The sequence below is a fragment of the Mauremys mutica genome, chromosome 5 (genome assembly GCF_020497125.1).
Source record: "Mauremys mutica isolate MM-2020 ecotype Southern chromosome 5, ASM2049712v1, whole genome shotgun sequence".
Classification (NCBI taxonomy): domain Eukaryota; kingdom Metazoa; phylum Chordata; order Testudines; family Geoemydidae; genus Mauremys; species Mauremys mutica.
In genome coordinates, this window is record NC_059076.1 from 143,087,557 (window position 1) to 143,210,351 (window position 122,795).

The following is a 122,795-nucleotide window of genomic DNA, read 5'->3' on the forward strand; positions in this document are numbered from 1 at the left end:
GGATTTCCACCTGAAGTTCCTGTTGTGGAGTTATGAAAAGTGACAAGGACGAGGTGGAGTGGGGAGCAGCATCCTTATTGCCATCGTGGTAGCTCCATGCTAGTGGCAATGAGAGCCAAATAGCATGGAACTAAGGCACCTCCCAATACATTACAGCTACTAATTCTGCCATTCTGACAACAGGAGAAAATGTTTGCGTGTCCGAATTTTCTCTTTACAATATTGTAATAAAACCCAATGAAACATTGTTTGTGGTTCTGTTAATAATATTGAAGCAAGAGGAAGACCAAGGACAGGGTAGGCCCACTGCTCAGTGAGGAAGGAGAAACAGTAACAGGAAACTTGGAAATGGCAGAGATGCTTAATGACTTCTTTGTTTCAGTCTTCACCGAGAAGTCTGAAGGAATGCCTAACATAGTGAATGCTTATGGGAAGGGGGTAGGTTTAGAAGATAAAATAAAAAAAAACAAAGTTAAAAATCACTTAGAAAAGTTAGATGCCTGCAAGTCACCAGGGCCTGATGAAATGCATCCTAGAATACTCAAGGAGCTAATAGAGGAGGTATCAGAGCCTCTAGCTATTATCTTTGGAAAAGACAGAAGAGATTCCAGAAGACTGGAAAATGGCAACTATAGTGGCCATCTATAAAAAGGGAAATAAAAACAACCCAGGAAACTACAGACCAGTTAGTTTAACTTCTGTGCCAGGGAAGATAATGGAGCAAGTAATTAAGGAAATCATCTGCAAACACTTGGAAGGTGGTAAGGTGATAGGGAATAGCCAGCATGGATTTTTAAAGAACAAATCATGTCAAACCAATCTGATAGCTTTCTTTGATAGGATAACGAGTCTTTTAGATAAGGGAGAAGCAGTGGATGTGGTATGCCTAGACTTTAGTAAAGCATTTGATATGGTCTCGCATGATATTCTTATCAATAAACTAGGCAAATACAACTTAGATGGGGCTACTATAAGGTGGGTGCATAACTGGCTGGATAACCGTACTCAGAGAGTAGTTATTAATGGTTCCCAATCCTGCTGGAAAGGTATAACAAGTGCAGTTCCACAGGGATCTGTTTTGGGACTGTCTCTGTTCAATATCTTCATCAGCGACTTAGATATTGGCATAGAAAGTACGCTTATTAAGTTTGCAGATGATACCAAACTGGGAGGGATTGCAACTGCTTTGGAGGATAGGGTCATAATTCAAAATGATCTGGACAAATTGGAGAAATGGTCTGAGATAAACAAGATGAAGTTTAACAAAGACAAATGCAAAGTGCAGGAAGGAACAATCAGTTTCACACATACAGAATGGGAAGAGACTCTCTAGGAAGGAGTATGGCAAAAAGGGATCTAGGGGTTATAGTGGACCATAAGCTAAATATGAGTCAACAGTGTGATGCTGTTGCAAAAAAAGCAAACATGATTCTGGGATGCATTAACAGGTGTGTTGTGAGCAAGACACAAGAAGTCATTCTTCCGCTCTACTCTACTCTGGTTAGGCCTCAACTGGGGTATTGTGTCCAGTTCTGGGCACCGCATTTCAAGAAAGATGAGGAGAAATTGGAGAGGGTCCAGAAAAGAGCAACAAGAATGATTAAAGGTCTTGAGAACATGACCTAGGAAGGAAGGCTGAAAGAATTGGGTTTGTTTAGTTTGGAAAAGAGAAGACCAAGAGGGGACATGATAGCAGTTTTCAGGTATCTAAAAGGGTGTCATCAGGCAGAGGGAGAAAACTTGTTCACCTTAGCCTCTAAGGATAGAACAAGAAGCAATGGGCTTAAACTGCAGCAAGGGAGGGTCAGGTTGGACATTAGGAAAAAGTTCGTAACTGTCAGGGTGGTTAAACACTGGAATAAATTGCCTAAGGAGGTTGTGGAATCTCCATCTCTGGAGATATTTAAGAGTAGGTTAGATAAATGTCTATCTGGGATGGTCTAGACAGTATTTGGTCCTGCCATGAGGGCAGGGGACTGGACTTGATGATCTCTCAAGGTCCCTTCCAGTCCTAGAATCTATGAATCTATGAATTGAGTGTAGATTTCTATTATCTTGACATCACCCACAAGCGTTCAGCCCTTTCCAGAATAAAGACTAGTTCCCTGCCCTTAGGAGTTTACAATCTACATTTTAGACATAAGTCAGGGAGTGGAGGTAACAATTCTGTATCAGTTTTTATAGCCCTAGAGGTGATGATGGACAGGTGTGGCAGCAGTGCAACAATGAAGGCATTTAGTTTATGCATGTACACTACTGGCAGGAGAAACGAATCCTAAGTATGGACTGAATTAGGAGACGGTAGGGGCCCAGCCTGCTAGCACTGGGGAGCATTAGGAGCACAAAGGAGCCGTGAAAAAAGGCATAGAGATTGTGAGGGGCAGAGGCTGGCATATAGCTATTGATTCTTTCATCTAAAGATTTTGAAGTACTTTAAACATTAATTACCCTCCCAGAATTCCTGAGGGAAGAGTGGTAAATGGTACTGCCATTTACAAATGGGAAAACTGAAGCACCTGAAGTCAGCTGGCTAAGGCCACACAGAGTCAGCACAAAAGCTGGAAATAGGCCCCAGGAGGCCTGTCTGTCAATTTACTGTCCTCAGCACTGGGTAATTCACATGCTTACAGATTTTTCTCTTTTAACATGTATTCCTTTATTACACTAGAATTTCAGTGTCTGTCCTGACCTAACTAAGGACAGGCTTAATCAGGCAGATCTTTTCCTGACTAACTACCATGATCATGTATCAGAGGGGTAGCTGTGTTAGTCTGGATCTGTAAAAGCAGCAAAGAATCCTGTGGCAGCTTATAGACTAACAGACATTTTGCAGCATGAGCTTTCGTGGGTGAATACCCACTTCTTCAGATGCAAGTAGTGGAAATTTCCAGGGGCAGGTGTATATATGCAAGCAAGAAGCAAGCTAGAGATAACGAGGTTAGTTCAATCAGAGAGGATGAGGCCCTGTTCTAGCAGTAGAGGTGTGAAAACCAAGGGAGGAGAAACTGGTTCTGTTTTACAGTCCCCAGCTAAAACCCCTCCAATGCATCATCAGGGATCTACAACCCATCCTGGACAATGATCCCACACTTTCACAGGCCTTGGGTGGCAGGCCAGTCCTTGCCCACAGACAACCTGCCAACCTGAAGCATATTCTCACCAGTAACTGCACACCGCACCATAGTAACTCTAGCTCAGGAACCAATCCATGCAACAAACCTCGATGCCAACTCTGCCCACATATCTACACCAGCGACACCATCACAGGACCTAACCAGATCAGCCACACCATCACTGGTTCATTCACCTGCACGTCCACCAATGTAATATACGCCATCATTTGCCAGCAATGCCCCTCTGCTATGTACATCGGCCAAACTGGACAGTCTCTAAGGAAAAGGATAAATGGTCACAAATCAGATGTTAGGAATGACAATATACAAAGGTAATGATTGGAGATATACCAGTCTCCTAGAACTGGAAGGGACCTTGAAAGGTCATTGAGTCCAGCCCCCTGCCTTCACTAGCAGGACCAATTTTTGCTCCAGATCCCTAAGTGGCCCCCTCAAGGATTAAACTCACAACCCTGGGTTTAGCAGGCCAATGCTCAAACCACTGAGCTATCCCTCCCCCCTAAAATCTGTAGGAGAACACTTCAACCTCCCTGGCCACACAATAGCAGATCTTAAGGTGGCCATCCTACAGCAAAAAAACTTCAGGACCAGACTTCAAAGAGAAACTGCTGAACTTCAGTTCATCTGCAAATTTGACACCATCAGCTCAGGATTAAACAAAGACTGTGAATGGCTTGCCAACTACAGAACCAGTTTCTCCTCCCTTGGTTTTCACACCTCTACTGCTAGAACAGGGCCTCATCCTCCCTGATTGAACTAACCTCGTTATCTCTAGCTTGCTTCTTGCTTGCATATATATACCTGCCCCTGGAAATTTCCACTACTTGCATCTGAAGAAGTGGGTATTCACCCACGAAAGCTCATGCTGCAAAACGTCTGTTAGTCTATAAGGTGCCACAGGATTCTTTGCTGCTTTTACCATGATCATGTGACTCCAGTGCTCCCTGCTTCCCACATGGCACAGAGAATTAGCAACCCAGAAACGTAGGGTAATTTTAAGACAAAGTGGGATGGAAGAGATCCTGGGGCATCTGGCTACAGAGTAAGCCTGGGCCATAACATATGGGAGCCATGTGGGACTGGAGTGGGACACTAACTTAACTGGAAGAGTGCACACTCTAACATTCTCTGAAGCACTGCTAGTCTTCAGTGGTGATCCTGGTGTGACACCACAGATTAAAATGGTGACCTTCATCTCTAAAAGCATGACTCTCCACTGCTTGAGCTAAAGAGACAGACTTGCATTCTCAAGTGACAATATATATCTCCAGATCAGTGGCACCGCTATGGGCACCCGCATGGCCCCACAATATGCCAATATTTTTATGGCTGACCTGGAACAACGCTTCCTCAGCTCCCATCCACTCATGCCCCTTCTCTACCTACGCTACATTGATGACATCTTCATCATCTGGACCCATGGGAAGGAGACTCTGGAAAAATTCCACCATGATTTCAACAGCTTCCACCCCTCCATCAACCTCAGCCTGGACCAATCTACACGGGAGGTCCACTTCCTAGACACCACGGTGCAAATAAGTGATGGTCACATTAACACCACCCTATACCGAAAACCTACCGACCGCTATGCCTACCTTCATGCCTCCAGCTTCCATCCCGGACACACCACAAGATCCATTGTCTACAGCCAAGCACTGAGGTACAACCGCATCTGCTCTAACCCCGCAGACAGAGACCAACACCTAGAAAATCTCCATCAAGCATTCTCAAGACTACAGTACCCACACGAGGAAATAAAGAAACAGATCAACAGAGCCAGACGTGTACCCAGAAGCCTCCTACTGCAAGACAAGCCCAAGAAAGAAACCAACAGGACTCCACTGGCCATCACATACAGTCCCCAGCTAAAACCCCTCCAGCGCATCATCAGGGATCTACAGCCCATCCTGGACAATGATCCCACACTTTCACAGGCCTTGGGTGGCAGGCCAGTCCTCGCCCACAGACAACCTGCCAACCTGAAGCATATTCTCACCAGCAACTGCACACCACACCATAGTAACTCCAGCTCAGGAACCAATCCATGCAACAAACCTCGATGCCAACTCTGCCCACATATCTACACCAGCAACACCATCACAGGACCTAACCAGATCAGCCACACCATCACCGGTTCATTCACCTGCACATCCACCAATGTAATATATGCCATCATATGCCAGCAATGCCCCTCTGCTATGTAAATCGGCCAAACTGGACAGTCTCTAAGGAAAAGGATAAATGGACACAAATCAGACATTAGGAATGGCAATATACAAAAACCTGTAGGAGAACACTTCAACCTCCCTGGCCACACAATAGCAGACCTTAAGGTGGCCATCCTGCAGCAAAAAAACTTTAGAACCAGACTTCAAAGAGAAACTGCTGAGCTCCAGTTCATCTGCAAATTTGACACCATCAGCTCAGGACTAAACAAAGACTGTGAATGGCTTGCCAATTACAGAACCAGTTTCTCCTCCCTTGGTTTTCACACCTCAACTGCTAGAACAGGGCCTCATCCTCCCTGATTGATCTAACCTCGTTATCTCTAGCTTGCTTCTTGCTTGCTTATATTTACCTGCCCCTGGAAATTTCCACTACTTGCATCCGAAGAAGTGGGTATTCACCCACGAAAGCTCATGCTGCAAAAACATCTGTTAGTCTATAAGGTGCCACAGGATTCTTTGCTGCTTCTACAGAACCAGACTAACACGGCTACCCCTCTGATACTTGCATTCTCTGTGGATCAGGCAACACATACTGACCAGTGGGTTACACTGGCCTGAAAGACAGAACTGGTGCTACAGAGCAAAATTCCTCTCTGGTGTAAGTTCTGCTGAAGCTTTTGGAGCTACACCAGCATGGATTTTGCTCCACTTGCCTGGTGCCTTATCTTGGCTGCTTCTCTGCTCCTAATCTGCTCATTTCCAGCACTGATAGCAATAGGGGTGTCCCTCATTTCTGCTAGCCCATTAGGCACTGCACCACAGTCAGAGCCTCATTTTTATGCACAAGTGTTTATAAATGGGAAACACTGGAGAGAAGCATAGCTAAGAGGAGAGGAAGCAGCCGTGCATCTTAAGCAAGTGAATGAAATTTTCAACAGCTTGAGTATCAGAGGGGTAGCCGTGTTAGTCTGGATCTGTAAAAGCAGCCGAGAGTACTCTCTAGAATGGGAGAATCTAGGTCAAAGACTGATAAAAGTGTGGGTGGATTAAAGACAGCAGCAACAGACCTTTGCCTTTCTTGGCTGTCACATTGGCTCTCCAAGATTAGTGACAGATGCCAGGGGGACAGTCTAAGCTTCATTTCAAAACCTGATGAGTGGTCAGCAACAATGATAGATCTTCAAAAGCTTTCTGGAATTGGTCCTTAAAATGCTTCTTTCATTTGGTAGTAGGAAGGCACACAAGAGGGGACTGGGGAAGGGTCTAAGAAAAACCTCTGCAATGAAGCAGAGGGACAGAGTAGCTCTAGTTATAACACTGAGTATTTTCCTTATTCTGTTGGAGTTCCTTGCTGAGTGTTGGAAGAATTGTAACCTAGTCTTTGACTCCTTCCTATTGTCACACTCAATTAGTACAAAAAAGAAAAGGAAGTTCAGTCCAGTGAGTGAGCAGGGTTTTGCGGAGATCTGGAGAAAACATGGGAGCCTTCTAATGAACAGTCAGAGCAATATGAGTTTGGTATCCATAGGAAGAACACTCAGGAAAGGATCTGGTAGTTGGGAACTGAAACAAGAAACCTTCAGAAAAATTAATGTCTGTCCTAAATGAGGAAAAGATGGTGCAATTGGCATGGCACTCTAAGCTAGTAGAAGCATGAGGCAAAGAAAAAATTCCCATGGGCAAGCATGCTTCCCATCCCTGACCCACTCAGGAGGTGTTTGGGAAGAGTCTAGGTAGGAAAGCACTTCATAGAACTTAAAAGCAGAAAGGATCATTACAATAATCTAATCTGAACTCCTGCATAACACAGACCATAGAATCTCACCCAGTAATGTCTGCATCAACTCCCTATTTTGTGATTGAATTAGAGCAATGTTTTTTGTATTTAAATAGAAGACATCCAATCTAGATTTACAACTAGATCTGAAAGGGGCCTGAGACTTAGGGCTTGCCTATGCTACCATGAAGTTCAGACTGTGGGAGTGTGAATAGCAGTGCACACAACCATGCTGCGCAGTGACTCTCCCTGTGAACACTATAGGCACATACTAAAGATTCCACCTTTCATTAACATACTCCTCTTCAAATAGGACTACATTATTGCCAGCTAGGAACCTTGGAGTCTGTGCCACATCATCCACATGGGAGAGCTGCAGCACAGCACTCTGATTGATGCACATTGCTATTCACTGCAGGGCAGTGTAGACATAGTTGCAGTGTTTAAGGTTGCCGACTTTCTACTTGCACAAAACTGAACACCCTGCCCCACCCCTTCCCAGCGGCCATGCCCCTGCCAGGTCCCTTCTCCAAGGCACCGCCCCCCACTCACTCCAACAGGTTCAGGTGGTGGGAGGGGGCTCTGGGCTAGAGCAGGGGGTTGGGGTGCAGGAGGAGATGAAGGCTCCAAGTGGGGGCTCTGGAGTGGGGCCAGTGATGAAAGGTTTGGGATGCAGGAGGGGCATCTGCGCTGGGGCCAAGGGATTCGGAGTTTGGGAGGGGGCTCTCAGCTGGGGCAGGGGGTTGGGGTGCAGGCTCTGGCTGGGCGGCACTTACCTTGGGCAGCTCCTGGAAGTGACCAGCTTGTCCTTCTGGCTCCTAAGCTCAGGGGTGGCTCCACATGCTGTCCCTGCATGCAGGCACTTCCCCCCGCAGCTCCCATTGGTTCCCGGCCAATGGAAGCTTGAGTCAGCGCGCAGGGCAGAAGAAGCATGCAGCAACCCTGTGGCCGCCCCTCCACCTAGGAGCCAGACATGCCAGCCACTTCTGGGAGCAGCCCAGAGCCAGGACAGGCAGGGAACCTGCCTTAGCCCCGCTGCACTGCTGACCAGACTTTTAGCAGCCTATTAAAATTTCCTGGATTGCTTTCAATTGGTCACTCGGAGATCTATGCCGATTCTGGTAGACTCCTGGCCAATTCAGGAGGGTTGGCAACCCTAGAGTTGCAGTGTAGGCACCCTGCCACCTAGTGGAATCTAGAGCCCCAAGCTCCCTATACCATGCAGGGGAGAGTTAGGCACATAAGATTAGGATTCATAAAAGCCAGAAAACTGGGCAGAGAGCTGCCTACGCTTGCCATTGGAAATGCTGAGGAAAGGGGTGTGGCCTAAATCCTTTCTTTCAAAGGGAATTAGGTACCTCCCTCTGGGCTGGTGGGAGCCACCTCCCTCCACTCTGGATTCATAGCTGTGAACCTCCTCCTGGAGTTAGGCACCCAAGTCAGATCAGCCCTTTTGCACAAAATGGTGGTGGGGCCACCACTCCCTCATACCCAAGTTCCCAGCCCAAGGGGTTAATGCACTCCCCTGGGATGTGGGGAACATGGGCTCACATCTCCACTTTGGGCTTCCGGTCCCTACTCTGAGCTGGCAGTCTCCCACATGAGTGCACTAATCACCAGACAACAAGTGGGTCTCTCCACTTTGATTAAATACCTAAATATTCACTGGGCCAGAGAGTGAAAATGACTATAGCCCAGTGCTCTGGGCATGAGAAGGCTCAAGTTCCAGTCCCTGCTCCAATGATTATCTAAATGTTTCATACAACCTGGAACATCTTTAACAGGAAGCTTGAGAATGACTTACCCCTACAGTCTGATGGTAAGGGCACTTATCTAGGAAATGAAAGATCTGGGTTCACACTCCCTGCTCTGAATCAGGCAGCGTGGGGATTTGACTCAGGGTCTCCTACATTCTCTGGATATTGAGTGCAGTAAACACTAGGCGTAAGAGGGAGCACCACCTCTCTCATGTTTTGTATGAGGCCCAGTCTGGTAGGTGACCTCTGAGCAGGCCTACCAGCTTGGGCCCTGCAGGTGGATAGCAGAGAACACTTTGTTTAAGGATCTTACTGAGGCTTAGGGGCCAAGCTGCTTGGCAGCATAAGGATTTAGGAACCCATAGGGTTAGGAGACAGCTGCATGTGGGTTTTGAGAAGCTAAATGTTGGATGTAGGTCCTAAACTGGCAATTAGGTGCCTAAATCACTTTGTGGATCTAGCCCTTAAAGACTCCAAGTGATGGAAGATCCAACACATCCCTAGACAAACTGTTCCAATGTTACCGTCACTGTTAAAATGTGAACCTTATTTCCCGTATGAATTCGTTCAGCTTCAGCTTCCAGTCATTGATTCATATTCCATTAGATTAAAGAGCTATCAGAAATATTCTCCCCTTCTAGGTACTTACTGACCATAATTAAGTGACACATTAAGTTTCTCCTGGATAAACTAAATTGATTGAGCTTCTTTAGTCTCTCACTACGAGGCATGTTTTCCAGACGTTGAGGCATTCTTATAGCTCTTTACTGAACCATTGCCAATTTGTCAACATCCTTTTAAGAGTCCTGCATTTAGGATGGAAGAATCCCATGCACTGCTACAGACTAGGGACCGAATGGCTAGGCAGCAGTTCTGCAGAAAAGGACCTAGCGGTTACAGTGGAGGAGAAGCTGGATATGAGTCAATACAGTGCCCTTGTTGCCAAGAAGGCTAACAGAATTTTGGGCTGTGTAAGTAGAAGCATTGCCAGCAGATCGAGGGACGTGATGATTCCCCTCTATTCAGCATTGGTGAGGCCTCGTCTGGAGTACTGTGTCCAGTTTTCTGCCTCACACTACAAGAAGGATGTGGAAAACTTGGAAGGACTCCAGCGAAGGGTGACAAAAATAATTAGAGGGCTGGAGCACATGACTTATGAGGAGAGGCTGAGGGAACTGGGATTATTTAGTCTGCAGAAGAGAAGAATAAGGGGGGACTTGATAGCTGCTTTCAACTACCTGAAAGGGGGTTCCAAAGAGGATGGATCTAGACTGTTCTCAGTAGTAGCAGATGACAGAACAAGGAGCAATGGTCTCAAGTTGCAGTGGGAGAGGTTTAAGTTGGATATTAGGAAAAACTTTTTCACTAGTGTGTCACAAATGCACACACTATCCAATAATAATCTCATTAGTATTACCACTACATCCAAAGATCAAGTTAGCTCTCTTAGTCACTCCATCCCACTGGGAGCTCATCTTTAGTTGGTTTCCACCATGACCTTAAGTCCTTTTCTCAGTAACTGCTTTCCAAAATACAACCCCCACTCCCCATCCAGCAACTGTGACCTGCATTCTTTGTTCCTAGATTTATCATGTTGTATTTGGCTGTATTGAACAACATGCATTTCAAGGAGCCCCATTTACTTAGTGATCCAGATCACTCTGTATAACAACAGACCTGTTCCAACATAATTTACTAAGCCACCATTTTTTATGTCATCTGCAATAGATTTTACATTTCCTTCCAGATCATTGATAAAGTTATTAAAAAACATTGTGCCAAAAAGAGAGCCCTGGAGGACCCCACTAGAAACAAGCCCACTGAATGATGATTCCCCATTTACAATTACTTTTTGAGACTAATAGCTAGTTTTTAAAATGTGCCAGACTGATTTTGTACACTACTAGATTTTAATCAGAAACTTGGGTGGTACTATGACCAGGTTTACACTACAGACATAGCAGTATAACTATATCACTCAGGGGTGTGAAATCCACATCCCATAGCAATGTAGTTCTACTGACCTAAACCTCCCCACCCCATTAAAGGTAATAATTGGAGATATACCAATCTCCTCAAACTGGAAGGGACCTTGAAAGGTCATTGAGTCCAGCCCCCTGCCTTCACTAGCAGGACCAATTTTTGCTCCAGATCCCTAAGTGGCCCCCTCAAGGATTGAACTCACAACCCTGGGTTTAGAAGGCCAATACTCAAACCACTGAGCTATCCCTCCCCCCATCAATGGGAGAGCATCTCTTGCTTACGTAGCTTCTGGCTTTCAGGGAGGTGGCGTACCTATACCAATGGGAGAAGCTCTCCCTTTAGTGTAGGAGCGTCATCACTAAAGCGCTACAGCAAGCCAGCACTGTACATAAAGATAAGCCCTAAGTCAAATGCCGTACAGAAGTCTAAGCATATTATGTCAAAATAATTATCAGTCAAAGCTGCAATCTTATCAGAAAGAGCTCACTTTTTTTGTCAAGAACTTTTTTCCAGAAATCCATGTTGGGTATTATTTATACTGCCGTCCTTTAATTCTTTACTGTCTGCATAGTGTGTTTCCATCATTTTGCCCAGGATCTATGTCAAGCTAACCAGCTTATAGTGATCTGGATCATTCTATTTACCTTTTTAAAATATTAGCACAATTTTTTTTCTAGTCTTCTAGAACTTTTCCAGCATTACAAGGTTTGTTTACAAACAAACAAAAAACCCACAAACCAATGGCTCAGACAGCTACTTGGCCAACTCTTTTAATACTCTGGATGCAAATTATTTGGTCCTTTAGAAATTGCTGTTTAACATCCTACCTAGATGTTAAAATAGAAAGAATATAATTATCACTATAAGATACAAATACATCATCATGTATTGATCAAATTGATAAACTAAACAGTAATAAGTCACCAGGACCAGATGGTATTTATCCAAGAGTTCTGAAAGGACTCAAATGTGAAATTGCAGAACTACTAACTGTAGTCTGTAACCTATCATTTAAATCAGTTTCTGTACCAAATGACTGGAGGATAGCTAATGTGACGCCAATTTTTAAAAAGGGCTCCAGAGGTGATCCCGGCAATTACAGGCCAGAAAGCTTGACTTCAGTACCAGGCAAACTGGCTGAAACTATAGTAAAGAAGAAAATTGTCAGACACATAGATGAACATAACTTGTTGGGGAAGAGTCAACATGGTTTTTGTAAAGAGAAATCATGCCTCACCAATCTACTAAATTTCTTTGAGGGGATGTAACAATGCTGCCTTTGGTGGGACACTTCTGAGAGTGCCAATTCAGGACAAATTGCTTAGAGCAGGGCAGTTACAGCCCAAGGCTGGGGTTCCTTTGCACACCAAGGCAAACCAAACCAGCCAATCATAGAAGACTTTGGTTTTATCCCACTGGCTAACCACAAGTCACACAAGCGATTCCCTTAGACACCCCAGTTTCCCAGTATCACCACCAGTGCCACTCGTCCTGGGGATGAATGTTATGAACACCAATATCCCAGTAAAAGAAAAAAGGTTCTCCCGATCCCAGAGGACCAAGCCCCAGACCCAGAACAATATACAGATTAGATCTTTAGAATCTAAAATCTAAAGGTTTATTCATAAAAGGAAAAAGATATAGATGAATTGGTTAAATGGAATCAATTACATACAGTAATGGCAAAGTTCTTGGTTCAGGCTTATAGCAGTGATGGAATAAACTGCGGGTTCAAATCAAGTCTCTGGAACATCCACAGCTTGGATGGGTCATTCAGTCCTTTGTTCAAAGCTTCAGTTTGCAGCAAGGTTCCTCCAGAAGTAAGAAGCAGAACTGAAGACAAGATGGAGATGAGGCAGCTGCCTTTTATAGTCTCTTCCAGGTGTAAGGACACCTCTTTGTTCTTACTGTGGAAAATTACAGCAAAATGGAGTTTGGAGTCACATGGGCAAGTCACATGTTCATGCATGACTCAGTTCTTTACAGGCGGCAGACATTGCTCACATGCTATTTTGACTTCTTATGTGGATTGGAGTCTCTTAAGGTCCATTGTCAGTTAAGTGTTTCTTGATTGGGCACTTAATTTGCAAATTCTTTTCTCAAGAAGCTGACCACATGCTTCACTAATGCTATTTAGAATTAAACACATTGAGATACAAGTACATAGGCCATATTCATAACTTCAAATACAAAAATGATACACACATACAGATAGCATAATCATAATCAGCAAATCATAACCTTTTCATAGACATCTCACACGACAAACTTTGTACAATATTTGCTGCAAATATATAACAGTGATTGCAGTTTATGTCAGTAACATCACAGGGGGTCAACAAGCATGTGGACAAGGGTGATCCAGTGGATATAGTGTACTTAGATTTTCAGAAAGCCTTTGACAAGGTCCCTCACCAAAGGCTCTTAAGCAAAGTAAGCTGTCTTGAGATAACATAGATAGCCCTCTTATAGACTGGTAACTGGTTAAAAGATAGGAAACAAAGGGTAGGAATAAATGGTCAGTTTTGAATGGAGAGAGGTAAATAGTGGTACCCCCAGGGGTCTGTATTGGGACCAGTACTGTTCAACATATTCATAAATGACCTGGAAAAAGGGTGAACAGTGAGGTGGCAAAATTTGCAGATGATACAAAACTACTCAAGATAGTTAAATCCCAGGCAGACTCCGAAGAGCTACAAAAGGATCTCTCAAAACTGGGTGACTGGGCAACAAAATGGCAGATGAAATTAAATGTATATAAATGCAAATTAATGCACGTGGGAAAACATAATCCCAACTATACATATAAAATGATGGGGTCTAAATTAGCTATTACCACTCAAGAAAAAAAGATCTTGGAATCATTGTGGATAGTTCTCTGAAAACATCCACTCAATGTGCAAGTGGCAGTCAAAAAAGCAAACAGAATGTTGGGAATCATTAGGAAATGGCTAGATAATAAGATAAAAAATATCATATTGCCTCTATATAAATCCATGGTACGCCCACATCTTGAATACTGCGTGCAGATCTGGTCGCCCCATCTCTAAAAAGATATATTGGAATCGGAAAAGGTTCAGAAAAGGGCAACAAAAATGATTAGGGGTATGGAATGGTTTCCGTATGCGGAGAAATTAATAAGACTTGGACTTTTCAGCTTGGAAAAGAGACGACTAAGCGGGGATCTGATAGAGGTCTATAAAATTATGACTGATGTGGAGAAAGTAAATAAGGAAGTGTTATTTACTCTCTCTCATAACACAAGAACTAGGGGTCACCAAATGAAATTAATACACAGCAGGTTTAAAACAAGTTTATAACAAACAAAAGGAAGTATTTTTTCACACAACACACAGTCAACCTGTGGAACTCCTTGCCAGATGTTGTGAAGGCCAAGACTATAACAGGGTTAAAAAAAGAACTAGATAAATTCATGGACGATAAGTCCATCAATGGCTATTAGCCAGTATGGGCAGGAATGGTGTCCCTAACCTCTGTTTGCCAGAAGCTGGGAATGAGCAACAGGGGATGGATCACGATGGTTACTTGTTCTTTTCATTCCCTCTGGGGCACCAGGCATTGGTCAGTGTTGGAAAACAGGACAATGGGCTAGATGGACCTTTGGTCTGACCCAGTATAGCCATTCTTATGTTTCTTTCCAAAGACAGGAAAGAAATATTTATTGATCACTTCTGCTTTCTCTGCATCATTATTGGCAATTTTTACATCCCTATCTAGTAACATACCTACACCATTGCTAGGATTTAATGTATTCATCATATATTTTAAAAAACAGCCATATTCTCTTTAACCCTACTTTCTCTACATTTGTCTCTGATATATTTAGCTTCTCTTATCTATTATCTGCATTTTGTAACTGCTAATTTATAGTCATTGCTATCTATTTCCCCATTTTTCCCTTTGTAAGAAATTTATATATATATGCTTTTATTTCCCTTCTTAATCAATGATGCCTTCTTTTGTAATTGTAGAATTGCGGGGAGGGAAGGCAGGGTCTGGCAGCTAGTAAAGTTTCCTTAAACAACTCTCGCTTATAATTCACATTGGCAGGAAAAAATTAAAACAAAACAATCAATTTTGCCCCTAATTGTTTCAGCTTTGAGAAAGTGACTCTTTTAAAGCACCATGTATATAATACAGTGTGGCCCATCTTCTGTTGCATGTAACAAACTTAATTTGGTCAGAATGAAGTCTAATATAGAATTGCCCCAAGCCAAGTCCAATACTTTTTGTGTTAGAAGGATATCATCTATACTTTTTTTTTTATTATTATTATTTTTTAATTCCAAGGACATTTTACTAGTGGCAGCATGACACCTCCAGCACGTGCCTCCAGACTGAAATCCCCCCTACTAACAGTTTTATTTTATACACGATTTATACACAGGGGTGTCTGACAGGCCCTTTCCCCCATTCAGCCCCACTGGTTCCCGCTGCCACCTCATACATTTGTACACTGCAGATACTGGCAGCACCGTGTTTAGGGGAAGTACAAACCTATTCCTCCCATTTACCTTCCCTGCCTCAGCATGAAGGGCTCACGGGTAAGTGCAGCCCATAGAGAGAGGGGATGTTGGATGCATGTGGGAGGTGTGTCAGTGTATTTGTTGCAGGGGGGCCAGGACTGTTTAGAGTGGTTATACAACCCCCACAATTTACCCACCCTGACTGTGATGAGCACAGCCCATGGAGTGAGGAGGAATGCGGGGGGGGGGGTCCACAGGGTACTCTACTCACTGCTGGAGCACCTCCTCCTGGCCATGTCTGGGGATTAGTTCTTCCAGTCTGAAGCCCCTTCATGCGGTAGCTCACTCCATCTTTCTCAGTCTTGCTTTCTTGGGACTCGACTGCCCCCTCCAGCCAGGTCACTGTAGTTGTCCCCTTCTCGGGGGGTTGAGTGTATCAAAGTCTCTCCAGACCCACTCTCCCAGGCAGCCTTCGCATTTGCTGTCTCTTAATGGCTAGCAGGGAACCCAGCCCAAGGACCTTAGAACAAGCAGCCACGGTCTGCACAGCCCTGAACCTTACTGCTGCTTCCTACCCTGCCGTCTCTCCCCCAGTCCCCTGCAGCTCTCAGCACCTGGGCTGTAGACAGGCCCATCCTGTCCCTGTTCAGCTGCACTTCATGGCTAATTAGCACTTGCTCTTGGGGCTTCTTCTCCAGGTGCAGCCTGGGCCTTTAACTGGCCCATGTGGTCACCTAACCCCATCAGGGCTACGTGGTGGCCACCCCCGCAGGATGTCAGTGTATGGGGGAAGGGAGGTGCATCTAGGACAGATATAACCCTCCCCACACACACACACACACTGTATCAGTCTGCCTGGGGCAGGGCCGTCCTGGGCCGAGCACAGCCGGGGGCAGGAGGCTGCTGGAATGTTCTATGGGCCCGGCTGGGGGGTTTCACAGCGTGAGGTGGGGATTGCGCCGCTGTGGTCCCACCCTCAACAGCCCCCAGGGGAGGCAGAGGCGGGTGGGTGGCCGGGCCGTACGCCGCCGCAGCCTGAGGTAAACACCTGGGAGCCTCGCAGCCGCGTGGGGCCACGGCTGGGCCTGGGCCACGCCGCGCTGAGGCAGCCGCTGCCCCTCTCCTGGAGCCAGAGCACCCAGCGCCGCCAGCAGGGACGGGGTCAGTTCCACGCGCGCGCCGGCCACGCCTGCCCTGCAGGCAGGGTTGGGGAAGTACTGTGGGCTGGGTTCCCCCACGGGCTCCAATCATGGCTGCCACAGGCAAGTTTGCCCCACAGGGTCACAGCACCATTTTGAGAGCAGGTTAACCCCGCAGGTTTCTGTCACAGCGGCCGCAGGCTAGGTCAGTCCTGCAGGCTCTGGGCACGGCCCTGGGCTAGGTTACCAGGGGAGAGGATCCAGGGCACTGCTGCAGGCCGGGTTACCCCACAGGCTCTTGTCATGGCTGACTTTCTCGCTACCTCAGACCAACCTCACAATCGTTCCCTGTCTGGAGAATAAAATTGAGGGAAAGACTCCCTTCTGCTAGTTCCCACTTTGTGGATGAAGAGAAACAGACTGTTTGTTAATCAGCAAATTCTCTCCAGCTGAGCACTAATTAGAAAACACCCTGTGTGGATTGAGCCCAGGGAAGGCACTGCTCTCAATCAGGAGAGGGTGTCAATCATCACAGTAGTATGGACACTTTAAAAATGTGTTTAACTGTGCAGCGCAAAACTTTGTGTCACTTCTGTGCTAGGGCTTGTCTGCTGCAGGCTTGTATGATGTGCTGCAGCATTCTGCTCCGAGTTTAACACCCCAGGGCCACCCAGAGGGGGGGACAAGTGGGGCAATTTGCCCCAGGCCCTGGGCTCCACAGGGGCCCCCCACGAGAATGGCTGAGGCTCCCTCCCTGGCCCCAGCCCGCCCCTCTCCTGAGCCTCAGCGCATCCAGCAGCGTCCCTGAACAGCGCTGCAGTGTGGCTCCGGCGGGGCCTGAGCTCTGCCCCGCTCAGAGCCGTGTGGTAAGGGGGCAGGGCTGCGAGCTCCGGGCTGAGCTCTGCTCCCTCCGCTGGGCCTGTAGCTTGCAGCCCTTCCCCCTTAACACGCGGCTCTGAGCGGGGAGGAGCTCAGGCCCCACCGGAGCCATGCTGCAGCTGTCCAGGGACGCTCCTGGATGCGCTGAGGCTCCAGGTGAGGGGGGGGCTGAGGGGATTGGATAAGGGGCAAGGAGTCCCGGAGACAGTCAGGGGACAGGGAGGGGGCAGAGGTTGGGGGGCAGTCAGGGGACAGGAGGGTTGGATTGTGGGCATCCAATCCAACCCCCCCCCGTGGGGTCTGTCAGGATTCAGCAGGGGGGTGGATAGGGGTCGAGGCAGTCAGGGGACAGGGAGCAAGGGTGGTGGAGGGGTGGGGTCTGTGGGGGACGGTGAGGGGACAAGGAGCAGTATGGCTTGGGGATTCTGAGGGGGGCAGTCGGGGGGGGCAGGAAGTGGGTGGGGGTCGGATAGGGGGCAGGGCCAGGCTGTTTGGGAGGCACAACCTTCCCTACCCTAAAGCTCATTCAGCAGTTTGAGGCTTGCAGAAGAGCCAAAGCTGTTAGCTTTTCCATTAGTGCTACCATCCCTTTCACTTCTCAAATGCCAAATTATAGTCTATATGTAATTTCAGTGCCATAGGGAGATTCATGTCAGGGGAGGGGAGCTTCATTTAAAATTAGCCACTGGGGGAGGGATCACATGAGAAGAGCAATATCCTTCCCAACCCTACCAAGGGAGACCCCCCTCCCCTCCCCTGCATTCCCTGAGGCTTCAGAGGGGTTATAAATGCTGGAGGCAAAGCAGGGTTTGAGGTGGAGGCTGACAGTTTGTGACCCCCAGTAATAACCTTGCATCTGAAGAAGTGGGTATTCACCCACGAAAGCTCATGCTGCAAAACGTCTGTTAGTCTATAAGGTGCCACAGGATTCTTTGCTGCTTCTACAGAACCAGACTAACACGGCTACCCCTCTGATAAGTAATAACCTTGTGACCCCCTGAGGGGTTCTGACCCCCAGTTTGAGAACCCCTGGGTTAATTTAATGTTAGCCCCCTGTGTCCATTCACATGCATGTGGTATTTTGAGCATTTCAGTTTTCACAACATAGGCTCATCCCAGATTCTGGAACAAGCTCAAATGCTCAGTTTGTGGAGTATGTACATAAGCTATACTAAAGACAAACCCACAGTAACCGTTTCCAGTTTGTGAGGGACCCCATGGAGCCAGTCTCTAGGAAACAGATAAGTGCATGGAGGTTAAGTCCATTAATGGCTATTAGCCAGGATGGGTAAGGAATGGTGTCCCTAGCCTCTGTTTGTCAGAGGGTGGAGATGGATGGCAGGAGAGAGATCACTTGATCATTACCTGTTAGGTTTACTCCCTCTGGGTCACTTGGCATTGGCCATTGTCGGTAGACAGGATACTGGTCTGGATGGACCTTTGGTTTGACCCAGTATGGCTGTTCTTATGTTCTAACCTAAATGAACCCAAAGTTATGGAGACAGATATGAGTCAAGGAAGCCAGCAGAGTATCAGAAACCTGGAAAAATCTCTGCCTAGAGGGGCTCAGGTATTTGGTTACAAGCTGAGGTGGTTCAAAAGTTCTGGATTTTTTTTTTTAAGCAGAATTTTTTTTTATTGTTTCTTTAAACAATCAAACACAGCAAGCAGCAAATATTTGGCCACACACGTCTGAAACCCCAAACCATGTTCAGGTTTTGGCAGACTAATTTCAGCTTTTCAATTAAAAAAATCACAACAAATTTTGAAGGAAAGCAGACATTGTCCGTGATTTTTTTCTGCTTTTTAAAAAAGACGGTTACTCACCTGTAGTAACTGGTGTTCTTCGAGATGTGTTGCTCCTATCCATTCCATGTAGGTGTGCGCGCCGCGCGTGCACGGCTCTCCGGAACATTTTTACCCTAGCAACTCCGGCGGGCCGGCTGGCGCCCCCTGGAGTGGCGCCGTCATGGCGCCCCTTATACACCTCAGCCGGCCCGTCCGCTCCTCAGTTCCTTCTTGCCGGCTATTCCGACAGTGGGGAAGGAGGGCGGGTCTGGAATGGATAGGAGCAACACATCTCGAAGAACACCAGTTACTACAGGTGAGTAACCGTCTTTTCTTCTTCGAGTGATTGCTCCTATGCATTCCATGTAGGTGATTCCCAAGCCTTACCTAGGCGGTGGGGTCGGAATGAGACGTGGCGGAGTGTAGCACCGCAGAGCCGAAGGCTGCGTCGTCTCGGGACTGCTGCACCAACGCATAATGGGAAGCGAAGGTGTGGACGGAAGACCAGGTGGCCGCTCGACAGATGTCCTGGATGGGAACGTGGGCCAGGAAGGCGGCTGATGAGGCGTGCGCCCTTGTCGAGTGTGCGGTGAGCCGGCACGGGGGGACGCGAGCAAGTTCGTAGCACGCCCGTATGCAGGATGTCACCCAGGAAGAAATCCGTTGAGATGAAACAGGCTCGCCTTTCATGCGCTCCGCAATTGCGACAAAGAGCTGGGAGGAACGCCGGAAGGACTTAGTTCGGTCAATGTAAAAGGCGAGGGCCCTACGGACGTCGAGGGTGTGGAGCTGCTGCTCACGAGGTGAGGCGTGCGGCTTTGGAAAGAAGACCGGGAGGAAGATCTCCTGATTAAGATGAAAGGCCGACACCACCTTCGGGAGGAAGGCCGGATGTGGCCGAAGCTGCACTTTGTCCGCGTGGAAGACGGTATATGGGGGACCCGCCGTCAGGGCGCGGAGTTCGGATACTCGTCTGGCGGATGTGATTGCCACGAGGAAGGCCGTCTTCCAGGTGAGATGGAGGAGGGAGCAGGAGGCCATGGGCTCGAAGGGCGGGCGCATCAGCTGGGTGAGAGCCAGGTTCAGATCCCACGTAGGAGCCGGCGGCCTTGAGGAAGCGGGCAACCATGGGGTTGGAAAACACGGAGCGACCATCTACAGCAGGCCGGAAGGCCGAAAGCGCCGCCAGGTGTACCCTCAGGGACGAGATCGCGAGACCTTGGCCTTTCAGGTACCAGAGGTAGTCAAGGACCGTCTGGAGAGGGGTCGAGAAGGGGTTAAGACCTTGCTGATCGCACCAAAGGGCAAAGCGTTTCCACTTTGCCAGGTAGGTCGAGCGTGTGGACGGTTTTCTGCTTTCAAGGAGAACTTGCTGCACCGCCGCAGAACAGGTCCTCTCCGCGTCGGTCAACCACTCAGGAACCAGGCTGTAAGATGCAGCGACTGCAGGTTCGGGTGACAAAGCCTGCCGAGGTCCTGAGAGATGAGATCCGGCCATAACGGTAGGGGAATGGGATCCCGGATCGATAGCTCGAGGAGGGTATACCAGTGCTGCCTCGGCCAGGCCGGCGACGAGTATGACGCGGGCCTTGTCCCTCCGTAGCTTGAGCAGTACTCGGTGGACTAGCGGGAACGGCGGGAAGGCGTATAGAAGGGGACCCGTCCAGGACATGAGGAACGCATCGGAGATGGAGTCCGGAGCCCGACCCTGGTACGAACAGAACCTGTGGCACTTCCTGTTGGTCCTGGAGGCAAACAGGTCTATTTGGGGAAATCCCCACCTTTGGAAGATGGAGTGGGCCACGTCGGGGCGAAGGGACCACTCGTGGGCAGCGAAAGACCGGCTCAGACGGTCGGCCAGCGTGTTCTGCACCCCTGGTAGAAAGAACGCTTCGAGGCGAATCGAGTGGGTTACACACAGGTCCCATAGGAGCATCGCCTCCTTGCACAGCGGGGAGGATCGGGCCCCGCCCTGTTTGTTCAGATAGAACATGGCTGCCGTGTTGTCCGTGTATACCGCGACGCAGCGGTCCCGGAGGTGTGCAAGAAAGGCGAGACCCCCATCCAAGCGCCGAGGCGTCTGTGGTCAGGGTGACCGACGGGCGAGGGGGGCGAAACGGAACCCCGGCGCAGACCACCTCCTGATGCAGCCACCAGGTGAGCGTCTGGAGAGTGGGGTCCGAGACCGTGACCACCAGATCGAGGGTGGAGTCGAGGACTGCTCCTATGAACTCCAATCGCTGTGTCGGCAGTAATTGGGACTTCTCGGCATTGACGAGGAGGAACCCCCTAGTTTTCAATCCAGAAAAAGTTTTGATGGAAAATAATTGTCCAACCCTTTTAATGAGCTTTAGTGCCTTTTAGCATTAGCTGATTCTGAGAACCAGTGATACCTTGTAAAGAAGTTCTCTCAAAACTGGTTTATTTTCCCCAGGGCCGCCTGTGGGGGTGGGGGGAAGGGGAGGAGCAAGTGGGGCAATTTGCACCGGGCCCCGCAGGGGCCCCCACGAGAATATAGTATTGCAATTTTTTTTATGACAGGGGCCCCCAAAATTGCTTTGCCCTAGGCCCCCTGAATCCTCTGGGCGGCCCTGTAACACCCAGACAGTCCCCACTGATGCAGTACTGCTTTCTGAAGCTTTTCTCCTTTAAAAAAAAACAAAAAAAAACCCAGCAAATGCAAACCCATGTGTTAATGTGATATTTAAGGCTGAAAATTGAAACACCAGGCAGTAAGGCAATCAGGACATTAAGATTCTCAGGCCACTGCAGATGCTGAGTACACTGAGGTGCATTTAAGCCTTTAGGTGCAGTACAGGTCAATTAATATTGTAGTGATTAACTTGCTCTGTATATTTTATATATATGGATTGTTCTCTCCATTTCCATGAGCAGAAGGGATTTTGATCCAGTAGATTCTAATCAATTCAGATTTTTATAAAACTCACAGTATTGCCAATCCCAAAAGTTTTTTTTAAAAAGTCAACCCCCAAAAAATCATGAGGGTTTTTTTTTTCCAAAAATTATTAAAGCATAATTTCTGGTCTGTCTGCTGAGTTGTGTTCCCCTGCCTGCTCCCAGTGTAGGTGTAACCATTACTGTCTTGTCAACATTTGCAAATTTACAGCGAATAAATTGATTTGGTTCCTGCTGCAGGAGGACCCAACACAGTGCAACACATGGTGGCTTGTGCTCTGGAAGCTGGACCTGAGACCCACCAAACTCATATGATAAAGGGGACAAAAAACATCCACTGGATGGAAACAGCTTTTAATTAGAGCAGGCTCCGGGCAGCACTTACCTGGAAGGGTGTGCTCAGAGCTTTACAGACAAGTGAAAAGCAAAGTCCCTGCCCTGCAAACTTACAATCCAAATGAAACAGAACACGGCAAAGAATGATAAAGTGGGGAGCACTGATGAGGGAGCAGTTGCAACAGGGCAAGATGTTAATTAGCATGCATGCATTTTAGCTTATTTTATATTATATCTATATTAGGGCTGTCAAGCAATTAAAGAAATTAATCCTGATTAATCATGCTGTTAAACAATAGAATACAATTTATTTTAAATATTTTGGATGTTTACTACATTTTCAAATATATTAATTTCAATTACAACACAGAATACAAAGTGTACAATGCTCACTTTATTTTTATTACAAATATTTGCACTGTAAAAAACAAATTGTATTTTTCAATTAACCTCATACAAGTACTGTAGTGCAATCACTTTATCATGAAAGTTGAACTTACAAATGTAGAATTATGTACAAAAAACCTGCATTCAAAAATAAAACAATGTAAAACTTTAGAGCCTACTGAGTGTAAAACACTCAGTCCTACTTCTTGGTCAGTCAATCACTCAGACAAACAAGGTTGGTTACAATTTGCAGGAGATAATGCTGCCTGCTTCTTGTTTACAAAGTCACCTTAAAGTGAGAACAGGCATTCGCATGGCACTATTGTAGCTGGCATTGCAAGATATTTACATGCCAGATGCCCTAAAGATCCATATGTCCCTTCATGCTTCAACCATCATTCCAGAGGACATGTTTCCATGCTGATGATGGGTTCTGCTTGATAACTTTCCAAAGCAGTGCGGACTGACATGTTTATTTTCATCTAAGTCAGGTTCCATCAGAAGGAGGTTTATTTTTTGGTGGTTTGGGTTCTGTAGTTTCCACACCAGAGCATTGCTCCTTTAAGACTTCTGAAAGCATGCTCCACACCTTGTCCCTCTCAGATTTTGGAAGGCACTTCGGATTCTTAAACCTTGGGTCAAGTGCTGTAGCTATTTTTAGAAATCTCACATTGGTGGTCTTTTTTGTGTTTTGTCAAATCTGCTGTGAAAGTGTTCTTAAAATGAACATGCGCTGGGTTGTCATCCGAGACTGCTATAACATGAAATATATGCAGAATGCGGGTAAATAGAGCAGGAGACATACAATTCTCCCCGAAGGAATATAGTCACAAATTTAATTGACGCATTAAACAAGCATCATCAGCATGGAAGCATGTCCTCTGGAATGGTGGTCGAAGCATGAAGGTCGATGGTGGTTGAAGCATGTTCGTCTCTAAGGTGCCACAAGGACTCCTCGTTGTTTTTACTATTTCTTTTGTTTATCATTTTTACAGTGCATATATTTGTAATAAAAAATAATAATATAAAGTGTGCACTTTGTATTCCATGTTGTACTTGAAATCAATATTGAAAATGTAGAAAAACATCCAAAAATATTTAATAAATTTCAACTGGTATTCTATTGTTATAAGTGCGATTAATCACAATTCATTTTTTTGAGTTAATCACGTGAGTTATCTGCAATTAATTGACAGCCCGAATATATATAGTCCAGTGAGGGCAGGGGTGGAGGATCTTTAGAACCAAGATGTCAAGCTCCTAGTAAATTGGGTTAGGTAGATACACCTGCAAGAAAAATATCTGTGAGAGAGAGAGTGAGTGAAATTAATCTATTACAGTGATTTAAGATATCATCCCTGTCTGTGATTGGGATGATGCACCTGCAACTTAGATTAATAGATTCAAAGACCACAACGTACCATTGTGGTCATCCAGTTGGGCCTTCCATGTAACATAGGTCATGGAACTTCCCCAAAATAATTCCTAGAGCAGATCTCTTAGAAAAACCTCCAATCTTGGTTTAAAAAATTTAAGTGATGGAGAATCCAAAGACCTTTGGTAAATTTTTTCAGTGGTTAATTACCATCACTGTTAAAAATTTACACCTTATTTCCAGTCTAAATTTGTCTAGCTTCAATTTCCAACCACTGGATCATGTTATATCTTTCTCTTCTAGACTGAAGAGCCCATTATCAAATATTTATTCCTCATGTAGGTACTTCCAGACTGCAATCAAATCATCCCTTAACAGTCTCTTTGTTAAGCAAATTAGATTGAGCTCCTTGATTCTATCATTATAAGGCATGTTTTCTAAGCCTTTACTTATTCTTGTGGTTCTTCTCTGAATTCTCTTCAACTGATCAGCATCCTTCATGAATTGTGGACATCAAAACTTAACACAACATTCTAGCAGCAGTTGCACCAGTACTGAAAACAGAGATAAAATAATCTCTCTACTCCAACTCAAGGCCTTCCTCAGTGAAGGATACTGGATTATATGACCTATTGAGGTCCCTTCTACAATTCCCCTATTTATGCATCCAAGGATCACGTTGGCCCTTTTGGCCACAGCATTGCACGGGACGCTTAATAGCTGATTGTCCACCACAACCCCCAACTATTTATCATCGACACTGGTTCCCAGGATAGAGTCCCCTATCCTATATGTATGGTCTACATTCTTTGTTCCTAGATGCATGCATTTACATTTCACCATATTAAAACACAGACAGTTTGCTTTAACCCCGTTTACCAAGCAATCCAGACCGTTCTGAATCAGTGACCTGTCCTCTTCATTATTTACCACTTCTGTTGGTGTCATCTGCAAACTTTGTGATGATTTTATGTTTTCTTCCAGGTCATTGATAAAGATGTTAAATAGCACAGGACCAAGAACCAGTCCCTGTGGGACTCCACTAGAAACACATCCATTTAATGATTCCCTGGTTACAATTACATTTCAAGACTCATCAGTTAGCCAGCTTCTAATCCATTTAGTGTGTGCTATGTGTGACAAAGTTCCTCCTCTACCTTGGTGGGTCCTGTGCTTATTGGCAGATTTGCTCACCTCAGTGATCTTCCCCTCTGGTGGAGCCCACAGTCTGGGTCAACTCCTCCTGTGTTGGATCAGGAGTTGGGAGGTTTGGGGGGAACCGGGCCCGCCCTCTACTCCGGGTTCCAGCCCAGGGCTCTGTGGATTGCAGCTAGGGTGACCAGATGTCCTGATTTTATAGGTACAGTCACAATTTTTGAGTCTTTTTCTTATATAGGCTCCTATTACCCTCCACATCCTGTCCCAATTTTTCACACTTGCTGTCTGGTCACCCTAATTGCAGCTGTCTATAGTGCCTTCTGAAACAGCTGCATGACATCTACAACTCCGTCGGCTACTTCCCCATGACCTCCTCCAAACAACTTCTTTATCCTCACCACAGGACCTTCCTCCTGGTGTCTGATAACGCTTGTGCTCCTTAGTCCTCCAGCAGCATGCTCTCAGCTCTTTGCGCCTCTTACTCCCAGCTCCTCACACACCCACCACAAACTGAAGTGAGCTCCTTTTTAAACCCAGGTGCCCTGATTAGCCTGCCTTGATTGGCTGCAGGTGTTCTAATCAGCAGGGCCGTCCTTAGGATTTCTGGTGCCCTAGGCGAGATTATTAAACTGGTGCCCCTGTGCCTGATCTGCTCTTAGCAACACAAATATAAGCATACAGTATTGGAAAACTTGCCACATTCACATTATTAAAACCAGTTTAACTTAATTAAGCACACTGTAATGCTGATGCACTAGCACTAAAGAAGTAGCACTATAGAAAAAATTCTGATTTGACAGAATGATGCAAGTAATATAATTTTTTTAATTTGTCAAAATTTTATTGGAAATTTATATGAAGAGGTATTGAAACAAAGATTTGTTTTTAATTAAAAGCAATCTTTCTGGCTTTTTTGGCTGCAAAATCAGTTTAATAAGCTGGGTTTTCAAACAGTGGGAAAATATAACCCTAGTTTTACTGCTAGGTAAAGCACAAAGTGACCAAAATGAAGTCAGCACAGAATCATCTCATCTAGATTAAGGTATCTCAGAAATGTTACAGAAGTCCTATTGTACGTTATTTTTGTTTGGAAAGACATTAGCAATAGCAGCACATTCACATGATAAAATACATGATAAATCACTGCCTCTAAAGTTCCATCAAAAACTGACATTTTCACAGCTCTAGCACGATCTGCTGTACAGATTCTTCACAAGGAAGTGTCCCTGGCCTTTTTAACTCATATTAACTATACTTTATGAAAGTTGAAGAAAACATTGTGAAAACGTAAAACATTGGCTGCCCAACTTCTGGGCTGGCAAAAGCTATACCGACTCACAGGAAAAAAAAAAAAAGCAGGAGAATCTTAGTACAACATATGGTCAGTCTATACCAGGGGTCGGCAACCTTTCAGAATTGGTGTGCCAAGTTCACTGTAATTTAAGGTTTCTCATGCCAGTAATACATTTTAATGTTTGTAGAAGGTATCTCTCTATGTCTATATTATATAAATAAACTATTGTTATTATCTGAGGTCCTGGCCACCAGTCCTGCTCAGGCCCCTGCCAGCTGAATAAATGAAACCCCAGACTGGCAGCGGGCTGAGTGGGACTGGTGGCTGGAACCCTAGACAAGGATCCCAGGCCCTGCTCAGCCCGCTGCTGGTCTGGGGTTCTGACCACCAACTCCTGCCAGCCAGGATCCTGGCCGCCAATGCCCCTCAGCCCGCTACCAGCCTGGGGTTCTGCTCACCCAGGCTGGCAGGAGGCAGAGTGGGGCCGGCGGCTGGGCTCCTGACTGGCAAGGGGCTGGCAGCCGGAACCCCGGAGTAGCAGTAGGCTGAGTGCTGCCGGCACCCCAGAGTGGCAGCAGACTGAGCCACTCAACCCTCCACCAGCCCTGCTCAGCCCGCCACCAGCCCACTCAGCCCGCTGCCAGCTGAATGAATGGAACCCCAGGCTGACAGCAGGTTGAGTGGTTCAGCCGGCCTGCTCAGCCCGCTGCCAGCCTGGGGTTCCTTGGGGGTCCCCAGGCCAGCAGCGGGTGCTGAGTGGGGCCGGCGGCCGGTATCCCAGCTGGCAATAGGGCAGCAGCCGGAACCCCAGAGCAGTGATGGGCTGAGCCGCTCAGCCTGCCGCTGCGTACCATCAAAAATCAGCTCACCTGCCACCTTTGGCACGTGTGCCATAGGTTGCCGACCACTGCTTTATACACTAGTAAGGAGATGAGCATATTACAGTTGTTGGAGGGCTCTTATCAGGAGTAACAGGCTATAGGAAAGTCAGTCAACGTTTTTTGTTTCTCTGATGAAAACTGGCCCACTCCCTGCCTCAAACCAAACCTGTCACTAATAATTGTCAACAACTTAATTTTCTGTTTTTGGCTAAGATATTGATTTTTTTAAAAAAAATATTGACATTGGATTCAGGATTGTTAGCAAGAATTTTTGGCAAACAAAGTTGTTAAATGACAATCTAAATGGCAACACAGTACTGCTTTCATGCTTGGCTCACCCCCCAGCCTGCTGGTCCAACAGCTGCAGTAGACCCCAAAATCCACCTCTTGGGGTGCAGAGTGGCAACAGCAGCAGCAAACCCTCAGGTCCAATCACACGCCAATGGGCACCACCACCAGCCTTACGGACCATGGTGAAGTTAGCACAGCATCTGATCTCAGGGACAGGTCACCCATGGAGCCACAGCAGCTCATCCTGCCCGTGTAGCTCCCCCTGGATGAGGTGGATCGCTGGCAGCTGCCAGCCCAGGGGAGAGGCACTCCCCAGCTAGGGTGCCCAGATCCAGATGTCCTGATTTTATAGGGCCAGTCCCGATATTTGGGGCTTTGTCTTATATAGGCACCAATTACCCCCACCTAGAGTGACCAGACAGCAAGTGTGAAAAATCAGGACGGGGTGGGGGGTAAAAGGAGCCTATATAAGAAAAAGACCCCAAAATTGGGACTGGCCCTATAAAATAGGGATATCTGCTCACCCTACCCCAACCCCTTGTCCTGATTTTTCACACATCTGGCTAACCCCAGCCCAGCCCTGTGTGACATTCCAATCCTGGCCGAGGAAGTGAGTTACTTTCACTTTCATTCCTCAGCAGGCAGGCAGCCAGCCTCCTCCCCCCACCTACCCCCCAGCACCTCACCCAACCCATCCCTGATGGAGGGGAGGGAGGGGAGAGAGAGGGATGCTCCTGGGGAGGAGGGAGAAAGGAGGGGGTGCTCCATGGGGCAGGGGGGGGAGAAGAATGGATGTTATGGGGGACAACAAAGGATACTGGTTTCAGAGCCGCAGAGCCTGCCTCACCTCACCTCAGCGGGGGGGGGGGGGGAAGAGTCACACTCACAGGTGAGCTCCTTCCCCCACCCCTTCCCAGAGACCCCAGCAGCCAATCCCCTCCCTCAGACTGTGCTGCATTTGGCTCTCTCTAGGACCCAGCAGCCCAGCTCTTACATGCTCCACTGCTTCCCGTCTGTCCGGGCTCCTGGCAGAGCGGTGCCCCCAGACCTAGTTGTGCCCTAGGCGGCTGCCTATTCTGCCTATGCCTAAGGACGGCCCTGCTAATCAGCCTATCTGCCTTAATTGGTTCTAGCAGGTTCCTGATTACTCTAGTGCAGCCCCTGCTCTGGTCACTCAGGGAACAGAAAACTACTCATCCAGTCACCAGTATATTTGCCCTCTACCAGACTCCTGTACCCCACTGGTCTGGGTCTGTCACATATGCTAATTTTATATTGTTCTAGTTTTTTTAATCAAAAATGTCACATGGCACGAAGTCAAATGCCTTAGATTTCTGTAAGTATGTTACATCAACACTATTACATTTATCAACCAAACTTGTAATCTCATCAAAAAAGATAAACCTGTCAAATGAACTATTTTCCATAAACCCGTGTTGATTGGCAATTATATTACCCTCCTTTAATTCTTTATTAAATCAGGCCCCATATCAGGCATTCCATTATCTTCCCTTCCATTTAGGGGTTGATGTCAGACTGACAAGCCTAAAATTACCCAGGCTATGCTGTTTATCCTTTTTAAATATTGACTCAACATTAGCTCTCTTCCAGTATTCTGGAATTTCCCCAGTGCTCCAAGCCTCACTGAAAATCAACATTAATTATCCAGCAAGCTCCTCAGCCAACTCTTTAAAAACTCTTGGATGCCAGTTATCCAGACCTGATTTAAAAATGTATAATTTTAGTAGTTTCTGTTCCGCATCATCCAGAGATATTAGTGGAATGGAAAAAGTGTATTCATATGATGACTACATCATCTCTTTTTTCCCCAAAATACAGAACAGAAATATTTACTGAACACTTTTGCCTTGCCTTTTCTGCATTATTATTACTAATTCTACCATTTCCAGTTCATAATAAGTTTGATTGGTGCCTAAAAGGTCCCCCTCCCCCAAATACAAAAAATCAGGATTAAAAAAATGTTTAAAGTAGCCCAGGCAGTGTTAAAGTTAAATACATTATTAAAAATAGAGAATCTAAGGGTAAAGATGTGATTATTTTATGTAAAGTGAGTGGGTGGGATTAACAAGGCATGGTTTATCATTCTGACCATTTGCCACCCACCATCGCTCTCATTTTCTAGGCCCATATCCTGCTATCTGATCCATCCCTTGAGGTAGGCTGACATTATTAATCCCATTTTACAGATAGTGAAACTGAGGTACAGAGAAACTAGCTGACTTCCCCAAGGCTTCCCACTGATTCTGTGGCAGGAACAGAATCCAGTTTAGTTAACCTCACTTCCATCTTTCCTCCCTATCACTGGAACAAACCAGTTTCTCCAGCTGGCCATGAGGCTCCCCTAACAACGCTCGCTCCCTCCCTCCCTCGCTATATTGGGGGGCTCTTCCCACCCTATTCCTCATTAATTCAGGCCTCTGAGATAGGGGTTGCTTGATCTTCCCCTCTATAGTCCCCCATGTTTGCTCCTTCCGGCCACATAGAGTTATAGAATTTCCCTGAATTAATTTTTGTTTGCCTAGAGCAGATCTTTTAAAATCAAGACTGGATGATTTTCTAAAAGTTTCCAGTGATGGAGAATCCACCACAACTCTTGGAAAGTTGCTCTAATGGTTAATTTCCTTCACTTAAAATGTATGCCTTATTTCTAGTCTGAATTTGCCTAGGTTGACCTCCAGCCATTGGCTTGTGGTATACCTTTGTCCACTACACTGGAGAGCCCTCTATTATCACATTTCTGTTCCCCAAATAGGTACTTATGGACAGTGACCAAGTCACCCCTTATACTTCTCTTTGTTAAACTAAACTGAGCTCCTTGGTCTAGAACAGTGGTCCCCAACCTTTCTGTGTGGCGGGCGCCAGACGACTAGCCGCCGAGGAGCGTGGCCGCTGGACAAGCAGCCGCCGAGAAGCGGCAATGCAAAGAAGTGTTGCCACCAAAATGCTGCCGAGAAGCAGTGTCATCAAGAGGCGTCACCACTGAAATGCCACCGAAAATTGGTGGCATTTCGACAGAGGCCCTTTTTGACATTACTGCTTCTCGGTGGCATTTCGGTGGCTGCTTGTCCGGTGGCCAGTACATGGGTGCACATAGATGCCCTGGCAGGCACCACGGCGCCCACGGGCACCACGTTGGGGACCCTGGTCTAGATCCACAAGGGACTTAGGCACCTAAATCTGAGATTTGTGGAATGCACTGGCACCTAAAACCCCCTCTTAGCTGCTGCCTAACCCTATAGGCACCTAAACTCACTCAGCACCTAAGTTTGCTGTAAAAGTTCCCTATGAACCTAGGTTTCTGCCTCTGGTCATACATACAACACTTCTCTCTAAGTGTCCATACAATATCTCCTGCCTAAGCCCCAAAAGGATCATAAAACCCGGGCAAGGGAGACATCCCCCTCACCTATCTTGCCTGCAAGTCCCAAGTTGATAGATGTGCTTAGAGCAGTGGTGGGCAAATCTTTTCTCCAGAGGGCCACATCTGGGTGTAGAAATTGTATGGCGGGCCATGAATGCTCATGAAATTGGGGTTAGGGGGCAGGAGGGAGTGAGGGCTATGGCTGGGGGTGTGGGCTCCAGGGTGGGGCTGGGGATGAGGGGTTTGGGGTATAGAAGGGTGCTCCGGGATGGGACTGAGGGGTTTGGAAGGTGGGAGGGGGATCAGAGCTGGGGCAGATGGTTGGGGCGTAGGGGGATGGCTCAGGGGTGCAGGCTCCGGGCAGTGTTTACCTCATGGAACTCCTGGAAGCAGCAGCATATCCCCGCTCTGGAACCTATGCAAAGGCGTGGCCAGGCGGCTTTGCACGCTGCCCCATCCTCAGGCACCGACCCTACAGCTCTCATTGGCCGCAGTTCCTGGCCAATGGGCGCTGGGGGGGCGGCGCTTGGGGGCAGGGGCAGCGTGTGGAGCGGAGCCCCCTGGCTGCCCCTATGCGTAGGAGCTGGCAGGGCACATGCCGCTGCTTCTGGGAACCGAATGGAGCAGCCCCCGACCCTGCTCCCCAGCTGGAGTGCCAAAACGGGGCAAGCCCCTGACTCTGCTCCCCAGCGGGAGCTCAAGGCCAGATTAAAACGGCTGGTGAGCCAGATGTGGCCTGTAGTTTGCCCGCCCCTGGCTTAGAGCATGCCTACTATATAGGGGCCCACTCACAGTCTTTCCAGAGGAGGAGGAGGTGCCATCTTCCCTTCTAACCTTTAGTCAATGGGGAGAGCACTCCCCAGGATGGAGACCTGGATTCAATTCCCCACTCTCCTTGATGGGGAGGAGAGAGACCCTGTTCAAATCCTTTCTCCCCATCAGGCAGAATGGGCAACTGAACCAAGGTTTCCCACATTCCAGGTGAGTGTTCTAACCACTGGCCAAGGGTTGCAAAAGAGGCTTCTTCCTCCCCCTCGCTGTTTTATGTGGATTTAGTCAGGCATGTAATTCCCTCTTGCAAGAAACAGTTTAGTCATCTAAGACACCTGACTGCAGGAAAGGGGTTCCTGGTTATGGATTGCAAGCAGAGATGGTGCCAAACGCTGCACCCTTTAGGTGCCAGACTCTGAGCAGAGCAGAGCTTAGGCCCCAGCCTATCATTGGCATCTCTCACTGGCTAGTTTAGGTGACTCCCTGCCTAGCATGCTGGCTTTTGGGATCCCATTCTTAGGCCTGGTCTACACTAGGGGGTGGGATCGATCTAAGATCCATGTCTAGTTGGCAGCCAGTTTCAAGTGGAGTACCCCAAGGGTTGGTCCTAGGGCCGGTTTTGTTCAATATCTTCATTAATGATCTGGAGGATGGCGTGGACTGCACCCTCAGCAAGTTTGCAGATGACACTAAACTGGGAGGAGTGGTAGATACGCTGGAGGGTAGGGATAGGATACAGAGGGACCTAGACAAATTAGAGGATTGGGCCAAAAGAAATCTGATGAGGTTCAGCAAGGACAAGTGCAGAGTCCTGCACTTAGGATGGAAGAATCCCATACACTGCTACAGACTAGGGACCAAATGGCTAGGCAGCAGTTCTGCAGAAAAGGACCTAGGGGTTACAGCGTATAAGAAGCTGGATATGAGTCAACAGTGTGCCCTTGTTGCCAAGAAGGCTAACGGCATTTTGGGCTGTATAAGTAGGGGCATTGCCAGCAGATCGAGGGACATGATAATTCCCCTTATTCGACATTGGTGAGGCCTCATCTGGAGTACTGTGTCCAGTTTTGGGCCCCACACAACAAGAAGGATGTGGAAAAATTGGAAAGAGTTCAGCGGAGGGCAACAAAAATGAGGGAGGATTTGATAGCTGTTTTCAACTACCTGAAAGGGGGTTCCAGTGAGGATGGATCTAGACTGTTCTCAGTGGTACCAGATGACAGAACAAGGAGTAATGGTCTCAAGTTGCAGTGGGGGAGGTTTAGGTTGGATATTAGGAAAAACGTTTTCACTAGGAGGGTGGTGAAGCACTTGGATGGGTTACCTAGGGAGGTGGTGGAATCTCCTTCCTTAGAGATTTTTAAGATCAGGCTTGACAAAGCCCTGGCTGGGATGATTTAGTTGGGAATTGGTCCTGCTTTGAGCAGGTGGTTGGACTAGATGACCTCCTGAGGTCCCTTCCAACCCTGATATTCTAAGTTACACTTCACATAGCTGAAGTCGATGTACTTAGATCTAGTTACCGTAGTGTCTTCACTGCGGTAAGTCGACGGCTGACACTCTCCCATCAACTCTGCCTGCGCCTCTCACCCTGGTGGAGTACCGGAGTCGACGGGAGAGCACTCTGTGGTCGATTTATCGCATCTAGACTAGACACAATAAATCGACCCCCACTGAATCGATTGCTGCCTGTCGATCCACCGGGTAATGTAGACAAGCCCTTAGGTGCATCTTGCTGTCTTCTCATTCATTTTGTAGGGAGGCTAAGCACCTAACTTTAGCTTTGTGGATCCCAGTTTTGTTCCAGTGATTTTATAGGTGCCTAAAAGTTGCAACACCTATGAGTCTTTGTGGCTGCACGCCCTCCTGACTAGTTTAGGTTCCCCTTCTTCGGAGATGGAGGCGGTCCAAACTCTATAGCTGCCCTCCCCTAGTTGCTGAAGACCTTGCTACTCCTTTCTCCATGTGAGAGAGCGCCTTCTTAGAAACAGCAGAGCTCCCAGAGGTCCTTGAAACCTCACCAGAAAATGTCAGATTTTTAAACTCAACTCATCTGGGGCTGTAATAGCCCTATATGGGTTCATAGATCAATTGCATATGCATGTTGTTCAAATGAACCCACTTTGCCAAGCAATCCAGATCATGCTATATAACTGACCCGTCCCCATCATTTACCACTTCACCAATTTTGGTCTCATCTGCAAATTTTAGAAGCTATTTCTTCCAGATTCTTGATAAAGATAGTGAATAGCAATGGGCAGAAAACAGATTGCTGTGGAACCCCACCAAAGATACCTCACCGGTAACAATTTCCTAATTACAATTACTTTCTGCAATCTCTCAGTTACATTTTTAATCCATTTAATATAGGCTACAGGGAGTGTTAGGATGATGTTAGGCACAACTTTTACTAATTTATACATTAAAAAAGAAAAGTAAAAGGAACTATACCCAACTGCTCCTCAACCAAGCTGTTAAGTATTCCCAGCCCAGTTACAGCTTTCAGAGTCACAGAGGCCCAGATCAACAAGGGAACTTAGGTGTTGCAACACTAAGCATCATGATGCCTTGCTTTGAGACACCTAGAAAGTCACAGGAACACCACAGTGATCCACAAAGCCCGAGTTAGGTGCCTAGGTTCCCTATACAAAGAATGAGGAGAGATAGGTGCCTTAAAATGTAATCCTCAAAAGCCAGCATGCTAGGTGTGGAGCCGCCTGAGCTAGGCAATGGTTGGTGTCAATGATAGAGAAATGTGCTGAGCTTCCTCCCTCTTGGCTAGAGAGGTACCTCCCTGCAGCCTCTCTGCTTAGAGATCCATGAAATGGGATCCTGCTGCTTGAAGTCAGTCAGCATGGTGCCTAAGGCATTTCTTGTGGGAATGAATTAAGTTCCTGTCTCACTCACTCTGCACAGAACAGCTGGAGCAGGAGGAGCTGGTGATAGCAGTACCCACTTTATAACTCTTAGGCCTTGTCTACACTACAGGACTATTTCGAATCTACTTAATTCGAATTTGTGGATTCGACCTTATGAAGTCGAATTTGTGTATCCATACTAAATACACTAATTCGAACTTCTGAGTCCACATTAACGGGGCCGGCGTCGACTTTCGAAGCGGTGCACTGTGGGAAGCTATCCCACAGTTCCCGCAGTCCCCGCTGCCCATTGGAATGCTGGGTAGAGCCCCCAATGCCTGCTGGGGGAAAAAATGTGTCGAGGGTGGTTTTGGGTAACTGTCGTCATTGAACCGTCAATCACGCCCTCACTCCCTCCCTCCCTGAAAGCGCCTGCGGGCAATCTGTTCGTGCACTTTTCTGGTCAGTGACAGCGTGGACGCCACAGCACTGCAAGCATGGAGCCCGCTGCGATCCTCGCCGTTTTCTCCTCCTCCTCGCACTTTATCGTCCACCTCTTCCACATTCAGCTGCTGAGAAATTGGGCTACTTTTCAATGGTTCTGCAAGCACTGGGGGACCATAGGGGCCTTTTTACCAACATGAACGTTGTATGGCCGGGCAAGGTTCCTGATGCGTGTGTTCTCAGGAACTGTGGGCTGCTCAGACACCTGCTGGAAGGTAGTTTCTTCCCGTACCACGAAATAACTGTTGTGGATGTGCATTTGCCTATAGTGATCCTCGGTGACCCAGCCTGCCCGCTAATGCACTTGCTCATGAAGCCCTATACAGGCGCCTGGGACAGCGACAAGGAACTCTTTAAATACCAGCGAGCAGCGAGCAGCGTGACCTGTGACTGTTCAGTTTCTTTACAGAGAAGCTGAACCTGCCCCTGTTTCTTTACCCAGTTACTGTTGACTCTCCTCTTCGGTTAAATACCCCGTTCTCCCCGTTTCCTCCACTTCCAAGACACGTGTAAAAATAAAATACATGTCACACTGTTACTGAGGAGAGGTTTCTTTATTCATGACTTTTCGTTAAAGGGTCGAAACTGGAACGCAGAAAAATGGTGGGTAGGGTGTGCGCTGATGTAAAGACCGCCTCTAAACTCAAGGAATGACAGGCTCCTGCTCCTACAGCGGTCCGCATTGCCGGACTGCTTGTTTCAACGGAGCCTGCCATCCCTCCTTTTTGGGATTCTGTGTGCGGGGGGCTATGTGGCCTTGTGGCGGAGGAGGATGGATACAGATTCCTCTGCTGCGTGACTCAGCGGTCCAGGACAAGGACTGCTGTATAAGATCTGTAACCGCCCTCCCCCGCTAAAAAGTCACATCCCCACCGCCCACACAGAACCTGGAAACCACCTCCCATACCGACCACGGTGCCTGCTGACTGCACTGTGTGTGTTACCCGCTGCTGATCCGGCCCCCGTGTCTGTACCCTGGGAAAAGTGCCTGTCCTATGCAATTAGCAACGCACTTCCCCACGCACCCCATTCAAACACAGTCTTCAGTGAAAAAACATGACGGAAACAGTACTTAACAGCAAAGTATTTTTATTACTTAAGTACACAGTTATGGGATGGGACTGGGATTGGGACTTGTTTGAGTCTGGAAGGGAAGGACTTATGCAAACGTAGGGTATGAGAGCTTTTGGTTACTTGAGCACTCTGCTGGGGTGCAGTGACAGTATTCACGGCCCAGGGCGGGCATCCTCCTGGTTATTTAGGGTGAGGGGGGTATGTGACTTTGTGGCGGGGGAGGGCGGTTGCAGAGATACTGCCGGGGGCTCTGTCCTGCAGCGGTCCTGCAGAACATACACAAGTCGCCGGAGCGTGTCCGTTTGCTCCCTCACTAGTACAAGCATTGCTTGAGTCGCCTGCTTGTGTTCCTCACGCCACCTCTCCTCCCATTCGCTGTGTGAGCGCTGGTACAGAGAGACTTTCTCCCTCCACTGCCTCTGCTGGTCCGCCTCGGCTAGGTAGCAGCCCACACATTCATCGAAAATCGTGTCCCTTGTCTTTTTCTTTCGCCGCCTAATCTTCGCCAGCCTCTGCGAGGTGGATGCTGTGGAAGGTCTGGAGACAGTGGAAGCTATGAGATGGGAAACAGTTAGTGCATTCCTTGCAATGATACTTTTTTGCAAACAATTAACTGAGTCTAGGCTGTCTCTGTGAATTTTTTGTTGAGACCCCTGTGCCAGCTGTTGCACAAATCATTTGCGCGGTGGATTCTGGGTAAATGTCGCCAGTCATTCCTTCCTCCGGGAAAGCAACGGCAGACAATCATTTCGAGCACGTTTTCCATGAAATGCCCTGGCACACGCCATAGCGTGGCAACAATGGACCCTATTTTGCCTTTTGTGTATGTCACCGTATGTGTACTGGATGCCGCTGACAGAGGCGGACCAGCAGCGCTACACAGTAGCATGCTTTTGCTTTTGCATGACAGCAGCGATGGTTACCAGGCATACTGCACCGTCTACCATACCATGAACTGGTAAGAAGACGGTAATAAGATGGTCATGGTTACCTGTCCTTTTGCACTGCGCCATTTGGTGCTGTCATAAGTGCCCCTGGTCGATCAGCCAGGGGCGCAAAAGCAAAATTTGGGAATGACTCCCCGAGTCAATCCCTCCTTTTTGGGTATCTAAAAATAGAATCAGTCCTGCCTAGAATATGGGCAACTGTACTAGAGAACCACTGTATCATAGAACCAGAGACCACAGCTGCTCTCTGTCCAATCCTGCATAAATTTTTAGCTGAACGCTATTCACAGGGTGTGCTCCTGAAACAACCCCAGCTGTTCATTCCGTTCTTCCCCCAGCCTTCCTGGGTTCCAATACCATTGTCCCCCCACTTGTGTGATGAAGTAATATAGAATGCATGAATAAGACACAGGTAGTCGTTTGTGAGAAATGAGTGGAAGGAAGCCTCCAGCTGCAATGATAGTCCAGAGATGACATTAAGGGGTGCGGAGGAGGGAGCCACTCATCCCTCTGCTAGTCCAGGGGCAATTGAATCTTTTCTTTACAATGAAGGGTGGGGGCTGATGGAGCTCAGCCCCCTGTTGCAATGATGAGGACGGTTACCAGCCATACTGCACCATCTACCATGAAAAATTAGCACCAGGCGGCCTTGACCGACCTGTCCCAAGCAAGTTGTTATGGTTGTTATGGTTACCAGTCCTTTTGCACTGCCCCATGTGCCAATAGGCTGATGATGAGGATGGATTTCCATCTTATTGTACCATCAGCCATCCATAGCGTGGGGGGAGCAAGGATGTTGGTGTTGAGTGCTGCACCATCGCGTCTATCTGCAGCATTCAGTACAGATACGGTGACATGTAAAAGAGTCAACAGAGGATTGTTTTCCCTTTAACTTCTGGGGGTCGGGGGGGGTGCGTAAATTGCCGAGCTATGCCCCGACCCACCGCGGACACTGTGTTTGACCCTAGAAGCATTTGGAGATCAGCCAAGAATGCAAATGCTTTTCGGAGACAGCAGGAACTGTGGGATACCTTGCGTCCTCGTTCCCCCCTCCCTCCATGAGCGTCCATTTGATTCTTTGGCTGTCCGTTACGCTCGTCGCGCAGCTGCGTGCTGAGTCTGTGCTATGCCGTCTGTCCGTTTATTTATTAAAAATACTTTGGACCAGGCGTAACGTAACATTTCTTCCCCTACTTAGATGCAGGAGTCTCCCAGCGAGATAACCGTGAGGACGGGCACTGAAGGAGATAGAGAGCGCATGCTGCGTGAAATCTAGCACGAACCACGGACCTATGCAGCCGTGCTCTGGGAGGCAGTGCTCCCTGAATACCACATGAAAGCCTCGCGCGGAAAAGTGTGCTATCACGGAGCACCCAATAAGGCAGCTCTCCCCAGGAACCTCCTGCTGATGCTTATCGATTAACGGCAGAAGAGCTTCGTGGAGTTCTCCCAGGAGGATTTCTGTTCTATCACCATATATACAGAGACCTCCTTTTCACACACTTCAGATTCCTGTTATATTAAGAATAAAAGTTAACATGGTTAAAGCACTTACCGACTGATCCTACCCCTGATTCAGGATCCGGGTTCCTGGCCGGGGAGGGTTGGTAGGGGATCTCCGTGACGGTGATGAAGAGATCCTGGCTGTCGGGGAAACCAGCGTTGTAAGCGCTATCGCCTGCCTCGTCCTCCACAAACCCTTCCTCATCTTCCCCGTCCGTGAACATCGTCGAGGAACTGTCCGTTGACGCTGTCCCATCATCAGAGTCCATGGTCACTGGTGGGGCACTGGTGGCAGGCTCCGTAGCGTCCGTTGGCCGCTTTGATTTTTTGGTAGGCTTGTCTGGGGTCCTTGATTTTCACGCGGCACTGCGTTGCATGACGGCTGTATCCTCTGTCTGTATCATGGCTTTGGAGACCTTCTCGTAGGTCTTTGCATTCCGTTTGTTGGAGCGCAGCTCCGAAAGCACAGACTACTCGCCCCCCACACCGATCAGATCGAAGAGTTCCCGGTCAGTCTATGCCGGGTCCCTCTTTCTATTCAGAGATTACATGAACTCCTCTGCTGGAGAGCTCTGCATTGCTGCCGGTGCTGCTGAGCTCGCCCCGATGTCCAACCACAAAATGAGATTCTAACTGTCCAGAAAGGAAAAGGAATTCAAATTTTCCCAGGTCGTTTCCTGTGTGGCTGGTCAGAGCATCGAAGCTCGGACTGCTGTCCAGAGCGTCAACAGAGTGGTGCACTATGGGATAGCTCCCGGAGCTACTAAGTTCGATTTCCATCCACACCTAGCCTAATTCGAACTAGCCATGTCGAACTTAGCGTTACTCCACCTGCCAGGGTGGAGTACCAAATTCGAACTAAAGAGCCCTCTAGTTCGAATTAAATGGCTTCCTGGTGTGGACGGTTGAGCGGTTAGTTCGAATTAACGCTGCTAAATTCGAATTAAAGTCCTAGTGTAGACCAGGCCTTAGACTAACTGTTGGAGCACTTGACTGAGATGTTGGAAACCCAGGTTCAATTTCTCCCCATCTACCAGAGGGGGAAGAGAGATGGGAGACATCTATATAAATCCCCTAGGTCTGGGGTATAGGTGCCTAGGTACCTTTGTGGCTCCAGGCCAGAGTTTTTAATATTTTACTATTATGTCTACTGAATTGGTAATAATTATAATATGCAGTTGTTCAGAATGTGACCAGAAATCACTGCCCACCTGCTCTGGCAAGTTTTGTTTCAGTTTACTTCTGTTAAGATGTTATTCCTAGCTCTGACAATATGCTCTCTAGTTACTTTGAGCAAAACCCATGCTACCATTAGCAACTAGTTCTGACAGTTAACTGTCCCATTATGTTGAGCAATAAACATACATCACATTGGCTATTTGAACTGACAGTTGGCTCTCAGAAATATTGAGCTCTTCTGTAATCACTTATGACAGCTTCTAACAGATCACCTGCTGCTTAGCGAGGATCTAATTATACTGCATTATCTAATTAGAGGACTATATAGTATTATCTAGTAATACTAACATTTTCACAGCTAATGGTAATTAAGATAAAACATATGAAAGGGGGAGGTACCCTGCTTTGTTCATTAAATAATACACACAACAAAGTGTTTGAGACATATGGATAATGTGAAGTGCAGGTTGTTTAAGATTACACCAGGATTAAGAAACAAGTTTAATTCCTGCAGTTGACACAAGAGAACACAGCTAGTGAGTGATCCATTTTCTTGAAGACACTTAAAATAAGCATAATACAGAAAGCATCAAGAAAGATAGTCTCATTCAAATTCATGAAATCTATGTACCTTTCAACACTTCATTCACCTCAGTTTCTCTCTGAAACCAGCACAAGATAAAATTCCTGTTTTGGATTTTTGACTGCATCAGCTAGGTTTTGCTTCCTGGTAAAGGAGAGAATTGGGAGGAGGGGGTGTAGAGGAGCCTCTTCCCAAAACAAAAGAATTATAACCAAAGATTGTCCTCAGAATAGGTGGGGAAGTCATTTCAATCAAAGATCTAGGAAAGCCTTTGGGAGAGCAACCTGGGTATTCTGTATTTTCATATGAAATAAGATCAGGTTGTAAGTCAAAGCAAGATATTTGTACCTGCCACCAGCCCTGAAATCATAGTCTGGCAACTGAAAGTCAAGCTGTTCTCTTTCTGCCTTGTTAACACTGACAAAGATCCCAGAATCTGAATATAGCAGTTTTGTTGACATTACAGTAAAACCTCAGAGTTAGGAACATCGTGGGAATGGAGGTTGTTTGTAACTCCGAAATGTTTGTAACTCTGAACAAAATGTTATGGTTGTTCTTTCAAAAGTTTACAACTGAATATTAACTTTAATTAATTTAATACAGCTTTGAAACTTTACTATGCAGAAGAAAAATGCTGCTTTCCCTTTTTTTTTAAGTAGTTTACGTTTAATACAGTACTGTACTATATTTGCTTTTTTTTTTTGGTCTCTGCTGCTGCCTGTTTCCAAATGAGCTGTATGGTTGACTGGTCAGTTCATAACTGAGGGAAAATCTGGTTAGTTCCATTGGTGCGTGTAAGAAATACACTAGCATATCTCCTTAACGAAGCTTTAAAAAGTACATGACTCAGCAGAATTGATCAGAAAACTAAGAACAATTACAGAATGCAAACAGGGACAGATTCTGGCCAACATCACACCTCAGTAAATCCATCATAACTTAGTTATTTCACTGGAACTAATGTGCATTTACACAACTGTAACGGATCAGATTCTGGCTCATAGGGAATAGCTATGTACAGTTAAATGGCATATTATACAATCACTTGTCTGAGCACAAGGACATCTGAATGCTTTCTATTGTTGCTATTAGCAAAATATCTTAATTTTAAACAACTTCAATATCCTAGAAGTTGCATTGCTTGGTTTGAGCAAAAACATTTACATTTAGTGAGGTAAAAGGAGATTTTAGACAGCAGCTTTGTGTTCCTGATGAAGGAAGGAAAAGGTTTTTGTTTTTAACAGGAAGGTGCTAGCCCTTTTGCCTAAGATTTGTGTGTGGAGAGGAAATGGGGGCAGGGGAGGAACTGAGCAGGAATGATTTAAGAACTGCGCAGGATCCTAAATGAATTTTCTGCTTTTAAGCCAAGCCCTGAAGTGTTTACTCGGGGCCTGTAGTTGTGTTAACTTATGGCACACACTTCCTGCCCCCAGCCCTCTCCTCCCTCTTACTCCCCCTGTCATTTCACTACTCCCCACTCACACTGACCCCTAGAGCCTCAGAAATACCTTTGCAGGGTCCCTGGGAAAAGGAGACCAGTGTCACAGAAGTGGATGAGCCCCACTTTGTAGCGTGGGTCTCCCCATGTACACAAAGGTCTCCCTGTGAGGGCACAAACTGACCTTTACAGAGGCAAAATACCTACTCGTGTCATTAGGTGTCTTGTGAGAGTGAGGTTTTCAAGATTTGGCCCTTTGAATACAAGACCCGTAATAGGGGCATCAGCTACTACAATTAAGGATGTTATAAATTAACACAAATTTAGTGAGCAAAACATATTTTAAGTGTGTTTATATTCCCATTTTTCTCCAAGTGTCTGTTGTTAAAGCTCTCATGCAAAAAACCCACTGTCTCTCTAACTTGAAACACCATGCAAGTTGCAGTAAGATACCTATGAAAAACTGGAGTCTAGGAATGTAGGCATCAGAGATGGAAGCCCTTTTGGGATCATCTATTCCATCTTCCATGGGCCAGAGCAGAACTGTTTTTTACTATACACTTTTCAGGACTTTGTCCAATCTATTTTTAAATGCCTCAACCCCTTTCTTTGGGAGACAATTCCTCATGTTACCAAAGTTGTTCGCCTCTTTCAATATAGAAAAATACCGAGCCTAAAATTTCCTTTTCAATTCAACCCTTTACTCCTGTTGTACCCCCTTGAATGACTCTAAATGGGTTATTGATTATTTTCACTCTCAATTCCTGTACTGTACACTGGTCTCCTACCCCTCCCTCCCCCTTAGTTACCACTTAGCAATATTACAGTTTTCTTAATAATAATACCTGGCTCATACATAGCATTTTACATCCATAGATCTCAAAGTGCTCTACAAAGGAGTTAAGTAGCATTGTTCTTATTTTACAGATGAGGGTACAGGAATAGATGGACTGTTGAGCTGATCCAGTTTGTCAATATCTGGTAATGTGGTGCCCAGAACCAAATGTTATTCCAGTTGTGGTTGCACCAGGGCTGTATAGAGAGGGGCCCAGAGGAACATAGGAATTGCCATACTGGATCAGCTCAGCAGTCCATCTTGTCCTGTATCCTGTCTCTGACAGTGACCAGAGCCAGATGCTTCAGAGACTGGCCTGAAAACTCTGCTGTAGGCTGATGTGGAATAAGCTGCCCTTTACATAACTATTAGGTCTCATCTTGAGCTCTAAAGGATTGGCTCAAGCTCTGAAGTACAAGACTTCTTCCTCCCTGTCCACAATGGAAGGCTTAGACATATGCAGTCCCAATTTGCAATGTCTTTTTGTTGTTGCTGTATCATATTTTAAACTCAGGTCTCGCTGCTACATCTTACTCCCCAGGTTACTCCCTCCCACTAAGGAGCTGGGCGTCAGGCTGTAGTTCCCCAGAAGATTAGCTGCATTTTCGAGGCTAAATCGTTTGATTTTCATCTCTCTCTAGATGCACTGATATTATTGCCCTGCCATACCCTAGGCTGAGTTCAGGCTGGATTTAGCACCGTATCTCAGGATGAAAGTCTCACTCATTCCTGTTTTCTGTTTTTCCTTCTCAGAGGCAGATGGGTGATTGGACAGCTGGTGCGCTGTTTCCTGTTTGGATGCCATGAATTCCAGAAAAACACTTTCAGAAACAAGGAGAGGGTACACTGCTGGCAAAGCTTATGCCACTGCACACTCATGGCAGCTCCCACAAATCCTCATTGTTGATGTCAAGCCACCCTTTTGGGCCAACACATGTTCTAAACTTTGTGAAGCCCTGGAAAACTTCTTCTGTCTAGCATGCAGTTTGGCAGGTCCCTGTCGCATCCCATTGCTGAGCCTATATGTGGTACAGAACCAGCACGAGTGCCTCCTTCCCTTTGTGGTGAGTGTGAAACAAGGGATCTTACAGACTTAGGATTTTAAAGGCTGTAACAGATACATGCAGTTTAGCATAGACAATTATGATTAATTAGAAGGTATTATATGTAAAGAAGTTAATCATCCTCTGAATCACTTTTTATGGGTTTCATGGAAGTGAATCTTAAAGGAGGGATTTGAAAGGACAGGGCCTAGTGGACAGATGAAGTTGGCTGCAGCAAGGGCTGGGTTCAATATTTAGGGGCTCCTCTTAACACTACTACACAGACCAGACCAGTCATCTGGGAAAAGTTCACACCAGCCCTGGTGCCTCTAAGAGACAATGTTTCCCCTCTCGCAAGCATTGCATCTGTGTATAACAAAAGAGAAGTTTTATTAAAAGGGAAAGGGAACCAAGCACTTGTTTGGGAAAACACCACAACCACATTCAAAAACATGCCGTCATAGGCAAACACCCATACCAAAGTATATCATGCAGTGGCCTTTGCCTTAGTTTTTCATCTTGGGGCGTGAGCCTTACAAACAAATGTTCCTTTAACATGCCACTGCCCTCCCCCTTTAATGCACCCCACTCCCAGTTGCTGTCCTTGGTCAGTGAAGACCCAGAATTCAGAGGTGTGTTCATGGGAGTTCACCTCCCACCCTGGAGGGTCTGGGGGGAAGGTGTTGCAGCCTTTCACTCTGCATTGCTGCTGCTGCTGCACCATTGTTCACTCCATGGCCCTTGGCCACAGTACCGTCACTTTCTCTGCCACCACCTGCCTCTCTACTGCCACCTCTTTAGGTCCTACCCCTTAACCCAGTTCTCCGTGATTTCAGCAATTAGTGAAAGAGACTGCTGTGAGGTTCCACTGAAACACTGCCCCACACTAGGCTTAGCACTTAGGCCTGGTCTACACTCGGGGGCGGGGCTGTCGATGCAAAATACGTGTCGATGTATCTTATTCCGACTTACCTCCCGTCCTCACGGCGCGGGATCGATGGCCGCGGCTCCCCTGTCGACTCCGCTACTGCCGCTCGCTCTGGTGGAGTTCCGGAGTTGACGGGGAGCGCATTCGGGGATCAATATATCGCGTCTCGCAAGACGTGATATATCGATCCCCGATAAATTGATCGCTACCCACCGATACAGCGGATAGTCTGGACGTACCCTTAGACCTGGTTATCAATGGTTTCAGCTCTAGTGATGACCTGCAAAAACAAATGACTCAGTTGATTCTAATCAGCTCTGCCTTTAAACAGTGGAGAGGGATGGAGTTAAATTGTGTCTAGGGCCTGGTCTACACTATGCGTTTAAACCGGTTTAAGGAGCGTAAAACCGATTTAACGCCACACCCGTCCACACTAAGAGGCCCTTTATATCGATATAAAGGGCTCTTTAAACCGGTTTCTGTACTCCTCCCTAACGAGAGGAGTAGCGCTAGTATCGGAATTACCATATCGGATTAGGGTTAGTGTGGCCGCAGATCGACAGTATTGGCCTCCGGGTGGTATCCCACAGTGCACCACTGACCGCTCTGGACAGCAGTCTGAACTCGGATGCAGTGGCCAGGTAGACAGGAAAAGCCCCGCGAACTTTTGAATATTTCCTGTTTACCCAGCGTGGAGCTCCGATCAGCACGGGTGGCGCTGCAGTCCGAAATCAAAATAAAAAAAGAGCTCCAGCATGGACCATGCGGATGTGATCGCAGTAAGGGCAGGCAAATCTGTTCTATCAGCGCTCCATTACAGAAGACGAAATTCAAAATCATTTTTAAAAAATCTCCACACAGACGCCATAGCAGGGACTCAGCGCACTGCTGCGTGACAAGCGTAACGGAAAGCCAAAGAATCAAATGGACGCTCATGGAGGGGGGACTGGAGCGGGAACTGGAGGACTCAAGCAATCCCACAGTGCCTGCAGTCTCCGAAAAGCATTTGCATTCTTGGCTGAGCTCCAAATGCTTCTAGGGTCAAACACAGTGTCCGCGGTGGTTCAGGGCATCGTTCGGCAATTTATGCACCCCCCCCACCCACCCCCAGAAGTGAAAGGGAAAACAATCTTCTCTTGACTCTTTTACATGTCACCCTATCTTTACTGAATGCTGCAGATAGACGCAATGCTGCAGCAGTCAACACCAACATCCTTGCTCCCCCTCCCCCCCGCCATGGGTGGCTGATGGTACAATATGACTGATATCCATCGTCATCATCAGCCTATTGGCACATGGGGCAGTGCAAAAGGACTGGTAACCATGCCGACTAGCATTCAGTGAGGTCTATCATGGGCACCTGTGTAAAAAGCTCCTGATTTTTCTTGGTAGATGGTGCAGTATGGCTGATAACTGTCTTCATCATAGCAACAGGGGGCTGAGCTCCATCAGCCCCCGCCCTTCATGTGTAAAGAACAGATTCAGTTGTCCCTGGACTAGCAGCGGGATGCTGGGCTCCTCTCCTCCACACTGCTTAATGTCCTGTCTGGACTATCATAGCAGCTGGAGGCTGCCTTCCACTCATTTCTCACTAACGAGTCACTGTGTCTTATTCCTGCATTCTTTATTACTTCATCACACAAGTGAGGGGACACTGCTACGGTAGCCCAGGAAGGCCGGGGGAAGAATGGAATCAACAGGTGGGGTTGTTGCAGGAGCACCCCCTGTGAATGGCATGCAGCTCATAATTTCTGCTGGATCTGACACAGAGCAGCTGTGCTCTCTGGTTCTATGATACAGTGGTTCTCTAGTACACTTGCCCATATTCTAGGCAGGACTGATTCTATTTGATACCAAAAAGGAGGGATTGACTCAGGGAGTCATTCCCAATTTTGGCTTTTGTGCCCCTGGCTGATCTCAGCCAGGGGCACTTATGACAGCAGCAAATGGTGCAGTGCAAAAGGACTGGTAACCATGATCATCTTATTACCAATTTATGGTATGGTAGATGGTACAGTATGGCTGGTAACCATCTCTGCTGTCATGCAAAAGCAAAAGCATGCTGCTGTGTAGCGCTGCTGAATCGCCTCTGTCAGTGGCATCTAGTACACATACGGTGACAGTCACAAAAGGCAAAACAGGCTCCATGATTGCCATGCTATGGCATCTGCCAGGGGCAATCCAGGGAAAAAAGGCGCGAAATGCTTGTCTGCCGTTGCTTTCCCAGAGGAAGGAGTGACTGACGACATTTACCCAGAACCACCTGCGACAATGATTTTTGCCCCATCAGGCACTGGGATCTCAACCCGGAAATTCCAAGGGGCGGGGGAGGCTGCGGTAACTGTGGGATAGCTACGGAATAGCTACCCACAGTGCAACGCACCAGAAGTCGACGCTAGCCTTGGACCGTGGACGCACACCACCGATTTAATGTGTTTAGTGTGGCCGCGCGCACTCGATTTTATACAATCTGTTTTGCTAAACCGGTTTATGTAAAATCGGAATAATCCCGTAGTGTAGACGTACCCTATGACTCTTAGGCAGAGCACACACCACCAGGTATAAACACCTGTCCCTTTTTCCACTGGGATTTGGTCTCCCTTCCCTGCTTAGTAAGTGAGGGTGAACCCCTCTATCAGGACAGGCTAAACCCAGTTCTGCTGCCCTTTACTAGTACAATAAGGATAACAACATTTCATTACCCCTCCATTCATATATCTAGCGCTATAGCGGCGCCACTCCAGGGGGCGCCCAGCCGGCCCGCCGGTGTTGCTAGGGTAAAAATCTTCCGAAGAGCCGTGCACGCGCGGCGCGCACACCTAACTGGAATGCATAGGAGCAATCACTCGAAGAAGAACTGTCATATGTAAGCTATAATTCAAATCAGCTTCTGTATCAGATGACTGGAGTGCACATTTTTTAAAAAGACTCCAGAGTCGATCCTGGCAATTACAGGTTGGTAAGCCTGACTTCAGTACCAGGTAAATTGGTTGAAACTATAGTAAACAGCAGAATTATCAGACAGATAGATAAAGATGGTATGTTAGGGCAGGTCTACATTATGGGGGAAAATCGATATAAGATACGTAACTTCAGCTACGTGAATAACGTAGCTGAAGTCAAAGTATCTGATATCGAATTACTTACCGTCCTCACGGTGCGGGATCGACGTCCGCGGCTCCCCATGTCGACTCCACTACCGCCGTTCGCGTTGGTGGAGTTACGGAGTCGACATGAGCGCGTTCGGGGATCGATATATCGTGTCTAGATGAAATCCCCGAGAAATCGATTGCTACCCGCCGATACGGCGGGTAGTGAAGACGTACCCTTAGGGAAGAGCCAGCATGGTTTTGTAAATGGAAATCATGCCTCACCAATCTATTAGAATTATCTGAGGGTGTCAACAAGCATGTGGACAAGGGTGATTCAGTGGACATAGTGTACTTGGACTTTCAGAAAGCCTTTGATACGGTCCCACACCAAAGTCTCTTAAGCAGAGTGAGCTGCCATGGGCTAAAAGGGGAGATCAGTAACTGGTTAAAAGAAAGAAAACGAAGAACAGGAATAAATGGTCAGTTTTCAGAATGGAGAGAGGTAAATAGCAGGGTCCTCCAAGCATCTGTACTGGGACCAGAGCTGTTCAACATATTCATAAATAATCTGGGAAAGGGGGAGAACAGTAAATTGGCACAATTTCCAGATGATACAAAACTACTCAAGATAGTTAAGTCCAAAGCTGAATGCAAGACTTACATAGAGATCTCACTACACTGAATGACTGGGCAACAAAATGGCTGGTGAAATTCAGTGTTGATAAGTGCAAAGTAATGCACATTGGAAAACATAATCCCTACTATACATACAAAATGATGGGTTATAAATTAGCTGTTAGCCCTCAAGAAGGATTTTGGAGTCATCGTGGATAGTTAAGAACATAAGAACGGCCATATTGGGTCAGACCAATGGCTCATCTAGCCCAGTATCCTGTCGTCCAACAGTGGCCAATGCCAGATGCCCCAGAGGGAATTAACAGAACAGAGAATCATCAAGTAATCCATTCCTTGTCACCCATTCCCAACTTCTGGCAAACAGAGGCTAGGGACACCATCCCTGCCCATCCTGGCTAATAGCTATTGATGGACCTATCCTCCATGAAAACATCTGCTCAACCTGCAACAGCAGTCAAAACAAGCTAACAGAAAGTTAGGAATCATTAGGAAAAGGATAGATAAAACAGAAAATACCATAATTCCACCATATAAATCCATTGTATGCCCCAACCTTGAATACTGCATACAGTTCTGTTGCCTCATCTCAGAAAAGATGTATTAGAATTGGAAAAAAATTCTAGGTAATAATTGGAGATATACCAATCTCCTAGAACTGGAAGGGACCTTGAAAGGTCATTGAGTCCAGCCCCCTGCCTTCACTAGCAGGACCAATTTTTGCCCCAGATCCCTAAGTGGCCTCCTCAAGGATTGAGCTCACAACCCTGGGTTTAGCAGGCCAATGCTCAAACCACTGAGCTATCCCTCCCCCCGAAAAAGGTGCAGAGAAGGGCAAAAAAAGTGATTAGAGGTATGGAGGCATTCCATGTAAGGAGAGATTAAAAAGACAGTTCATTTTAGAAAAAAGATAACTGGGGATGGGGAGGGAATATGATAGAGAAAGTAAGTGTTATTTACTGCTTACATATCACAAGAACTAGGGGTCATCCTATGAAATTAATAGGCAGCCAGTTTAACACAAACAGAACTACGTTTTCCACACAATGCACACTCTGTGGACCTCATTACCAGAGGATGTTGTGAATGCCAAAAGTATAACTGGGTCAAAAATAATTAGATAAGTTCATGGAGTTTAGGTCCATTAATGGCTATTAGCCAGGATGGATAGGGACACAACCTTGTATCTTTAAATCACCAACTGCCAGAAGCTGGGACTGGACAACAGGGGATGGATCACTCAAAACTACCCTGTTCTGTTCATTCCCTCTGAAGCATCTGGCATCGGCCACTGTCAGAGACAAGATAGTGGGCTAGAGGGACCATTGGTCTGAACCAGTATGACCATTCTAACTTCCCATCTAACTTGCAGAGAGTTCGCTTCCAGGTTCTTTTTACTGCCTCTGCCTCATTTAGCTTTCCTCCGCTACAGTTAGGGGAATACACTAATGCTTTCCATTAGTGCTGCTTCCTTTATTTAGGAAACAAGTATTGTGTTGGGATAGGGTACCCTTTAAACATGGTATTGTGGACCTAAATGTGGAATTGTGCATTCATAAATGTCTTTAATCCAATTAGAAAATGATTATGCCAAGCAGGTCAAAGACTCAAGTCTCCCAATAAGAACAACAGAAGATTGGGGACAAATACAATGCTATTTTGTTTGATTTGGAGCTTTGGGATTAGGAACTAATCCAGTGTTCATTCTAGGTATTCACTAGTCTGGGCCCACTAACTCAAAGCTGCACAACGTTACAGATTAAAGCCCCTAGCACATTAATTGCAGTTTAACATAATTTACTTTACAAGAGAAGGTCTTTGGAGTGAGCGCATAAAGCTTTGATCTGGTTTTTAACAAAACAGAGGTTAAAAAAAATAATTTCTAACAGAGTTTCTCAAACTAGGGCCTGCAGAGGCTTACTGGGACTCTCCAAATTCCTGGATCGCCCTCTAAAATGTGTCTATAGTAAAAACCTATCAAAAGCTTTTCTAAAGTCAAGGAATAACATGTCCACAGCTTTCCCCTGATCCACAGAGCCAGTTATCTCCTCATAGAAGGCAATTAGGTTAGTCAGGCATGACTTGCCCTTGGTGAATCCATGCTGACTGTTCCTGATCACTTTCCTCTCCTCAAAGTGCTTGAATAGCATCAGAATCTAGCTCTACATTTAATGTTAATGGTCTTTAGCTTCAGAAAGCTGGAGAAGCACTTTATTATTGTTCTAGATACTACTCAGTCCTGCCATGAGTGCAGGGGACTGGACTAGATGATCTCTTGAGGTCCCTTCCAGTCCTATGATTCTATGATTGTCCCTGACTCCACAGTGGCTTCCAAAACAGATTGCTATTTGGTTCCATGGGCTAATGGAGACTGAAGGCCAAATTCAAAAGTGAGTCTAGGAGTTTAATGTACATTTAGCAGCAATTTAGACATACTATGGGCCAGATATTACTACAATTCACTTACTGGGTATGTCTATGGTAGAGACTTTGTTCCTATTGTAGTTTAATTGACATATTTGTAAATGCTGATCTAGACATTCCACAAACTCTAGGACTCCCTACTAGGATTGACCTCAACCAGCTATATCTAGACAAAAGTTGTTAACCTCTGTCTACATTAGGAAAAGGTCATGATTCGGTACATGTGTTAGATACCCTTGAACATGGGTGGCACGTATAATAGGCTGGGGAAGGCTGTGCCTCCCCAAAGAGCCTTGCGTGGTCCTTCCCCAAGGCTGCCTCCTGCAGCTAGTTGGCCCCAACCCAGGCAGGCTGCTCCTCTTCCAGGAAGCCATGCGCCAGGTGCTCTGGGGCTGGGGACACTTGGGCGACCTGGGGCTGTGGGGGTAGGGGGCTGTAGGCTTCAGGGGAGAAGAGGGTGTTAGGGGTGGGCTGGGCTGGGAGCTAGCTCCTCGAACCCATGGTTTACTCACCACCCTGAATGGATACACACAACGTATAAAATGCCTATAATCTTGGTAACTAAGTATCGTATCCTTACATATCACCTGTACGTGAGCCAAAACACAAGCAGTTGTAGTGGGATGCAGCTGCACTAGTGATTTGTGCCTCTGGAGCTATATGGATCGACAGACTGATTTAGACAAGTGGTCTATCTAGTCCACTATCCTGTTTACTGCAGTAGCCACTACCAGCTGCTCCAAGGAAGGTTCAGGAAATTCCACAGTGGTCAGTTAGGCATGGAATAACCTGCCCACAGGGGAAAAAACAGACAAAAAACTTCCTCCCAGCCCCTAATTGACTCATGTCCTGAAGCAAGAGGGTTTATAGTCCTCCCAAAACTCTTGTTCTTTTAAAAATCTTTACAATAACAACTTTGGATAGTCTTGTGATCCATATCACTGTCCAATCCTTTTTGAACCCTGTAATCTTGGGGCAATGTGTTCTACAACCAAACTGCAACGTGTGAAAAATAATTGTTATTGGATTGTAAATGTCCTCTCTTTAATTTAATTGAATACTGTTTTGCAGCAAGTAAAAGGGAGCTTTCCTCGGCTTCAGACCTGCATTTCAGAACTTCGCTCCTTACCAAGAGAAGGCTCTTTCCAACAAAAGGGAGACAGAGTGATGCAGGCTGTGCAGGATGGGCTCCAGCAGTTTAAACAGTACACCAGACATATGCTAGCAGGAGGCTCAGTGAACAGTTCTGTTGAGGTAAGGAGAGTTCTGGGGAGATAGTAATAACCATCAAGTGCAGTCCATCCGTATATTTCAGGTGTCAGTCACTGTGGTAGCTAAGTATCAGAGGGGTAGCCGTGTTAGTCTAGATCTGTAAAAAGCAGCAAAGAGTCCTGTGGAACCTTATAGACTAACAGACATATTGGAGTATGTGGTAGCTAAGCATCATGAGAGGAAGTAAGTAGCATAAAACAATTCCAAAAAAGAGGAACCCCATAGCTTGCTCTGCAGGATGCCCAAGATCTCATGTCACATACAGATTCAAGTCACTCATGGAATATGGCCCTAGCTGTAAGAGGGAAGACAACTTGATGACAAGCATTAGCTGATTATTTTAACTTCCCATTTTGTACACTGTTAATCTCCAAGACTGGATATTATTTAAAGTTGATTTTATTTCTTATGAGAACATAGTGAAACTCACTGCATACAAGATACTTTTTTATATGACTTCCCTGCCGGCCTACACTTACATTCTAGGATCATGTTCTGCCTATATTCCCTGGATGGAATTTCCACTAATGTCAATGGGACATTTGTGCAAAGATCCTAGTTGTGGCTTAAAGTATGTTCACAGTTCATTAAAACATCAATTCAAATGGAAAAGCATTTTATTGTGGGATTAGTTGGCACAGTAGCAAAGAACAGGAAAAGCCTACAAAAAGATCATTATCTTAGCACAATCTTTAAATCAATTTTCAGTACAAAAAGCAAATAGGATCAGTATTTGGAAAACAGAGAAACTTTATAGTCAGCATTTAATTCTCTCAGCAGCAGCTTGAGACTTCTGTAGGAATCCGTGTCCCATGCACCCAAACTCAGATCATCTACCATTTTGCATCTTTTCTGTCCCCTCTTATTCATTGCCTCTCTAACGTAAACTGACCCAGTCTTTTCACTCTCTCACTATATGGAAGATTGTTGAAGCATCTAAACATAATCTCCCATCTCTGAATCCCTTCTATTTCTGTTATATTCTTTTTGAGATGCAGTCACCAGAACTGAACACATGATCCAAGCAGAGGCTATCCCATTAATTTATATAATGGCATTGTAAATATTATTTCTCTAATAATGCCATATAATATACATTTTTTTCTATCCTTAGATGCAGATGTGTAGGTTGTTTTTCATTCTTACATAATTTTGCTTTCTTCCCCCTCCTACTTTCCCACCCACCCACCCCCATTTGGTGGTGAGATGGTAACGGGATTTGGTGGGGAGGAGGGGAATAAGTGATGGGTTTTAATTTCTGACCATTGGGGTGATTCTGATTTGAGGTGTTTATTTCAGAGTTGGAGGGCAATAGAGAGTAGGTGTAATTCAGGGGATGATACAATTACCTTCTCTAATTAATTTAACTGCAAATACATGCACAGCACAATCTTCCATTGCTGCAGCTGAGGGAATGGGACAGTTAACTACAATATTAAATGATCTACAGATGTAGGTGGCATATATTCCACTAGATTTTTCCTGTTCCTCTGGTTTGTTAAAATTAGTCCATAATGTGTTGTGCAAGCATACATTACTGTGCAATTTTCACAGAGGATTTCTGGTTTCTGTTTTTCTGGAATAGACCATAGTACAAAAGGCTATCCATGTGTATAAGACTGTAAAAGGACTGTGGCCTAAGTTTTCAAAAGTAATTATTGACTGTGTCTCAGTTTTTGAATGCCCAACTTGAGACATCTGAAAAAGACCTAATTTTCAGAGGGCAGGTGCTCAGTACTTCTGAAAATCAGGTTCTTTTTCATAAATTCAGAGATTATAAAACCAGAAAGGATCTCTTGTCTGACTTCCTGCATAACAGACCATGGACTTGATTTCACCAAGTGATTCCTGCTTCAAACGACATTTAGAAAGATATCCGGGGTTGGTTTAAACACCTCGTGACGAGGAATCCACCAGACCCCAACACAAATTGTTCTAATAGATAATTCCCCTCACTGTTCAATTTAACTTTATTTCTACTCTGAATTTTCCTAGCTTCAGCTTCCAGGGATTTGATCTTGTTCTGCCTTTGTCTACTAGATTATAGAGCCCTCTATTTTTAAGGTATCTCAAGTTAACACCCAAAAATCACTATTCACTTGAAAAGTTAAGCTTGTATTTTTAGAGGTCAATAGCAGCGACGCCTATATTAAGATTGTGTAATGCTGACAAACCCTTGTTGTTAGGGGGTGGGATTGAACCTGGGACCTTGAGAGCTAAATGCAGGAGCCTCTACTGCAGGGGTTCTCAAACTGGGGGTCAGGACCCTTCAGGGGGTTGCAAGGTTATTACATGGGGTGTTGTGAGCTGTCAGCCTCCAGCTTTGCCTCCAGCATTTATAATGGTGTTAAATATATTAAAAAGTAGTTTTAATTTATAAGGGGGGTCGTACTCAGAGGCTTGCTATGTGAAAGGGGTCACCAGTAAAAAAGTTTGAGAGCCACTGCTCTACTGCATGTGCTAAAAGCCAGCTGCCTCTTAGCTAAGCCTGTAGAGCAGATTCATTCATCTCTAAGTGGTCTCAGTGCCGCTAGAGGGGATAGAACATCACACTCAGGAGGTATGTGGGTTACAGTTGCATATAAACCTTCCATTGTAACCTAACTTTTAATTTTGTCTCAGTTTGGCAAACTAACTGTTTAGGCTAAAATAGACTAGGTTTCAGCTCTAGCTCAGATTGTTTTTTTATTATTATTATTTTTCAACCATTAGAGCAAAAACAATTAATCTGTTTCCAAGAACAAGGCTAGTGAAAAACAGGTAGTTTTGCCAATGGCAACAAAATTTTCTACCATTTACTGGAACAGCTCCAGCATCTCCATGGGTTGGTGTATGGATCTCAAATAGTGAGATAAGACTGGGGCCAGAGGGATGGACTTTGAATCCTCATAAAAGTCCATCCAGATATGTCCATAATCCTTTGGGGGTACGTGGGGGAGGGAGAAGGAGGCAGGAGAGAATCGCTATTTGCTAGCGGAGGACTGCCCACTGAGAACCAAAGGGGACTTGTGATGGGGTGCACCACTCACCGCTTGGCTGGCGCCTCCTCCTGCTCACTATAGGGATTAGCTCTTGAGGCCAACACCCCTTCCCATGGTCACATGCCATTACACCTTCTCTCTCCCAGGTCTGCATCTCCTCTCTCATCCCAGGACCTGCAGCATCTTCTTCATGACTCAGCCTTCTGGCCAGGTCACTCAGCATTCCTCCTTCCAGGGTATATCAAAGTGTTTCCTTCAGCAGTCTTCCCATTCACTGCCTCAGGTACCACTCCTTCAGTGACTGGTTGGGGAACCCAGGCCCACCCTCTACTGCGGGTTCACAGAATCATAAAAGGTTAGGGTTGGAAGGGACCTCAGGAGGCCATCAAGTCCAACCCCCTGCTCAAAGCAGGACCAACCTCAACTAAATCATCCCAACCATGGATTTATCAAGCCAGGCCTTAAAAACCTCTAAGGAAGGAGATTCCACCACCTCCCTAGGTAACCCATTCCAGTGCTTCGCCACCCTCCTAGTGAAATAGTGTTTCCTAATATCCAACCTAGACCTCCCCCACTGCAACTTGAGACCATTGCTTCTTCTTCGAGTGATTGCTCATATGCATTCCAGTTAGGTGTGCGCGCGCCGCGTGCACGCTCGTCAGAAGATTTTTACCCTAGCAACACTCGGTGGGTCGGCTGGGCGCCCCCTGGAGTGGCGCCGCTATAGCGCTAGATATATACCCCTGCCGACCCATCCACTCCTCAGTTCCTTCTTACCGCCCGTGACGGTCGTTGGAACAGTGGAGTGCGGCACTGCTAACCTCCATAGCCCTAGCTTCTCACTTGTTTCTCTACATAGTTGTTGTATATAGTTCGTTAAATATAGTTAGATTTAGTTTACTAGTTTGTGTAGTTAGCATATAGTTACTCAGGGAAATTGGGGGGGGCTAGCCCCTTCTCTTTCCCCCAACCCGGTGCGGGCCCATGCCCAAGGCACCGGGATTTAAGCCATGCTCGGCCTGCCAAAACCCGATGCCGATTGGAGACCCTCACGATTCGTGTCTGCGGTGCTTAGGAGAGTCTCACCTTCCCGATAAGTGCCGCATTTGCAAGTCCTTCAAGCCAAGGACAAAAAAGGAGCGGGACTTTCGTTTGAAGCAGCTCCTAATGGAGTCGGCACTTAGCCCTGCGGCGCCGGCTCCGGCCGCCCCGCAGTCAGCTTCGGTGCGGAGCGCGCCAGCAGTTCCCGTACGTTCCGGTACTGAGGTCCAGCGGAAGCAGCAGCCGGCACCGGCCCCCCGGCACCGTTCCCTCTCTCCGTCAGGAAAACGCAAGGCGGCACCGACCTCCTCCAAGAAGGTCTCTGCACCTGGACCTGTCACCCGACCCCCGGTTCCGGCACCGGCAGCTCCGGCGCTGGCACCGACAGCGCAACAACCGAGCGCTGTGCCGTTGACTCCGGCACCACAAGGGCCATCGAGTCCGGTACCACCTTGCTCCCCGGTGCACACCACGGTTGAGCTCGCTCTCCCGTCGACGCCTGAGACGCCATTTTTCGACGGCGAGAGAGCTTATAGCCTTGACAGAGCCAACGCATTCTCAACCCCCGGCACCGCCAGTGCGGGTTGTTAAATCAGCAGGCAAGCCGGCTATAATGAGGCCTCCTTCCCTTGACCAGCAGGACAGACATTATTCCAGGTCCTGGTCCCGGAGGCGTTCCCATTCACGCCGCTCCAGATCTCGACACCGCTCGCAGTCCCGGTACCGCTCTCCATCGCAGTACCGGTCGTACTCGTGGAGACGATCCCGGTCCCGGTCTCCAGACAGGCGCTATCGGCACCGATCCGGCTCTTGGTACCGCTCCCGGTACCGGTCCTCTCGCAGCCGTTCCCACCGTCGGGACTCGAGATCCCGGTCGACCTCCCGGCACCGGCACGGTAGATGGTCCCGGTCTCATTCCCGGCACCGTGAAGAGCGGCACCGATCCCCAGCACCGTCCAGGGACAGAACGGCGGTGTCGGCGGCGCAGTTGCATAGTCTCTCGGCACCGCCTTGGCCTTCGAGACAGCCATCCGTCTCCTCCCAGGCCGATAGTGCAGCTGACCAGCACACCGAGCCTCAAGGCCAAGACCAAGGTCCTCCTCAATGGGCCTTCTGGACTCCGTGGGCGTACCATGAGGCGCAAGGAGCCCCCTTTGCCACTCAGCACTCCAGGCCCTCCGACCACTGAGCACCTGAGGCCACGGTCAGCAGACCTCCTCCCACAGCCATGGAAGAGGGGCCGCTGACGTCCGTTGATGCTGAGCATCCTCCTGTCGAAGAGGCCCCACAGCAGCTAGCTGAGCCTCCGCAGGACACTGAGCCTGTCATCCTCTTCCTCCCCGGATGAGGCGGTGGCAGGGGCGTCCACCTCGGGACCTCCTCCGATTGACCTTCGGGCCCATCAGGACTTGTTCTTCTTTGAGTGATTGCTCCTATGCATTCCAGTCAGGTGTGCGCACCGCGCGTGCACGGCTCTTCGGAACATTTTTACCCTAGCAACTCCGGCGGGCCGGCTGGGCGCCCCCTGGAGTGGCGCCGCTATGGCGCTGGATATATACCCCAGCCGGCCCGTCCGCTCCTCAGTTCCTTCTTACCGCCCGTGACGGCCAGTTGGAACAGTGGAGTGCTCTTTTACCTCCACAGCCCTAGGACGGATCACCTCCTCTATGCCTTCCCTCCGTTCCCGCTCGTACACCGAGTGCTACTGAAGCTTCGGAGGGACAGGGCCCATGTCATACTCGTCGCTCCGGCCTGGCCGAGGCAGCACTGGTACACCCTGCTGCTCGAGCTCTCCGTTCGGGATCCCATGCCCCTCCCGTTATGGCCGGACCTCATCACGCAGGACTTCGGCAGGTTCTGTCACCCGAACCTACAGTCCCTCCATCTTACAGCTTGGTACCTGCGTGGCTGACCCACGCAGAGAGGGACTGTTCGGCGGCAGTGCAGCAAGTCCTGCTAGAGAGCAGAAAGCCTTCCACTCGCTCCACCTACCTTGCGAAATGGAAGCGTTTCGCGCTCTGGTGTGATCAACGAGGCCTCAATCCCTTCGTAGTCCCTATCCCTACCATCCTGGACTACCTCTGGTACCTTAAGGAGCAAGGTCTTGTGGTCTCCTCCTTGAAGGTGCACCTGGCAGCCGTGTCCGCCTTTCGTCCATCCATGGGAGGTCGTTCCATCTTCTCCAACCAGATGGTTTCCCGCTTCCTTAAAGGCCTGGACCGCTTGTACCCGCCGGTGCGGCGTCCTGCCCCGACCTGGGATTTAAACCTCGTTCTGGCCAAGCTTATGGGACTGCCCTTCGAGCCTCTGGCCACGTGCTCTCTGCTCTACCTCTCCTGGAAGACAGCCTTCCTCGTCGCAATTACATCAGCAAGACGAGTCTCCGAGCTCCGTGCCCTAACGGTTAGTCCACCATACACCGTCTTCCATGGAGACAAGGTGCAGCTTCGACCACACCCGGCCTTGCTCCCTAAGGTGGTATCGGCCTTTCACCTTAATCAGGAGATCTTCCTTCCGGTCTTCTTCCCGAAGCCGCACGCCTCACCTCATGAGCAACAGCTTCACACCCTGGACGTCCGCAGGGCCCTCGCTTTTTATATCGAGCGGACAAAGCCCTTCCGGCGTTCGACCCAGCTGTTTGTAGCGGTCGCCGATCGCATGAAAGGCGAGCCGGTCTCCTCGCAGCGGATTTCCTCCTGGGTGACGGCATGTATTCGGACATGCTACGAGTTTGTTCGCGTGCCATCATGTCGCCTGACCGCTCACTCGACGAGAGCGCATGCCTCGTCGGCCGCCTTCCTTGCCCATGTCCCCATCCAGGACATTTGTAGAGCGGCCACCTGGTCTTCTGTCCACACCTTCGCTTCCCACTACGCGTTGGTGCAGCAATCCAGAGACGATGCAGCCTTCGGCTCCGCAGTCTTACACTCTGCCACGTCTCACTCCGACCCTACCGCCTAGGTAAGGCTTGGGAATCACCTGACTGGAATGCATAGGAGCAATCACTCGAAGAAGAAAAGACGGTTACTCACCGTAGTAACTGTTGTTCTTCGAGATGTGTTGCTCCTATCCATTCCAGACCCGCCCTCCTTCCCCACTGTCGGAGAAGCCAGCAAGAAGGAACTGAGGAGCGGATGGGCCGGCTGGGGTATATATCCAGCGCCATAGCGGCGCCACTCCAGGGGGCGCCCAGCCGGCCCGCCGGAGTTGCTAGGGTAAAAATGTTCTGAAGAGCCGTGCACGCGCGGCGCGCACACCTGACTGGAATGGATAGGAGCAACACATCTTGAACAACACCAGTTACTACGGTGAGTAACCGTCTTTTGCGGTGGGTGGCCCAGAACATAAACCTGCCAATTGAGGAGGTGCCGGAGGATGACGACCCAGTCGTCAATATAATCTCGGCGGATGCGCCTCTTCGAGTGGCCCTGCCGTTTATCCGAACTATCCAGCGGAATGCGGATACCATTTGGCAGTCTCTGGCTTCCATCCCTCCGACCGCCCGAGGAGTGGAAAGGAAGTACATGGTCCCGTCCAAGGGCTATGAGTACCTCTATACTCACCCTGCTCCATGCTCATTGGTGGTCCAATCGGTTAACGACCGTGAACACCATGGCCAACAAGCGCCGGCGCCTAAGTCTAAGGAGGCGCGGTGCATGGACCTTTTGGGCTGCAAGGTCTACTCTGCCGGTGGCCTTCAGTTACGAGTTGCCAACCAACTGGCTCTCCTGAGCAGATACACCTTTAACACCTTGGTGTCTCTGTCAAAATTCTCCGAGCTTGTGCCACAGGGGTCCCGTCCTGAGTTCACGGCTCTGGTGGAAGAGGGTAAGAAAGCATCCCGGTCAGCCCTCCAAGCCTCTCTGGACTCAGCAGATTCGGGAGCCAGGACCCTGGCCTCTGGGGTAAGCATGAGGCGCATTTCTTGGCTTCAGGCCTCAACGCTGCCGCCGGAAGTCCAACAAACAATTCAGGACTTGCCCTTTGACGACCAGGGTCTCTTCTCCGAGAAGACCGACTCAAGGCTGCAGACCCTTAAGGATGGTCGCGTCATGATCCGCTCCCTGGGCATGCAAACCCCGGTTACCCAGAGGAGGTCCTTCCGGCCACAACCATACCGCCCATACAACCAGCCCAGGCTGCGGCCGGATAATAGGCGCCGGGGCAGAGTGAACCGGCGCAGACAGTCAGGCAATCAGGGGAACCAGTCCCAACCACCCTCGAAGTCTGCTTCAGGGCCTAAACAGAACTTTTGATGGGACGCCCGAGGACGGCCCACCAGTTTCATTACCGGATCCTTCCCCGTTGTTTTCCAACCGTCTCTCCCAATTCCTACCGGCTTGGTCCCAGATAACATCAGACAGCTGGGTACTTCGCACGGTGCAATCTGGTTACCGCCTCCAGTTTGCTTCGCCCCCTCCCTCCCACCCTCCCTACCTGTCCCTCTTCAGGGACCCCTCTCACGAGCAAGTCCTCTTGCAAGAGGTCGAGACTCTTGAGTTTGGGTGCCATAGAGGAAGTGCCAGAAGGCATGAGGGGCAGGGGTTTCTACTCCCGCTACTTCCTGATCCCCAAGGCGAAGGGAGGTCTGCATCCAATCCTAGACCTCCGAGAGCTCAACAGATTTCTGGTCAAGCTCAAGTTCCGCATGGTGACCCTGGGGACCATTATTCCCTCCCTGGATCCGGGAGACTGGTTTGCCGCCCTCGATATGAAGGACGCGCATTTCCATATCACCATTTACCCTCCTCATCGACGCTACCTTTGCTTTGTCGTCAACCACCAGCACTACCAGTTCACGGTGCTCCCCTTTGGCCTCTCCACGGCACTGAGGGTCTTCACCAAGTGCATGGCGGTGGTCGCCGCGGCCCTCCGCCGTCGTCGGATACATGTCTACCCATATCTCGACGACTGGCTGGTCCGCAGAACGTCCCAGCAACTCGTAACACAACAAATGTCCGTGATCATAGGGCTGTTTCAAAAGCTAGGCCTTATGATCAACACCGAGAAGTCTACCTTGACTCCAATGCAGAGGATAGAGTTCATCGGCGCAGTCCTGGACTCCAATCTGGCCACGGCCTGCCTCCCTCTGCCTCGACATCAGTCCATGGCTTCCATCATCCGAAGCCTACAGTCCTTCCCGACGACAACGGTGCGCACCTGCCTCAGCCTCCTAGGCCACATGGCGGCGTGCACTTTCGTGACCCTATATGCGAATCTCTGCTTTCGCACCTTTCAAGCTTGGTTAGCGTCGGTTTACCGCCCGCACAGGGACTCTATAGACACGGTGGTCATGATCCCGAGGTCGGCCCTCGAATCGCTCAACTGATGGTTGGACCCAGAGGTGGTGTGTGCCGGGGTCCCGTTCCGCCCCCCTCACCCCTCCGTCACTCTGACTATGGACGCCTCGGCCATGGGGTGGGGTGCGCACCTCGGCAGCCTACACACCCAGGGCCTCTGGTCACCCCGCGAGCTGACCCTGCACATCAACATCAGGGAGCTGCAAACGGTTCGCTTGGCGTGCCAAACCTTTCGCTCCCACCTCCAAGGTCGCTGCGTGTCCGTCTTCACAGACAACACGACAGCGATGTTCTACATAAACAAGCAGGGCGGGGCACGTTCCTCCCTGCTTTGTACGGAAGCGATGCGACTGTGGGACTTCTGCATAGCCCACTCCATACATTTAGTAGCATCGTTTCTCCTGGGAGTACAGAACACGCTGGCGGACCATCTCAGCAGGTCATTCCTCTCCCACGAGTGGTCGATTCGCCCCGATGTTATCCACACAGTTTTCCGGAGGTGGGGCTTTCCCCAAATAGACCTGTTTGCCTCCAAAGAGAACAGGAAATGCCACCAGTTCTGCTCTTACCAGGGATGCTCCCAGGGCTCCCTTTCGGACGCGTTCCTCCTGCCGTGGGCGGATCACCTGCTGTATGCCTTCCCTCCGTTCCCCCTCATACACCGGGTGCTACTCAAGCTCCGGAGGGACAGGGCCCACCTCATTCTCATTGCTCCGGCTTGGCCGAGACAGCACTGGTACACCCTGCTGTTCGACCTCTCAGTGCGGGATCCCATTCCCCTCCTGTTATGGACGGACCTCATAACACAAGACTTCGGCAGGCTTCGCCACCCGGACCTGCAGTCCCTCCACCTTACAGCTTGGCTCCTGCGTGGCTGACCCAAGCGGAGCGTGACTGTTCTGCTGCAGTACAGCAGGTGCTGCTGGAAAGCAGGAAACCCTCCACTCGGTCGACTTACCTCGCCAAGTGGAAGCGTTTCGCACACTGGAGTGATCAGAAGGATATGAACCCTCTCCTGGTGCCTATTCCCAAGATCTTGGACTACCTCTGGTCGCTCAAGGAGCAAGGCCTCGCGGTCTCCTCCTTGAAGGTGCACCTGGCGGCCATTTCTGCCTTTAGGCCCCGCATAGGGGAACGATCCATCTTCTCTAATCAGATGGTTTCCCGCTTCCTTAAGGGGCTAGAACGATTGTACCCACAGGTACGGCGCCCTGCACCTACCTGGGATTTGAACTTGGTTTTAGCCAAGCTTATGGGAGCCCCCTTTGAGCCCTTGGCCACGTGTTCCCTACTATATTTGTCCTGGAAAACGGCCTTCCTTGTCGCTATTACTTCAGCGAGACGAGTTTCTGAGCTTCGTACCCTAACGGCTGACCCTCCGTATACCATCTTCCATAAGGACAAGGTGCAGCTTCGGCCTCACCCCGCCTTCCTCCCTAAGGTGGTGTCGGCTTTCCATGTAAACCAGGACATCTTCCTCCCGGTTTTCTTCCCGAAGCCGCACACATCACGTTGGGAACAACAGCTTCATAGCCTCGACGTGCGTAGGGCCCTCGCTTTTTACATAGAGCGAACGAAACCCTTCTGGCGTTCGCCCCAGCTATTTGTAGCGGTTGCAGATCGCATGAAGGGGAAACCAGTCTCTGCTCAGCGAATTTCGTCCTGGGTGACGTCATGTATCAGGACATGCTACGAGCTTGCTCGGGTTCCAGCTAGCCATCTCACCACTCATTCTACAAGAGCACAAGCCTCCTCTGCCGCCTTCCTGGCCCATGTCCCCATCCAGGACATCTGTCGAGCGGCTACCTGGTCTTCCGTTCACATCTTTTCTTCCCACTACGCATTGGTGCAACAATCCAGAGACGATGCCACTTTTGGCTCAGCAGTCTTACACTCTGCCACGTCTCACTCCGACCCCACCGCCTAGGTAAGGCTTGGGAATCACCTAACTGGAATGCATATGAGCAACACATCTCGAAGAACAACAGTTACAACGGTAAGTAACCGTCTTTTCTTGTTCTGTCATCTGTCACCACTGAGAACAGTCTGGTTCCATCCTCTTTGGAACCCCTCTTCAGGTAGTTGAAGGCTGCTATCAAATCCCACCTCACTCTTCTCTTCTGCAGACTAAATAAGCCCAGTTCCCTCAGACTCTCCTTGTAAGTCATGTGCCCCAGCCACCTAATCATTTTCGTTGCCCTCCGCTGGACTCTCTCCAATTTGTCCATATCCTTTCTGTAGTGGGGGGCGGGGGCAAAACTGGACACAGTACTCTAGATGTGGCCTCACCAGTGCCGAATAGAGGGGAATAATCACTTCCCTCGATCTGCTGGTAATGCTCCTCCTAATGCAGCCCTTAGCCTTCTTGGCAACAAGGGCACACTGTTGACTCATATCCAGCTTCTCGTCCAGTGTAATCAGCAGGTCCTTTTCTGCAGAACTGCCACTTAGCCAGTTGGTCCCCAGTCTATAGCAGTGCATGGGATTTTTCCGTCCTAAGTGCAGGACTCTGCACTTGTCCTTGTTGAACCTCATCAGATTTCTTTTGGCTCAATCCTCTAATTTGTTTAGGTCACTCTGGACCCTATCCCTACCTTCCAGCATATCTACCTCTCCCCCCAGCTTAGTGTCATCCACAAACTTGCTGAGGGTGCAATCCATCCCATCATCCAGATCATTAATGAAGATATTGAACAAAACCGGCCCCAGAACCAACCCCTGGGGCTTCGTTTGATACCGGCTGCCAACTAGACATCAAGCCATTGATCACTACATGTTGAGCCCAATGATCTAGTCAGCTTTCTATCCACCTTATAGTCCATTCATCTAATCCATACTTTTTTAACTTAATGGCAAGAATACTGTGGGATACCGTATCAAAAGCTTTGTTAAAGTCAAGGTTTATCAAGTCCACCACTTTCCCCATATCCACAGAGCCAGTTATCTCATCATAGAAGGCAATCAGACTGGTCAGGCATGACTTGCCCTGTGTGAATCCATGTTGACTGTTCCTGGTCACCTTCCTCTCCTCCAAGTCCTTCAAAGTGGATTCCTTTAGGGCCTGCACCATGATTTTTCCAGGGACTGAGGTGAGGCTGACTGGTCTGTAGTTCCCTGGAGTCTCCTTCCCTTTTTTAAAAGATGGGCACTATATTTGCCTTTTTCCAATGGTCCGGGACCTCCCCCAATTGCCATAAGTTTTCAAAGATAATGGCCAATGGCTCTTCAGTCACATCAGCCAACTTCCTCAGCAACCTCGGATGCATTAGATCTGGACCCATGGACTTGTGCATGTCCAGCTTTTCTAAACAGTCCTTAATCTGTTCTTTCACTACTGAGGGCTGCTCACCTCCTCCTCATAGTGTGCTGTCCAGTGTTGCTAGGTTGCCTCCCCCATTCAGTAAGGGTCCCACACTTTCCCTGACCTTTTTCTTGTTGCTAACATACCTGTAGAAATCCTCCTTGTTACCCTTCACATCCCTTGCTAGCTGCAACTCCAATTGTGCTTTGGCCTTCCTGATTACACCCCTGCATGCTCAAGCAATATGTTTATACTCCTCCCTAGTCATCTGTCCAAGCTTCCACTTCTTGTAAACTTCCTTTTTGTGTTTAAGCTCAACGAAGATTTCTGTTAAGCCAAGCTGGTTGCCTGCCATATTTACTATTCTTTCTGCACGTCGAGATGGTTTGTTCCTGGGTTCCAGCCCAGGGACCCTACAGCACGCAGCCAAGATCTGTTCAGTCTCCAACCTAGCTGCTGGGCTGCTTCCTACCCCCGCACTACCCCCTATCTAGGGTTTTTCAGCCGCTCTACTCCCTCCTCCCAGGGAGCAACCACAGGCTACTTCTCTCTAGAGCCTCCAAACACACCTCCCTTCTCCCAGGAAGTGACAGCAGACTCCTTCCCTGCAGCCCCTTTCCTGCTATCAGCTCCGTAGCTTTATAGAAGCCCTGCCTGTTCTCACACAGGTGAGCTTCCCCTAATTAGGGCTTTCCTCTCAGCCTAATAGATGAATTGGCCCACCTGGCTGCCATTAACCCCTTCAGAGTGAGTGTGGGGTGGACACCCCATCATAGGACTCAGTCACCAACTGGACATGGCCCACCCACCAGAGGGGAGCTGCTCCCTGACTAGCCTCCTGCCAGAAAGCATTTGAGGAATCCTTTGCTCATGTTCTGGCAGCACAGCACTGGCCTTTACCCATCTGTCTCCTCTGGGCAGCAGAAGCAGCAGCTGGAACAAAGGGCAGAGGGGTAAATCAACCCAGCTCTTTCCCAAGAGCTCCTGGCAACTGCTCCTTGCTGACAGTTGACGTGCTGCCCCTAAATGCCATGGAACCTCTCTGAATTCCTCCCCATTCCTAGGAAGCAGCTCCACTTAAAGGGTGTAATAGACTCATAGACTAAGGTCAGAAGGGACCATTAGGATCTTCTAGTCTGACCTTCTGCACAACAGGCCACAGAATCTCACCCACCCACTCCTGTAACAAACCCCTCACCTATGTCTGAGCTACTGAAGTCCTCAACTTGTGGTTTAAACACTTCAAGGTGCACAGAATCCTCCAGGAGGTGACCCATGCCCCACTCTGCAGAGGAAGGCGAAAACTCCCCAGGGCCTCTGCCAATCTGCCCTGGAGGAAAATTCCTTCCCGCCCCCAAATATGGTGATCAGCTAAACCCTGAGCATGTGGGCAAAACTCACCAGCCAGACACCCAGGAAAGAATTCTTTGTAGTAACTCAGATCCCACCCCATTTAGTGTCCCATCACAGGTCATTGGGCATATTTACCGCTAATAGTCAAAGATCAATTAATTGCCAAAATTAGGCTATCCCATTATACCATCCCTTCCATAAACTTATCAAGCTTAGTCTTGAAGCCAGATATGTCTTTTGCCCCCACTACTCCCCTTGGAAGGCTGTTCCAGAGCTTCACTCCTCTGATGGTTTGAAACCTTCGTCTAATTTCAAGTCTAAACTTCCTGATGGCCAGTTTATATCCATTTGTTCTTGTGTCCACATTGGTACTGAGTTTAAATAATTCCTCTCCCTCCCTGGTATTTATCCCTCTGATATATTTATAGAGAGCAATCATATCTCCCCACAGCTGTCTTTTGGTTAAGCTAAACAAGCCAAGCTCTTCAAGTCTCCGTAAGACAGGTTTTCCATTCCTCAGATCATCCTAGTAGCCCTTCTCTGTACCTGTTCCAGTTTGAATTCATCCTTCTTAAACATGGGAGACCAGAACTGCACACAATATTCCAGATGAGGTCTTACCCGTGCCTTGTATTACAGTACTAACACCTCCTTATCTCTACTGGAAATACCTCGCCTGATGCATCCCAAACCCGCATTAGCTTTTTTCACAGCCATATCACATTGGCAGCTCATAGTCATCCTGTGATCAACCAATACTCCGAGGTCCTTCTCCTCCTCTGTTACTTCCAACTGATGCGTCCCCAGTTTATAACAAAAATTCTTGTTATTAATCCCTAAATGCATGACCTTGCACTTTTCACTATTAAATTTTTATCATATTATTATTACTCCCGTTTACAAGGTCATCCAGATCTTCCTGTAGGATAGCCTGGTCCCTCACTGTATTGGCAATGCCTCCCAGCTTCGTGTTATCCTCAAACTTTATTAGCACATTTCCACTTTTTGTGCCAAGGTCAGTAATAAAAAGATTAAATAAGACTGGTCCCAAAACCAATCCCTGAGGAACTCCAATAGTAACCTCCTTCTAGCCTGACAGTTCACCTTTCAGTATGACCCGTTGTATTCTCCCCTTTAACTAGTTCCTTATGCACCTTTCAGTTTTCATATTGATTCCCATCTTTTCCAATTTAGCTAATAATTCCCCATGTGGAACCGAATGAAATGCCTTACCAAAATCGAGGTAAATTAGATACACTGCGTTTCCTTTGTCTAAAAAATCTGTTACCTTCTCAAAGAAGGAGATCAGGTTGGTTTGGCACGATTTACCTTTTGTAAAACCATGTTGTATTTTGTCCCAATTACCATTGACCTCAATGTCCTTAACTACTTTCTCCTTCAAAAATTTTTCCAAGACCTTGCATACTACAGATGTCAAACTGACAGGCTTATAGTTAACCAGATCACTTTTTTTTCCTTTCTTAAAAATAGGAACTATGTTAGCAATTCTCCAGTCATACGGTACAACCCCTGAGTTTACAGATTCATTAAAAATTCTTGCTAATGGGCTTGCAATTTCATGTACCAGTTCCTTTAATATTCTTGGATGAAGATTATCTGGGGCCCTCGATTTAGTCCCATTAAGCTGTCCGAGTTTGGCTTCTACCTCGGATGTGGTAATATCTACCTCCATATCTTCATTCCCATTTGTCATCCTACCATTATCCCTAAGTTCCTCACTAGCTTCATTAAAGACTGAGGCAAAGTATTTGTTTAGATATTGGGCCATGCCTAGATTATCCTTAATCTCCACTCCAGCCTCAGTGTTTAGCAGTCCCACTTCTTCTTTGTTTGTTTTCTTCTTATTTATATGGCTATAGAACCTTTTACTATTGGTTTTAATTCCATCATGACTACTATTCCACCATGTTTCTGTTATCCCTATAATATCTGGTTTCACTTCCTGCACCAATAGTTCTAGTTCCTCCATTCTGTTACCTAGGCTGCTCACATTAGTTTACAGATGTCTTAATTTTTGCTGTTTGGCTTCTCTCGCATTCTTTACCCAATTAGGCACAGACATTCTATCACCACTATCACCTATTAGACTGGTATCTACACTACCCTTCCGGCTTATGTGCTTTCTCCTACCCACTGCTGTATCCTTTCTTTCTGGTTTTCTTCCCTCTCAATGTTAAAATCTGGCATGGACATTACCTGGACATCTCCCAGCTATCTCCCCCAAATTCCTAGTTTAAAGCTCTCTTAATCAATTGTGCCAGCCTCCATCCTAGAATTCTATTTCCCTCCCTACTCAGGTGAAGTCCATCACAAGAGAACAGTCCTCTGTCCATGAATTCTTCTCTATGGCCACACATCCCAAAGCCCTCCTTATAGCACCACTGCCTAAGCTATCTGTTGATCATCATAATCTTGTCACACCTTTATTGCCTTTCTCTAGGAACAAGCAGAATCCCACTGAAGATCACCTGAGCCTCGATTTCTTTAAGCGTCTTCCCCAGTCTGGCATAGTCTCCCTTGATACGTTCCTGCAAGAATATAGCCGTATCATTCATTCCCACCTGAAGGACAATCAGCGGATTCTTTCCCACTCCCGTTAGGATCCTCTTCAGCCTCAGGTCCACATCCCGTATCTTAGCATCAGGCAGACAGCACACCCTTCTGTTCTCTAGATCAACTCTAGTTACAGGCCTGTCTATTCTTCTCAATAAGGAGTCCCCAATCACGTAGACCTGCCTTTTCCTGGTGACGGTGCGATTCTCTGGTCTATCCCCTGCTCCCATTGGCTGCGAGTCCTCTCGATTCCTATTGTCCCTTGCAATCCTCCGCAACCCATCCTGTATCCTCCTGGGGCTTATATTTGGTGTTGTTATCTCCATTGACTCTTCCCCTCTTCCTATAGGACTAGCAGCGCTTCTCTTCTTCCTTGCCCTCTCACCTTCAGCAACCACCTGCTGTGCCCCTTCTTCATTTTCCAACTCTGCAAACCTGTCCCTGAGCTCTATTTCTCCTTCACTGGCCCGTCTTTTCCTCTGCCTGGTTCTCTTAGTCAGATGCTTCCACCGTCCACTTTCCTCACCCAGCAGTCTCCCCTCAGAGTTCTTTGGTCCTGCTTCTATTTGCAAGTCTGAGCTTTTCCCTTCAGCCTCCTCATGTCTTTACTCCATCATCCACTTGAACCCCCTTCTAAACTCAACCAGAGTTTCCACCTGCATTTCCAATCCTTAGATCTTTTCTTCCATCAGCTCTATCAGGCGGCACTTCTTGCAGACAAAACTCTTTTCAGGTACCCGCTCCAGGATCATGTACATGCCGCAGCTTCCACATCCAGTCATCTTCATTGTGTCTTCCACTGTTTGGGTCACTACCACCGCTGCCTCTGCATCTGTCATAGCCTTCCCACCTAAGTCCTGTTAGTCCAAGAAACACAAACCAAACCAAAACACCACCACCCACAGCAACACAAACCCCCAACGAGCACCAAAATACTACCAGACCACTACCAGACCACTCCCTTAACTAGCCTGGCTCCCTTAGTCTTCCCCTCAAACTCCCCTTGCAAACTCCCACTCAAACTCCCCTGTTTACAGCTGTTTGCTGGCTCCTGTGCCACTGCAGCTGTCTGTGCTGCTGCCTGACTGGCTGGCTATCTTTATAGGACCCCTAGTCAGAGAAGCCCCGCCCCCTAATCAGGGCTCAGCTTCTCTCCCGGCACACTCCCCCTACCAGCCTCCACACACACAAATAGAAATGCCTACAAATATCTTCTCCTCCAACAGAACTCCCACTCCCATAGGGTCCTTGGTGGGCTAGGCAGCCTAGTGGTTAGTGCCCACCCAGTGATGGGAGGCAAGGTAGGGAAGCGCAGGCTCACCCACTCCACCAGGCTCCAACCCAGGGCCCTACAAGGATCAGCAGCATTTGGGCTCTGAGGGGACCCTTTGAGTTACCCTCCCTGGATCACTTCCTACCACTGCTTCCTTCCTCCCCTCAGCTTCTGGTCCCAGATGAGGCAAAAGAAACCAAACCATCAGCCCCTAACCCAGATCTGCATAGAGTCCTGTTCCCTCAGGGAGGCTTCTCCAGCCCCTTTGTCAGGAGCCTTCAGGGTAGGTCTGTCCTCTTCCCAGCCTCCCTTCTGAGCTGGGCTGCTCCCTTTTCAACCCTGTCTCCAGCTGAAGTACGCTTGGCAGGGCTCCCTGGGCCCAGTACTGTCCTTTCAACCTTGTCTGGCCCAGTTTGGGGTTTGCATACCCCATCACAAAGGGACAGTAACTTAATATAGAAACCATTTCAGTACTGACAACTCCAGCCATTCCAAAATCATGAGTCAGGCTCCATGAAAACCAATTGCCTTAAAAATCCTTTTAAAGTAATACATATTGAGCTCTTTCTGTATATCTTCTCTATTTTTGAGTCTTCCGAGTACACTCACATAACATTTTCAAGCTTTTCTCCACAACCATGAGGCCTGGATTTTTATTTTTTTTTACGTGAAAGAGATATTCATGTAATCACCTGACTTCAGGAGTTGATGTTTAGGAAATAGATCATCTCTCACCGACTCGCAATCAAATCACAAGAACTTGCAACAGCGCCATTTTGCAAAACAAGGTTACATCAGCACTTAATGATAGCGATCCCTGCACCACACCCTGCCATGGTATCACATGGGCCTCTTTGGGCTCCCTGCACTGCATGGGGGCAGGGGTTCTAGATGGACCACTAGAGGGGCTTCCCTAGCTACTGTATTCTGCTAAACAGCAGCTGGGTGTGATATCTCTGGCAGCTGGAGGTAACTACTACATTAGATCTGTGCCTTCTGTTTCAGATTACAGTTTTGACTAGTCAGCCAGGCAAAGACATGGTGAAACAACTGGAAACAGGGTTAAGAGAGATAGACCTGGTGAGTCTGCGGAAACTGCAGATCATAGAGATCTCACAAGGAGACTTGCTGGAGTCAGCGGATGTGGAGTGGCATATACATGCTGAGGAAGAGGTCAGCAGTGATGGTAAGTGCGGAGAGGGAGCACAATGTGGTTATGCATTTGGAGAGCAATACAATCACCAGATGTCCTTTTAATGTGAGAGTGGCTGCTCCTCAGTAGCATGTAACAAACCTCACAGGTGAGATGTTGCTGAGCCAACAGAGGCATTTAAGGAAGGGCAGGCAAGTTTTGTACCACTGCATTCCCCAGGGAGCTCCACAGAGGGTGGGCAGCTTTAATTCATGGCCTGGGTTCTCTTGGAGACTCATCTTCAAAGCTTGATCAGAGGATGTGCTGAATCAGTGCATTTCTTGGGTGCTCTCATCCATACTACCTCTCCAACTGCCCTCCCATTTTCTGGGCAACACTAACTGGCTCCTGGTCTCTCGGCAAAGGGGGTTGTGTGTGACTTGCACTAGTCCCAGATTTTCTGCCAACCGGGGCACATAACACAACTTACTGAGTGGAACCAAAGGAGTGACTAGAGCCCCAGGGGCTAAATGTTATTTTGGCTGGCTGCAGTACTGCTAAAGCACGCTTCCTCCTAATCTCTAGGGGCATTCTCAGCAATGGAAATTGAAGCAACAACAATAAGAAATTGCAGAACCAAAAATCCCTATTCATTCCTGTTTGTAGCTTCCTGCTTTCATAGTGAATGGGTACAAGCAACTCTCTAAACAAGCAATTCAAAGAGTTATATTCAGTGAGAGAAATCCTGCACCACCGCTGAACTTGGTGACAAAAGCTTATGAAACGGAAGGCCAAATTAATTGCACTTTCTCATTTAGGTATTTGGTCTGACAAACTCCTTCATATCTCCAGTTAACAGCTGATGTTTCAGTTAAATTCGCCTTCCTGAAGCCTGAGGAAATTACTGGATTTATGTGAGCAGCATTTGTCAATAGCAAAGGTTTGTACTCTGCCTGCTCTCACAAACCTGGGCTGCAGCACAGCATATGCTGAACACATTTTGCCACAAGCAACAATCTGTGCCCTTGACTGCACTCATTCAACCCCACCTCACTATGCCAGTGTTGACCAAATCACGTACTGCTCATTCCAGAGCTGCTAAATTATACAACCAAGCACTTAGAAAGCCAAGCTCACTGTTTACCATCCCCTCTTCTCCCAGGGTTCTCAAAAGTTGTCTGTCCTAAAGTGATCTTCCGTTTCAATGGGGTAGCTATTCAGGGTTCTGCGCTCTTTTTTAAAAGGAGGCCTTAGGGAGAATGCTCATCGTGATGGTAATACACCCTGAGCAGATAAGCACCCCAGCTCCCCCTACTAACCATTACCAGTAGAGCTGGGAATGAAGAATAAAGAAGAGGATAAAGGTCCCACAATTTGGGGTGTCATTACACTGAAATATTTAATATAGCCAGGAGTTGGAAGAACCATAAACTGAGTTGAAATAAATGAATTTTGGAAGGACTTGAGCCATACATTTCCAAAACTGATGTGTTCACTGAAAGTGTCTACTACCTGTGCAGAGGGGAAGCTTCTGCGTGGCTGAAGAATACAGAGTTCAGTCAGCGAGGGAGCAATGTTAGCAGGTGGCTCTTGATAGGAGAAACCGGGACTGCTGAACAAAGGAGTGGATTAACGTTCTTGATAAAAGTGTATGCCTGAGCCCTGTTGTATTAATGTAGCTGGAATAAAGGGCCCAAAGAGTCAAAGGTTTTAATATGACCCTGTCACTCTCCAACATTAAAGAGTGTTGAACAAGGTTTGGGGTTTGGAACAGAGACTTTGGTGTGACATCCTGTCCCTTTAAATGTTTGAGGACTCTTCCTCCCCAGTGAAGCCTCACTTTCAGGTTAGTTTCAATAAAGCATGCCCAGCAAATGCCTCTTCCTACCCCCACTATACCCCAGCCCACCTCTTCCTGCCCTTGCTCCACCCTCTCCCCCAGCACCTCCTGCCCGCCGCTGAACAGCTGATCCGCAATGGGCGGGGAGGGGGCGGGAGTGGAGAGGATCTGATCGGTGGGGCTGCTGGTGGGTGCTCCAGCCCCAGAGCATCCATGGAGTCGGCACCTATGTCTCAGGCTGGGCAGAGCTGGGTCATCTACCTTGTCTGGTTGTGCTGGTGCCATTTGGTACACTTGACTTTAGGATTAAATCAGTGCAACAGCTTCAACAGGAGAGACTGAGGGAGTCCTCACATCAGACTATCCCATAGCCCCATGGTTTGAGCACTCCCCTGAAATGTGACAAATCCCTGTTCAAATCCCTTCTCCACCTCAGGTGCCATAGGCACCTAATGCAGGAGAGGGCTCACACCTGAGAATTCCTAGCATAGATAGGCACTTAAGTCAAGGCTGCAGGGAGCCACCTGTCTCCATGAGTGGAGTAGTGCTTAACACCCCCATCTCTGGTCACCATCTCCCACCCCGTAGCTTAGGCGGCTCCCTGCCTAGCCTACTGGCTTCTGTGAACTGCACTCTAAAGTGCATCTCTCTCTCTCTCCCCATGTGTTAGATAGGAGCCTCAGTACCAAACTCAAGCTTTGTGAATCACAGTATTTTTCTAGGTGCCTAAAAACTAAGCACCGTGATGGTCTGTGTTAACATCTAACTCTGTTTGTGCATCCAGGCCCATGTGCTTCACAAATATTCAAGAATTTAGCTTCACAATACCCCTGTGAGATTAGGTTGTCGTCATCTTCTCCTTCCCCTTTTCCCAGCTGGCTGGGATTGGGTGGGGTGCCATATCAGTCTTAGGTGGTGGTATTATCCCCATTTAACAGCTGGGGAACGGAGCCACACATTTAAAGTCAAAATTATCAAAGGAGTCTGCTAATTCTGGGTGCCAAACTGAGACCCAAGCCCTGATTGTTCATTGTATTTTGCATGTAATTACACTTCATATGCTCAAAACATAGCTCAAATTGAATTCCATTGCAGTTGTGAGTGCTCAGCCCTTCCAAAAACCTGGCCCCTTGTATCTCACACTGGGGAGCCAGAAAATGAGAAAACAGTTAGTGGCCATCTGAGCGTTCTGGCTTAAGTGACTTGCCCAACATTACATAGGAACTCTGGGGCAGAGGCAGGGATAGAATCCAGTTTTCCAGGATGGCATTCAGTTGCCTTAATCCTGAGACTATCATGTCTCTTACCATCCCCTGTCTCATTCTCTACGCACATTCCAACTTCTGCAAAAATGACACAAGGACATCAGCTTCATTCACTACATAACCTCTGATTTTTCCATCTGAGCTTCAAACCAAGGTTTCAGCCCATTACAAGCTTCTGTTTTCAAGATTCTGGATTACCTCCTCCAGCTCAACTTTCAAGGCCTCCCCATTGGCTCTCTCAGGGTCCATTTAGTTGCCATATCAGCATCCAATTCAAACTCAGTGTTCTCTCATTCCACTGTTTCAGAATTTCTAAGGTTATGTCTACATTGCAGTGGGGAGATGTCATTCCCAGCATGGGTAGACAACTTCTCACTAGTGTGCAAAAAACAGCACAGGCAGCAGTTCAGGCTAGCCTAGGGTGACCAGATAGCAAGTGTGAAAAATCGGGACAAGGGGCGGGGGGCAATAGGATCCCATATTAAAAAAAGCCCCAAATATCAGGACCATCCCTACAAAATCGGGACATCTGGTCACCCTAGGCTAGCCATCTGAGCCTGGACCCAGAAGGTTGGCCAGGCTTTGACTCGGGCGGGTAGCCCGAGACTCTGCCCATGCTTTAATGTCCATGCTGCTATTTTCAGGGTGCTATCTTGAGTGAGACTAGCAGGAGTCTGTCTACTTGCACTGGGAATCTCACCTTTCAGCTGCAATGTAGACGTACCCAGTGATGAGCTGCCAAATTTTTAACAACGGGTTCCCTCCTCCCTCCAAAATTTTAACAACGGGTTCCCTCCTTCCCCCCCCCCTCCGTGGGGGGGGTCGTGCCCCATCCAACCCCTCATGTTCCTTAACACACACACTCCGAGACCCCTGACCCATCCCCCCCTTCCCTGTCCCCTGACTGCCCCTTGCCGCCCCACTCAACCCCTCCTCTCATTCTCAATGGCCCCCCAGAACCCCTACCCCATACAACTACCCCTTCTCTCTGTCCCTGAGTGCCCCCACCACCTCATCCAACCCTGCTCTTTCCTGACTGCTCCCCGGGACCCTTGCCCCCATTCAATCCCCCTGTTCACTGCCCTCTGACTGCCCTGACCCCTATCCACACCCCCCACAACCCACCCCCTCCCTGCCCCCTTACCACACTGCCTGGGGACCGGGTCCACTCTGCCAGGACCACGACCGGCGCCGCGGGGCCCGACTCCCCGGGCCGGCCCGGCACCGGGGCCCGACTCCCCGGGCCGGGCCGGCGCCGGGGCCCGGCCGCTCGGCCCGACTCCCCGGGCCGGCACCGGGGCCCGGCCGCTCAGCGGCAGCCGCGGGGCCCGACTCCCCGGGCCGGCGCTGGGCTGGAGGGAGCCGCGGTCTGGGACCGGGAGCTGCTGAGCCAGCCGCACCTCCCCTCCCCCTCCGTGCCCCAGCTTACCTGCTGGCTGCCTCCATGCTGCTTGTTCAGGCTTCCCGCGAACATCTGATTCGCGGGAAGCAGGGGAGGGGGAGGAGAAGGGGGCAGAGCAGGAGAGGAGTGGGCGGGAACTTTTGTTAAATTTAGCAGCCCTTAACAACCAGTTCTAAAATGGCTGCTAAAATTTAACAACGGGTTCCCGCGAACCCGTGCGAACCCGCTGCAGCTCACCCCTGGACGTACCCTAGAAGGACTGGTTCGTGCCTATCACCTCCATTCAGGAGTTTTCCCTGTCCTGGGACCTTAATGTAACTCTTGTGGAACCTTTACTGAGCATTACCAAACCATTTGCTAATGGGCGTGGAGTAAATAGTTATGTCCCAGAAAGGCGCTTCATCTATCTGTGCATTTTTCATAGAAACAGCCAATGTAGAAGCTAGAGAGCTAATAAATTCTTCATGAGTGTGGAGAACCATCATCTCTCTCTGTGTGAGTCAGGGAAACGCAATATAAATTTATGCTTTACAGATAGATGAACAGGAAATGGCTCTGTGCAGGTAATTGCTCTTCAAGAATGTAATTAGCAGCATTTCACTACAGTTGCCACATTGAGGTATGGCCAGCTGGCCCATTTCTTTCTAGTAAGAGACAATGTTGAGTTTCCTTTTACTAAGGCCATATGTTTTGCCAACACAATTACAGTACATAGGCAGCCACATTGCTAGTGGAGAAGAGAAAGGCAATTCACGTTTATTGAGAGAGGAGTGACAACATTCCCCAATTGCACACACGCAGCGTCACTCTAAGAGGAGTAGCTCAGCAATGTGTGCGCATGCCATTTATCAGAGAGAAGCTCGTGCATTCCCCAGTGCTTTGTCTGCTGAAGAGCTAAGGTTGTCTCCGGTCTATATTTCAGAGCACATGATATGTTAGCCAATGCTCCAAACATTAATCATTCCTCCAGCATAAAATGGTGCATTCACCAGCTCTGAATTATTCAGAGAGGAGAGAATACGACTGGCAGCATTGTGGGCAAGAAGCTGACTCACCCAGCAATGCTGTGCATACAGAGTACTCTCCAGCAAGGAGCCCAGATCCTTCCCTGGCCCTTTCCTCCTTGGCATGCCTCAGGAAGGAGTTCACACACACTCTGGCACTAATTTCCATCAAGGAGGAGTCCACGTGCTTGCCATTAACCTGTGTGCTCAGCATTCCTTGGAGAAGCTGCGGTATTCACCAGTGCTACGCTTCTTGGGGAGGAGCTGTCATTCCTGCAGCACCGTGTGCAGGGTACTCCTCAGAAAGGAACTCACACAGTCAACAGTGCTCTACTCCTCAAGTCACAGCTCATGTGTGTTCACCAAGATTACATGCTCAGTATCCTTCCGAGGCAAAATGAAGCACTTGCTGGGGCCAGGTGCCTGGAGTCTCTTTGTGGAGGGAACGATGTATTTCCCACCATCTCAGGCAGGGCTATGAGAGGAGCATCATCAGCTCTCTACCCTTCAACATAAAAATGGCCATATTGGGTCAGACCAAAGGTCCATCTAGCCCAGAATCCTGTCCTCCAACAGCGGCCAGTGCCAGGTGCCCCAGAGGGAATGAACAGAACAGGGAATCATCAAGTGATCCATCCCCTGTCGCTCATTCCCAGCTTCTGGCAAACAGAGGCTCGGGACACCTGATATCCAGGTTTCCTAAAGGAGCAACTGGCCTGTTGGGCATGCTTGTGACACTGCTCACTTATCCTTCAATTCCACCCCTTAATTGTGAGCTCTTCAGAGCAGAGACCTGCCCCCTATGCCTGTCTTACCCACAGGTAGAGGAACTTCATTAAAATGTTCCCAAACTGGGTCTCTTTTACGGCCTGCTGCCATTATAGGTTCTCCCTTCTAGTAAAAGAATGGTATGGTAGATCTCAAATCAATGAAGGCTACACTCAAAGACCTCAAGACTTCTGGAATATGCTGCCCAAAAAGAACAGGAGCACTTGTGGCACCTTAGAGACTAACACATTTATTTGAGCATAAGCTTTTGTGGGCTACAGCCCACTTCCTCAGAGGCATAGAATGAAACATATAGTAAAAAGACATATATACATACTGTGACAGACCCAGGCCAGTTGGGAACAGCAGAGTAGTCCTGTTGGTATCCAGGAAGTGGGCAGGCAAAGCCAGACCACTGCTAAAGACCTCCCCCCAGCCTAAGGGGAGGATCCACAGGTCTGTGATACCAACTAATTACGGGGAACAACAAATGAAAAAAACAGGATCGGGAGTGGGGTCATAGGGCTAAACGAAGGGAACCTGATGGGGACACCAAGCAGAGAACCCCAGACAACGCCCACTGCTCCTCGAAGGCGTCAAGGGAGGAACAGCAGAGTAGTCCTATTAGTATCCAGGAAGTGGGCGGGCAAGCCCGCCCACTGCTAAAGGACCTCCCCCCAGCCTAAGGGGAGGATCCACAGGGCCGGGACACTAACTAATTACGTGGGACAACCAATGAAAAAAACAGGAGCGGGAGTGAGGTCATAGGGCTAAACGAAGGGAACCTGATGGGGACACCAAGCAGAGAACCCCAGACAACGCCCACTGCTCCTCGAAGGCGTCAAGGGAGGAACAGCAGAGTAGTAGAAGGGAGATCTACTGGCCACTGGACAAGCAGTTTTCTGTTCCCTGAGTGACCAGATCAGGGGCTGCTCCAGGCTAATGGGAACACCTGACTCCAATTAACCTGCTAAGAGTCAGGTGAGGCTGTTAAGCACCTGACTCTGATTAAGGCCCCTCTGATGCTATAAAAGGGCTCACTCCAGTCAGGCCAAAGAGAGCCAGGGAGCCAGAGGAGAGGAAGTGTGTGCGAGGAACTGGGAGCAAGAGGTGTGCAAGAAGCTGAGAGTGAGTAGGCATCCTGCTGGAGGACTGAGAAGTACAAGCGTTATCAGACATCCGGAGGAAGGTCCGGTGGTGAGGACAAAGGTGTTGGGAGGAGGCCATGGGGAAGTAGCCCAGGGAGTTGTAGCTGTCACGCAACTGTACCAGGAGGCACTCTAGACAGCTGCAGTTCACAGAGCCCTGGGCTGGAACCCGGAGTAGAGGGCGGGCCCGGGTTCCCCCCAAACCTCCCAACTCCTGATGAAGCACAGGAGGAATTGACCTGGACTGTGACTTCTACCAGAAGGGAAGGTCTCTGGGCTGTTTCCTGACCCACAGGGTGAATCTTTGAAGCAAGCAAATCTGCCAATAAGCGCAGGACCCACCAAGCAGTGGTGAGCTGGAGCCGGTTCCCACCAGTTTGCAGGAACCGGTTGTTAAATTTAGAAGCCCTTATAGAACCCGTTGTTCCAGGACAACCGGTTATAAAAGAGCTTTTAAATTTAACAAAAGCTCAGGCAGCTGTCCACCCGCCCCCCGGCTTCAGTCATGTCCCCCTCCTTCCATGAATGCTCCGCCCTCCTTCTCCTCCCCTGCTTCCCGCGAATCAGATGTTCACGGGAAGCCTGAAACAAGCAGCAGGCAGGTAAGCTGGGGTGGGGGGGTGCGAGGAGGGCTCCAGGGAGGAATGGCACGACCCAGTCCGGCTTCGGCTGAGCAGCTACCTCCGGCCAAGCACCCCGCAGCTCCGGGCCCCGCGGCGCCGGTCCCGGCCGAGCGACTCTGGCCCAGGGAGTCGGGCCCCGCGGCACCAGTCCCGGCCGAGTGGACCCGGCCCGGCCCGGCTTCGGCCCCGTGGCGCCGGTCCCGGTCCAGCGGCTCCAGGCAGTGTGGTAAGGGAGCAGGGAGCGGGTGTTGGAAGAGGCAGGGGAATTCGGTGGGGGGGTGGATGGGGTGGTCAGAGGGCAGGGAACAGGGGAATTGAATGGGGTCCCGGGGGACAGTCAGGAAGGAGCAGGGGTTGGATGGGGCGGTGGGGGGCAGTCAGGGACAGAGAGAAGGGGTGGTTGGATGGGGCAGGGATCCCGGGGGGCCATCAGGAATGAGAGGAGGGGTTGGATGGGGCGGCAGGGGACAGTCAGGGGACAGGGAAGGGGAGTGGATGGGGCATCAAGGAACATGGGGGATTGGATGAGGCACGACCCCCTCGTGGGGTGAGGAGGAGGGAACCTGTTGTTAATATTTTGGCAGCTCATCACTGCCACCAAGGTAGAGGAGGAACTTTGTCACAATACAGAGAACATGAAAAGGTGGAAGTTGCCATACCAACAGTTTCACTTTTGTTTCTACTGCCTGTCCCTCTCGTCTCACATTTATCTCCAGACTACTTCTCCTTATCCAGATCTATTCCGCCCCCACTAATCTTCTATTCATTGAACTTTTTGAAACTTTGCACTTTTAGAGAGAGGTAAGGGATTGACTCTGTGTACACCAATTGGCAGAGGGACAATAGGGTTGAGGTCTGTTACTTCTCACCTCTATCTATATATTTATTTATTTGTTTAAAAACATTTTTGCTGTTAACAAGCATGTTATCTCTGGAGAGAGAAATCCACAGTTTAAGAAGTGCAAAACTAAGCATCTCTGATAGTGTCTTCTAGACTGAGCACTGAGTCCCATTGGGTAGATAGAAAGATTAACCTAAATAATCTATACAGAAGCCCCTGGAACTCCATAAAATTGGGTCCCTAATCCATGAACTATTGGAACTCATTTACAAAACTTTCTTAAACATTACATGAATATATTGTCTCATACTATAGAGTTAGAATTTATAATCCCTATTCCATGATGAGATATCTTTGAGCTATAATGTATCTTAATTAAAACTATTTTTAAATAGGCTTTGTACTCAAAAAGCATTTTATCCAAAAAATCCAATTTTTTATTTTTTTATTTTTTTTAAATCATTGATTTTTATCCACCCTGTCATGGTGAGCCAGGGCAGTGAGAGCAGCCTTGTGTTGTGCCACCAGAGAAATCCCTGGTGTCTGACTTTGCTGGAGTTGAGTCAAGTAGCTCCCTGGATAGTGCTCCGCGCTGGAAGCAAGTATATCTCAGGCTCTGCCATACATGCTGCTGCAGTTCCTGTAGATTTTCCATGTAGATGAGTGGAATGTGTATAGTATTTAGTCTGACCATTTAGTTTGAGGCAAAGTTGAAGAACTGTCTCTCGGAGTTCAGAATTCTGTACATTTCTCCAGTGAATCCAAGTATCAGATTATCACTTCTTATAAAGTGGGCAGGATTGAGACTGCATGCTAACTGGCTAACGGTGATTTCAGCCAAGCAATTTTGGGACAAATGCTGCCTGGCTTGAAACTACCATTGATAGGCAGTATGCAGGGCTGGCTCCAGAGCCCAGCGGGGCAAGCACCCGCTTGGGGTAGCCCTTTCCCGGGGGGGCGGCAGGCTGGGCCGGCGGACCTGCCGCAGTCATGCCTGCAGGAGGTCCACCGGAGCCACGGGAGGACCGGACCTGTCGCAGGCATGACTGCGGAGGGGACGCTCGGCCGGCGGCTCCAGTGGACCTCCCGCAGGCATGACTGCGGACGGTTCGCTGGTCCCGCGGCTCGGCTGGACCTCCCGCAGGCATGCCTGCGGCAGCTCAACCAGAGCCACCGGACCAGCGAACCGCCCGCAGCTGCGGGAGGTCCAGCCGAGCCGCGCGACCAGCGGACCCTCCGCAGTCATGCCTGCGACAGGTCCGGTCCTCCCGCGGCTCGGGGGCGCCTCCCAGGCATGACTGCTTGGGGCGGCCAAATTTGTAGAGCCGCCCCTGGCAGTATAGGAGGACTGTGACCAGCATTAGTCAGGAAGACCTAAGTTCTAATTTCAGCTCTGTCATTGACTCTAAGACCCTTTGCAACTTTCTGCCTCAGTTTCCCCATCTGTAAAACGAGGCAATGATATCTACTCTCCTTAGGAGTTGTGAGGCTGTATCAGGGTCTACTTTAAAACTCCCACTTCTATTCCATGAACTTACCACCTGCATGTGTTTTTACCTTTGCCTTGAACACTATTTTTTTGCCATGTAAAATATCCTAGGCTGGTGTGGTGAAGGCCCTTGTAACCAGAAGTGTAGAGGCATACATGTGCATAAGCAGCATGGCCTAGGGGAGCACTCCTTGTGGTCAGGCATTGACTCTTCTTGCTGCAGCTATTGGGCTTCCCTGCAAGAAAGAGAAGCTGGTACTGAAGCCATTGTGGCAAGTGAAGAGGAGTGGGTTGAGTGCAAGTGGGGTGTGTGAAGAGGTGCTGGGCAGAGTAACCCTTCTGAGCAGGAGCCACTGCTCATTAGTGAGGATAAGAGGGGTGAGTGGAGCCCCACTCTAGGAGGGGGGCTCCACTGTCTCAGGCTGCTGTCTTCAGGCTGCTGTCTCCTGAAGCTCCCCAGTGGGGATGCTAAAATGGCCAAGACGTGCTCAGATATCCTGGTTTAAAGCTGATGGTGAGCCGCATCACTTGGGGTACAGAGAACCAGTAAACTAAAATAAGTGGGCCACATTCGCTCCTCAGTTACACCCCGTAGCCCCCACTCCTCAGCAAGCCCCTCTGTCTAATGGGGAGAATGTCCCCTCCCCAGGAGACCAGGAGGCTAAACGAACAGATGGCTTGAGAGCATTGAGAACCTTTGATGGAAGGTGCCATTTAAGTACAAACAAACTGGGAGTAAGGAAAGTATATGAGCCATTGAGACACCAACACACCTGCTCAGAGTGGCCACAGATGGTTCGTATGGTTCTGAGGCCTCTTCCCAACTGGGAGAGTCTTGGGGACTGTCCTAGTATAATTTCAACAAACATCTGTCTGGGGCGGTGTAGGTATACTTGGTCCTGCCTCAGCACAGGTGAACGGTCCCTTCCAGCCCTAAATTTCTATGATTCTCTCCTTCTGCAGACAGTGCGATCCTGGGGATGGACATTGACCTTCAGACCATAGAGAATGACGTTGTCAGCTTGGAGACTCTCTTTAAAACCTGGCTTCATGATCATGGCACAGACAGAGAGCAGCTCCATCTCCTCCTTCCTTCAGGAGACTTCCGTCACTTCACTGCCCCCAGGACAAGTCTAAGTATTTCATCTTCTCTCCCCCTCAGCCGTGGCCCGCTGACTCTCACTGGCCCACAGATCACGCAGGCCTGGGGCACAGTCACCACTCAGCAAAGTGACAGAGTCCAGCATTCTATTGTTGGCTGCAGCTAATACCATAGTTGAGGCTGAAAAAGGCAATTGATTTAGAATGCCCCATTTTCAGGTGCCATCATCAGGCATCTCCATTGGGACTGAAGTGTCTCAGGTCTAATTCTCAGTTACACCTGACTCCTTTACATTCTAGCACCATAGAGGTGCCTTGACGTGAATGTGCATTTACACCACCTCGGCAGCCCAAAATGTGCCTTATAACAGTGTAAAGGAGCCTTAGTGTAGCAGAGAATCAGACATCCTCATGAGGAAATATTTTAGAAAATGTGACCCAAGTTGGTTCAGCTGGTTTTTAAGAACATAAGAACGGCCAGACTGGGTCAGACCAATGGTCCATCTAGCCCAGGACCCTGTCTTCTGACAATGGGCAATACCAGACCTTCAAGGAGAGTGTACAGAACAGGACACTTGGAGGGATGCATCCGTCTTCCCTTCCTGGCTTCTGGCAGTCAGAGGTTTAGGGTCGCCCTGAGCATGGCGCTGCATCTCTGACCATCCTGGCTAGTAGCCACTGATGAACCTCTCCTCCATGAATTTATCTAGTTCTTTTTTTGAACCCAGCTATACTTTTGGCCTTCACAACATCATAGAATCATAGGACTGGAAGGCACCTCGAGAGGTCATCTATTCCAGTCCCATGCACTCATGGCAGGACTAGGTATTATCTAGACTATCCCATGGCAACAAGTTCCTCAGGCTGACCATGCATTGTGTGAAGAAGTACTTCCTTTTGTTTGTGTTAAACCTGCTGCCTATTAATTTTATCAGGTGACCCCTAGTTCTTGTATTGTACCATTCACTTTTTCCACGCCTTTCATGAATTTATAGATGGATTTATGTTTGACAGTGTTAGAAATAACACTTCCTGTGCTGATATATTATGCTTAGTGGGGGCCAGAGCAGCACATAGATAGGTGTCCTCTTACAAAATGGTTCAATCTGTTCATATAGTACTGAAGTAATTGTCAGATGGTTGAAATTTGGAGCTACCAGAAGTTACGTATTAGGGTGAGTACAAAGTAAAGTCAGTAAGGAAAACGCTATTTTCCTTACTGGTTTCACTTCAGTCTCTCAATGCCGTCCACAACACCATGGGCAGCCCTCCCCTTAATATCCACCACCCACCCTCAAGAAGTTCTTCTTCGAGTGATTGTTCACGTCGATTCCAATTAGGTGTGCTCGCGCCGCGTGCACAGTTGTCGGAAACTTCTTCCCTTAGTAGCTCCCTGGAGCGGCACCCTCATGGTGCTCAATATATGACCCTGCCAACCCGACCCCCTTTCAGTTCCTTCTTACCATCCGTGGTGGTGTTGGAACTGCATTAGCTTGCTTGCCTTCAAGTCTTCCCTTAGCCATTCTTAGTTCTTTAAAAAATTTCTTTATTTTCTTGTTTTAGTTATTGTTAGTAGTATAGATGGTGAGTGGATCATTTCCCCCTCACCTCACCTTGGGCTCCAGGGCATGCCTCAGGCCCAAGGATTTAAAACTTGCGATGTATACAAGAAACCTATGCCCATCAGTGACCCTCACGACTCGTGCTTGAGGTGTCTAGGGGAGGTGCACCAGTCCAAGCACTGCAAGATCTGCAAGGCTTTCAGGCCTAGGACTAGGAAGGAACATGACTTCTGTTTGAAACAACTACTAATGGGAGTCGAACTCTGTCCTGCAGCACCCAGCCGCCAAGCCCTGGGCCCAAGCTCAGTGCGGAGCACCCTGGCGTCGGTCCGCGAACTAGTACCGAGAAAGAACTCTGGTGCTAGAGACCTTCGGTACCAAAGATCCCTGGCACTGCAGCATCGTGCGGCGCCCCAGCACCGGTCGACATCCCCGGTGCCCCTTAAGCGCCATAAGGCGGCCGACAGAGGGCGCTTTCCTCAGAGAGCAAGACCATCCGGGGAGATGCCCCAGAGGAGGGACTTAACTTCCAAACAGCAAGACCCCGTGCTGTCAACTCCGGCGATCCAGTCGGCACCATTGAGTCTGGCATCCAGTGACTCTCAAGTGGAGCTCGACTTGGTGGAGGAGTTGGAAGTCACCTCCACCCCATATACTTTCGAGGCAAACCAGCAATGCTGAGGCCATCTTCCTCTCCAGACCGGCACCATTCACGGTCTACTTCACGCCCGGCATCAGTCCCGGTACATGACAGTAAGACGCAGGGAGCACATCGCTTGGGATCTCTGGCACCGGGGAGTCAGCACCAGTCACAATTGCCCTTCATCACCTGGCACCGTGATACAGCACTGGAACATAGGAGCCGCTCCCCAGCACCGGTCTAAATCACGGGAAAGCTGGCACTGTTCATCTACACGGTTGTCACGGCACCGATCTCCGACTTCCTCCTCTCGGCACCGACCGCCAGTGCAGGGATCCTCAGGTCCGCTGTGGTTGTCGCCCTCGTACTTTGAGGACGGCTCCTACTACTCACAGCATAGTAGGCACAGGTCGGACAAGCGCGGGAGACACGCTCCTTCATCCTGGTAACCTCAATGGCCACCTAACATAAGAACATAAGAACGGCAGTACTGGGTCAGACCAAAGGTCCATCTAGCCCAGTATCTGTCTACCGACAGTGGCCAATGCCAGGTGCCCCAGAGGGAGTGAACCGAACAGGCAATGATCAAGTGATCTCTCTCCTGCCATCCATCTCCATCCTCTGACGAACAGAGGCTAGGGACACCATTCTTACCCATCCTAGCTAATAGCCATTTATGGACTTAGCCACCATGAATTTATCCAGTTCCCTTTTAAATATTGTTATAGTCCTAGCCTTCACAACCTCCTCAGGTAAGGAGTTCCACAAGTTGACTGTGCGCTGCGTGAAGAAGAACTTCCTTTTATTTGTTTTAAACCTGCTGCCTATTAATTTCATTTGGTGACCCCTAGTTCTTGTATTATGGGAATAAGTAAATAACTTTTCCTTATCCACTTTCTCAATATCACTCATGATTTTATATACCTCTATCATATCCCCCCTTAGTCTTCTCTTTTCCAAGCTGAAGAGTCCTAGCCTCTTTAATCTTTCCTCGTATGGGACCCTCTCCAAACCCCTAATCATTTTAGTTGCCCTTTTCTGAACCCTTTCTAGTGCTAGAATATCTTTTTTGAGGTGAGGAGACCACATCTGTACACAGTATTCGAGATGTGGGCATACCATGGATTTATATAAGGGCAATAATATATTCTCAGTCTTATTCTCTATCCCCTTTTTAATGATTCCTAACATCCTGTTTGCTTTTTTGACCGCCTCTGCACACTGCATGGACATCTTCAGAGAACTATCCACGATGACTCCAAGATCTTTTTCCTGACTCGTTGTAGCTAAACTAGCCCCCATCATATTGTATGTATAGTTGGGGTTATTTTTTCCAATGTGCATTACTTTACATTTATCCACATGAAATTTCATTTGCCATTTTGTTGCCCAATCACTTAGTTTTGTGAGATCTTTTTGAAGTTCTTCACAATCTGCTTTGGTCTTAACTATCTTGAGTAGTTTAGTATCATCTGCAAACTTTGCCACCTCACTGTTTACCCCTTTCTCCAGATCATTTATGAATAAATTGAATAGGATTGGTCCTAGGACTGACCCTTGGGGAACACCACTAGTTACCCCTCTCCATTCTGCTGCACAATGGCCCTTCTGGACCCCCTAGGCTTACCATCAGGCCCAGGGCACCCCTTCCAGGGTTTCTAGATCGGTTGCACCAGGGCATCACCAGGCACGGTCACTGGTGGACAGAACCATCCCTCCTAGCACAGAGGCGCCTCTATCCAGACCACCCCCGCATACTACAGAGAGCACATCAGAACCGGCACCAGATCCATCCACATCCAAGGTCCCGTCAGACCACATTGAACCACTTAGCACATGGTGGGCCATGATGACTGTGTACCTCCATTGGGCTCTTCATCTTCGCCTGATGAAGCAGTGGCCAGAGTGTCAACTTCAGGTCCTCCGCCCATCGATCACAGGGCCCACCAGGACGTACTCTGCCGCATTGCCTGTAATATGGGCCTACAGGTGGAGGAAGTCATTGAGCCAGAGAACCCGGTGGTGGACATTCTTACGTCGGAGGGTCCTTCCAGAGTGGTGTTGCCAGTAATTAAGACTATTGGCAACAATTATAGTGCTTTGTGGCAGACTCCAGGCTCCATTCCACTGACCGCCAGGGATATGGAAAAAAAATACTTTGTTCCCTCTTAGGGTTATGAATTTTTGTTCTCCCATCCACACCCTTGCTCCCTTGTGGTCTCTACAGTGAATGAGAAGGAGCAGCAGGGACAACAAGCACCAGCTCCTAAGGCCAAAGAGGCCAAATGGATGGACCTCTTTGGCAGGAAAATTTATGCTGCAGGGTCTCTACAGCTGAGAATAGCTAACCAGCAAGCTATCCTCAGCAGGTATCATTTTAACTCGTGGGACTCCATGTCAAAATATAAGGAGTTACTGCCCACTGAGTCAAAGGCTGAGTTCTCAGCTCTGGTTGAGGAGGGAAAGGCAGTTGCTAGGACATCCCTGCAGGCCTCACTTGACTCGGCTGACTCTGCAGCATATACCATCACCTCGGGGATGGTCATGAGGAGAACAGCTTGGCTCCAAGCATCCGGGCTTCCCCCGAAGCTCAGCAGACCCTGCAGGACCTTCCCTTTGATGGAGGGGGCTGTTTTCGGATCAGACAGATTCAAGGCTTCACAGCCTTAAGAATTCCAGGGCAATGATGAAATCTCTGGGGATGCACACACCTGCTACCCAGAGAAAGCCTCAGCCTGTGCAACAGCAGAGGCAATACCAACCCCACCTGAGGCAGGATACTTACTGCCAGAGGGGCAGGAATTCCAGGCATTGGCCTTCCAACCCTCCCTCAGGCCAAGGGCAGAGCCCGACCAAGCCATCGTTGGGACGCAAGCAAGAGTTTTGAAGGGACAACCGAGGACGGTGTACCAGCCATGATTACAGATCCTTCCCCCCATTTTTTGAACCATCTATCCCACTTCTACCATGCATGGTCCCATATAACATCAGACTGCTGGGCTCTTCGCACAGTAGAAGTGGGATATTCTCTCCAATTCTGCTCCTCTCCACCCTCCCATCCCCCTTCCCTGTCCCTCAGGAGCTAAGGGGCAAGGGATTCTATTCCTGCTATTTCCTAATTCCCAAGGCAAAGTGGGGTCTCAGAACCATCTTAGACCTGCGAGGACTCAATCAGTTCATGGTAAAGTTCAAGTTCCGCATGGTCTCCCTGAGCACAATTATCCTTCCCTGCATCTGGGGACTAGTACGCTGCCCTCGACATGAAAGATGCATACTTCCCCATAGCCATCTGGCCGCCCCACAGACGCTTCCTGAGGTTCATTGTCAACCGCATACATTATCAGTTCACAGTGCTCCCATTCGGGTTATCAACAGCCCCCCAGGTCTTCACCAAGTGTATGTCAGTCGTCGCAGCCTTTCTCTGGAAGAGACAGATGCAAGTGTACTCCTACATAGACGATTGGCTCCTGTGAGGGTGCTCCAGGGAGCAGGTGGAATCCCACGTCCAGTTAGTCAGAGAGACCTTCCAGAGCCTGGGTCTCCTCCTCAGTGTAGACAAATCGATGCCGTCACTCACCCAGTGACTAGAATTCATTGGGGCTGTACTGGACTCGGTTCAGGCAAGAGCCATCCTGCCACAACCCAGATTCCAAACACTGTCACACGTCATCCAGATGCTCAGACAATACCCCACCACCATCGCGAGGACATGCCCACCTCTTGGGACACATGGCAGCATGCACCTATGTGGTGAGGCATGCCAGGATGAGGCTCAGACCATTCCAGGCGTGGCTCACTACAGCTTATCACCTGGGTTGGAACAGTCTAGACTCGGTAGTAACAGTACTGTCACGAGTCCTAGGCACCCTAGCATGTTGGTTGGACCCTTGCATGGTCTGTGAAGGAGTCCCCCATTCATCACCCCTCAACCATCCATCACCTTAGTAATGGATGTGTCAGACCTCGGTTGGGGGGCACACCTAGGACACTTATAGACTCAGGGCATGTGGTCGCAGTCTGAGATCCTGCTCCACATCAATATAAAGGAGCTCAGAGCAGTAAGACTAGCCTGCCAGACCTTCCATACAATATTGCAAGGTCACTGTGTGGCGGTGCTGACCGATAACACCACTGCCATGTTTTACATAAACAAGCAAGGAGGAGCCTGCCCTGCCCCTCTCTGTCAGGAGGCTCTTCACCTGTGGGAGTTTTGTGTAGCCCACTCCATTCATCTGGAGCATCCTATCTCCTGGGAGCATGCAATGAGCTTGCAGACCACCTCAGCAGGTCGTTCTGCAGTCACAAGTGGTCTATCCAGATGGACATCATCCACTCCATCTTCCAAAGGTGGGGGTTTCTCCAGATAGACCTATTTGCCACCAGGAGCAACAGGAAGTGTCCAACGTTTTGCTCCTTCCAAACACACAGCCTGGGATCAATCTCAGATGTGTTCATGATGCACCTCATGGCCTGGAAGCTTCATGGTTAAATGAAGGGAGCTCCAGTGCATGGAATCAGTGAGGGAGGTGCTCCTTGGTAGCAGGGCCACCTACCTGGCCAAATGGAAACGGTTTTCATGCTGGTGTAATCTCAATCGAGTATCTCCACTCCAGGCATCTATACCATTCATCCTGGACTACCTCCTACACCTGAAGCAGCAAGGCCTGGCTGGATCGTCTATCAAGGTGCACCTTGCTGTCATCTCACCATTCTGCTCCGGAGAGTGGGGGCATTCAGTCTTCACCAGTCCTATGACAGGCCTTTTCCTTAAGGGCCTGGAACACTTATACTCTCAGTCTTGCCCATCGGTACTGACGTGGGACCTCAGTCTGGTCCTAGCTAGGCTTATGGGAGCCCCATTCAAGCTGCTCACTACATGTTCCCTTCTGTATCTCTCGTGGAAGGTAGCCTTTCTGGTTGCCATCACATCGGCCAGGAGGGTATTGGAGCTAAAAGCATTAACCTCTGACCCCCACTACACAGTCTTCCACAAGGACAAGGTACAACTCAGGCCACACCCAGTTTTTCTCCCCAAGGTGATATCCCAATTCCACCACAGCCAGGACATTTTTCTACCCCAAGCCAAATGCTAATGCACAGGAGCAAAGGTTCCACTCATTAGATGTGTGGAGGGCATTAGCGTTCTACACTGAGCGCACAAAGCCTTTCAGGAAGTCAAATCAGCTGTTTGTAGTGGTGGGGGACTGGATGAAGGAATTTCTGGTCTCCTCACAGCGCATCTCTTCCTGGATTACAGACTGTATCCGTACCTGCTATGACCTCGCCAAGGTTCCAGCCCCAGCTATAACAGCCAGCTCGACAAGGGCTCAGGCCTCTTCCACCGCTTTCCTGGCCCAGGTGCCCATCCAAGAGATCTGCAGAGCAGCTGCCTGGTCCTCGGTGCATACCTTTGCCACCCACTATGCCATCACACAGCATGTTAGAGACGATGCAGCTCTCGGTAGAGCAGTGCTCCAGTCAGTTATTCCTTAACTCTGAACCCACCCCTGTGGGAGAGCTTGGGAATCACCTGATTGGAATCGACGTGAACAATCACTTGAAGAAAAGATGGTTACTTGCCTTCTTATAACTGTTGTTCTTCAAGATGTGTTGTTCACGTCCATTCCAAACCCACCCTCCTTCCCCTCTGTCAGAGTAGCTGGCAAGAAGGAACCAAAGGGGAATCGGATTGGCAGGGTCATATATTGAGTGTCATGAGGGTGCCACTCCAGAGGGCTCCAAAGCCGACCCAAAGGGAGCTGCTAAGGGAAGAAGTTTCCGACAGCCATGCATGTGGTGCGTACACACCTAATTGGAATGGACGTGAACAACACTTCTCAAAGATCAACAGTTACAGGAAGGTGAGTGTGTGTGTGAGAAATCATTAGAAGATTGGAAATCTGAATTCTTCCTAAATGCAGCAGAACTGGGTGCTTTCCCCCAGGTAGTTATTAACTATATGGTCACACCTGCATTGCCACTGGAATCTCTGAGCAGATGGCCCTACCCCTCCTCCCGTCAATGCCTGTGTGATACAGGGCCATTTTTTAAATTCACGGCATCTTATTGCCATAGCAGCAGGAGCACACTTCTACCCTCCACAGGCATTGCAAAGACAGCTCTTATCTGACCGGGTCCAAACCAGAGACAGTATATGGCACGCTCTCTTGCACATTTCCTTTAGAATGGATGTTTCAGAAGTTTATTTTTGCCCTTTCATTTAGGAGGGCACTGTCCTCCAAAGCTGTATTTACAGGCAGGAGCTGGCACTTATTCTGATTGTTTGTGAAAAATGGATTTTGCTCCTTTGCTCATTTTGAATCTCACACTTAATACACTGCCTTGTTGGAGCTAAGGCCTGGTCTACACTAGAAAATTAGGTCATCTTAACTATGTCGAAACCAAACTAATCCCCAGTGTAGACAGTGCTAGATAGACGCAAGAATTCTAGCTATCACCTCTTGGCGGCACAGCTGTGTCACCGTAGCTTTTCAAGTGTCAGCAAGCCCTAAGAAGGGAACCAAAGCCAAGAGTTTCCTCACCTCTGCATAGTGTGAGGTTAGTTGCATCCCCAGAAGAGAAAAGATAAGCAAGATCCCTTTGGACGCGGAGCAGATGTCACCCTAGTGATGGGATTTCACAGAGATTAAGTAGCTATCACTCTTCAGAGCTGAAGGGGGAAACAACAAACAGAAGACCCTAAGGGAAAGAGTGGGCTGAGACCCCATTATGAAGCTAGGACACTGCCTCAGCTTCACTTTCCTACAGCTGTTCAGAGGATTTCCTTTCTTTTTAGCTAGAGTTTCCCCTGTCACCAACAACCATTTTATTAATATCTCAAGCAGGACAAGGTCTCGCTCTTTGTTTCCTCCTTCTATGTGAATGACTTATGAAGAGAGACTGACTAGAGAGGTGATACTGCTTAGTGGTCTGCTCCTGGGTTGAGGAGCCAAGTGCTCCTGAGTTCTAATCTGCGCTCTGCAGCTGGCACACTGTGCCTGTTATTGAGCTGACTCAGCAATCCATCCATTTTCAGGAAATCATTTCTGCACATGCCTAAAAATGTCTTCTCTGTTTAAAATGGGAGTAATTATTTTTACCTATCTTGTGAGGGAGCAGGGATCATTCATTAGCTAGACAGTGTTGTCCTTGTGTCCCATACTTCGGTTTCATTGTTCCCTGTGTAGTTGCCTGTCAGTAAACAATATTATGTTAAGTATCAGAATTTTATGTTAGTTGTTATATTTCCAGTCATCTTTGCCAAATCTCTTTGTAGCATGTGTGAAATGTGATATTCAGGAGAGACTGCTTAGCCCAGCTCTGCTTCCTGGGGCAGCTGATGTCACAGTGAGAACAGATGATGTCAACACACCGTACCAGATGGCAGCCTCTCCAGCTACAACACTGTATAAACTCAGAGTCATAAAGTACGTAACGCACAAGCCCTTTCTGCAAGAGGTGCAGAGTTTGTTTAAACAACGAGGAGTCCTTGTTTTTGCTGATACAGACTTAACACGGCTACCACTCTGAAACCTCCCACAGATTAAGTGAATGGAACAATCATCTCCCTGGGATGCAAGATGCAACCAGGCGCACAGCATGACACCATCCACAGCAGTATCAGGATGCTTCTGCACTGTCACTGCGTGGTGTTGTAAAAACCAAAGTGTTCATTGCACCACAAGACATGCCAGGTAGCACATAGCCCAGCTTCCAGAACAGTAGAAATCCCAAGCACAGCCACAATCCAGCAGTAGTTAAAGCCCAGAGAGATGAGGCTGTCCAAGCCCCTACCTGCACTCCCCACAGATCCTGCCTCCCAGTGCCACACTCAGGCATGCCCCCTCACCTCCTTCTCCCTGCTATCTTCCCTATCCTTGCCCGAGTGAGGGGTTTGTATTTTAAAGTCCCCAGACTCCTCCCCTCTCCTAGCAGGCTTTGCCATGAAGGGAGACAGCCAGGCCCTCCCTTCCCCCACTCTGACAGGAGCCCCACATGGCTCGCTCCTACTGTGCCCCATGCCCTGAATCCAGCCCTCAGGTAAGAGGTAATACTGCCCGAGATCTACTCCCATTCCCTGACACCTGGTGGTACTGAGGAAAGGGGAGCTCTGAGCCCCAATCGTGGGGTTCCACATCATAAATAGGGAGTAGGAGTGTAGATTACTATTGAGCTCTGATTTGTTCTTCAGAGGCCTTTTCCTCACTCCCCAGTAACAGCTTGTCCTGTCGCACGTGGCATGGGAAAACTGAATCTCAGGAGACAAGCGGGGAGACAAACCCACAGAAGGAAAGAGATGCAAGAAACAACAGGAGGATGGGCTATTTGTACAAAGCAATGTCGCCAGATGGCCCATCTCTGGCTTCTCCCTCCCTCTCCAGAGTTCAACTCACGCTGTTCATTTACCTGCATTGAAAAGACGGAGTCACGTTATGAGCAATCTTGTCACGCACTCTTAGGTTACGGACTGAACAGGCTGAAGCCAAATGCTTTTTGAGAGCCAGAGCTCCCCCTAGTGACTGGAGCTTAGCAAATGACGATGCCGTGACATCATTCTGCAAAGGAAAAATTAGCAATTAGCATAGTAGGACACCAGACAAGCAGATACTTGAGGCTGTTATTCCACCACCAGGTACAATAGCAGGAAAAACTCCCAGCTGTAAATGTAGTACAGATACTTTGTCAGGCTTGCCAGGGCGGAATCATGGCCCCCAGCCCCTGTTGCGAATGAGTTAGTAGCTGGTCCCACATACAGTTTGGTCCTGTACAGTCCAGTGCCTGTGTGACATGGTGATGGGAAAGCTACAAATATCTGAATAAGGCAGTGCTATTTTTCTCACGCCTCGAAGTCAAACGTACACTTCTCCTTCCCATCAGTAATAATAATTAATAATGATAATAATAGAGACAGGTTCTTTTCTGGGGCTTGTGCATAGAAGGGATTTTATTTAATTAATGAACAGCTTTGTATGAATGATTTTACAATCCCTCCCAGTCACCTTTGTATAAATTTGTGATTATACCAAAGATTCATTAAAAAAATACTTAAAACATGTATACAACTGTACATGTTCAAAGCACTTACACATATTGACTAAACATCCCTTTCCAACCGCCCATGAGGCTACAGAGGGAACACTTCAGACACCACTAAAAAGCAGCAACCTCTGGGGTGAGATACAGCAGCTGTTTAACAGCACACAACATCAGAGTTTAGGATGGAAAGTGAAGGAGAATCATGATCCAGTTGAAATTGTTTAGGAAAGAATGTCATTGCCTGAGCTGGGATGTGACTGGGACACATGAGTGGTTAGTATTTATAGCTCATACAAAAGAGGGCACTATCAGTCACATAGTATCAGAGGGGTAGCCGTGTTAGTCTGGATCTGTAAAAGCAGCAAAGAGTCTTGTGGCACCTTATAGACTAACAGACATTTGGGAGCATGAGCTTTCATGGGTGAATACCCACTTCGTCAGATGCATTCACCCACGAAAGCTCATGCTCCCAAACGTCTGTTAGTCTATAAGATGCCACAAGACTCTTTGCTGCTTTTATCAGTCACATAGTGTGGGGTACTCGATTCTGTGCTGACCAGACAGAATAGCAAACCCTGCCTTTGTGCAGCAGCTCAGCTTTACTCCGAGCTCTCCTAGCAAAGTAGTGAGCAGACCCACGGAAGATGGTGGTATGGCTGCTGGTACCAAGGGCTGAGGGTTGGATTCCCCCACCCATCCCCAGCAGTGTGTATTTAGGACACTGGGTATGGGTTGGGTCCCCTCCAGGAAGGTGAGTGTTTAGGTCACTGGCACCGGGTGTGGGTTGGATACCCCCACCTCCAGTGAATGTTTAGGCCATTGGCATCAGGTATGGGTTGGATTCTCCACCCCCCCACACACACACACACCAGTGTGTCTTTAGGGCACTGGCACCAGGCGTGGGTGGGATCCCAGACCCTGCACCACCACCACACCCCAGGAGTAAGTGTTTAACAGTCAGTTTCTTTTGCTATGAGTTGAGCACAGATAGTCTTCACCAGGTTGCCCTTTGTTTTTGCAGGGCTCTGAAGGCTGAAGGGGTTTGTGAGTCAGCGCTGTTTGGGCTTCCCTTCATCATTAAACCTACGAGTTGTTGGCAGCTGGATTGGGATGAGCTGGAGATGAACCAGCACAACTTCCATGCTCTGTGTCACAGCTTGCTGGTGAGTGCAAGCAAGCTGCGGTCTGCATGGGATCTGTGACTGGGGCAAAGGCAGGCATCAGTCTGGGGGGGAAGAGTCCAGCCTGCTCCAGGAGAGCTGTCCCAAGGACCTGCAGCTTCTGTGTTTAGTCCACAACTGTGCCTGTGAGTTCTTCCAGCAGATGCACTGGAGCTATTCTACAGCAGATGGCCAGAGATAGAGGGCTCTTCAGCCTAGCAGACACAGGTATCACAAGTACCAATGGCTGGAAGCTGAAGATGACAAATCCAGACTTGAAATAAGACACACATTTTTAACGAGGTGTAATTTAAGAAAGGGGGGGAAAGTGATCCAGGCACCTATTATTGTGACCTCAATAGTATGCAAGGTTTTAGAACAAATTTTGAAGGAAAGAATATTTAAAGACATGAAGGTAAATGGAAAATAGGATGAAATGCAGCTAGATCATGCCAGACTAACCTGATATCTTTCTTTGATAAGATAACTGATTTCTTAGACAAGATAAAAGCTGTAGATCTAATCTATCTGAACTTCAGAAAACCATTTGATACAGTGCCACATGAGAAAATATTAGTTAAGGTAGAGAAGACGGTAACAAGTACAGGAATTGTAAGGTGGGCAAGAAGCTGGCGGAAAGGGAAATGACCACAGGCTGGAGGGACATTACTAGTGGAGTTCCTCAAGGACTGGACTTGGGACCGAAGCTGATGTAATATTTTCATTAATGAGATTGGTACAATAGGCAGGAGTGTACTAATGAACCATAGAAATGTAGGGCTGGAAGGGACCTACAGAAGTCATCAAATCCAGCCCATTGTACAGAGATAGGACCGAGTAACCCTAGACCAGCGTTTCTCAAATGCAGATACCGTGGCCACATGTGGCCACCAGGAACTTTTCTTGTGGCCACAGCCTCCTGGGCGGTGATTGGGGGGGTGGAGGGACAAAGTAGCGACACCTCCCCATCCCTGTTGCTCCTGGATGCACCGGCTTGGTGTTGGTTGCTGAGGCCACCAGCAGGGGTTGGGCCCTGCCCCCCTCTGGAGACATCTGGGGCACAACACTGGAGGAGCAGGCAGCAGGTGAGTTCCCCACCTTACCATGGGTGGTGGGGCTCAAGCTTTGGGCTTCTGGGGTGGCAGGACAGAAGGCTCTGTCCACAGGACTTCAAGCTCCAGCCCTTTGCTGCCTCCCCTAGCCCCCCACTATCCCCTCCCATCGCCCCTGGCCCCCGCTACCTCCCCCGACACCCCCATCCAGGGCTTAATTTGTCCCCAGGATTTCCTGGGCTGGGTAAGTCTGCTGTGAAAAGTGATACCTGTTAACATCACTTTTCATAGATTCATAGATTTTAAGGCCAGAAGGTACCATTGTGGTCATCTAGGCTGATCTCCTCTATAACTCAGGCCATAGACCTTCCTCAAAATAATTCCTAGAACAAATCTTTTAGAAAAACATCCAATCTTGATGGAAAAGATGCGGGAGAATCCACCACAATCCTTGGTAAATTGTTCCAGTAGTTAATTACTCTCACCATTAAAAATTTACACCTTAGTTCCAGTCTGAATTTGTCTAGCTTCAACTTTCAGCCATTGAATCGTGTCATACCTTTGTCTTCTAGGTTTAAGAGCCCATTATTATATATTTGTTCCCCATGTAGGTACTTGTAGACTGTGATCAAGTCATCCCTTAACCTGCTCTTTGTTAAGCTAAATAGATTGAGCTCCTTGAGTCTATCACTACAAAGCATGTTTTCTAATCCTTTCATCATTCTTGTGGTTCTTCTCTGAACCTTCTCTCATTTATCAACATCCTTCTTCAATTGTGGACACCAGAACTGGAAAACAATATTAAATCAGTGGTTGCATCAGTGCCATATACTGAGGTAAAATAACCTCTCTACTCCTACTCACGATTCCGCTGTTTATGCATCCCATATTGAATAGTACTGGACCCAGGACTGACCCCTGTGGGAACCCACTAGATACAGCCTTCCTGTTTGACAGCAAACCACTAATAACTGCTCTTGGGGTATGGTCTTTCAATTAGTTGTGCTCACATCCTATAGTAATTCATCTAAACCACATTTCCCTAGTTTGCTTATGAGAATGTCACGAGGACTGTGTCAAAAGCCTCACTGAAATGAAGATCTATCGCATCTACTGCTTCCCCCTGTCCACTATGCCTAGTGAACTTTGATGATGACACAAAGTTGGGAGGTATTGTCAACACAGAGGAGGACTGGATTATCATTTAGGAAGAAATGGATGACCTTGAGACCTGGAGTAATAGTAATGGGATTAAATGTAATAATACAAACTGTGAAGTCATGCTGCACTTAGGGACTAGTAGGAATTTCTGCTATAAGATGGGGACTGATCAGTTGGAAATAACAAAGGAGGAGAAAGACGTGGGTGCATTAGTCGATCATAAGAGATGGATGGCAGGAGAGAGATCACTTGATCATTACCTGTTAGGTTCACTCCCTCTGGGGCACCTGGCATTGGCCACTGTCGGTAGAGAGGATACTGGGCTAGATGGACCTTTGGTCTGACCCAGTACGGCTGTTCTTATGTTCTATGTTCTTATGTTATATTCTTATAAGATGACTATGAGCCACCAATGTGATGCAGCCATGAAAAAAGGCAAAGGGAACTCCTAGGATGTATGAGGTGAGGTATTTCCAGTAGAGATGGGGAAACATTAATCCCATTGTACAAAGCACTGGTAAAAACCTCATCCAGAATATTGTGTACAGTTCTGGTCATGCATGTTCAAAAAGATGAAATCAAACTGCAGCATGTGCAGAGAAGAGCTAGTAGGATGTGTAGGGGAATGGTGGGCTGTTTTGTGAGAGAAGAGTAAAACAGCTTGCCTTGTACAGTCTAGCAAAATGAAGCCTGAGAAGGGAAATGACTGCTCTCTATAAATCCGTCAGGGAGTTAACTGCAGAGAGGGAAAAGAGCTATTGAAGCTAAAGGACAGTGTTAGCAAAGAATAAATGGGGATAGACTGGCTGTGAGTAAATTTGAGATGGAAATTGGAAAATTTCTAACCCTCAGAGGAGGGAGGTTCTGGAACCATCTCCCAGTAGGAGTAGTGGGGACAAGAAACCAAACTGGTTTTAAGATGGAGCTTGATAAGTTTATAAAACAGACTGTATGATGTGGCTTCCTGACTTCAGTGTCCTAGGGGGTCCCTTTCACTCCTATGTTCTCAATTAATCACTGGAACATAAGAACAGCCAGACTGGGTCAGACCAAAAGTCCATCTAGCCCAGTATCATGTCTCCCAACAGTGGCCAATGCCAGGTGTTTCAGAGGGAATGAACAGAACCGGGGGGGCAGGTTTGTATAATTTTTGGTGGTGCCCAGAATGGGTCCAAGTCCTGCCCCCCAACACACACACCTGCCTAAGGCTCTGGGAGGGAGTTTGGGTGCAGGAGGGGGTTTGGGATGCAGGCTCTGGGAGAGAGTTTGGGTGCAGGAGGGGTGCAGGCTCTGGGAGGGAGTTTGAGTGCTAGGTGCGGGCTCTGGGCTGGGACAGGTGGTTGGGGTGCAAGAGGGGGTTTGGGAAGAGGTTTGGGGTGCTGGGTGCAGGCTCTGGGCTGGGACAGAGGGTTGAGGTGTGGGAGGGGGTGCAGGGCATGGGGCTGGGCCGGGAATGACTTTGGGGTGCAGCAGGCAGGCTGCTCCAGGGCTGGGGTGGGGGGCCAGAGAGGACTCCCCACAGCCCTCTCCCCACTGGCAGCAGCAAGCTCCGGGGGGGGCCCTCCCCGGTCCCCCCAGCATGACACTCACCCAAGCCCCACCAGGCTGCTGCTCAGGAGGTCCAGCCAGGATAAGCCCCCCCTCCCCTTGGAGTCGCCTGCCAAGCCGGGGGCTGCCATGCACTTCCTCCCTCCACAGGCGAAGCCGCCGCCTCAGCCTGCCCGCGGCACCACTCCTTTGCAGCCGTCAACGGCTGGCGAGGGAGCGCAGCGCGGAACTGCAGGGGGTAGCCACCCGCTGCCCAGCGCAGGCAGGGACGCTCTGTGGGTGTGTGCAGGGGCGGCAGATGGGGCCGGGGTAGAGACCTGACCCCGAACATTGGTGGAGCCGGGCCCCCAGACCCTGAATTTGCTGGAGCCCGGGCACCATGGACCCATACAATTCGCTGCCCCAATCAGAACAGGTAATTATCAAGGGATCCATCCCATCGCCCATTCCCAGCTTACCAATGGCTGCAGTAGATTCTCCATCACTGGAAACTTTCAATCCAGCTTGGATGTTTTTTCTAAAAGATCTGCCTAGTTCACCCAGGAATTAATTCAGGGAAATCCTTTCATAGAATCATAGAATCTCAGGGTTGGAAGGGACCTCAGGAGGTCATCTAGTCCAACCCCCTGCTCAAAGCAGGACCAAACCCAACTAAATCATCCCAGCCAGGGCTTTGTCAAGCCTGACCTTAAAAACCTCTAAGGAAGGAGATTCCACTACCTCCCTAGGTAACCCATTCCAGTTCTTCACCACCCTACTAGAGAAAAAGTTTTTCCTAATGTCCAACCTAAACCTCCCCCTCTGCAACTTGAGACCATTACTCCTTGTTCTGTCATCTTCTACCACTGGTCTGTGCTATGCAGGAAGTCAGACTACATGTTGAAAGTTATCTCCTATGGCCTTGGAATCTATGAATGAAGCAGTAAAAAGCAGAGTTCCGGATCCCAGCCTGGGGAGCAGGGTCTCTCTGACCCAGTTGCTATACAATTCAACAGCAGGGCTATTTTCAACACTCAGTCTGGGTGATGGAGCCTGTTACAACCTGGCCCGATACCACTCTGTATGGTCACCAGGTTGTGGATGGACGCAATCACTTGGTCCCACATGCTTCTAAGCCAATTGGGTGAGGACAGAGTCTAACCTCTGTTACTAGCTCTGGGACTGTACTGCACATTCCTGGGCTCAGACCTCTCTTGTCCAAGACCCTCCTTTGGGACATGGGGCACCACTTCCCACTCGCCCTAGACCATTAAAACAGTGTCGGGAACCAGCCAAGCCCTCCCACTTGCTTACACACACTTCCCTGGAGCATCACTCAGGCTGTGGTGACACTGGGCTTCTATTTTAACCCCTGCAGAAACAGCGCGGCAGGAAAGCAAGGAACACAGGCTTAGTAAAGGGATTTCTTGACCATAGAAACTTTACTCTGAAAGTCCTCAAGAGTTACAGATCTTTGGAAACAAAACAAAAGTCCTGAGACACCCCTTCTCCTGCTCTCAGCTCACCCCTGAGTCTGGAGTTCATCCCTTCTGCCCTCTCTCTCCTTTCCCCCTTCTTACCTGTGGTGATGGCCAGCCCCCCCCCTGCCAAGAGCAGAACCCCCTCTTACGTAGCCTGTTCCATTGCCATGTGCACCATGGGGATGCTCCAGCCTCTCACCCAGTACTTGGCCCACCTGTACCAATGTTCCATTGGTTCTTAGGGGTTGGGCTGCAGATGAGCAACAGAGTCATCAATGGCTCCAGATTGTAGCCTTGTTGGCTTCTCTGTGATAGTCCTTCAAGGCAATAGCAAGCCCCTTCCAGAAAGGGCGCCGTCTCAAAAGCAATGCAATAAGTTGCACCCAGGCAACTTTAGACTTGAGTTCAGCATCTAACACAAAATGGAGTTCATAATCTGACACAGATCTATCCGACTCTGCTACAGAGCCCCTCAGCCCCTGCAATGAGCTGGTGCTGAGGGAAGCTGCCAACCCCGCCTGGTTTCACTGATAGCATTGCTTCTGGCTTTTGATTTTAGAAAAGGGACTGGATGCTTTTGGCCAAACGTGAGCCACAGAGTGTGAGTCCAAGCTGGAGCATCACAGTGAATTCCTACTATGTCATCATCCCCTCTGACTCCTTCACGCTGCTCGTCAAAGCCATTGCAGTCAGAGAACTCCTGCTGCCATGCAACGTCCCAGCCCTCCCTGCTGACCTTCCAGAGACAGCACTCAGCACCATAGAGGCAAGTGACGAATGGCTGCACACAAGTTTAGATAATGAGGCAGTGCAGGTTCTGCACGTACAGGATACCAGCTGACTAGTAGAGAATGGTACATCCAGACACAGACATGTCACTTATGTGCAAGATGTGCTGGGGGGGGGGCTATCCCTCTATTGGCTTGGAGGGCAAGGTCCTCACATCCTCTCACTTGCATTGCAGGTGCAGGCCTATTGACATGAATAGGATTAGCATAAATAAGTCATTCCCCCCATACTCTTCCTCCCCTCATGGGTTCAGGCTCTTGCATTTTCCCAATACATGTCTGGAAGCAGAGCTTTGCTTGTATTCCGGCTCTGCTTCAGGTGCATCGACTAGCTGGGAAACCCAGGGCCCTGCTCTTGTGGCCTGGCAGGTGAGCGAAGGAGGAAATGGTTATCTAATGTTTTGGTTAGTTGCAGCTAGGAGTATCCAGGGCCCTCAGCAGGATTTAGAAAGGCAGCCGATCTGAGCAGCAGAACTTTTCCAGACCAGTGGAGAAACCCTGTCTGAAAACTGTGAAGACCTGTGTATGAGAGGAGACAGACGGAGAGGCCTGTGTCTGAACACCCACGTGTGAGGGCAGAGAGCGGAGAGGTCTTTGTCTGAACACCCATGCGTGTTTGGAGCCAGAGAGGCTTGTTTCTGAACACCTGCGTGCATGAGAGGAGCCAGAGAGGCCTCTGTCTGAACACCTGCCTGCATGAGAGGAGTCATAGTGGCCTGTATCTGAACACCCATGAGTGAGGGGAGACAGACAAAGAGGCCTGTATCTGCACACCCATGTGTGAGGGCAGAGAGAAGGAGAGGACAGTGTCTGAACACCTGTATGTGAGGGGAGCAGGAGAGGTCTTTGTCTGAACACCCGTGTGAGAGGGAAGCTGGAGAGGTCAGTGTCTGAATATCCGTGTGAGAGGGATCCAGAAAGGCTTGTGTCTGACAGAGTGACCAGGAGACTGGTTTTCAACCAAAACACCCGGTCAAAAAGCAGTTGACTGTCCAGTTGGCGGCTCCCTGCTAGCCTCAGCGTGGCTCCTGGCAAGCCTCCAGCATGTTCCCCCATGGCCAATGGGAGCTGCAGGGGCAGCGCCTGCGGATGGGGCAGTGCGCGGAGTCACCTGTCCGCACCTCCATGTAGGAGGCGGAGGGGGGACATACTGCTGCTTCCAGGGGCTACTTGAGGTAAGCACCACCTGGAGCCTGTACCCCTGAGCCCGCCCTCCCCCACATCCCAACACCCCTGCCCTAATTCCCCTCCTGCCCTCCGCACCCCTCGATCCCAACTCAGTGCACCCTCCTGCATCCCAAACTCCTCATCCCCAGCCCCACCCCAGAGCCCACACCCCCATCTGGAGTCCTCACCCCCACCCCCATACCCTAACCCCCTGTCCCAGCTCTGATCACGCTCCTGCCCTCTGAATCCCTTGGTCCCAGCCTGGAGCACCCTCTACACCCCATACCCCTCATCCCGAGCCCCACCCAGAATCTGCACCCCCCCAGATAGAGTCCTCACCCCCCCCAACCTTAACCCCCTTCTCCAGCCCTGTACCCCCTCCCATGCTTGGAACCCCGCAGCCCCAGCCCAGAGCCCCCTCCTGCACCCCAAATCCTTCATCCCCAGCCCCACATCAGAGCCCGTACCCCCAGCTGGAGCCCTGACCCCCCCACACCCCAATCCCGTGCCCCAGCCCAGAGCTCCATTCCACACCCTGAACCCCTTATTTCTGGCCCCACCCCAGAACTCACACCCCCAGTCCCGAGCCCATATATCCTCCCAACCCCTTGCTTCAGCCCAGAGCCCCGTCCCATACTCCTAACCTCTCAGCTCCACACCTCACCCCGGAGCCCTCTCCTGCACCCAAACCCCTCATCCCTGGCCCCACCCCAAAGCCCTCACCCCCTCCTGCACCCCAACCCCCTGAGCCCGCTGATGAAAATGAGCAAGTGAGTGAAGGTGGGGAGAGCGAGCAACAGAGGGAGAGGGGGATAGAGTGAGCAGGGGCGGGGCCTCAGAGAAGGGGCAGGGCATGGGCGGGGCCTCAGAAGTCAAGGGTGTTCAGTTTTGTGCAAATAGAAAGTTGGCAAGTGGCAACCCTAGTGTCTGAACAGCTCCCCTCACACGAGGGTGGAGAGGCCAGTGTCTGAACCACGCGTGTGTGAGGGGAGCCGGAGAGGCCAGTGTCTGAACCACGCGTGTGCAAGGGGAGCCAGAGAGGCCAGTGTCTGAACCACGCGTGTGCGAGGGGAGCCGGAGAGGCCAGTGTCTGAACCACGCGTGTGCGAGGGGAGCCGGAGAGGCCAGTGTCTGAACCACGCGTGTGCAAGGGGAGCCAGAGAGGCCAGTGTCTGAACCACGCGTGTGTGAGGGGAGCCAGAGAGGCCAGTGTCTGAAACACCCTCGTGTGTGAGGGGAGCCGGAGAGGCCAGTGTCTGAACCACGCGTGTGCAAGGGGAGCCAGAGAGGCCAGTGTCTGAACCACGCGTGTGCGAGGGGAGCCGGAGAGGCCAGTGTCTGAAACACCCTCGTGTGCGAGGGGAGCCGGAGAGGCCAGTGTCTGAAACACCCTCGTGTGTGAGGGGAGCCGGAGAGGCCAGTGTCTGAACCACGCGTGTGCAAGGGGAGCCAGAGAGGCCAGTGTCTGAACCACGCGTGTGCGAGGGGAGCCGGAGAGGCCAGTGTCTGAAACACCCTCGTGTGTGAGGGGAGCCGGAGAGGCCAGTGTCTGAAACACCCTCGTGTGTGAGGGGAGCCGGAGAGGCCAGTGTCTGAACCACGCGTGTGTGAGGGGAGCCGGAGAGGCCAGTGTCTGAACCACGCGTGTGTGAGGGGAGCCGGAGAGGCCAGTGTCTGAACCACGCGTGTGTGAGGGGAGCCGGAGAGGCCAGTGTCTGAACCACGCGTGTGTGAGGGGAGCCGGAGAGGCCAGTGTCTGAACACCCTCGTGTGAGGGGAGCCGGAGAGGCCAGTGTCTGAACACCCTCGTGTGAGGGGAGCTGGAGAGGCCAGTGTCTGAAACACGCGTGTGTGACGGGAGCCGGAGAGGCCAGTGTCTGAACACCCTCGTGTGTGAGGGGAGCCAGCTGGAGATGCCTGTGCCTGAACACCTGTGTGCGCGTGTGAGGAGTGACAGACCGAGAGGCCTGTGTCTGAACTCCTGTGTGCAGTGGCGTAGCCAGGTTCTAAGTGCAGGGGGAGCAAACATAAAAAAAGTGCCCCCCTTGGCTCCTCCTCTGGCCGCTCCACTCCTCCCCTGCTGGCTCCTCCTGCCATGCTGCGGCCATGCTGCGTACCCCCTCGGAGGGGCTTGGTCCGGGAGGTAGCTAGGCCAACCTGTTTCAAGCCTACCCCAGGCCTTGCTCTTGAGCATTACTGCCCGGCCGGCTATATACTCCTCGCCGCATGCGATGCTGCGCTCAACTCGCAGCTCCAGCAGCGCTACCACGGCTGGCTAGCATATATTATTCACTGTAATTCTCCTCCCTGCTGGTCGGGTTAGCCTCTGTGTTTCCCTCATTCAGGCTGGGGGCTCTCTGGGGCAGGATGCCTTGGTGAGGGCCCTGCATAAACCTCCCATCCAGTATCCATCGCATAGCGCAGACAGGTGAAGAGTGAATGGGTCACAGCAGACGTAGCCCGGTGGCAGGAACGCAGGACAGGTCCCCCAGCAGAGCGTGCCACAAGCTGACAACAGCCGCGTCTCCCAGTCCCTGCCATTATTCCTCCCTCTCCGATGGGCTCTCCCAGGGTGCCACCGACCCCTCCACACCCTCACAGATGGGGCTCGGCCTGCTCCACCCGGCTTCCACGCGGGAGAGGCCCCGGCCTGATGCGGTGCTCGCAGCTGCTTCCTATGCCCAGGAAGCACCCCTCAGACCGTGGCCTAGGAGCCTGAGGCACTCCGAACCATGCAGCCCTGATCGAATCCCGCTCCACTCACTTTAAATGCTGCACCAAAGCCTCCAACGGCCAATCCCGCACCCGGCACGTGCTGCCACTGCCGCCTCACCTTCCTCCACCCAGCCACCGCGGAGTAAGAGGTACGGGTCGGCCCCAACTGCGCCTGCGCTCCAGATGGTGTCACCATGTTCCCCTTCCCCTGCTGCACATGCATCTTGGTGTCCCCGCTGCCGCCTTCCCTCCCAGATCGTGTGCCACCGCGAGACCTCTGAGCCTGTCCCTCCGCAGGGAAGCGGAAATGCTTCCACTGGACGGGATGGGACGGGAGGGTAGTGGCCCGATCGAGATCAAGCCAGCATGGGGTGGCCACGGTGATGGAGGAGAGAAGGCGCCGGAGCTGGTAGGAAGGTTGGGAGGGAGGAGACCTTAGAGCGGCCCCCTAGGGAAAGGAACAGATTCCTGCCCTCCAGTGCTGGGAGCCCTGCTCCAGTACCGAGGCCAGGCCTTCTGCGGTTGGTGCTGCTCAGGGTGCACTTTGCACCCCACCGCCCAGATTGCTGGAGCAGCAGCAGCACCATCTGTGCCTGGGCAGTGGAAGCGCCTCCTCCCGTCCCTCACTTTCTTCTCCCACACTCCGAGCCGGGCACCCCGCTGCAGCTCCAGGCCGCGAAGCCGCTGGCACTCTGCCTAGTGCCAGAATGTCTTGAGCTGCCACCACAGCAGCTTCCCTCCTCCCACTGCCGAGCTGAGCCGCGCCACACAGGGAACCAGAGCTCTGGCAGCTGCATCTCAGACACCCCGCTCATTGGCTCGCCCACCGCTGACCTCACTGGAATAGCTCACGCCCACCGCCGGCCTCGCCTGGGGATTCTTTATTATAGGGGTGCCTGCTGGCGCCATGGTAACCCCTAACTAAGGTACCGCTTTTGAAAAATGTGCTGAGGGAAGCGGCTGCTTCCCCTGCACCCTGCTAGCTACACTACTGCCTGTGTGTCATGCTTGCTCACGGACAGCAGGCATGGTTACCAGGCCCAAAGGCAGAGAGACACGCTCACAGGGGAAGTGACATCTGGCTCATGCTAAGTACAAGCCGCTATCCATGTGGGGTGAGGGAAGGCCCAGATAAGGATCAGGACCTGCACAATTTCATCAGCTACTGTGGTGGACCTGTTGGGTCCCCCTCTGCCTGGAATGACTGGAAGGAGTGCATGTCATTCAAGCAGGAAAGGAAGGTACAAATCCTCACATCCATTTTCTGCCACCTCAGAGCAGGAAGCTGGGCACTCACGTGCTACCAGCTGGGACCTGTGTGTCACTTCTCTCTGAACAGAGCGCCTTGAACAGTCTGGAAGTAGAACCTAGATACAACCCCCTCGATGTGAAAAGCAACCTCTACAAATACCTGGTGAGCGAGTTCTCCAGACCCCAGTACCGGCAGCAGGCCCAGCCCAAGGAGCATCGCTCAGGAGAGCGGCATCACTCCAGACAGGTACAGGTCTTGCCCACTGGTTGGCTTGGGGAAACCCTACTCTGCCTGAGCACTGACCAAGCAGCTGAGGTGCTGAAGGCTCTGAGCAGGCATGATGCTGGGAGGGAGGTGGAAACAGGCAGAAGATATGTCCTCATTTTGCGCAGGGCCACCTGCTGCTCTGGGGTGATACGCGGGCCCCTCAGTCAGCTCTCACAGGTGCACTAAGCACATGCTCACAATAGCTTGTGACTAAGGGGTGTGGCAGCTTCCTCTTCACCAGTAGTTCTCAAACTTTTGTACTGGTGACCCCTTTCACTGAGCAAGCCTCTGAGTGCGCAGGGCCGCCCAGGGGGGAGGGGGGGCGACAAGTGGGGCAATTTGCCCTGGGCCCCACAGGGGCCCCCACGAGAGTTTTTCAGGGCCCCTGGAGCGGGGTCCTTCACTCACTCTGGGGGCCCCGGAAAACATTCATGGGACCCGGGTCCCCAGAGCTTCTTCTGCTCTGGGGCTTTGGCGGCAGTTTGCGGCGGGGGGGGTCCTTCCACCCCAGGACCTGCCGCCAAAGTGCCCCAAAGACCCGCGGCGGCGGGTCCTTCCACCCCGGGACCCACCGCCAAAGTGCTGGGTCTTCAGCGGCAGGAAGACCCCAGGCCCCCTGAATCCTCTGGGCGGCCCTGTGAGTGCGACCCCTCTTATAAATTAAAAACACTTTTAAATATATTTAACACCATTATAAATGCTGGAGGAAAAGTGGGGTTTAGGGTGAAGGCTGACAGCTCACGACCCACTGAGGGGTCCCAACCCCCCAGTCTGAGAACCCCTGCCCTGAGCCCTCCGGAGACAGTACTCACTGTGTGTTCCTGCATTACAGCACCTGAGCAAAGCCAAGGCCACGGTAGCTCCCCTTCCTCTGGCTCCCCCGCCGCCCAAAGCATTCCGATCATCTGCTGCAAGGAAGGACGCCTGTGAGCTCCCTCTCTTCTCCGATGAAGACAGTGAATTCCTGGGGAGCATGTAATGACAAGGGCCTTTCTCTATTACAAGCCCAAGTGTTGTGAGACACCCCCCCCACACACACACACACGCCGTCCTACCCCAGCGCACACGCACAGCAGACCCCACCACACGTTCATGTCACTAGGCACTCACAGCTCAGCCTGTTGCTGGCCCCAATGCTTGCCAAGCACCACATGTGCCAGCACAGGACAAGGTCAGGCAAGTGCTGGGCCTGCTTGGCCTTGCTGTGAAAGACGCTTCCCACCGTTCAGTTTCTTGTTGTTCTACAGTTTTGTTAGTTGCTGAGACAGTCCCCAGGGAGCCTGCTCCCTATGGGCCCCTCTCTTGCCATGACACCCATTGCTACCCCACACCGCATCCCCCATTCATGTCAGTGCAGCACACCACGTGGCCTCATTGGATGGGTTCTGAGAACAAGCATGCACATGCTGGCATAATCCCGAAGCCCAAGGACCAGGATTTGCATGCTAATGCGGGGAAGAGATCTTGGGGTGAGCGGTGACCACAGGCCTCCATGCAAGGGCCTTGGCGCATGCAGAGGTGCTAGCCAGAGGCAGCTTGGGGGTTACTCCCTGCACAGGCTGCAATGCTTCGCAGCCGTAGCCCTGCCCGAGCAGGCTCCTTGAGCTGGGTTACAAGTTTTATCTGAGGTCCCCTGAGTCCCAGGGCAGCCCCACACCTCCCTTGCAATTGGCTGTGTGCCACTGAGGTTACCCAACACACCACCATGATCCCCATGTCTTACACCACGGTCCCCAGGAGTCAGCAGCAGAGACTGGCAGTGCCCTGGGCTAGAACCCCTGCTCCCAGGCCACTCCAGCTGGGAAAGTTCCTTCTCTCTGTGCCCCTCTGAGTCCGCTGGGGCTGGGCTGCAGATGGACAGTGATGGAAGCACAGCTTACCGGTGGTCAGCTCCCTGCACAGAATTCTGGCTCTGGGGCCAAAGGGATGGCGTGGAATTTCCCTGAGACCTTCTCCCCAGTACACAACTAGGGGCTAGGTCCACCCGAATTTCAGCTCAGGTGCCAGTTAGCAGTTCCCTGCAAAAGCAGATACTGGGGAGAGAGTAACTCCCTGGCCTAGCACGGAGTTGGCCAGAGCTTTGTGTTTATTGGACTTCAGGGTAGTTTCCAATTAGGGCATCACTGGGGTTCCTTGCATGCCCGTCTGAGCACCCAGGAGCAGTCAGAGCGCTGTGTACAGGCCAGAGCAAATCTGAGCCTCCACACTTTTATGGTTCAACAATAAAATTATTTAGCATGATGACACCTATGTTGCCTGTAGTGGATAATTTGCACCTTATAGAGCATTCCTACCCTTGTCCTTGCTCTAGGGTGACCAAATGGGATGAAGAAAATATGTGGGACACATGGGGGGGGAGGGGAGTCCCACCGGCAGAGCAAAACAAAAAACAACAAAAAAACGGAGTCCCGACGGCAGAGAGAGAGAGAGAGAAAGAAAAAACGGAGTCCCGCCGGCAGAGAGAGAGAGAGAGAAAAAACGGAGTCCCGCCGGCAGAGAGAGAGAGAGAGAAAAAACGGAGTCCCGCCGGCAGAGGGGGGGGAAAAAAGCAAAAAAAAAAAAAAGCAGAGTCCTGCCGGCGGGGGGTGGGGTGGCGGGGGGAAGAAGCAGAGTCCCGCCAGTGGAACAAAATAAAACAAAATCAGGAGTGCGAAATACCGGGACAAATTGCATCCCGACCAAACATCGATCAGGATGCAAGACAAACACCTAAAAATCAGGACAGTCCCGATTTTATCGGGACGTCTGGTCACCCTACCTTGCTCCCTCACCAGACGGCACCAAGTGAGGGTAGCAGGGTCTGTGCAGCGCCATGCACAGTGGGCCTCAGGCAGCAGGGTGCGCTGCAGAGCCTGTATAGCTCTGAGCCAGGTGCCAGCCAAGTAGTGGGCCTTGCTGGCCTCTGTCTCCCTCCCGCCACATGCCAGGCTGGGGAAGAGCAGATGCTGCAAGGCCAGGGCACCTCTGACACAAGAAGACTCTGATGGAATTGGTATTACCCCGAGCGGTCCTATCACAGGAGCAGCCAGTCCAGTCCCTCGGCAAGCACCAAGCAGCCAGTCTCACCCTGGCTCAGGCTCAGCTGGAAATGAGTGTGTTACTGAGGCGAGGGTTTGACCTTTTAACAGCCTAAAGCTAAATACAGCAAAGATCAGGCCTAGTCCTCCTGCCGGTGCTGCATGGCACTGGCTGCAAGAGGCTGTGCCCCCCAACCAAAAACCATGGCGAGGATCTCACTGTCGCTCCCTTCCGAACGTGAGGTGGGGCATGTCCTCCAACAGCTGCTCCCCGCCCTTCAAATCTTGTGTTGCTGTGACCCTTCCGCTTCAGCTCACTTTGCTGCCGCACTTTGTGGCAGGGACCAGCTCCTCTCTGGCTCTCTGCAGCTCTCAGCCCCTCTTGGATGCTACAGGGCTGAAGCCCAGGCACCAGCTTATGTGCTAAACTCTGCCTGCTCAGGGCAGACCATGTGACAGCCCGTGTAGTGAGTGTGAGGGGTGTAAAAATGCCAGCGTGGGAGTCCTGGGGGGCCGGTCAGGGGGTGGAGGTGTGGATAGGGGTTGGGGAAGTCAGGGGACAGGGAGCAGGAGGGGTTGGATGGGTCAGGAGTTCTGAGGGGGGCAGTCAGAGGGCAGGAAGTGGGAGAGGGCGGATGGGGGTGGGGGCCGGGCTGTTTAGAGAGGCACAGCCCTCCATACAGTTTCGCAACCCCGATGTGGCCCTCAGGCCAAAAAGTTTGCACACCCTGTCCTAGGAGCTGAGGACACCCATTGGGGGAGGGGGGACATGCAACCAGCTGTCCAGTGGTCCCTTCAGGCATGCTGCCAACCCCCAGTAAAGGCATGCCGAGACAAAGCAGTTCTTCGAGTGCTTGCTCATATTGATTCCAATTAGGTATGTGTGCGCTGCGTGCACGCTCGTTGGAAGATTTTTACCCTAGCAACACTCGGTGGTCGGCTGGGCGCCCCCTGGAGTGGCGCCGCCATGGCGCAGGATATATACCCCTGCCGACCCATCCGCTCCTCAGTTCCTTCTTACCGCCCGTGACGGTCGTTGGAACTGTGGAGCGCGGCTTTGCTGATCTCCACACATCCCTAGCTACTCGTAGTTCTATACTGCTAATTGTGTCATAGTTCGAGTTTAGTAGTTCTGGTTAGTATTCGTTATTGTATTTATAGTTAGTGTATATAGTTAAAAAGGGAGATTGGGGATTAGCCCCTTTCCCCCGCCCCGGTACAGGCCCATGCCCAAGGCACCGGGGTTCAAACCGTGCTCGGCATGCCAAAAGCCGATGCCGATAGGGGATCCCCACAACTCCTGCCTCAAGTGCCTAGGGGAATCACACCTTCCAGATAAGTGCCGCATTTGCAAGTCCTTTATACCGAGGACGAAGAAGGAGCGGGACTTTAGATTGAAGCAGCTCCTCATGGAATCGGCACTCACTCCTGCAGCGTCGGTACCGAGTGCCCAACAGACTGGTTCGGTAAGGAGCGCCCCTTCGGCCCCGAACCACTCCGGTACCGAGAAGGAGCCCCGGCATCGACCTTTGCCAGCACCGACAGTTGCTCAGCACCGCTCCCTGTCCCCGAGACCTAGGAAGCAACAAAGCACTCCAAATGCTGCAGCTCAACAGAAGGAGCGCTCTTCGAAGACAGCTCGTCCGGCACCGTCCTCTGCCTCAGCACTGCCAGTCGTGGCACCGCCAGTTGCGACTCCACTGAGCTCGGCCCCGTCGATTCCGGTCCCACAAGGGCCGTTGAGTCCGGTGCCTGTCAGCTCCCCGGCTCATGCTATGGTTGAGCTTGCCCTGCCTTCTACACCGGAGACCTTCTCCACGGCACGGGAGCTCATTGCCATGACGGAGTCGGCACGGCCTCAACCCCCGGCACCGCCGGTGCGGGTTATTCAGCCTGTCGGGAAGCCGGCCCTGATAAGGCCACCTTCCGTGGCCGCAACAGAGAGTCGTCGTTCAAGATCACGATCTCGCAGACACTCTCGATCTCGCCGTTCCCGCTCCCGGCACCGCTCACAGTCCCGGTACCGCTCTCCATCGCGGTACCGATTGCACTCGCGGCACCGGTCGACATCTCGGTCGCCGACCAGGTACTCCTGGTACCGATCCGACTCTCGGCACTGCTCTCGGCACCGTGTTTCCCGCAGTCGCTCTAGACAAAGGGACTCGAGGTACCGGTCGACCTCCCAGCACCGCTACGGTAGAAGGTCCCAGTCTCGCTCGCAGTACCGTTATGGATCGCGGTATCGCTCTCCGCTATCAACCCAGGAGCACACGTCCAGATCTGTGGCGCCCTCCCAGGAGCTCTCGGCACCGCTGTGGCCTTCCAGACACACATCGGCGTCCTCTCAGGCTGGTAGGGCATCCTACCAGCAGGAACGTGGCTCTGACATCCCCAGCCAAGGACCTCATCACTGGTCCTTCTGGACACCATGGGCATACCACCAATCCCAAGGTGCTCCACCAGTGGCTCCACGGTCGGTCCCGTCAGAACACCGGGCACCAGAGGTGACGCTAAGCCGTCCTCCTCCTACGGATACGGATGAGGTTCCGATCCCAACTGAGGACACCTAGACTCCTCCTGACACAGAGGACGTTCCACAAATACAGGAACCCCCACAAGACCCCTTGGTCCCGGGCCTCTCCTCTTCCTCCTCGCCTGACAAGGCGGTAGCGGGAACATCATCCTCAGGCACTCCACCGATTGATCTCAGAGCCCATGAGGTCCTCCTGAGACGAGTGGCTCTGAATATGAACCCACAAGTGGAGGAGGTTCCTGAAGTAGAGGACCCTGTTGTGGATATCCTCTCGGCTGAGGCACCCACTAGAGTGGCCCTGCCATTTATCCGCACCATACAATCGAATGCGGATACCATTTGGCAGTCCCCGGCCTCGATTCCACCTACAGCAAGGGGGGTTGAGAGGAAATATATGGTCCCCTCAAAGGGGTACGAATACCTCTACATTCATCCACCTCCTTGCTCTTTAGCGGTCCAATCAGTGAATGAGCGGGAGCATCATGGCCAACATGCCCCGGCGCCTAAGTCAAAGGAGGCTAGGCGCATGGACCTCCTAGGCCGTAAAATATACTCTACCGGGGGCCTCCAACTTAGGGTGGCAAACCAGCAAGCCCTCCTAAGCCGGTATAACTTTAACACGTGTGTGTCCGTGGGGAAATTCATGGAGCTTCTTCCGCAGGAGTCCCGCCAGGAGTTTACCGCTCTCCTCGAGGAGGGTAAAAAGGTGGCGAGGACCTCCCTCCAGGCTTCTCTGGATGCCGCAGACTCGGCAGCTAGAACCTTGGCGTCAGGAGTGATGATGAGACGCATCTCCTGGCTCAAGTATCAGGCCTTCCCCCTGAATTGCAACAAACCATTCAGGATTTGCCCTTCGAAGGCCAAGGCCTGTTTTCAGATAAGACTGACCCCAGACTGCAAAGTCTGAAAGATAACCGCGTTATAATGTGCTCGCTGGGTATGCACACCCCAGTGACCCAACACAGGACCTTCCGGCCACAGCCACACCGCCCTTACGCCCCACCTAGACCGCGTCAGGACTTGAGTAGACAGCGTGGCAGAGGAAATCGCCGAAGTCAGTCTGGCCCTCAAGGAGGCCAAAATCAGGCGCCCCCAAAACCACCAGCAGGGCCCAAACAAAACTTTTGATGGGACGCCCAAGGGCAGCCCACCAGTTACTTTCCCGGATCCTTTTCCTCCGTTTCTCAACTCTCTCTCCCATTTCCTCCCTGCCTGGTCTCACCTCACTTCCGACTGCTGGGTCCTGCACACGGTGGAATTGGGATACCACCTCCAGTTTGTTTCAACCCCACCTTCCCACCCTCCCTCCCCGTCCCTCTTCAGGGACCCCTCTCACGAGCAATTCCTCTTACAAGAGGTCCAGTCGCTCCTAGCGCTAGGAGCCATAGAGGAGGTCCAAAAGACATGAAGGGCAAGGGGTTTTACTCCCGTTACTTCCTAATCCCCAAGGCAAAGGGAGGTCTACGACCGATCTTAGACCTGCGAGAACTCAACAAATTCATGATAAAGCTGAAGTTCCGCATGGTAACCCTGGGGACCATCATTCCCGCCCTGGATCCGGGAGACTGGTATGCCGCCCTCGATATGAAGGACGCGTATTTCCACGTCGCAATTTATCCGCCGCACAGACGGTACCTCCGTTTTGTGATCGGCCTTCAACACTTTCAGTTTACTGCACTCCCGTTTGGCCTTTCTACAGCTCCGCATGTGTTCATGAAATGCATGGCTGTAGTCGCCGCCTCCCTCCGCCGTCGTTGGGTACACGTATACCCATACCTCGACGATTGGCTCATTCGAGGGACTTCCCAGTCGCAAGTGTCGCAGCACCTGCGCATAGTCAAAGACCTCTTCGGGAGCCTCGGCCTCATGATCAACACAGAGAAGTCTACTTTAACACCCACACAGAGACTAGACTTCATCAGAGCAACTCTGGACTCCAATCTGGCCAGAGCCTGCCTCCCGCAGTCGCGTTTTCAAGCGATGGCTTCCATTATTCGAGGTCTCCAAACCTTCCCGACAACGTCGGTACGCAACTGCCTCAGCCTGATAGGGCACATGGCCTCCTGCACCTTCGTAACCAAGCACGCAAGGCTATGCCTCCGCCCCATCCAATCTTGGCTAGCTTCAATATACAGGCCACGCAGAGACAGCCTGGGCTCCGTACTCACCATTCCCCAAGAGGTCCTGGTCTCCCTAACCTGGTGGTTGGACCCCACCATAGTTTGTGCGGGGATGCCATTCCACCCACCGCAATCCTCGATGGCTCTGACCACGGACGCATCATCTCTGGGTTGGGGTGCCCACCTCGAGGGCCTTCACACTCAGGGTCTTTGGTCATCTCAAGAGCTGGTTTTGCACATCAATGTGCGGGAGCTGAGGGCGGTCCATCTAGCATGCCAGGTGTTTCGAGACCATCTCCAAGGCCATTGTGTATCAGTGTTTACAGACAACAGAACGGCCATGTTTTACATAAACAAGCAGGGCGGAGCATGATCTTCCCCCCTTTGTCAAGAAGCCATTCGCCTCTGGGACTTTTGTATAGCCCACTCCATCGACTTGCTAGTGCACTTTCTCCCCGGAGTCCAGAACACTCTGGCGGATCACTTCAGCAGATCCTTCCTGTCTCACAAGTGGTCGATCCGCCCGGATGTCATCCATTCGGTTTTCTGGAAGTGGGGCTTTCCCCACATCGACCTCTTTGCCTCTCGGGAGAACAGGAAATGCCAGGTGTTCTGCTCATTCCAGGGCCGCTCCCCGGGCTCCCTCTCAGATGCGTTCCTGATTCCGTGGAAGAGGCACCTGTTCTATGCCTTCCCACCATTCCAACTCGTCCACAGAGTCCTTCTCAAGCTCTGCAGGGACAGCGCCCGCATGATCCTGCTTGCTCCAGCATGGCCGAGGCAGCACTGGTACACCCTGTTATTTGACCTTGCAGTGGCAGACCCGATTCCTCTGCCGCTCTGGCCCGATCTGATAACACAGAACTTCAGCAGGCTTCACCATCTGGACCTGCAGCCTCTTCATCTCACGGCATGGCTGCTGCATGGTTGAGCCAGTCTGAGTTGCGTTGTTCTGCCTCAGTCCAGCAGGTGCTCTTGGGCAGCCGGAAGCCTTCCACTAGAATGACATATCTGGCCAAGTGGAAGCGTTTCTCCTGCTGGTGCACCCAGCATGACTTAGTGCCCACGCAGATACCTGTTCCTGCTATTCTGGACTACCTCTGGTCCCTGAAAGAACAGAGCCTAGCGGTCTCGTCCATAAAGGTCCATCTCGCAGCCATCTCCGCCTTCTACCCAGGGGAAAATGGCCGCTCGATCTTCTCTCACCCCATAGTTTCAAGGTTCCTCAAGGGTTTAGAACATCTGTATCCTCAAGTCAGACGATCGACTCCTACCTGGGGATCTTAACCTGGTCTTAGCCAGACTTATGGGTGCCCTTTTCAAACCACTGGCCACCTGCTCACTACTGTACCTTTCCTGGAAAACAGCCTTCCTCGTTGCTATTACTTCGGTGCGACGAGTATCTGAGCTTCGGGCCTTGACAGCGAATCCCCCGTATACGGTATTCCATAAGGATGAGGTACAGCTGTGACCACACCCCTCCTTCCTCCCTAAGGTGGTGTCTGCCTTTCATGTCAATCAAGACATCTTCCTCCCAGTCTTTTTCCCGAAGCTGCACACATCGCGACGGGAACAACAGCTGCACACCCTAGACGTTCGCAGGGCTCTCGCCTTCTATATCGAGAGAACAAAACCCTGCCGAAGGTCACCTCAGCTCTTTGTAGCTGTGGCAGATCGGATGAAAGGCCTACCGGTCTCATCCCAACGAATTTCATCTTGGGTGACGTCCTGCATCCGTACATGTTATGATTTGGCTCATGTTCCGGCTAGCCACCTCACCGCCCATTCTACTCGGGCTCAGGCTTCATCTGCTGCCTTCCTGGCCCATGTTCCCATCCAGGATATATGTCGAGCAGCTACTTGGTCATCAGTCCACACCTTTGCCTCGCATTACGCACTGGTTCAACAGTCCAGAGATGATGCAGCCTTTGGCTCAGCAGTCTTGCACTCTGCAACATCTCACTCCGACCCCACCGCCTAGGTAAGGCTTGGGAGTCACCTAATTGGAATCGATATGAGCAAGCACTCGAAGAAGACGACAAGACGGTTACTCACCTTTGTAACTGTTGTTCTTTGAGATGTGTTGCTCATATCCATTCCAAACCCACCCTCCTTCCCCTCTGTCGGAGTAACCGGCAAGAAGGAACTGAGGGGCGGGTGGGTCGACAGGGGTATATATCCGGTGCCGTGGCGGCGCCACTCCAGGGGGCGCCCAGCCGACCCACCAAGTGTTGCTAGGGTAAAAATCTTCTGATGAGCGTGCACACGGCGCGCGCACACCTAATTGGAATGGATGTGAGCAACACATCTCGAAGAACAACAGTTACAACGGTGAGTAACCGTCTTTTTCTCCCTGCAGAAGGGTTAGTAAGGAGCAGGCACCACCAAAGGCAGGGCCCATTGCACTTGTGTAGCCGCAATGCTACTCCCCTCAAGCTGGGAGCTATAGTGATCTCACCAATGACTGTCTTCCTCACCCTGATGCTGTTCTTCACACAGGGAGTAAGAAGGATTTAGGTTCGATGCTATCTAGGGTTGCCAGATGTCCAGTTTTTTACCAGAACACCGGGTCAAAAAGGGACCCTGCTGACTAGCCCGTTAAAAGTCTGGCTGGTAGCGCAACGGGACAAAGCAGGCTCCCTGGCTGCTGTGGCTCTGCGTAGCTCCCAGAAACAGCAGCATGCCCCCTCTCCAGCTCCTACGCATAGGGGCAGTCAGGGGGCTCCGCCCACTGCCCCCACCCCAAGCACTGGCTCCGCAGCTCCCATTGGCCAAGAACCGCAGCCAATAGGAGCTGCTGGGGCAGCAGCTGCAGACAGGGCAGCATGCCAAGCCGCCTGGCCACACCTCCTTGTAGGGGCCGGATGGGGGACATGCCGCTGCTTCTGGGAGCTTCTTGAGGTAAGTGCTGCCTGGAGCCTGCACCCCAACCCCCTGCCCCAGCCCTGATCCTCCTCCCACCCACTGAAACCCTCAGTCCCAGCCTGAAGCACCCTCCTTCACCCCAAACCCCTCAGCCCCATCCCAGAGCCTGCACCCCCAGCCGGACCCCTCCCCCGCCCCTCTGCTCCAGCCCTGATCCCCCCTGTGCTCCGAAGCCCAGAGCCCCAGCCCCCTCCTGTACCCCAAATCCCTCATCCCAGAGCCCGCACCCCCAGCCGGACCCCTGCCCCGCCCCTCTGCTCCAGCCCTGATCCCCCCTGTGCTCCGAAGCCCAGAGCCCCAGCCCCCTCCTGTACCCCAAATCCCTCATCCCAGAGCCTGCACCCCCAGCCGGACCCCTGCCCCGCCCCTCTGCTCCAGCCCTGATCCCCCCCTGTGCTCCTAAGCCCAGAGCCCCAGCCCCCTCCTGTACCCCAAATCCCTCATCCCAGAGCCCGCACCCCCAGCCACAGCCCTTACCCCCCCACACACTTCCACCCAGAGCCCCCTCCCATATTCTAAACTGCTCGGCTCCCCCCCAGCCCAGTGCTCCCTCCTACACCCCAAACCCCTTATCCCTGGCCCCACCCCTGAGTCCACACTCCCAGCCAGAGCCCCAGCCCCCTCCTGCACCCCAACCCCCTGAGCCCGTCCAGTGAAAGGGAGGGAGGGTGGGGAGAGCGAGCGACGGGGTGTGTGTGTAGAGTGAGCGAGGGCGGGGCCTCAGAGAAGGGGCAGGGCAAGGGTGTTCACTTTTGTGCAAGTAGGAAGTTAGCAACCCTCATGCTATCAGCAGCATCTCAGTCTAGCTCTGACTTGCTTCGCTAGACCCAGCTCTAGCCCTAAGCACAAGGGGAAGCAGGTGCAGTGCTATTGTGAAGGTCATGGGCCCCTGGGGAGACAACTGCAGCCAGTTGTGGAGGCTGGGTGCTACCGTAACACAGATAAGGAAGCATTAGAAAGTCTGATGTGCTAGGACAAAGTCTGAGTGCATCCAGGCTGCCCACAGCTGAGGCTTCTGAGAAAGCATCCGGCACCTGGCTACTCATCTGATGCTGAGACACGAGGAAAGTGGGTGGAGGAGCTGCCAGCTCCAGCTCATTTCTGCTGCAGAAATAAAAACATAAATCTCACTCTGGTGTTAGCCCCTCCTCCCCCTTACACTCCGAGACATATTCCTCAAGTAAAGCAGCTGGCTACATTCAGCATCTAAGTTCCTTGGTGCAGGGACAGTGTCTCCTTTCTCTCTGCAAAGCACCCAGACCACATGTTCAGAGAGAATCATGGCTGTTGGCCACATGAACAACTGCACCAGTGAGCTGCAAATTTCTAACAGGCTGATAACCTGTTCCAAAGATGCCAAAAAAGTTATTTCTCCCACAGACTGAGCAGAAATTAGATGAAGGGGGAGGAGGCAGAAGCCACTTCCTACCATATTTTAATTTTAACTAGGGCTGAAGTAGCTTTAAATAGAAGACAGGAAACCAGACTACATAAATGCAACCCAGAACCTTTCTCCCAGGCTCGGAGTTTAGCAGAGATCTCCTGAGTGCAAAGACAGAAGCAGCTCTTACAACCATACAAAGGGAAACCAATGCCTCCTCGCACTGAGACCTCATGGAAAAATCTGCAGAGGAACACTCCTGCCACTGTTATAGAGTCAGAGACTTTAAGGTCAGAAGGGACCATTACAATCATCTAGTCCAGTGGCTCTCAAACTTTTCTACGGGTGACCCCTTTCACACAGCAAGCCTCTGAGTGCGACCCCCTCCTCCATAAATTAAAAACACTTTTTTATATATTTAACACCATTATAAATGCTGGAGGCAAAGTGGGGTTTGGGGTGGAAGTTGACAGCTCACGACCCCCAGTCTGAGAATCCCTGATCTAGTCTGACCTGTATAACAGGCCAGAGACCTGACCCAAAATAATACCTAGAGCAGATCTTTTCGAAAAACAGCCAGTCTCAATGTAAAAATTGTTAGTGATGGAGAATCCACCTCCCCTTGGTAAATTGTTTCCATGGTTAAATACCCTCACTGTAAAATTACACCTCATTGCCAGGTTGAATTTGTCCAACTTCAACTTCCAGCCACTGGACTGCATTATACATTTCTCTGCTAGATAGAAAGAGTCCATTACTAAATATTTATTCCCTGTGCAGATACCTATAGACTGCGGTCAAGTCACCCCTTAAACTTCTCTTTGTTAAGCTAAATAGATTGAGTTCCTGGAGTTTTTCACTATGAGAAATGTGTTCCAATCCTTTAATCATTCTCATGGCTCTTCTCTGAACCCTCTCCAACTTATCAACAGCCTTCTTGAACTGTGACATCAGAACTGGACACAATATCGCAGCCGCGGTCCCATCAGTGCAAATGCCGAGGTAAAATAACCTCTCTGCTCCTGTTTATGCATTCCAGGCTCACATTAGCTCTTCTGGCCACAGCGCCGCACTGGGAGGTTATGGTCAGCTGATTATCGACCATGACCCCAAATCTTTTTCAGAGTCACTGGTTCCCAGGATAGAGTCCCCCATCCCATACGTATGGCCTGCATTCTTTGTTCCTAGATGTACACATTTACATTTAGCCAGATTAAAATACAGTGTTTGCTTGTGCCCAGCTTACCAAGTGAGTCAGCTTGCTATCCCAGTGACCCGTCCACTCCATTATTTACCACCCCCGCAAGCTATGCATCATTCTCTCATAACGAAGATGGGACCTGGCCAAAGTACCACAGGTCCCTGCTGTAACAAAGAGCACAGGGAAAAGGGCCAGCTGTCTCCACCACTCAGCAGAGTCCAGTGTCTTCCCCCACTGCTTTCTCATCAGCCCACACTGTGCCCAGCTGCTGCACAGCTCCACCAAAGCACATGCTCCATAGGAGCACAGAGCAGGACCAAACTCGTACTATTCGCTACCCCACCCCTTATGCAGCCAATCAGCTTTCTTGGCATCAGCCGCACGTTGTGTCAAGGTCACACTGCACTGCCCGGTGACGCTGGGTCCGTTTGCTGAGCGGATACTGTTAAGTTAGGCCCTGAGAAGGCACATGACGAGTTCAGATTAAACTCTCCAATGTGTGTTACTTCGTATTAGTCAACCCTGAATCCCAGCTGTGCCTGCCAGCATGCTGCCTTTTCCCTCCGCCAGTCCCTCAAATTCCTCACGGGCTCCTCTGGGCGTGGCTCCCCTCAATACCTTTGTGCCATCTGCAGATTCACACCTCCCTTCTCCAGCTTGTTAATAAGTATCTGAAACCCCCGTCTGCCCCCTGGGGCCCTGCTGTGACCCCTCTGCTCTGATGGAAACGGACCATCGATCCCTGCTCTGTTCTGAGCCTTCTGCTCCAGGGCAGGGCTTCGCCCTCCCCTCACAGCGACTGGTTCCTCATCAGCCTCCTGAGAGAGGCTTTGCCAAGGGCCTTTTGAAAGTCTAAATTACAATTTTATAATTCTATTTCATTATCATTTCAACCGCCTTCCCCTGCTGGAAGTCCAACAGCTCTAACTCCCAGGATCCCCCAGTACCTTTTGTGAAGATGGAGCCAATATTTGCTCCTCTCCAGTGCAGCTGTTGCTTTAATAAGACCAAGCTGAATGAGCAAGCATCTCAGAGAGGTGATTAAGAAAAAGCAGAAAGCCTACAAGGAGTGGAAGATGGGAGGGATTAGCAAGGAAAGCTGCCTTATTGAGGTCAGAACATGTAGGGATAATGTGAGAAAGCCCAAAAGCCATGTAGAGTTGGACCTTGCAAAGGGAATTAAAACCAATAGTAAAAGGTTCTACAGCCATATAAATAAGAAGAAAACAAATAAAATAGAAGTGGGACCGCTAAACACTGAGGATGGAGTGGAGGTTAAGGATAATCTAGGCATGGCCCAATATCTAAACAAATACTTTGCCTCAGTCTTTAATGAGGAGCTTAGGGATAATGGTAGGATGACAAATGGGAATGAAGATATGGAGGTAGATATTACCACATCCGAGGTAGAAGCCAAACTTGAACAACTTAATGGGATGAAATCAGGGGGGCCAGATAATCTTCATCCAAGAATATTAAAGGAACTGGCACATGAAATTGCAAACCCATTAGCAAGAATTTTTAAGGAATCTCTAAACTCAGGGGTTGTACCGTACGACTGGAGAATTGATAACGTAGTTCCTATCTTTAAGAAAGGGGAAAAAGTGATCCAGGCAACTACAGGCCTGTCACTTTGATACCTGTTGTATGCAAGGTCTTGGAAAAAAATCTGAAGGAAAAAGTAGTCAAGGACATTGAGGTCACTGGTAATTGGGACAAAATACAACATGGTTTTACAAAAGGTAGATCGTGCCAAACCAATCTGATCTCCTTCTTTGAGAAGGTAACAGATTTTTTAGACAAAGGAAATGCAGTGGATCTAATTCACCTCGATTTCAGTAAGGCATTTGATACGGTTCCACATGGGGAATTATTAGCTAAATTGGAAAAGATGGGGATCAATATGAAAATTTAAAGGTGGATAAGGAAATGGTTAAAGGGGAGACTACAAGGGGTCGTACTGAAAGGTGAACTGTCAGGCTGGAGGGAGGTTACTAGTGGAGTTCCTCAGGGATCGGTTTGGGGACCAATCTTTTTATTACTGACCTGACAAAAAGTGGGAATGTGCTACTAAAGTTTGTGGATGACACAAAGCTGGGAGGCATTGCCAATATAGGGAAGGACCAGAATATCCTACAAGAAGATCTGGATGACCTTGTAAACTGGAGTAATAGTAATAGGAAGAAATTTAATAGTGAAAAGTGCAAGGTCATGCATTTAGGGATTAATAACAAGAACTATTGTTCTAAGATGGGGATGCATCAGTTGGAAGTAACAGAGGAGGAGAAGGACCTTGGAGTATTGGTTGATCACAGGATGACTATGAGCTGCCAATGTGATATGGCTGTGAAGAAAGCTAATGCGGTCTTGGGATGCATCAGGCGAGGTATTTCCAATAGAGATAAGGAGGTGTTAGTACCATTATACAAGGCACTGGTGAGACCTCATCTGGAATACTGTGCGCAGTTCTGGTCTCCCATGTTTAAGAAGGATGAATTCAAACTGGAACAGGTTCACAGAACGGCTACTAGGATGATCTGAAGAATGGAAAACCTGTCATATGAAAGGAGCTTGGGTTGTTTAGCCTAACCAAAAGGCTGAGGGGAGATATGATTGCTCTCTATAAATATATCAGAGGAATAAATACCAGGGAGGGAGAGGAATTATTTAAGCTCAGTGCCAATGTGGACACAAGAACAAATGGATATAAACTGGCTATCAGGAAGTTTAGACTTGAAATTAGACTGAGGTTTCTAACCATTAGAGGAATGAAGTTCTGGAACAGCCTTCCAAGGGGAGTAGTGGGGGCAAAAGACATAGCTGGCTTCAAGACTAAGCTTGATAAATTTATGGAGGGGATGGTATAATGGGATAGTCTAATTCTGGCAATTAATTTGTCTTTGACTACTAGTGGTGAATATGCCCAATGGTCAATGATGGGATGTTAGATGGGGTGGGATCTGAGTTACTACAGATAATTCTTTCCTGGGTGCTGGCTGGTGAGTCTTGCCCACATGCTCAGGGTTTAGCTGATCACCATATTTGGGGTCGGGAAGGAATTTTCCTCCAGGGCAGATTGGCAGAAGCCCTGGGGGGTTTTCGCCTTCCTCCACAGCGTGGGACACAGGTCACTTGCTGGAAGGTTCTCTGCACCTTGA

The 122,795-nt window shown here is 49.7% G+C and overlaps 1 protein-coding gene and 1 long non-coding RNA gene across 3 annotated transcripts; one reads left to right on the forward strand and one right to left on the reverse strand.

Moving 5' to 3' along the window:
- The first annotated feature begins 16,207 nt into the window (after window positions 1-16,207).
- On the forward strand, window positions 16,208-108,699 carry LOC123371335 (meiosis 1 associated protein). Of its 2 annotated transcripts, none has more exons than XM_045018812.1 (10): window positions 16,208-16,467; window positions 43,578-43,888; window positions 52,016-52,198; window positions 71,045-71,225; window positions 82,515-82,688; window positions 92,131-92,281; window positions 94,912-95,053; window positions 100,831-101,037; window positions 106,281-106,439; window positions 107,293-108,699. In XM_045018812.1, the coding sequence occupies exons 2-10, from the start codon at window positions 43,628-43,630 to the stop codon at window positions 107,437-107,439; spliced, it is 1,605 nt and encodes a 534-aa protein (XP_044874747.1). In that variant the 5' UTR covers window positions 16,208-16,467; window positions 43,578-43,627; the 3' UTR covers window positions 107,440-108,699. The 2 variants fall into 2 exon arrangements, with proteins under 2 accessions (XP_044874747.1, XP_044874748.1); XM_045018813.1 differs by having other exon boundaries at window positions 16,218-16,346.
- On the reverse strand, window positions 81,662-93,403 carry LOC123371336. Its single transcript, XR_006579766.1, has 3 exons — window positions 93,261-93,403; window positions 91,955-92,045; window positions 81,662-81,787 (listed from the first exon to the last, which is right to left on the reverse strand). It is a non-coding gene; the product is annotated as an uncharacterized LOC123371336 (long non-coding RNA).
- Window positions 108,700-122,795: the final 14,096 nt, after the last annotated feature.

Coding starts and splice junctions, on each gene's coding strand:
- LOC123371335 (XM_045018812.1), top strand. CDS start 43,628: ATGAATTCCAGAAAAACACTTTCAGAAACAAGGAGAGGGTACACTGCT. Junction 101,038..106,280: donor CAGCACTCAGCACCATAGAG/GCAAGTGACGAA, acceptor CTCTCTGAACAG/AGCGCCTTGAACAGTCTGGA. Junction 106,440..107,292: donor AGCGGCATCACTCCAGACAG/GTACAGGTCTTG, acceptor CCTGCATTACAG/CACCTGAGCAAAGCCAAGGC.